Raw genomic sequence first — 115601 nt, forward strand, 5'->3', positions numbered from 1 at the left:
GATTCATGTTCATCAACTTGTTACACAGAATCGCTGAAAGTCTCACTTCTTACACAGCACCGTCCTAAAAAAACGCCTTTTTACTTTGTTAACGGCGACTTCCAGTCGTACAATATGTGAAAACTTGTTTGTTTGCTTCCATCTTCTAACATTTTAGTTCCTGAAAATGAAAATTAATTACTTTTAAAGTTTTGCTAATCACTTCCTGACCCTGATGAAGAAAAATTCCTTGAATTTCAATCTTAATTCTTTTTTTATTTCAAAATGAAAATAAAAAAAAAAAATCTTTTTTTTTTTTAAACTTTTTAATATGATTTTCTGAACAACGACCAAAACCTACACTGACAACGGGCTTATTGTTTATAATTCAAATGACTGACGGTTGAACTACATTAGTGATTCAAATTTACAACAAGGTGAGATGAAAGTATATACATTTACAAGAATTACTTTGGAATCAAATCTAGAAATCATTATTTGTGCATGTTTTTCTAGTGGAGTATTTTTTTTACATTTTGGATTGAATTTATCCCTAAAAATGTGTTATTAAATCAAATTATAACCATAAATAAACTGCAAATAAAGGCATGTTGGCTGCAGAGTATCTGTTTAAAAGGAAAACTCAACTATTGACACTTTCATTAATAAGTGTCAATCCCAGCTCAATGTTTCCCTCTTCACCTTGAGAACTTCCATCTTCAGCCCGCTGTCAGACGAGGGACCGTCAGGCATCTGGAGAGCCTGCACGAACGCTTCTGTGAACTGCTGCACCACGGGGAAGATCAGTGCTTTGGCTGCACCCTGCACACAGTTCATTACAGTGTTAGACACACACCATAGACACAAACACTATAAATATTAACCGCATTCTCTTACTTTCTCCAGCTCTTCGATAGCACAGATGAGGTTGGCACAGGTGGTGAATATTTCTACTGCTCTGGAACGAGTACGAATACTGTAAACCTCGGCCATTGTAAAGATCTTGTACATCTCTGGTAAGATGACAGGAGCCACCAGCGGCATCTGTGTGTCCGTTACTTCTCGAGTGAACTCTGAAGGTGACCGTTTAACAAAGAAAGAAAAACTACTTTAAATTGCCAACATTTTTGAATAAATTTCACGTAAAAAACATGCGTGAAGACATTTACATTTGTGCTGTTCTTTTACGCACCTGTGAGGACCCTCATGGCCCCGTGCACAGCATTAATGTCGCCGCTCACCAGCATCTCCATCAGCAGCGTGAAAAGTTGAGGCCACGCCTCCGGCCAGTCCCAGTGTGCGATGGCTGACACGGCGTAGGCCACGCTGGAGCGAACTTTACTGATCGACTCAACGCAAACCGCTGGGTAAAGCTCCCGGATGGCGGCTTTAGCCTGAAGCAAGTAAGTAAATACATTAGTTAAATGAAGTGGAAGCTTCACAAAATGTTTTTAATCATTAAGTTAGACGTCAAGAAAAGATAAACGGTACTTTTTTAAGCAAAGTTTGCACTCGTCAGGTTTAGCAACAGGAATGGGGTCAATTATACCTGTAATCTTGTAATTGATAAATAATTATGATGTAATTATAATTGCAATTGTCACTGAAAAAAAATGTTGCTGTTGTAATCATAATTGAATTGATAATTGACTTTGTATTTGTAATTGACATGGAAATTCTATAAAAACTGTCAGTTACAATTGAATTAAATGCAAAACTGGGGAAACTTGTTAAAGTTCTATAGCTTACACAAATGTAATAACAATTATTTAAAAAGTTTTCCCACTTCCTGTCATTTCTCTTGAGGATCATTTTATCATTTAAAAACAAACTGAAATCAACACAATCTGACACAAATAAAGGCTCAGACGCCCACACCAAAAATGTTAATACCAATATTGTCATTGATTAGGAAGCCTAACAAGGTAAACCAAGATAAAAAAAAAAAACTAATCAAATAATAGATGCTATTCTTAGTGCATTTTGCAGCTGATATGGGTCAAAACTGACCCGTTATCATAAGAGATGCTAACAGAAAGCTAATATTTGAAATCTGTGTACCCTTCGTTCTTTGGTTATTCTGTTTTGAAACCAAATCAAAATAACAAATAAACAGTGTGGTTATTTTCTTTTACTGACTTAAAACCAAAACAGAAATACAGAAAATCAAATACCAGAGAAGAGAAGCAGCGTTTTTCTGTTTTAAAATTAAATCTTGTTCTGTTTTGTGATATTTGGATATTTACAGGAAACTATGACCAGAGCTTCATGTTTTAATCCCAGCACACAGAGTGGACCCACAGACGGGGGTTGGGAACTTTTACTTTCAAACAAAAAAGGAGCAACACATAAGTCACATTACTGATGAACTGGTGATCTGAAACATTATTAATGCGTAAACAAATCAAAACAAAAATGGATATTACGAAAAGCACACGTATGTGATTAAAGGGACCAGAGGTGGTGTAATGAATCTACTGGTGCTATTCGTTTCTCGTGATCAACTTCCGTGTGTGTTAACGGCTGTCGTTAGTGGCTGGCGGAAATATAATGTGCAAAATACATATTTTTACTGCCCTCAAAAAAGCTGTAATTGTTTTTGCAGAGGTGTTAAATCGTAGAAGTTCTAAAAAATCTATTGTTCCTCACACCAGCCCCTGAGTCATTAGTCAGTCACATGTTTATTTGGATACTAGTTGGACAGTACCACTACAAAACAAACCAAACGTGAGCAGCTTTTTATGAGCTAGAACATCCACAGGCTGCATGAAAACATGAGCAGGACCAGAAAACAGCTGAAATACATCCTAAACAGTCCTATTGCAACAGGAAACCAGGTCCAGCAACTGTGGAGGGAAACCAGGTGCAGTGGGCTTCAGTTCTCGTAATTTCCCCCGTAAATATCCAAATATCTCACAAACAGAAAAATACATTTTTTTTAAAAACAGAAAAACGCTGCTTATCTGGTTGTTGACATTTCTGTGTTTCTGGTTTGGTTTTAAGTCAGTAAAAACAAAATAACCACACCGTTTATTTGTTATTTTCATTTGGTTTTAAAACAAAATAACCAAAGAACGAAAGGGTACGCGGATTATAAGAGGTTAGTAATTGTGATTAGTTGAATTTGAACTTTAGCAATTGAGAAACAATTGTAGTTGACTTTCAGGGGGAAAATGACAATTCGAATTGTAATTGCAAAAATGCTGGTCACCCTAAATATAATTAATTGCAATTGAACATTGATAATTAAAGACATAATTGTAATTGAAAAATGTAATTGACCTTCAAACAAATCTGGACATAATCAGCCTCAAGTGATGCCAACAATCAATAAAAAAAAGAAACAAGTATTACCTGATCGGAGGTTTCAGGAGGCCGAAACTTCTCTGATTGAGAAAACCAGTGAGTCTCCACATACTGCTTCAAGATGACAGACGCCAACTGCAAAAACAGCCAACTGAGGAGTCAACGGCACATAAAATGTACTAAAGACAAGTGTCTGTGCAGCAGCTGCACGTCAACTTCTTATTGCTAGTTTTCCTCACCTGGCGGATAGCGAGCGCTCCCTGAGGGTCTACAGTGAGCTCTGCCAAGTGGACACCAAACTCTACAAATATAGAAACACCAAAAAGGGGAGGAGAGAGAATGTGAGTAGGTTCAGTCAGACAACACACACAGGCCAAAGTGAACAGCCAAAAGTGGTGTGACGATATCTCGATACGGCGATATATCACAATATTTTTCTGCACGATCGATCACCCATATGCTCCCGCGAAGTAACCTTTTCTGCTTTTCCACTAAAATGTGCAGGTTCGTCTTCACAGAAATGTTGTCACTGTTTGTTGAAGGAGTCAATATATTGTTTACTGGAATATTCCACTATAATGGTGCCACTGGTAAGAAAGACCCTATTTTTTGTTTACAGAAAGCACTATTGGAGATACTTATTCGTTTACATTGATATGTTGACACTTATTTACAGAAATGATGCACTAAAATAGTGTCACCGTTCATAAGACACTTTTTCAATTTATTTTATTTCAGAGATGTAAAATAAAAATTGTATTTTTTCACTTAATCTTTTTTTTTTTGTTATGTCAGATTATCGTAGATTGATTTCTGACTAATATATCGATAATCACAGTATCGTCACATCGTGAGATAATCAATACCGTGAGCTTTGTATCGGGTATCATATCGTGAAGTACCCAGAGGTTCAAATAGGGGTGTCCCGATCCGATATTGATATCGGTCCAATATCAACTATAAAACGAATATCTGATTTTATCGGACTGCATATAAAATCTCTAATATATAATATATTAAATTGTAGAATACTGTAGATATTATGTTGACGGTTAAAATGTATGTAACCAATTGATTAATAATAAATGGGTCAGTTTTTCTCATACCTACAGTTGCTGACTATTGTTCTCTGTTTGAGTGACATCACCTAATCAAGCCTTTTCTAACATTCCACACTACAAAATAAGTAATAAAAGTATGTATGATTTGTGCTGATATCGTATTGGTATCGGCTAATACTCAAGGCTGCAATATCGGCATAGTATCAGAAGTGAAAAAGTTGTATTGGGATATCCCTACGAACAAATGGACGCTTTGAATTGTCAACAATCACCACTGCTGCAGCCTTATTAAATATATTTAATAATACACATGTAACTTATACTGAATAAATGTGATGTTGGAAGGATAATAAATAATGTGCCGCTGGTACACCAACACAGGAGAAGCCATAATGTGGTCAACAATTATTCCTTGATGCAACAAAACTGATGAGTGTCAATTAGGGCTGGGCATAAAAATCGATTTAATCAAATTTGTAGACAAAAACAATTATTTTGCAAATTTGAGTTAAAAAAAAAAATGTATTTTTTTTTATTTAATAAAAAATAATTATTTTCCCACCACATTTTTTTGGACTTTTTCACGTTCCGATGTGAGCCAGCCCCCTCTTTGTTTACATGTGTTTACCCTTTGAGTGGGCTATATGTGTGCCACAGGCATGTTCAATTTTTTATTCACACTATGCTGAGATGCTAAGGGAAGAGTTTATTATTTTTTTTAACTGTAATATTATATGTTATAGAATATGTAATTATCTGATTTCTTAATCAGAAAAATTAAGCTACTCTGAAGTTGCTGTTGCACTTTTGCTTAAACCTGGGTTAAAGCTTAAAATAGTTGAATGACAGAGCCTCATTTACTTTTGATTTTGGGATTGTTCTATGCATTTTAACTCCTGAGGACAATCACAGCAATAACGTTGCACTTTTCACAATATATCTGATGTCTGCCGTCATTTTCAAGAGCATTGAAAAAAAAAAATAATAATCGAAAATCGAATCGAAACTCAAATTTTTCTTAAAAAAAATCTCCAATTTTTTTTAAAGGCAAAATCACCCAGCCCTAGTGTCAATTTGAACTTATTTGGGACAGGGTGTGGAAATGTATCCTGTGAGGCCTAAACACTGTGTTTTAGCAGCAGTGACATCAGCACCAGGAGACAATGTTAGTGCTGAGCGGCCGACTTATACAGGGGCCAGTGGAAGGGAGCAGGCCTCACAGTGACGACACGACACACCCAATGCTTTTCTTTCTTTCTTAGTGAAAGTTTATTCAATTCAGATAACAGTCTGTATGCTTTGCCTCACATAAATAAAATGTAATAAAATATGCAGATGTACTGGTTTTTACTACACTATTGTAATATTTTTTTGTATTAACTATAGGGACTATATACACCTCACATTCTGCCTTAAAGAAGCAAAGATAAGTTTGACGTGCCCTAGTTTGCAATTACACATATATTTGATACATAAAGTATGTTGGCACTGAAAACATCCAAGCAATAACTGACAGATATCAGTCACTGCAGGATTTATGCTTCAATTTTCTTGATTCTATGACATTTTTATTTTTAATTTGGGGAAAATTTTGTAGAATAATTTGAGGAAACGTGCTGAATTAGGGGAAAATTGAGTTCTTTAAAAATAAATGGGACTAAATATGACTGCAATCATGTGATAAGCATGGGGAAACCATAATCCCTGGGGCTGAATTAGTTGGTAATTTACACCAGTGGTTCCTAATTAGGGCTATGTGTCGTGTACCCTTAGGGGTACTTGAACACATCTCAGGGGGTACACAAGAACATGTGTAAATGTAATTTCTACCATTATAGCACATCATATCATATGCACATTTTCCATATCCATCAGTAATGAATCGTATCATACTTTAAAATAGCTTATATGAAAAGGTGAAAACACCAAAACTTCAGAAATAGATAAATAAAAGGCTTGAATCCAAGGTTAATGTGGGACTTGACACAAATAACCTGAACTAGACCAGGGGTGTCAAACTCATTTTAGTTCAGGGGCCAAATACGGAGCAGTTTGATCTCAAGTGGGCCACAGATTTTATGCAGGAAAACGAGTAATTTCAACTTTATTGTGTCCCAGCTGTAAAATACAAAATATGTAAGAAACCGACAATAATAAGCAATAAGTGATAGAAATCAGTCCCAACAAGATCTTCACTTTATATTTCCTAGATTTATTACCAATTTCTATTTAATGATATATAATAAGTTGAAGAAAAACTTTTTCCCAAAAAGTTTAACATTAATAATGACTTCAGTCATGCGATATAAACACTGGGAAAACTGTGAGTCCCTGCTTATATTGCTGAGTTTCATTTACACAAAGATTCATGTTTTCTCTTTCATTTTTGCTTTCTCCTGTGGACCGAACTGGATGCTCTAAAGGGCCAGATTTGGACCCTGGGCCATGGGTTTGACACATGTGAACTAAGAGTTACTGGCGATCATAACAAAAAAAGACAAGGAGTTAATGAGGTAAAAAACAAGTTGGGAAACACTGATATTCACAAAGATTGCTGTGTTGTCTTTCATTTTTAACTTTCTTCATGTGGGCCAAATTGAATGGTCTAATGGGCTGGATTTGGCCCCCGGGCCTCGAGTTTGACTCGTGTGGTCTAATAAACGGTCCTGATGATGTTGACATCCTGGAAGGCAGGATCCGCGGGAAAAGCTGGAGACAACTTCGCGGGAAAATGTGTCACTAGTGACATGCTGGGGTTGCCATGGAGACCGTAAAGATAGATGGTAAATATTTTATTACAGAAATAAAAACGGTATGATTTAATGTAGTCAACGATTGCTCGTGAACCGGAGGATGACCCGTTAGAGCAGGCCGAGCTCAGCACTGGGTCCATGTGGTGTCCCACTGCCACTTTAACTACTTTAAAGACATGAACACAACACATCTGTTAACCACATAATTGTGCCACTTCTCGTATTTTAATCACATCTGGCTAACTAGACTAACTTATGGTAATGTGGCCTAACGTTAGCCACTGGGAGCCAGGGACAGCCCCCACCGCTGTTAGCCACACACAGCGTTTAGCACCGGAGGAGGCTGCAGACAGCTGCCCTACGCGGACACCAGGTCATTCAGTCCGTGAGCACCGGCCTGATGAACGCCGGTCCCCTGTTAAGCAGCATCGGGCTCACCCTCTGTCACTTCCAGCACTTTGATTTGCTCCTCCGCGGCGGCGCGCACTTCTTGCACCGGGGACAGGATGGCTGTCAGCGTCTCGATCAGAGCCTCCTTCAGACCCTGCTGGACGGGGCCCACGGCCGAGCCAGGTCGGGTGTTACCGGCCACACTCATGCCTCCACCGTTGGGTTCACTCGCTGGCCGCTACAGTCGGTCCACAGCACCGGGAGGAGCAGAGAGCCGCGGACACACGGCCGGAGCGCGCCAAGGCATGGGAACGTGGAGGCGTGGCTTCCGGTTTGCTTCTTCTTCTGTTCCTGCGTCTTTAAAACTCAGTAGAAAACTACTGCCTCCTACTGGCATGGAGCTGCAAGTTCAGTCTTCATTTATTTATTTATTTATTTATTTATTCTCTCCATTTCCTTTAGAGGTCGCCATAGTTCGTCTCCTTCATCCTCCACCATTTCCCCGTGATGTTTAGCCGACATTATTTTAACCCAAAAGCTTTCTTGGATCGTACACTGGAGTATTTGTATATTATTCTTGCTTGATATTTTTATCCTTTCTTATTCCTGTGTGAAACTCCTTTTAGTTTAATCAGGGGCTAAATACACACCAGTTTCATCTCAAGTGGGCCACGGATTTTAGGCAGGAAAAAAAACAAAAAAAAAAACAATTTTAACATTAATGTGCTCTAGTTTGCACTTCCAGGTATATATTAAATATAAAGTATATACAATACAGACAATATCCAAGCATTAGGTGACCTTAAACTTGAATTTACTTTAATTTCCTTGATATTATGAACAATTGTTATTTATATTACTATAATAAATTGAGGACATTTGCAGGATTTAAAAAAAAAAAATTTTTTTTCATCAATTTGCGATTTAAAATATGACTTCCATCATGTGAAATAAGCATGGGGATTTTGTAAATGTATAAGCATGTGTACTCAGATGGACTAAGATATCTACATCTGAAATATTTTGTAATGTACACAATGATACATTCAGTCATTTTTACTTTCTCCTGAGGGTCAAAGTAGATGCTCTGAAGGGCCGGATTTGGCCCCCGGGCCTTGAGTTTGACACGTGTGTTAATAATCTCTTAAACTCTAATCTCTGTTTACTTTTAATCTTGTGTATCTTTTGTTGGTGTTTCTTTTCACTTAATCATTTCTAATTGTTTGCCATTGTAACAAAAGTATTTTTTCCCTGGGATTATTAAAGTATTCCTGATTTCCATTTTAAACCTGTTGACTCCCTTTAACTCTTTCAAACAATCTTCTGCTTGAAGATTTAACTGCATATTTTATGTATGTTACAAATCAAATGTAGAGACCAAAGTCAAACTGTGATAATTCTATTTACTCTCAATGTAACCCAACATTTTACCTTTCATTTCAAAAATGCAAAGTAAAATAATAATAATCATCCTTATCATCATTAAACACTCTCCTACTATAAATTTTCTTTTAGTTGTGTGACGCTGAAAATTATGTATAATGAAGTATGTCCGAGTAAAGATCGACTGATTCAAGCTTTGGAAAAAAAAAACAAACACTAACAACTGTTTCCACTTATTTAGCAACAAAACGTGAGGAGCGATTCATTGTAACGTAACACAAGGGGAGGAGCTAATTACTGTAACATAACAAAAGGGGAAGACCTAAATGCTGTATTTTAACAAATGGGAGGAGTTAATTACTGTAAGGTAACAAAAGAGGCGGAGCTAATAATTGAAACGTGACAAAGAGGAGGAGCTAATTACTGTAATGTAACAAATGGGAGGAGCTAATTACTGTACCACAACAAAAGGGGAGGAGCTAAAAAAAACAACTAATTTACACAAGGGGCGGAGCTAATACTTGTACCATAACACAAGGGGCGGAGCTAATTACTGTAATGTAACACATGGGAGGAGCTAATTACTGTAACATAACAAAAGGGGAAGACCTAAATGCTGTATTTTAACAAATGGGAGGAGTTAATTACTGTAGGTAACAAAAGAGGCGGAGCTAATAATTGAAACGTGACAAAGAGGAGGGGCTAATTACTGTAATGTAATAAATGGGAGGAGCTAATTACTGTACCACAACAAAAGGGGAGGAGCTAAAGACTAATTTACACAAGGGGCGGAGCTAATACTTGTACCGTAACAGAAGGGGCGGAGCTAATAATTGTAATGTAACACATGGGAGGAGCTAATTACTGTAACATAACAAAAGGGGAAGACCGAAATGCTGTATTTTAACAAATGGGAGGAGTTAATTACTGTAAGGTAACAAAAGAGGCGGAGCTAAAAAAAATTGAAACGTGACAAAGAGGAGGAGCTAATTACTGTAATGTAACAAATGGGAGGAGCTAATTACTGTACCACAACAAAAGGGGAGGAGCTAAAAAAAACCCCCTAATTTACACAAGGGGCGGAGCTAATACTTGTACCATAACACAAGGGGCGGAGCTAATTACTGTAATGTAACACATGGGAGGAGCTAATTACTGTAACATAACAAAAGGGGAAGACCTAAATGCTGTATTTTAACAAATGGGAGGAGTTAATTACTGTAAGGTAACAAAAGAGGGCGGAGCTAATAATTGAAATGTGACAAGAGGAGGGGCTAATTACTGTAATGTAATAAATGGAGGAGCTAATTACTGTACCACAACAAAAGGGGAGGAGGCTAAAACTAATTTACACAAGGGGCGGAGCTAATACTTGTACCGTAACACAAGGGGCGGAGCTAATAATTGTAATGTAACACATGGGAGGAGCTAATTACTGTAACATAACAAAAGGGGAGGAGCTAATAACTGTATGTAACAAAAGGGGCGGAGCTAATAATTGTACCGAAACACAAGGGGTGGAGCTAATAATTTAATACAACAAAAGGGGAGGAGCTATTAACTGTAACATAACACAAGGGGCGGAGCTAATAATTGTAACGTAACACAAGGGGAGGAGCTAATAATTTAATACAACAAAAGGGGAGGAGCTAATTACTGTAACATAACAAAAAGGGAGGAGTTAATATTTGTAACGTAACAAAGGGGAGGAGCTAATAATTGTAATGTAACAAATGGGAGGAGCTAATTACTGTAACATTAAAAAAGGGAGGAGCTAATAATTGTAACGTAACACAAGGGGTGGGAGCTATAAATTGTAAAATAACACAAAGGGGCAGAACTATAAATTGTACAGTAACACAAGGGGCGAAGCTATAAACAGTAACGTAACACAAGGGGCGAGTTATTAATTGCGGGCGTGTTGTAACGCTCGGTGTACAACACGCTAGTAATCTGTTTATTTGCTTTTCAAATTCTGTTAAATAAATCAGAGGTGAATCAAACCAAAATGAAAAGATAAAAATGGGAGAAAGTTGTAAAGAAAGAAAAGTAACAGAGGAAAAGGCCTCTTCCCTGAAACATAACTTACATTTTTTAGCTCATTTGTACAGTCGTGATCAAGGCACAGGAATCTCCTACAAGTTCTTATTTTTTTCATCAATAAGTTGTACAAAATAATACATTTTACAGTCTGTACAAGAATCATTGTCCGCCAATAAAAGAGAGACAGTTACACTTAAAGCCAAAAGGAGGAGGTGGTGGGTGGGCGAGAACAACACAAAGACTACATGAGAAGGCTGAGGCAGGAGGGAATCAAATGTGTGTGTGTGTGTGTGTGTGTTCCTGGGACAAAATGTAGCATCCAGTCTAGACAATTGTTTTCTTTACCTCTCCTAAATTGTTACTTCTTCCTAATCAATCTGCTCCATCTTTTCTCATACCTGAATTTTTTTTAATTAGCAGCAGGAGGGCAAATCCATGAATCTGTGTGTGTGTGTGTTAGTGTAGATATTGCAAGTTGTACACACACATGCACACATATGCATACACACACAAGTTGAAAAAACTTTAAACAAAAAAAGTAAAGGTTGAAGAGTTATTACAGGAATATATATATTTATAGATTTATATATATATATTTATATACACATATATAAATATCTATATATATCAACAGCTGGGATTTTTTTGCACGGCATGATTTGTTTGCATGAGAGTATGCATCGTATGATATTTTTTCTTGCTTTGTTTTATCTTCTTTTTGCGTTTTCTGTGGTCCCTCTATGAAGAAGCGGGGGGTGTGGTTTGAAGTCCGTGCTGTCTCGATCACAGGCTTCCTTTAAAAGTCTATCAGGTCTGTCCGTCCATCAATACGCATGATTAAAAAGACAACAGCACTGCTTTGTGTCCGTTACACTCCTTCATTTGTTGTCAGCTCGCAGTGATGAACTCTTCCCTCCAATAAAGCAGGATGTGTTTCACTCGACCGAGGAAAACTAAAGGGTTTGAAAGCAGTGGTTCTCAACTGGTCTGGCCTCGGGACCAGTGATCATTTTGACAGAAAACTTTGATTTAGCTTCTGTCAGTGTTTTTGACTCAAATTCAACTTAGTTTAAGTCAAAATTTTGTTTTGTTTTAATGTAGTTTTAGTCAACTGAACGACATCAAGATTTTAGTAAATTAAATCAGTTACAGATATAGTTGATTAACATAAGAATTTAAGCATTTTGTAAATATTAATTACCATCAGAGCTGGGGTCAATTATAATTGTAATTTGAAAAATCTGTGGCTGTCGTAATGGTAATGAAATGGTGATTGAGTTCAGATAATTGACTTTGTAATTCTAATAGCCATGAAATTCTATAATAATTGTCAATTATGATTTAACGCCAAACTGGGGAGCCATGTCACAGTTCTATGTACAGTTCTACACATACGTAGTTAATTATTTAAATATGTTTCATATCACGCTTTCCCACATTTTACCATTTCAAAAAAATGAAGCGTATACTGACAAAAAAAAAAAGCTCAAACGCCCACACCAAAATATGAGGATAGAATAATAGATAGATGATAGATATTTGTTTTTAGTGTATTTTACAGCTGATTTAGGACCAGAAAATAAACTTTAATGAAGTTATTTATATCAGGCTCAATAATTGTGATTCATTGCAATTGAACTTTAGTAATTGGAAACGTAATTGTAATTGACTTTGAGGAAAAAAAGAATTATAATTTAATTATAATTGGAAAAAATGCTGGTCACTGTAAGCATAATTGAATATGGGTAATTGAAAACGTAATTGTAACTGAAAAATGTAATTGATCCCAACCCTAATAACCATGCCATCAACCTGATATGGAATGTTCTATTAATGTTTGTAAATACACACAGACAGATTTGATTTGATCAATGCGTAAACCACATGATCACATGAGTTCTGATTGGATTTGGTCCCATCTGGCGAAATTATAGTTTTTATTGGTTAATGAAAATTAAAAAAAAAATAGTTTATAGTCTTGTTAATATCATTTAAAAAATGTAGTGGCAAAAACTAAGACGACATTTTTCAGTCAACATTGACGCTGCTCGGGACCCACAATCACCCCTTGATAACAAGTCGCAACCCATATCAACAAAATGGTCTTACATTCTCAAATTTAATCAATAGAATTTTTTTTCAACTAAGATACCATGATATATGTCATCACAGTACAGTTAAATTAAAAAACAAACAAACACAGTTCAACAATGAAGCAAGAAGAATGTGGAAAGTGTTGCCAAAAATCATTTTTAAATGCAAATCCCAGTTCAAACGGAGAAATTGGATCCAGATAAATTGTTATCACCACCTATCGCTGTCAGATGTGTCACTTTTTACCATTTATGCCAGAAACCCACTTTTAAAGGGTCCACGACGTACCTCTGTGTCCTGACCCACGAGTTGAGAACCCCTGTTCTGAAGGCTTGTAAGTCTGCCATATGAAAGCAATATTTCGTAATGTGGTGCATAAAATTGAAAAAAATGAAAACGTGGCCGACGCTGAGGATTCCCAGTCCTGACGGTCGTCAATGGAAAAGATGTTTGCAATGAGCTGTTGGTTAGTTTACCACTGGGTCCATTGGAGGAGAGAGCAGGTCCAGTTGCTCTTTCGTCTGTCAAAGTGAAATAGGTTGAAACAGAGTGGTGATTGGTAACTGGTGACAAAGTGGCTGCCATGTAGGCAAGTTAACAAATCAGTGGACCAAGGAGCCTCTGCCCATCACAACAGCTCGTACTGTCGGAGGTGCATTCTCTGTATGATATCACGACAGTCATTGAAGACGCGGCGGATGTTTTCCGTGTCAACGGCGCAGGTGAAGTGAGGGTAACAGTAGTGCCGTCCGTCTCCGCTGGCTGTGCTGATCCTCTGAAAGAGACGCAGAGAAAATCCACGAGTCAAAACCTGGAGCAAGGCTTGCTTTCAACTGCGAAGTGTGTGGGTCATTCCACGTCACGTTCAACAAATGGCCCACGCACTGAAACAATTCTGCCATTTATACCAATTATGTCCTCATGCTGTCCGGATTGTTAACTCCACTCTCCTCAGTTAAAAAAAAATGGCTATTTAACTGGACCCTGGTCACTATGAACTTTGCATATTTAACACGTTGACTGGTCACTGTTTACAGTATTTGATTCTGTATTCTATGTTTGTGCATTCATATAACTCCTTTTATTTTTTGCACTGAGTTGTATTTTTCTGCATTTATGTGTATTACTAAATTGGGTGTTTGTTGTTGTTGCATTTGTATGAGCATGTGACAAATAGGAGTGTGACAATATCTCGATACGGCGATATATCCCGATTTTTTTCCTGCACGATCGATTATCGATATGCTCGCGCGAAGTATCAATTTTCTTTAAATTATTATTATTTTTTTTTTTTTTCAAAACCTTTTCTGCTTTTTCACTAAAATGTGCAGGTAGGTCTTTACCGAATGTCACTGTTTGTTGAGGGAACCAATATATTGTTTACTGGAATATTGCACTATAATGGTGTCACTGGTAAGAAAGACCATATTTTTTGTTTACAGAAAGCACTATTGGAGATACTTATTCGTTTACATTGGTATGTTGACACTTATTACAGAAATGTTGCACTAAAATAGTGTCACTGTTCATAGGACAATAAAAATTGTATTTTTTTCACTTAATCTTTTTTTTTTCTTGTTATGTCAGAGATTATCGTAGATTGATTTCTGACCAATATATCGATAATCGCAGTATCGTCTTATGTGAGATAATCGTTATCGTGAGCTTTGTATGGCGTATCGTATCGTGAGGTACCCAGAGGTTCCCACCCCTAGTGACAAATACAAAAAACTTGAATCTTGGATTGTTCCGTAATTATTCAACAGGCACAGTGTAAATTCTTAGTTTGATTGGATGAATACTTCTGAGATATGGCCAATTTATTGAGGTGTTTATGTGTTGACTTTAACAAACTGAAATTGGGTAAAGTAATACAGCTTCACCTACTCTCTCAGAATATACAAAAACACCTAATAAACTAATATTAAGACACAGAGGCAAGCTGCTATAGCCTCATGCACAGGATTTAAATATTTGTAATGGTGAAATAACCTAAAGTTGAGGTCCAAAATAAAAATGAAGAGATTGGATAAAGAAAATGTGTTTTACATCCCAAGAACGGGTCATCTTTATACATAAATTAAAACAGAAATCAGATTTTTTCTTACATTCCCACGTGCAGTTATAAGCCAATGAACATAGTAAAAAAAAGTATTTTTGAGGCTTTCAAGTGACTGTCACCAAAGAACCAATGCATTTATGTGACAAATCATTAGTGATTTAAACAGTCTATGTACAGAGCTCAAAGCTGATGAAATAATAGGGAGCTGAGGCATATGCACAGTTGTTTACTGAATCTCAAACATGTCTGAGACCTAAACCCAGACAAACCTTTTTCCAAATTTGAGGGACTGGCATGTCCACCAGATAGGATGTATAACAGATGTGTTTGTATATTTTCAGAGAGTAGGTGGAGCTGTAATTCTATACTAAATTTCAGTTTCCTATGTGGTGTAGGTCCTGAGATATTGGAAAAATAAGGACAACAAAAATCGAAACATACCCCCCTCAACTGAATTAACAATATCTAAAAAAAAATATCAAACAATAAAAATACAGTGTGTCTATAGAACTTTTGAGACGGAGATGCGTGAACGTCCTGAAAATGTTGTTGAAATTACATAGTAATGACACAAATGTCCAATGGAGGGTTTAATGCTACTCTGCGTTTAAGATTCAGCTAAGGTTTTCACTTTTACAATAAAGCCTTTTTGCTATACTCTTCTTACTTGTTTGAAATCTAATGTACTTTACCCTAAACTAAAGTCATATTGTGCAATACATGTCCAACTCACAAAGCAAGAACAGCATACATGTGTTATAAGCTGAGCGTATACTATAAATTATCCACAAACTTTGTGATCATACATCAAACTACGTAAGTTTCCACCATGTATCCGGTTAAATAATTTTTTTTTATGAATGACATGAGATCCGAGAAAAACATTTTGATTCATGTCACTCTAAATAATTTTTCAATGACTAAATAGGATTAAATTCTTGAATTCCACTGTTTGTACACACCAGAAACTCATCGCGGATGAAGTACTTGGCCCTGGTAACGCGAGGATCTTCACCTGGCTCTGGTATTGCTGCAACAAGACGAAATCAAGTCAATGTTCAACTGAACGATGGAGACCGATAAATCATTAGCACCAGTCTCACCATCATCAGGTGTAGAGTAGCGAGCAAACTCCGGGAAATAATCCTCAATCTTTGATTTCCCAGCTAAAACCTTCTCAGCGAGCAGGTCCTGTTTGTTCAGGAAGAGGATGACAGAAATGGTCCGTAGCCACCTGTGAGAAAACACATTAAGGTCAGTAAAAGGAAACTGGTTTTTTATGTGACACACCGGGCGTGTTTTTGGCAGTATTGTAGCTTCCAATGAGAGATTTTCAAGGATTCGATGATCTTTAATGTCATTATGTGTATAACATGTACATAAGAGAAATAGCACTTAAAAAAAAGTAAAAGAAAATAATAGAATAGAATGAAAATAGAAAACCACCAGTAACATAAAAAAAGAATATATACAAATATACAATAATAATAATACAACAATATACTGTACAACATTTTCATATTCAATGGGCTTTCCTTAAAAGCAATAGATAATATTTTTACCTCATGCCATTGGTTTGTCTTCCAAAAACTACAACAATAAGGTAGAGAGGAAAGCTAATTTATGCTTCGTCTTTTTTTTTTTTTTTTTTTTTTCTTTAAATAGCTGCAGCTATTTAAAAAAAAAAAAAAAACTAAAAACCTTGCCTTAAAATGTGTGACTATGGTGACGTATACTGACATTGTGTTTTAAATTCACCAGGACATTGTTAAAGTCCTGACATCTATTCAAATCAACAACTTTTTTTTTCTTCCAATTTTTATTTAGTTTAGTCAGTACACTTACTGGTATTTTTTCAACAAAAGAAAAAAAGAACATTATAAAATTAAAAAGAAATCTTAACTCAATGACAAATAAATCAAGACAATACTGTTTATAATAATAATAATAATAATAATAATAATAATAACAACAACAATAATACATTTTATTTGTAATGCACTTTACATTTGATACCAAATCTCAAAGTGCTACAGGATTAAAAAATAAAAAAAATAAATAAAACACAACATATATTAAAAGACAGGACTAAAAGAGGCATTTAGTTATTATACAAAATAATATGAACAAAGCCTGTGGTGTATTAATCTTTTACCTCTTTTCTTTTTCCTTAAATCTTTTTCCTTTTTTTATCAAAGCATTCTTCCTTCATTTTCATTTGAACATTTCATTTTTAAACTTTGTTTCAACACTAAAAATAAAAATGAAAAAAAAAAACTGGATGCAGTATTTGTTTAAAACTGACTTTTCAGAACTATCTTAAATAAAGTGAACAAACCACAGACGTACGAGTCCAGGGGTGGCTGACCTGTTGTTCCAGATGTCTTGAAGAGATTGAGGGCTTCCTGTAGTCTGTTGGTTTGATTGTCTTCTCTGATCACCATGTTGTAGCTGCTGCGCTCGCCACCACAAAGATAATTGCAGTCACATCTGTTACACACACAAAGACAGGAAAAACACAGTGTATCAAAAACATGGACTTGTTAAAAAAAAAACTTAGTTTTTTAATGATTTATTAATAACTGTATGGCAATCATTTTAAAATAAACGTGTTACCGTTGAAACACTGAATCCATTTTCGACGTTCGTCTCTCTGACCTCCAACGTCAAACATACTGGGACACACAGAAAGAGGAGGGTTAGAGGAGGAAAAAAAAAGATCCCGCACATCATTTCTGTCTGTGGAAAGTTGCCGTAACTCACTGGAATTTGACTTTGTCTATTTGAAATGTTGTTTCAAAAATCCCAGATGTCAAAACTCGGCACCTCAGGAGATCCTGAAAATAGTGAAAGAACAGGAAAAGTTATTCGGTTAATGACAAAAGAATAAAGAAGCAAAATATAATATTGGACATGGCGATTCTCTTCAGAGCAAAGATGAAAAATATTTTTATAAAGAGTTGATAGGATGATCTTAAAACTCTAAAAAAGTCTAAAACAATATAAGGCCTCTGTGTGTCACATTTGCAAAGTTCAATGAACGTGAAGTAGGGATTTGAAAAAATATCCATGTATGATACATCGCACATTTTTTTGTGACACAATCAAAAAACATATCATTCACCAGAATTGGTTGGCTTATTTAAAAATGTAACTAAAATAAATGCATTTAACTTTTAAACCATGTCTGCGTGTTGTGGGTCATAGGTTAACACTACACGTAGTTTCACTTTCACGAGCAGCGGAGATGTGCATTGTTTTTTTGCAACTATGACTTATACATTTTTTTTTAGAAGTATATGATTCCACCTTTGTTTTTTAATAAGGAAAATGTGAAAATTAAAATGACAATAATTGTTACTATCGAATCGTAATAAATCCAAATCGCAAACACTTTCCGTTCCGTTATTTCATTAAAAACATCCTAAACCAGGGGCCACTGCCTACGTCCAGAGCCTCCATGCAGCATGTTCCGAGTAGCTCATTATCAGGCTTTCTACAAAGCTGCATGATTACATCATTATTAGATTCAGGTGTGTTAGAATAGAAGGACACCTAAAACATGCTGGACATCAGCCTGGAGCACCAAACTGTGGTAACTATTATAGATACTGTACATTAGTTTTCTAACCAACAATGTTTTTCTTTCACTTCAGTTTATTTAGATATCCATCAGCATCACACGTCTCACCTGAATCCGTCGGCGTGTAGTCGTTTTGTCTCACCATATCAATGCGTCTAAAAAACTGTAAAAAACAGAGAAAAAGGAAGAAAAAACCTTTACATTTTAGGATGATGACCAACAATAAAATAAAAGGAACAAGTTGATTAAAAAAAAAAAAACAGCAAAAACGCACACACACAGGAATGGGCAAAAATTATGCCATATGGGTGCTTTTAGTGCATTATATTAGTGTAATTGTGGCTTTTTCTTCTGTCTATTTTGTAGCACTTTTCCTAGCATGATGTATTTTCTCACCAAGTTTTCGTTTGCATGACGCATTTACAAGTTGAGATCTGGTATCCATGATAAATGATGACAAAGATTGAGCATCATTATCAGTTTACCTCTTTCCATTGAAAATGTACCAACTTATCGATACCAGCGTATGGGAGCTTGGTCTCGTAGTAGTCTGTAATCTACCCTCTGTAGAACGCTGTCTGGCACTGGAACATATCTGCATGATTAACATCATTTTGTGTGGTTTGCGTGTTAGTTGGATTTGGTAATACTATTTAGGTGTACATATCATATTTTAATATATCCTACACAAAGCACATTAATATTCATAATAGTGCTTACATATACCCTTACATTTGTGATTTGTGAAAAAATTAAAAAACCCCTTTCAAAATCTTTAAAATTTGGTCTGTGAACTATTCTTACCAGCAACTCATTTCTTTGTTGAATACTTCTTAAAAGATAGTGTTTATTTAATTTAGTTGAATTCAGTAATCTTGTTAATGTTAAGATTTATATGTTTATAAACATGTTTAGAGACAATGATTGTTTTCCTTCAGTTGCAGCCGCCAGATATTTGTTTGGACCAGCAGAGGGCGCTGGTAACCCAGTGTTCAGTTGGGATGCAGCTATTCTGCACAGTGTAGAAGAGACGCTATGCGCTAGCAGACAGAGCTAATAGAAAAACCTGACTTTTACAGATATTTTTTGGTGCTAAAGGGGTAAGGAATCATTTATGGACATGTTTAAGAGTCGAAGGCCAGAAAGAGAGTAGTAGGCGATTTCGCCTGTCGCCTACATTTCTGGACATCCCTGCTTATGTTTTAGGTTGAAATTTATGTAACCCATGGGTCAGTTTTTGTTGCGAACTCTTGTTCTCGGTATGACTAAAAGTATGTATGATTCGTGCTGATATCGCAACAGATCAACAGCTGTATCGGGCGATACTCAAGGCTGAAATATTGGTATTGTATCGGACTGTTGAAGATACACAAACCCTGAGGATAGAAGTCATTTTGGTTTAAAAGTCTTTCTGTTTAAGGGAGAGTAAAAGTCTCTTAGAAGAGCTCTTCTTCTCTGCTTCATTGTCTACTACCAAACCGCTGAGTTTTCGGGTCACAACTGTTTTTATCCTCTTTCGGTAAATCAAAGAGGATTACATCAACATCTTTAACTTTTCCTGATTATTTACAGCAGGGTTCCTCAAATGGGGGTACGTGTGCCCCTAGGGGCATGCGATGGGACAACAGGGGGTACTTGAGAGAGAGAGAGAGAGAGAGGAAAATAAATAAAGTACCAGTCTTGGTCCCACCCCAGGTGTGAGATGAAATAAAGAAATAAATCTATTCAGGAGCCATTAAATCCGTGTTTTTCAACCTTGGGGTCACCTGGAGTTTAAATGGGGTCGCCTGATTTCTGGAAAATTTTAAAATATTTTAGATTTTTTTTCTAATTAAACACAATCTTAAACAACTGTATTTCTTTGCTTTCACTTTGTGAAATATAAAACTTCACTCCAATAAAAAACACAAGGATTTTTACAGGCAAATGGGGCTGTGACATCTTATCACGTGATTTCAAGATGGCGGAATACAGGTTCTAAAAAAAGTAGTCCCATTTTCAGTTAATAAAACAAATATGGTGCAAAATGATGTGTTTTGTTAGGCATAGATCTTCAAATAAGGACATTGTAAAAATTTGTAAAAACATGGAGGATCCCTTTAATGTAAGACGAGAATGGCCACACGCATACATGCAGGATGTTGAGTCCTGAACGTCCACAAGGGGGAGAGTGTTTGAAGTCACCAGCAGCTCTGTCAGACCAGAGCAACCTCCTCTTCAATGGAGCTGCTGTGTGTGTGTGTGTGTGTGTGTGTGTGTGTGTGTGTGTGTGTGTGTGTGTGTGTGTGTGTGTGTGTGTGTGTGTGTGTGTGTGTGTCCGTACAATGTGCTTTCATTAGCAAAGCGCCCACCTAAATGCATGCTGGATTTTGGTGGTTAACTGGCCTAGATTTGCTGCTTCTTTCCTGATTGTGTGATCAGAGTAACCACATTTGAAAAGGTTCCACTGCACCAAAATAGGAACGCTCCACAAAGAGAAGGCCTCACCGTCACACACAGGAATCTACGATGAACCCCGGCTAAACAAATTTGAGTGCAGTGGTGGAGCAGCGATTTTAAAAGTGAGGGTGTTCTAAGGGTAGGGCAACTGTCTAATCTCAATTTAGTTTATTAAATTCATTTACTAATAACATTTTAACCCTCTTTTACCTTTTTCTTTGGTCATTTCAAATTCCTTTGTCCCATTTTTGCCCCTTTTCCAAAAAAGTCACACTGTTTTGTTTTATATCTCTAGATTTTAGCTTCCTTTTGCCAATAAATATACCTTTTTGTAATTTCTGTCCATTATTGCAAGTTCTTTTTGACACTTTTATTATATTTTTGTTGACTAACTTTTCATTCAAATAAGCTACCTTTTGCCTGATAAAAAACACTTATTTACTTTTTCTCCATACATTTTCCTCTTTTTGTTCCACATTTTTGTCCTTTTTCACAATTTTTTGCCATTGTTTTATGTTTTGTCAATTTTTCTGCCACTATTGACTGCTTTTGGCCCATCTTAGTCACTTTTCACTCTTTTCTTGCCACATTTTTGCCACTTTTGGACCATATTTTGCCACTTACACTTTACTCACCGCTGTTAACTCTTTATTAAACAGCGAGAAGGTAAACAAAGTCAAACGGCTGGCTGTGATTGGCTTGATCACTATTCAATCAACCTAACTGCACCAATACATTTTTTAACAATGAATCCCTCTGTAAAAAGTGAGAGGGATTAATTTTTGCTTTCATGAAAGTGCGGGTGTCGCATCCCCCGCATCCCCCACGGGTGAGACACGCCTGTTTAAGTGTACACATTCAACAAGAGACGGAGCAACCCTCCTTCTACACACGTGTGTACAAAACAAACCCCAAGGACTTACATTACAGCCTTTAAGTAAATATTGACAAAAACATGGCAAAAAGGACAGAGGTTTAGACGTCCTGAGAGTACTTTCAAGATCATCTTGTTATTTGCACATTCTAGTCTAACTACTGTTTATATTTATACTTATGTTTATACTTATTATCATCTTTTCTAGTTGATTGTTTATTATTGAATGTTTTCACTATTGGAGAGAGCACAGTTGACCGAGTCAAATTCCTCGTGTGTACAACATACACTTGGCGAATAAAGATGATTCTGATTCTGATTCTGATGCACGGAAGAAATATGATTTATTAAGAACAGGAGTGGCCCAGCAAAGGGAAGGAGGAGTGGGTTGAACTGAGACCAGTTGTGCTACACTGTGAGGAATTTGATGATTATCTATCAGCTTCAGTGACAACAGTGTTAAATGTTCCACTGGCATGCATTAATCTATCCATGTTAGAGAGCCAAGAAAACAACAGCGAAAACTGTTTCTACCACCAAAATAAAAAATAAAAAAACACTTGTTCTGCCCATTCTGTGAATAATACATTTATTTAAATAATATAATAATAAATAACTACCAAGTGTGTTCAAATATCAGTTAAGCGCATACTTGCTGTAATCAGTAGTCATCAGTCAGAAATCACACATAAAACTTGGTCATACGTCGAGTCAAAAGGTCAAAATTCAAAAACCAACAAGCCATTACACCAGGGACGAAAGAAAACAAAAGTGGGATCTAGTGATCTGACCATGCTGTGTTGTTGGCAAACACAAAACTTCAAAGTTTCAGATCTCTGATTAGAGTAGCAAAAGGGCGGAAACCTCCTGGTACATTTCCACAGTAACTTAAGCTCTGGAATTTTGGAAATATTTTCAAAATCTACACTTTTCATGGGAATTATTTAATGGAATTGACCATAAATTGAGAGTAATAACTGATGCTGATATTTTAGGTGATGTTAAAATATATTTTCCCAACTATCCCTGCTAATGGTCAGTTTTCATTTTGTTTACGACACTTCCCTGTTTTTTACCTGTTCATTCCCATGCTGGACAGTTTCCAATTTTAAATATTTCCAGAATTTTGCAACCCGAGTTGAAAGGTTTTATTTAATTGTATTGTTATGCAATGATGCTAATATTTATGATTGGATATAATAGTTATTTGAATTTACTCTCTGTTTCCGGTTAATTTCAAAAAAATAATTTCTATGAAAAGTTTTTATTTTTTAATATTCCCAAAATTCCATCACTTAAGTTCAAATAGAAATTTTCCGACCCTTTGAAAGCGTGTCTCTGATATTCATCTGTTTTTTATCGGTACAACTGAAATCGGGGGTACTTAAATCCTATTATCCTATATAAAACATATTAAGACAAATGTAGAAAAATAATTTTGTATTTTATATTGCAATAAATTTACTATTTTCTATTAGAGACTTCTAAAATAAATGTCTCCCAGGTGTCAATATATCATTTGATGAGCCAAATGCCCCTTAAGTTTCTTCCCAAACTCATTTGGTGACTAAAGTACGTTACATTTAGCAGTTGTTTAAAGCAGACCTGTTTGTACAAGAGGTTAATCTGTTCTGAGTAATTATTACTTTAGATAACTCACAAGGAAATTACATAAATAAATAAATACATACACAAACATGTTTTCACACTGTTAAATAACTAATACAACCATATAAAGTTTATAAAGTGCATTTCTTTTTAGAAAAAGAGGGAAAAAAGCAGTTAAAAAAATGAAAGAAAATATAATCTGTTGATAAAAAATCGATTTAATATATTAAAAGTTATATTTGTTAAAGCGCATTTATTTATTTTTCCCACCACAGTTTTTTTGGACTTTGTCGCGTTCCGTCCTTGTGAGTTACCGTAGTGCAACGTGAGCCAACCCCCTCTTTGTTTACCCTTTGAGTAGGTTATATGTGTGCCACAGGCATGTTTCATTTTTTATTCACACTATGCTGAGATGCTAAGGGAAGAGTTGATTATTTTTTTAATTGTAATGTTATGTTATAATTTATGTAGTTACCTGATTTATTAATCAGAAGATTTAAGCTACTGTAAAGTTGCTGTTGCACTTTTGCTTAAACCTGGGTTAAAACTTGAAATTGTTGAATGACAGAGCCTCGTTTACTGTTTATTTTGGGATTGTTTTATGCTTTTTAACTCTTGAGGACAATCACAGCAATAAAGTTGCACTTTTGACAATATATCTGATGTCTGCAGTCATTTTTGAAAACAATAATAATCGAAAATCGAATCGAAACTCGCCCAGCCCTAGTTCATAATCATGAGTCTGTCACAAACAAAAACTCAACTTCATAAGAATAATTCAGCATGTTTTCCCGTTTGAAAACCGTCGACTGCTGATGAATGACTTCCCAGGCTGTTTGAATCTCTGCCTGGTTGCTTCTGCATGGTGAGCGCTTCACTCTCACAACGCGCTGGTCAAGACGCGTGAGGACAGGTATGCATGCAGCCGCCTGTTAAATAAGGAGGATGTGGCGGGCAGGAGTGAAATGTGACAGCGGGGCTGCAGGTATAACCCATAGACAGAGTATAGCAGCTCTGCAGTGGCCACTACAGTAACACTATCAGACAAAACAAATACACAGCAAACGCATCTGAGAGCCAACAAAAGGCCCTCCTTACACACACAACATGGGTTTCAGTATGAAACACACACACACACACACACGCACACGGGAACATTCAGTAGCTTCAACACCCTGAAGGACAACGGACCCAGAGCTTTAGTGACAGAGGAGTCCACGTGGCTGCTGTCCACCAGACCCAGCCTCTGTTTATCTACGGCTCTGCTCTGATGCACCAACACACACAGGTCAAACCTCCTCTGCCTCGTATAATAGCAGAAGTGCCAATAATAACTGGGCTTAGTAATGTGAACTTAATAATAGGGGGTGCCCCAGTAACAGAAAGCTCTACAGTGTTATGTATAGCCTGTCAGGGTTATTTTGGGGGTGCAGACAGGCTGAGTTTAAACTCACGACACTGCTTTGGTGTTAGGAAAAAACGTGTACACAAGAGATCCATGACTCGTTAGTCAACTTTACTGTGCTTTACTTTGAAAATAAAAATGTTCTTGCATCATGCATAGTAAACAATTATGCAGCAATTGAACTTATTTTCACCCAATTTTGTTTTTACATTAGAAGTCAGAAATCAGAATCAGAAATGTTTTTAATGGCCATGTACAGTTTTAAGGACAGTACAAGGAATTTGTCTTGGTAGTTGGTGCACAAAACAAACAACAAAAAATTAAAAAAAAAAAAAAAAGAACAACCCAGCAACAATAATAATAATAATAATGATAAATATAAAGGATGAGGGATAAATAAAGGATAGATAGAGAATAAAGGATAAATATGATAAATATAAATATATATATACAGTGCAGCAGATAATGTCATCATGGAGGTGGTGATCGGGTGGGGGGGGGGTTTCAGTGGTGACTTGGGGTGTGTTCATGTGGATGGTGGAAGTCGCCAATAGATATTAAAAAACCGATTTTAAAAAAAAAAAAAACTAATTCAGCCCGAGGTCGATATCTAAAGCCGATTTTGGAAGGATACACTTTTTTTAAAGCACATTGATATGAAAGACACATTGAAACACTCATGATATAAATGGGGCCTTCCGTCAGTCAAGCGGGGCTGGAGCTGCCCACACGGGTGCCTGACACAATATCCTTATCCTATTAAGGATATGGATAAATGGATGTTTTTTATGTTCTCTTTTTTCCTTTAATGGCTACTCTAATGTGCTAAATGAAAAATAAAAAATTAAAAAAAAAAAAAAAAAAATACCCTCTCTTACACACCAATTCACAGCAAAAATAAGAATATACACATTTCAGTCAACATCCTGCATGGCTTAAAATCAGTTTAACAATTAACAAAAACCATAATAGTGTGTGATTTTCTTGTCATTTTTTTTTTAAAGTCTGTTTTTCAAAAGAGAAAACAACTTTTATTGTGTCTCTTATTATCAGTTGTCGATAATCAATATTAAAAAAAAATCTACAGGTTTACACCATCAAAACACATGTTATTATCCTATAGAGTTCCTAATGTAGCTTTAGCATTAGGAAGGAGGGCTACGCTGGTCATTAACTTAAAGCATCTTTGAAACTATAGCAAGTTAAAGCTGATGAACATTTTTTAAATCAAATACATCCATAGTGTAGGCCTCATAGATCAATAAATCAAAGGTGATATTCTCGAAAAACAAATGTAAAAGATTAAAACTCAAGTTTGTTTTAGCCTTTATAAACACATTCTTGTAAGAGTTTTGCATTGCATTGTGGGATGTGGAGTTCTATGGACTTTTTTTTTACTTCATGCTTACCAGAAATTAAGTATGTAGCTGAAACTGACTACATCTTTAATTAACTATTACATATATTTAGATAAAATCTATAAAGACAAAACTAATTGAAGCCCCTAGCTACACAAGACATAGCTTTTCATATTTCATACACCCATTTTTGTTTATTCTATTTTAGAGGGAAAAGCATAATGAATCATTATTGATAAATACTCTTTTTATATATTTATTTTTGCTCCAATCTTTTAAAACAATTTTAAAAAAAAAGGGAACTTTATTTTTCACATTATTTAGAATTTTTTTAGTCTTTCCAAAATGGTATATAAACAAAATTAATATGCTCTTTTAAAGTGGTTGACGCTTCATATTTTAAAGCTGCAGCAATAAAAGACTAATAGATTCGGAAAATTTGGTGTTGAATGACTCATCCATGTGTGTTTTCACTTTTTATTTCCATGTCTTTTGTTACATGAAGAAGGCTTCAAATTAGGGGAAATTATAAATATTGAAATTTAATAAACATAATTTGTAACTTTAATATTTTTTTTTATTGATTTATTTTATGGAACCGATTGAAATAGTGACAGAAGACACATGACCATACCATTAAGAATAAATACCAAGCGGATCCTTTTAAGCACGCGGAAACAACCTGAAAACACAAAATTCACCATTTTGTGTTGTGTTGTCAAAATGGTGAGATGGTTCATGCGTGCAACGGGTGGCGCGGCTTCACTGAGAGCTCACTGGTTCTTTGTATGTTAATGTTTCCCACTGAAAGTCAAGCCAAGCAAAAGCGCTTCAGCAGCCGATCCTTCATCAAACACACGGAGAGAGAGGGCGAGAGGAGGAGGAAAGAAAAGAGAGAGGAGGCTGTGTCTGACATTACAGCGCTGCTCCAAAAATAGCTCCCCGGCGCCCTGGCCTCCAGCTTGGTTGTCATGGTGACAGAACCACAGGCGCTATAAATAGACAATCGGCTCCAAATCTTGTGCTGCTGGAGAGAGTCCAGAGAGAGGGAGAGAAGGAGAGAAACAAAGAGACGCCGACGGAGACGTGCCGCGAAGAAGAGGAGATCAGAGCAAACAACAGAAGATGTCAACGTAAAAACAACACACAAAATGGAGGAGACGGAACAACAGCAATCAAAGGAGAATGGTCCTGTAGAGAAACAGATAGAGCACGAAAAAGAAGACAAGCCGATGGAAGGGTAGGAAAATAGGATAAGGGAGGGTCAAAATAAACGTCTGTACAAACACATTCAAAAATAACAAGCTATCAAGTAAACCACAGAATATTATATATGTATTACGAGATTCAAAATATATCAAGTTTTTATTTTAGCAATATAGAAAATTACACTATCACCTATATATATATATATATATATATATATATATATATATATATAGCTTATTTTGTTTTAAAATTCTTGTTTTAGGAGTTGCTGCTTTCACTACTTCTCCAAACATTATGAAAAGAACAGTTAGATTAATTTCTGACTGTGTCCTAACCCAGACCTTCCCCTTAACAAGCCACACTACAGAACTCACTCACACGTGCTGTCCCTCATAGGAGAGAAAGCCAATAGTGGCACATATTGTGCAACTGTTTGTTAATAACTGACTTTCTGGTAAGACTTCATTTGAATTAAAATAATGCAGATTTATATCGTATATCACCATTTTGTGAAAAAATATCAAGATATGAGTCCATATCGCCCAGCTCTATACATTATATCAAAAACTACAGTTCAAGCATTTTCAACACTATACAGCAAAAAGACCAGAAAACCCTTAGACCAGTAGATTTCCTTCTATTTAATGTTTGAACGGTCTATTTGTGTCTTCATAACTTTATCATTTAATTCTTGTGTTTTTTTTTTTGTTTTGTTTTTTTACCAATCATTATCATTATTATTGGCAGGGGTGGTAATAGTAGAAATAAAGCTACTGGTGTAAAAATCTACTCGAGTAAAAGTAAAAAATAGATCACTTAAAATGTACTCAGAGTAAAAGTTACTAGTTACTTTTTTTGGGGGGGGGCATCTCTCCAATGCAATAAAAAAGTACAAAAACTTGTATAAAGATCAAACTAGGTTTTTATTAATATTTATTATTATAATACACCATTTCAAAATAAGACATGGTGTGGCTAACCTGGATAAAGAAACATTTTCCAGTAACAGAACAATTCCTATCTTTAAGAATCTCTGAAAGCAAGAAATGTGTACAGTATGTTATATAAAGTCTATAAAACATTCTAGGTGGAATGTCAAAAACTTTGTATGCATCTATGCATTTCAAACAAACTGTCTAATGAACAGATTACATTAAATTGTGCATAAACATCAAAGAAAACATGAAATAAATGCTTAATGAAATTATGAGAGGTAATAGTGCTTGTGTCAGTGCAGACATTTATAAACGCTGCGTACGTAAAAAGAAAGCGTACGCCACTTATAAGCAACGTTTGAGACTTATTTTAAAAAACCTGGCGAGATAATGTGCACACCTCCACGGCAACTCTGACATTAATAATAATAATTGTAATTAAAATCACATGATCATTGCGCAAAACTGCTGATCACCTGGCTGCAACACCTGTAGCTGTTACAAAAAGGAACATGCACATAATGCGTAAAGACGCACAGTGGCTTATCAGGCACTGCTGGAGGACGAGGTGCATGCGAGACTCCAGAGGGAGAGGATGATCACAGACCAGCGAGATCTATAGGCAGCAATGCCCCGTGAGGATGAGGTGCTGCAGGTGGGAAGGAGGATGAGGTAAACACCCGGGGACTGATAAAAAAATATGGTTTTAATTGAAATGAAATATTGTAATTTATGTAACAGAAACAGGCGTGGGACGAGCGTGCAGGATTTATTTTACTCTGCAATGAAATTTATTTCCAATGAAGCAAAGTTGTGTTAGAAAATTGACTTTAGTAAAAGAAAAATTACAGATTTTAGAAAGTACTCAAAAAAGTAGAAGTACAAAAACGCTACTCAATTACAGTAACAAGAGTAAATGTAATTCGTTACTTTCCACCCTTGATTATTAGTATTAATATTATATAATCATTATTATTATTATTATTATTATTATTATCATGTTGTGTCTTCCACACCCAAGTCTTCCTGTACTTCTTTGGCTCAAACACATTCCTAAACATTCTGGCTGTATCCAAGATGTAAGATTTCTGGATCATATCTATTCAGACATTGATGTCAAGCATCTCCTGGTATGAAAAGAGTCTAATGTATATCATGGATATCCCACGAGTATCTGCACTACTCCAACACTTACCGTAACTCCACACAACTTTGCCATAGCTCTCTACATTATGCCCTGTACCTCTACATCTTTCCATCATCTTTGTTTTAAACTCTGGTATCTCTTGATACTGCAATGTCTACAATCAACCAATCACTTTGTTACTTTGAACAAAATATTGTCAGCTTTGATTATTATCATTTTATTACAAAACAATCAAAAAAAACATCACTCAGAGAGCGCAAACCTCCACCAAGCACCAAATATCGTCTTTGGCAGAAATACAGAGTTATCTGGATCAGTGATCCTGATCATGGTACCATGGTCATTCACACTTTAAAAGTATATCCCATTATTACAATACTGTAGGTCCACATGTATGGACACCCCCCATTTTTTTTGCAAATAATCATGATAAAATGTACAATGCAGATGAAACTCTGTGAGGAGCCAACCCAAACATAATAGTCAATGACGAACCAAGATGGGAATTTTTTGAAAGATGAGAGATCTCTCGTTTTTTTTAAAACTGATCCAGAATCAGTATATTGACCCGGATCCCCTCCAAAATTTAATTGAATCTTCAGTGTGGTAAGGTCTTCCTTTGTTTTAAATTTTGTCAAAATATTTTAATCACTTTGACGTAATCTTGCTAACAAACGTTGGTGAAAAACATTACACACATAGAGGAAGTAAAAAATCTAACCTAAATTCTTTCTAGAGGGTAGACTAACAAAGCCAGTTAGACAGGAATCATTTAAAAGTTTCAATCCTCGAAACAACGAACAGGGACACGCCCAATAGATAGCACAGGCCAATAACCAATAGCAACCAGCAGCTTGTCGGTCACATCTAACCCTCCCTCTTTATGAGTCAGAGACTCGATCCCTGCCATTATCTGTCCCTGCAGAAGCACAGCTGCACATCAGAGGAGAGGAGGAACCCTGAGGAGAGAGTCAGGGGGCACCGGCACCCCAGTATTATCAAACTCTAATGTTCTCCAGACATCTGGGACCAGTGTCGGCCTCGCTGAACAATGAGCAAGACAAATAGAAAAGAACATTAATATTAGAGTTCTACAATATTTGGTGACACATTTAATGTTGTTTTTATGAGCTTTGAAGTCACGTTTTTTTTTACCTTTTTTTCAATAAAGGTTAAATTTTTTCACCGATTTTTTTGAAATTTTGTTGCGATGGAGGGGGCCTAAAAGTTTTTCATTCTTTAAAGAGTGCGCAACAGAAAAAGGTTCGAGAACCACTGATCTGAAACAAAACATTGCTTTTGTCACTATTAGAGGTCACAAAGTACATTTATTCTTACGGATCCAACAATGAGCGTCAATAAGCCTCGTAAAAACAATCTATCAAATTTGACTTGTAGTACATTTGGATTTATAGTCTGTTGAAAGACAATTACTTTGTAGTTTCAAACTCTTTCTTTCTATCTTTTTAAAGGACTTCACAGTTTGTAAGAAAAACAATGAGGTTTTTAACGGACTAACATCCAGAAGGAACCCCATTAACTACGACCAAGTTTTGGATATACCTTTTAAAATCTCAAAAAAAAAAACATCAGAAAAACTTAAAACGTCATCTCATTCTCAGAATTCAAAACGTTAAGAGTAAGACATCGGCTGTGTTCGAAATCGCAATACTCAATGAGTATATACTATTAGTATGATTAAAATGATGACCGTTCCGACTAAAGTATACTTCCAAGTTCCCCTAGATGCATTTTGAACCTACAAGGATAAAAACCTGAAGCACACTGAGGCTAAATATTTCCGTTGATTCACCACCTTTGAAAGTTCTGCAAACAATTTAAGTGAAAAAGCGACCAAGTAGAATGTCAACATGTGGTCATTTGATCTATAAAACTCTCGGAAAACATATTTCATGACAACATTTTGAAGATTTTTGGAGACCCGCCATTGTGCTACTGACAAAACTTCCGGTTAACTTCAAAACAAGATCCCTATTTACAAAAGCATTAAAAACCAATGGAAGACAAGAAGAGATGCTTTTGTTTTGAAAAGGGGATGTTTGCCTTTCAGCTTGAAGCCAGGCAGGATGATTTTATGTTCCGCTTGCAATGCACCATGGGGCAGTTGAGTATGACTAGTATGCCCACCGTGCATACTTGAAAAATGTCATGATATCTTATACATCAGGGCATTTTTCGCGTACTAAATCTTTGCACACCATCTAATGTGACACTATATCTAATCTTGACGGCAGACTGAGTATGAGTAGTAGGTTAACAAAGCGCTCAATCTCTGTTTCAGTTTCTAGACTTTTATGATAACACTTGTTGCACTCTATTAGGTGGAGGTGAGGGTTAGTGTGTGTTAGGTTAAGCTAGGCTGTCCTGTGCTGATCCAGGGTTGAAGCAACTTTCACCTATAATGCTAAAGTTGTCTCTCTCTCTTCACACACTCTCTCAGTCTTTCTACTTCTGCAGACGGCCTGGGAAAAATAGCTCAACCAGCTCTCTTTCTCCACTTCTGTTTACATAAGCACACAGAAGCGGGAGGGGAGCAGTTCCGGTCTGGCCACCCAGCCCAGCATCTGATCCATAGCATTGGGACTGCTGAGTGTGGGAGAGGAGAAAAAGACGCTCCACAATGTGGGGAAGCGCTTTCCTTTTCTCTTTCAGGCCCTTCATATGTGTGCAAAAGGACACACTTTGTAACCAAAGGACACGCTTCATACAGTGCCACGACCTCCCCAAAAACACCTGAGCTGCTTTGACGATCTCATCATGCTGCTGCTTTCAATAACTCATACTAGTTTGACTCGTTTTTAAATGCATCCATTAGCAACGGCCACAGAGCAATACATTTTAAAGGCGTCGTGCTGCTTGTTGCTTTAACTGTAGAAACAAAAGCAACATGATGCAACCCAGGTAAGAGAAGCCTCAACAGGAATAGAGCATGTTAAAACTTTACATGATTGATACAAATTTCATTAAAACTGGAAAATTAAACCAACGTAAGAGAAACTAGAGGTCGACCGATATGTGATTTTCAAGGCCGATGCCGATATAGACTTAAAAAAAAAAAATTCAGGCCGATGTCCAAAGATGATTTTGGAAGCCGATAGACTGTTTTTCAAAGCACATTAATATGACGAGCAATTGAAACACTTATATGAATTAATGCATATATTAGAAATTAGATTAAATACATCAAGAGAACTAATATTTATTGAACTTTAAATATAGCCGTACAAAGCCAAGTAAAACAAAAAGTACAGAACGGGTAATTAGCAGTAAAGCACGACACCAATATAACAACATTTTTATTTTTTGACCAATGGCGGATCTTGAAAAAAGTCCATATATCGGTCGATATCTAGAGAAAACCCAAACAAAAAACCACAGTGTTGTAACTGGTGGCCCAGCGGCCCCATGTGTTTGTGCTGCCTTCAAGGTAACCGCAGAAAATCACTCCAAAAACAGACAAGACAACAACAAAAATACACAAAATGAACAACAGAAATAAAACAAATGACTCCAAAAAACAGCAATGTGACAACAAATGAACAAAACGACTCACAAAAACACCACAAGGCAATTAGAAGATTACATATGACAACAAAAAAACCTACATAAATTTAAAAAAAAAAAAACACAATATAACATTAATAAAAACAACAGTAAATGACTCAGAAACACACACACAAATAAGAAGAGAATCTACAAAAATGACAACAAAAAACACAAAGAACACTCTTTGGTTATTTCCTGTGTTAATGCTCAGATGGTCATTATTTCAAACGCTAGCATGAATGTTGATAATGTGGCCCTCGTTTCAATCAATCACTCTTCTGTGGCCCCTGCTGTGACTAACGTGAATTAAGAACTGGAAATTAAGAATAAAGTTTTGAAAATAAAACAGTAGTTAATTTCTATGAACGTTCTAGGTATTTTATTTTGAAAAATAAATGGGTATACAGTAGAGGGGGAAGTGTGCCGCCAATTATACTGTTGCTATCCCTTTGCACATAAACAAAAAACTATTGGCTATTGTGTGTAAGTTGTGAGAGTGCTGGACTGTAGAATCAGTTTTCATGGGAATTTAAACATACAATTTTAAAATGTGTTCCCTGAGGGACATATTTAAGAAAAACTCAAACATCCCAAATAAAAAATAATTGATCATAAACAGCATTTCCAAGCAATTCATTATGTCCAGCGCAATCAATCCTTCACTAATAGACGCAATAAGGGATGCAATGGATCCACCCACTATGACAGGTAGTTCAGATCTTACATGAAGACACAAATACAAACACAGGTGGGAACAAAAAATAAATCTCTATATAAAAAAAAGCTCTACTACCAGATCCATGAAACTATAGACGGCTAATTTGTGCAAAAAAATCACCTTTAATCACAACATTCACATCTTATTTTCTACCCAAGGCTAAAGAATACTAACTAACTAACTAGGAGCGATTATTGTGATCAAATAGAAACAACTCTGTAAGAATTAATTACTTACTACTGCGCGCAATCGATGAGTTGATATTCGTTAGACCTCTCCCGCATGCCCGCACACCCTCGTCATTCCAGAGGATCTTAGCATGGTCGTAAAATTCCTAAAAAGGATTTAAAAAAAAAAACAAAGTTAGGATGAACAACATGAAACATCAATATGAACAAGTGTCTATAACAGAAAACATCAAAATAAAATCTAAATCTTAGGATTTACTCAGAACATTGAGAAAGCAACTTGTAATAAGACAGAATCATGTTTTTTGATATTTTTTAAATAAATCCCTCCTTTCTGAAACTGTGGATCAGGACACAATAGAAACAATCCTGTAGCAGATAATAAATAAAGGTTAAAAATTAACAGAATCGTGCAGGCATTTGAGGGCTGTGGTTCTCCAGTTGGATTTATTTGTTTAAGAACAGATGAGCAGATTCAGAAAGAAGCAGAATATATATCAGTTCATCGAGTTCATGAAGAAAACTGGGATGCGCTCAAGGCCTGGTTGTCACAATACAGCCATTTATTGCCCAAATACCATCTTCAGCCCGTCACACACAGCACAGTCATGCACATATGAGTTGTGCTATCACACTTTATACTTTTAAAAAATGCTGACATGCAGCTGTTTAACTGTAGAGATGAGAACTGTTATAAATGGTGTTTCTAAAACCTAAAATATCTCCTTGAAAGCCATGTTGCTACTTTTCTGGTGGTTTCTGGCAGATATGTTCAATTTATTAAATCCTCAGGGTTTGGGCGTCTTCAACAGCTATTATTTGCTAACTTCAGCACCAGAGCATCAGCTGTGCACTGTTTAAGGGAGAGTAACAGGTCCCTGAAGAGAGCTCGTCTTCTCTGCTTCATTGTCTACTACAAAACCACAGATTGGGAATCGTCGCCCCCTGCGGTCACAGATTATTTTTCGGGTCACAACTGTTTCTATCCTCTTTTGGTAAACAAAAGAGGGTTACATTGACATCTTTAACTTTTCCTGTTTTTTTAGAGCAACCAAAAACAGCAAAAGTCGGCATTTGACCGAAAAAGCTGCTAAATGATCTAAAAAAGCAGGTTGAAATGCTTCACTCCAATAAAAAAACAATGGGATGTTTACAGGCAGTGGGGCCTTGTGACATCATCAATCATGTGATTTCAAGATGGCAGAACACAGGGCCTTAAACTGTAAAGCAGTCCCATTTTTAAAGGGAAATCAAATAAATATGGTGCATAACAATGCATATATCGTCTAATAAATACATTTCAAAGATTTTAGGCCAGATTTATAAAACAGTGGAAGATCACTTTAAACTCTCTCCTTTTTGAATCTTTGTGTCACAGACAGTAAATGTGCCTTCTTCCTATGAGACTGTGAAAAAACCAACATTTCTGACATATTTTGGTAAGCTGAGCAAATACTTGACTGAAAATTGTCAAAGCGTAAAGGGGCGGGGCTTTGTTATTGGGTCATTTAATTGGTTCAAATTCTCTTATTGGGCCAGTAAAGAAGAAGAAGAAGAAACATGGTCTTATTGGTAAATAAGGTAGTGGACCAACACATATTTATCCACCCAATATACCCAAGTGCCGGTCGAAGGTCATTTCTTCAGTGTTCCAAAAACATTATTAAATATGTCCCTAATTACTTGATTACTTTTATTTTTCTGGTTCTTTTTACCACTTAAAATATCTGAAGATGTAGCAAGAAAACCTTTAAAATAACTTGTATATGTACCAGTAGCTGTAAATCACAAGCATTTGCTTAAATTACTGATAACATGGAGATAGAAAAACCAAACGGTATCTTCTCAATCATTAGAGCTGCAGAGTTCAGCCCACAGTCCAAAGGGGAAACCCTCTGAGCTTTCATTGTTTCTGGATGACATGTCCCCCTGGACCCATTTAGCTTTATTACAGGCATTCAGTGCTAATGTCTGTGGATCCCTCAGGTGAAACACATTCAATTGACAGCCTCCCAGAGCAGGCACACCTGCAAATTAAAGCTGTGCTCACCAAGACTGGCCCCCGTCTCCCACCGTTTGTGTCGGCAACCCGAGAACTCAAAACAAAGCCCTTACACACTCTGCAAAAATTGGCTCAGGAGAATTCAAACTTTAAGTCTAGTTTTAAAAAGGTTTTTACAGATCAGTAATTTTAATAAAACAAAATTTGGGGAAAAAAAAGAGTCTACTTAATCCGTGTACCCTTCTTTCTTTGGTTATTCTGTTTTAAAAATAAATCAAAATAACAAATAACAGTGTGGTTATTTTTGTTTTTCGGATTTAAAACTAAACAGAAATACGGAAAAACCAAATACCAGATAAGCAGAGTTTTTCTGTTTTGGTTTTTTTTTAACTTGTGCTGTTTGTGTGATATTTATGGGGACATTAAAGCGAGAACTGAAGTCCGTTGCACCTCATTTAAGGGTCTTAGACCAGGGCTCCTCACACAATAGGACTGTCTAGGATTTATTTCAGCAGTTTTCTGGTCCTGCTCCTGTTTTCAAGCAGTCTGTGGATGTTTTAGCTCGTAAAAAGCTGCTCACGCTGTAGTTTTGTTTCGCGGCGTTACGATCCAAAGAGTATCCAAATGAACTGGTGACTATTCACTGTGAGGCTGGTGTGAGGAACAATAAGTGTTAGAACTTCTACCATTTGACATTTTTGCAAAAAAAAAAATACAGCTTTCTTTGAGGGCAGTAAAAATGTTTATTTTGCACGTTATAAATACCGCTAACGGCAGCCGTCAACACACACGGAAGTTGATCATAAGAAACGAGGAGCACCAGTAGATTCATTACACCACCTCTGGTTCCACATATGTGCATGTTTTACGTAACATCCGTTTTTTGATTTTGAATTATTTGTATTAATAACGTCTCAATATCTCAGTAATGTGACTTATGCTTTGCTTCTTTTTATGTCCGAACCAGGAGCAAAAGTCCACCCAGTCACCAGTTTATCTGGATACTATTTAGACCGTAACACTGTTTGGTAAAGTTGGTAGATATTCACAGATTCGGACTTCCAGCATTAATACTCTTTACCGAAACGTCATCGACACACAAATTACATCTCTGCCATCAGTGTGAGGTGGACAACATGATACAAGATCATCTTTTACCAAACACAGCAGAATAAAGGTCTGCCTGTGTGTCCCCTCTGTGTGGTGAGATTAAAACATGAAGCTGCCGTCCTAGTTTCCCCGTAAATATCCAAATGTCACACAAACAGAACCAGATTTAATTCTAAAACAGAAAAACATTGCTTGTTTGGTTTTTCTGTTTTTTTTGTTTCTGGTTTTAAATTGATAAAACCAAAAAAAACAACCTTTTTTTTTTCAATTTTCCAATTGGGTTTTGAAACGAAATAACCAGAGAACGAAGGGTAGACGGATTCTACTTAAATTGATCCGCAGCAAACACATTTTTTTAAGTGATACTCAAACCATTGAGGAAGGCACTTTAAAGTCTACAGATGAATAATAAAAGTTTGCTATTAATTTGTGGAAAGTCATTTTTGCCTCAAACACATCGCTATTTTGGAGGTTTTAGCCAATCAACGTTCGCATATTATGTTCTTGTCAAGTCATAATTTCTCCTACATATTTCTGGTCCAAAATATCGCTATAAGTCTGTCAGTGGCACTTTTTGCACTTTAAAATAGAAAAAAGTCTGATGTTGTTTATTTTTATATACAGTATATATATACATATATATATATATATATATATATATATATATATATATATATATATATATATATATATATATATATATTTGAATTTTAAAAAGCTCTTGCAGAGTTTAAAGTCAAATAAATTCTAATTTATTAAATGTGATGATGATAATAATATATAAAAATAGTCAAAATAAAATAACTTTTGATCTCTTGTTCCTTTTCATTATTCAGATTTTTGCAGGGTCAATATTGTGTATCAAATCATAAAGGCAGGTAATGGTAAAACCATTTATAAACCTAATGCTCTTAAAAAGCGTACATTGATATGAAGCTGACATTTATCACTACGGTGACTTTAGCGATAAGGAATATTCCAAACTAAACAGACGTCTTAGGAAGCAAACAAAGTGTCAATGAAATTCACGACACTGAAATATCTGCAGGAAGCGAGATGCGACTCACCGAGGTAAACTCAAAATCCTTCTGGTTTATTTGGTTCAGTACATATTTAATCCGGGATTGGTGAGCCGGACAGGCTAACTGACAGGGAGGCGTGAGTGTCGTCATGGCCGCCACAATGGTCTGAAACACGCAGAGAAACATTGATTTATCAGAGACTCATAGGAGTTACAACAACAGGTTTTAAAAAAAAATACTTTTGAAGGTAAAAAATTTGCTTTTTGTCCTAAAAATGTCCTCTAACATCTTTATTCTAATAAATAATTATTTCCAATTTATTTATTTTTTTTTAAAATAAAAACAAAACTGATAGTGTAGCAAATTGGATTTCTTACCTCTATAGCTTCTTAATGTTGTTTTTAATGTCTTGTATTTTCTGTTTTTTCTCCCTGTGAGAACAGAAAACACATGCAACAGTTATTACAGCACATAGTCACATAATTAAAATATTACTACACAAATAAAATGGGAATTTATACCTGTTAAATCAATGCTTTATTAAAAAGTCTTAGGCCATTTTTTTTGGAAATCTTACATTATAGAACGAAGAATATCAATATGGACGTAAACATGATTATTTGGCTGTGTAAGCACTTCCTGCACCATTGTGGCAGGATGCAATCCTCCTGCAGAAAGAAGCCATTGCCACACAATATACCCTTTCATTTTCTGAATCCACATCACTCTATACTGAAACAAACAAAGGTGCACTGGTGAAGAAAAGTTCCCGTTTTTTATTGAGGCTCCCAGTGGATATAACGTTTTAACTGATTGGTGAACACTCACGAGTAAAAAAAAAAAAAAAAAAACAAAAAACAAAAACAAACAAGTGTCTTCATAATTCAATCAGGTCTTAAATTAAACCTTAAACCTCAGTTTATTTTGCCGTTTTTGTCACTTTTGGATGCCAAAAGGTGAACAGTCTACAGCAGAGATGAAAAACTTGTGTCAGAGCGAGACCCAAAAAAATGTGAATGTCTGATCCGAGGGCCACATTATCAACATTTATGTTAGCATTTAGAATAATGACCAATCTGAGTATTAATACAGGAAAGAACAAAGTGTGTCGGGTTTCCTTGGTCTGTTTTTTATTTAATTTTTAGACATTTTATGTGTTTTTAATTCATTTGTCTATTTTCTTGTCAATAGGGTAATTTTTTAGCCTTTTTGTGTGTTTTTTAAAGTCACTATGTGTCTTTTAGCTGTACCTTTTGTGTTATTGTTGTCTTTTTGTGTATTTTTCTGTCATTTTGTGCAATTTTGTTGGCATTTTGTGTGTCCCGTTTTATATGTTGTTGTTTTTGTCGTCATTTTATGTTGAAGTGGTTTCTCTAGTGTGTTTTTGTTAGCATTTTGTGTACTTTTGTTGACATTTTGTGCATTTTACTATTGTTTTCTGTGTTTCTAGACTTCAAATTCATGAAATACAATTTTGTTTTGGGGGCCGCATGAGGCTCCCGGGCCGCCAGTTGCCTACGTATGGTCAACAGCAGGTATTAGCAAATTCATTGCTACGCTCCGTTTTGCCCAGAGTGTTGTAAAGACAAACACCATTTCAGTATCCGTGCACAGTTTCATTGATAACAGCTGCAAAGGCCTGAACATCACATGACTCTTTCAGGTACAGCAGCTGCTCTTTCAAAACCTTCAGACAAAAAGCAACAAAAAAAAAACCTGTTGAAACTCAGATAGTGATATTCACCAAATATTAGAAGAATGGGAGCGTGAATGGAACAGCAGCAGCTGAATAACTAAAACTAGAGGACTTCAAAATAAAAGCATAGAGGTATATACTGTATTTTAGGAGTATTGTGTGGTATAAATGGGGTTGATTGGATTCTTTCATTTGCCTGTAGTCGTCAATGAGATTAATCACACTTTTTATTATTGCTGATTACAAATTGATTCTTAAATTTATAGATGTATTTTCCTCCTAATTTAGACATAACAATAACACTAAACATAATTGAAGGTTCTAGATCAGGGGTGTCAAACTCGTTTTAGTTCAGGGGCCAAATACGGAGCAGTTTGAATTGAAGTGGGCCACAGATTTTATTCGGAAAAACTAATTTCAACATTATTGTGCCCTAGTTTGCTCTTCTATGAATAAAAATAATACAAAATATGTAAGAAACTGACAATATCCAAGCAATAAGTGATATAAATCACTCCCCACAGGGTCTTTACTTTAAATTTCCTTGATTTAGTTTCCAATTTGTATTCAGTTAAGGAAAATGTCATGTAATAAGAGTAAAAATGAAAAAGGAACAATAAAAATGACTGCCATCAAGCGATATAAGCACCGGAAAAACTCTGAGCCCCTGCAAATATTGTTGAGTTTACTTTACACATGGATTTACAATTTTTCTGTCAATTTTGCTTTCTCTTGCGGGCTGAATTGGACAATCCAAAGGGCCAGAAATGGCCCCCGGGCCTTGAGTTTGACACATATGTTCAAGATATGATTGAAAAATGAAGTTGAATAATTCAGCAGCTGACTGATGTTAAACTTTAGGTCAATAATCATATTTGTGAACCACAAAACTCAGATTCTGTGTGTTAGATACAACCCAAAAATAAACCACGGATGATGCTTCCTCCTGAAAAATCCTTTTCTTGGAAAAAAAAAAAAAAAAATGTTCAGGAAAAACAGAAAAAAAAAAAAAAAACTTGTTTCCATAGCATCAACATGGGATTGAACTCCCTGCAAATTGTTTCCATGAAAAAGCCGACATGGATAAAGACTAGATCCTCTGTCACACAGTGCAGTGTTTATTCAACAACATCCTTAAGCTCTGCCTCACTTCAAACTTCTTTATCAGAGATTATTGAACAGTTTATTTAACCAGTGACAAGCCCCCGTCTAGTTATGCCAGAAAAAAGAGTTAGGGATAAATAAAAGAATATAAATACGTCGGTGAAGCCATCAATAGAAAAAAACAGGACAAAAGCTCATGTGGAAAATCTTGACTTTACTTGTTGATCATAAGAAACTAAATTAGAAGGTAGAGTTAACATCTCTCGTCTTTCTGGCACATTGTTCAAAGCACCTATTTTGACCGAAAAGTTAAAAAAGAAGGAAACGTTTCAGGAAAGGCTTGAATTTATGTGCTAAAATTCACAATTTGAACATATTAACTAACTAACACTGATTATAAGTTAGAGATTTAAAGCTGAAAATGTGTTTTTATTCACTTATTTACTTCATGGGTTCATGGAGCAAACACATGGAAAGGTGTTTTTTTGGAATTTTGAATTGTGGGTTGACCGTTTAAATATATTAAGGCAGTTTTGACAGCATAACAATTTTAAAAACTAAAGTATCATATGAATGTAGCATCACACACCCCTCAAGACTGCAGCACCTTTGTCAACAAATTGGATACATCTACATATTTTAAGATAAGATACTCTTTTACTCAAAATGGTACAAGTTTCGAAAAATTCATTTTTTGTTGGGATTTTTTTTTAAGGAAAACAAAGGTTGTAAATATAAAATGGGTATGAAAGGGAAAGAAAGAGAAAGACTTACTCTGCATTGAAGCCATTTACGTGTAATATTCGCATCTGTTTAACTATCGTACTTTTCCCAGATTCTCCGGCTCCTGAAAAAAAAAAACAGACACAATCACAGACTAACTCAGTGACAGATACACAAAGTTGCTTTTCTGAGTTTAAAATTAGTATGTGTTAGTATGTGTTGACTGACAGAGCAAAACTTGAACTCCTTTTTCTTACTAGAAGCAGCACAAGTCTGTACAGAAATGAACAGAAAGATAAAATGGTCACTTTGGGCTACTCTGCAACACAAACATCCAGACAGAAACTAACACATCAGTTTTTTCTTCATTTATATTTCATAAATTTAAAAACCACTTAGGAGGGGATTATTTCTAAACTTTAAGTTACTAGAAGATGTTCACTTACTGCACACAAAACCTCCAACTGTTCAACAACTCAACAACAAGTTCCTAGAGAATAAACTCACGACGATCACCAGTGTTTTCTCTTTATAGAGGATTTCCACCGACATAACTTTCTGGGCAGTAACCCGGATGTGCGGCCATGTTGGAGGCAAGCGGATGTTGACACTCACAGAGGTGAACTCTGCGATGGATAAATCACAGAAAAGCTCCTCAAAAGGCGTTAGAGATGCAAAGGCATACAGGGAAAGACTTGGTCCGCAGGAAAGGGCATGATATTTGGAAAAAATACGGTTTACTGGTGGTGCAGATCCATACGAGTTGGCTTCCTCGTCTTGGATCAATGACCCAGAGTCTTCCGTCTATTATGTATCCTGATATCGTCAACTCCCTAGATTTCACCAAGCCCATACACAGCAGAAGACCCTAAATCTTATAGAAGATTGGAGGTGGGCTATGGCTGTAGAGGCTGGCGTTAGCAACGGATATACTGTGTATCAGCAGATAACTCAGTCAGTTCTAATAATTTCACAGTGAACCTGCAGCGTACTTACTCTAAAATAATATACAACAACCAGGCAATCTTAGATGTAGCCAAATCTAAATTTGCCTAAATCTAAGCAGTTATCAAACAGTTATAGTCCGTTAGATGCAACTACTCTGGACCTCGATTGGTACGCCGACTACATCCAGTGGCCTGTGAAGCAGCGGAGCCTCGTACCAGCGGTGTCCGCCAGCGGAGGAAGCGGTGTGATCAGAAGCAGGAGCGGGGCTAGCAACCAAGCTAAAAGCTAATCCTCAGAGAACGCCGCTTCCTTCCATCCTGCGTTCTAATGTCCGCTCCCTGCAGAGCAACCTGGACTACCTGAAGCTGGATTTAAATGCAAGACAGGAGATGAGGGCGGCGGTGTTTGCATATTATACACCAATAACAACTGGTGCAACAACGGTGAGCTAGTCTCATGTCACTGCTCTCCTGATGTAGAACTACTGACTATAAAATGCAGACATTGTTCTCCCTGATCTGTTAGAACTTTTGACAGTCTATAAAACTCCACGTGTTTTACAGTCTGACCAATTAGTACAGTCAAAAACACGACAATAGTTCAGCATTTCCTCTTTAAATTTGGGATTTGCTCGGTTGTGTGCTGTTTGTAAACCTGCTGCTTATTTCCAAAATGGCGACTTCCGGGTTGATGACGTGGTTGATGAACCCGCTATACAAGCTTGTTTCATTAACAAAGACATTTGGAATTTTCCCTCAACCTAAAATAGTCACTTTTTTATTTCGGCCTTGTTACGACCACTTTAGATCTAGGAATTAGGGATGCAACATAACCAGATTCAAAATGGTTAAACCAGAATAATGTTTTTAACACATTAACAAATGGTTTCACTATTTTTCCTCTGGTTATGTTGGATCCCTAATGCATAGACCTAAAGGGGTTGTAAAATAAGTGGGAGGCTTGTCCAGGATTTCCAGTTGGTGAAGGGCAGCTCCTGATTGGTGAGTATGTGGAAGGTAAGGTGAAATAGTCACTTTTTTATCCTTCCTTTTTCGTATTACAACTGATAAAGGGTTTGTTTGCCACATGCCTGGTTAGTAAGTTTAAAAGGTCAGTTATGGTGTCACTAATAATGTCCAGTAAGTCCAACAGCTAAAGTCTGAGTGCATGAATCTCATATCTATTTCAAATTAGAATGGCTAGGACAGCCACTAATCCAATGATGGTAATCCTAATTTACAGCCTTTGCCTTCAAGATTATTGAGCCGTATGACAGGATCAAAATTAGCCTTAAAGATATTCAAAGTGGATGATTGTGGAGAAAGTAGGGAGGCAAAGGGCCGGAAAATTGCTTAAAGTCTGGAATGTAGGAGATATTTCATCAAAAATATAAAATTTTCAAAGGAATTATTTCGTGGATTTAGCCAAAAAATGGGAGCAATTTTAAATTACTATCAAATTAAAATATAAATATTAGCATCCATGCGAAATAATACTATTAACTACAGGGTTGCAAAATTCCAGGAAATCTCAAAGTTGGAAACTTTCCATGGAAATAATGGGTAAAAATGGGTAATTTACTAAATGGTAAATGAACTAGATTTATATCGCGCTTTATAACCACCGAGGAATTCCCAAAGCGCTTCACAATATCAGCTCATTCACACATTCACACACCAATGGGACTGAGCTGCCATACAAGGCACTAGTCGACCACTGGGAGCAACTTAGGGTTCAGTGTCTTGCCCAAGGACACTTTGACACCGAAGTGTTGAAGTGTCCTTGGGCAAGTGTAGCCTGGGATCGAACCTCCAACCTCGGAATCAGAAGACAACCTCTGTACCACCTGAGCCACTAAACTTAAGGATGGTAAATAACATTTTTTTTTAAAATCATATTTAGGATTACTCCCAATTTCTGTTTAATTTCAGTAAATAACTCCCATGAAAATGTAATATTTTTGAAAGTTCCTAATATTACAGAGTATTTCACAGTCTCGTACCCCTTCAGACATTTAACCTAAAGCCATGTACCCCCTACTCCTGCACACTTAAAAAACATAATAATGTAACATGTCCCTACAGTGAAATTTGTCTATGAATTTCACCTATCCTGTTGAGGAATAATATATCAATCATAATCTGTAAGCACACAATAAAACATCTTATTCAGAATTTCCAATGTTGTCGAACTGTTTTTCTTTTTTGTTTTTTTTCACATAACCCCTATGGCAATTTCCGTACCCCACTTTGGGAACCTAGGCTCTACAGGGGTCACCAACACGGTGTCCTCATGGACAATGTGAGGGGCCCTCAGGAGCTCTAGTCACTGATGAGTTCCATCTAAAATGTGATTTACTTTCCAGGATTCAAACTCACTAAGATAAATAGATATCAGAGATGTAGTTAAATACTGATGATAAAGTTTTAGAATTAAATGAACCATCTTTCAATGTTTATTTTTATGGAAACATTGTGACAAATGTTTTTAAGTGTCGCAGATCAGAGGGGTATTCCATAAAGGAGGGATAACAAACTCTGAGTCTATCCATTAACTCTGGGTCAACATACCCCGCGATGGGAAACTCTGGGTATCGGATTCCATTACATTTGGTATGAAGTGGGTTAATCAACCCTGAGTATGTAAACCTTGGGTAACTTACGTGCACGCGTGCGATAAAAAGCCATCATCAATGGATCGAAGATGAGTCGAGCTGCCATGGCAACCACCCGGAAAATAGTGATTTATTCACCGTAATGGGTGAAAAGCCGTTGTTTGATGAATATGAGCCTGTTCTAAAGGTGCGTTCAGTCTTCAGTGACTATAGTGGCTTAAATCACCCGTAATAAGTCACACTTTTTGGTCGCTTCATCACTTTATTGCTTCAGTGACGTGACGAGCGGTGAATAATATGAATAAAATGTGTTTGAGGAGATGTGTCAGCAGCATAGGATGGCTACATTGAGAGCCCTCCCGTTACACTGGATATTAAGACAGTAAATGCCGCTTGATATTGCATCATTTATATAGATTTTTAATGTAATATTGTCACCAGAGTCATCTCAACGTCCTAAAAAATGTCATAAAAAAACACTGAAGCGGGACGCGAACCCACCGCATCCACGCGCAGCATGACAACTCACTGCGCCATCATATCTTCAAAGAGCCGTGATCTACAGATTTAACTGTATAACAATATGAAACAATAATCGAGCCTTAAAAGTGGATTCATTTAAATTGTCATCTTCTACTTTATATTATCCACAGGTTTGTATTCAGTGAACTTTACTACAGACGTCAGTAGATGTTTTAATGCAGATCAACCTCTCAGTGTCTTTCACTAAATGATCTACATCCACAATGTTATAAAGAAAACCACCGTTTGCACACACAAAAAAAAAAAAAAAAAAAAAACGTAAATCAACACAACATTAGTAATGATGTGAACACGTCTGTGGTGTGTGATGTTACTAATGTGTTTCAGAGAAGAGTTAAGGTTCATTAAAGTGTTCAGAAACGGTGTTGAGGTGGGCGGAGCCAGGTAGAAACCCAGGGTTTCTTTGATAAAACCTGCCAGCGACCAGGTTTAGTTCACGGACAATGTTGCCAGGGAGCGTTTAGGAATGGGATACTCAGAGTTTCCCTCATTTGAACCCGAACATACTCAGAGTTTGAACATAACCCGCTTTATGGAATACCCCTCTGGTGTATGGTCAGTCAATGATATGTTATAGTATTTTCAAAAAACGCAAGGTGAATTTTCTCTAGAATTTAATGAAAATTAAACAGTTGCATAAATTAGGAGAAATAAAGTGTTTCATGTTGAAACCTCAACATTTCCTACATTTAATATGTTATGATTTTATTTATTCAGACAACTGTTTTTCAGGAAATTTACTTTGATCTCCTGACATGTTTCGACTGTCAACTGCCAGTCTTCTTCAGAGGTGTCTGCTGATCAGTTTGATGTGGGATAAACAGCAGTCTGAATAAATGAAACCTTAACATGACCTTGCTGGAATTATTACGCCAAACTCAAAGGAAACATCAAAGTGATCATCAAACGCCTCTGAAGAAGACTGGCAGGTGACAGTTGAAACATTGCAGGAGATCAAAGTAAATTTCCTGGACAACAGTTATCTGAATAAACGAAACCTTAACATTATCTAAAAATAAGACAAAAAGAGCTTGGTGGAATTATTTTGCAGAAGTCAAAGGAAACATCAAAGCAATCAGCAGATGCCTCTGAAGAAGACTGGCAGTTGACAGTCAAAACATTGCAGGAGATTAAAGTAAATTTCCTGAAAAACAGTTGTCTGAATAAATGAAACCTTAACATTATTCAAAAAGAAGACAAAAGGAACTTGTTGGAATGATTTCCTACATTTTTAAGTTACTGCTAGCCTATCTTAACCTCTAATTGAGGTGAAACCATGAAAATGTTTAATAAAAATATTTAAAAAGTGATTTTCTAACTGGAAGCCCTTCAGACTATACAGTACCTATGAAGTAGCTCAGTTTCAAAAAGGTTGGTGACCCCTGCTCTACAATATTCCAAAAAAAAAACAAAGAGCACAGCTGCTTCTTTGCCCATCCTGGTGTCTCTCCGTGCCGTTGCATCATTGCTTTGGTGGTTGTGAAACACTCATACAAGAAGGGCTTAGAAGAACGACTCTTACACAAATACATAAAATGAGGAAACTCATGATTATAAACACATATAGTAATGACAAATCTCACCCACACCCACACCTACCTAAGAGTAGGAGACGGTGTGTGGCCCTGTAGATCTGTTTGTCTTTTTGGAGCTGTTTTTCTATCTTTTTGTTGGCCTCCCGCTGAGCCTTCTCCTCATTTCTTTGGTCTTCAGTCTTACTGTTGCCCAGACAGCCCATCTTCACAGAAACCCACTGGCAGGGTCTAGGCAGGGGTTGGTGGTTGGAGGAAAGTAGGAGGAAGGTGGGGAAAAGGTGATCAGAAAGAGTGAAAGGGGGGCTGATGGCTATTGATCCTAAATAATTCCCAGTCTAGTCCAGAGGAGCTATATCATATATGTATGACACCTGGCACAAAATGGGTGACATGTACAGGTCCAGATGAGGCAGATGTTGGGGTTCCAGGAGCAGGCACGGTGTGAAAAGGCTGCTTTGGTGCCACCTCACACGTTTTGGATTCCCCTGTCTGTTTTTTTTTCTTCTTCCCAACTATAAATCCGCAGTGAAGTCATCCAACATTTGACAACCGATGCTCCATGTCTCCAGGACTCACCCTGACTTCTCTCATAATGCAGCTACTACACTAGAGATCTCACAGATGTTTCCAGATGCCCATCTCCAACACTGCTGCTCAAACCAAAGCCATGTGTGGCCCTGTGTGTTTCAGTTGAGTGATGCAACTTTAAATCCTCCTAAAAATGACTCCTTCAGACCCTGTGCTATGGACAGGCAGCCTCAGAGGAGGGTGACATCCTGGTAGATGCTGGAGGTTTGGTTTATATATCACAGATCCCAAAAGGCCTCGCTTCACCGTCCTTTTTCCTTCTTCCACTGGTGGTAATTTGTATTTCTGTGAACCTGGTTAGTTTCCTGGCAGCTTGATGTCAATGGATGAATTCATAAAAATAATAAGAATAATAATAAATCGCAGTCCGGACGATAACTGCAGGAATCCTTGGTTATTTCCCGGTTTTGGCGCAGGTACAGCCCGCTATCAAATCCCTGGGCTTTTTGTATTCCCTTTGAATCCGATGTGGTGCTACATGTGCACCGTGCGTGGACGCGCCGCGGTCAGACGCTGCTTTCTGCCGCAGCCGCTCCGATGAACCGACGAACCGGAGCTCAGACTCGTCTCTTCACGGGGTGACTGTGGATTATTTTGCCCCCCCACCCCAATTTTCTCTGAGAATTGCACATTGAGATAGATAGCGTTGAAGAGGTGGGGTGGGGCAAACGGCTCTCACGGAACCCTGGGAACGGAGTGTCGGGGTCAAGGCGCCCGTGCTAAGGCGCTCATATCCGGTTGCCGCTTTCACAATAAAAAAAGATTTAAAAAAAAAAAAAAAAAAAAAACTAAATCAGTGCTTCCCAACAGCAGTGACAAAAGGGTCAGACTAAATGTGGACATTTGTAAATGATTTATTTTTTTCATCAAATTTGATGATTTTTTTACATTTGCCAAGAAAATAAGAACACAAAACGTAAAGTGACTGCCTCACCTTGGAGAGTAGTTTCTGGCTCTCTGTAAGTTGCCAAAATAAGGTTTCAAACACTTTTGTTATCCGCACTGCCTTTCCATAAAGATCTACAGTGTTTTTCAGTTATTTTATTTTAATCTTCCTAAATATGTTTTTTTTTTTTTTTTTTTTTTAAATTTACAACGTAAATAAGATCCCTGCTGCAGAAAGACGTTTTTTATACTTTCATATGACCGAAAAAATGCAATGAATGACATTTCTTTTTATGTTTTCACTTTATCTTTTAAAGTGAGAACATAAAGTTTCAGTCAGTCACTGTGCTGAGACATTGGAACAGACAAAAACATTTAATTCCTCTTTGGACAATCCTAATTAACAATTTGAGTACCCAGTTAAGCTCATATACCCTTTTTTACAAATTGCAGGAGAAAGCAGGGCTATCTATGTATATAAAAATTTTTTTTAAAAAAACCAAAAACAAACAAACAAGCACAGGGAGAACATGCAAACCTCATTTTGGGAAATGAACCGAGCATTCAGGACCTTCTTGAGCAAACCACATCATCACTTGCTGCTTTTTTATATCAGGAAATGTGTGAAAAGATCTTTTTATGTGTTTTGAAAAATGTGTCTCTATTAGAGGGACACAAACTATTGCATTTTCTCTAATTTAGTGTTAACAGAAAATACATAACTATCACAAAAAAAAAAAAAAACCCAAAAAACAACAACTTAATATTCAAAAGTTATAATTTAACAGAAATTGCAGTGGAAACTATAAAAAATCATTCTCACACCAATACATTTAAAACGTGTTGTTTATATAAATTAATTGTATAGTATTTGTATTTCACTCATTGTTTTCAATTCATTGTAATTCCGAGAAGTATGATGTCTTTTGTTTTAATGGGGTGACACTACTTCCGGTGTCAGCCTTTTTCTAGCTTGATAGCTGTAGACTGAAGCAGGTCGGATCACATGATTGCCCGGAGGTTCAAGCAGCAGAGCTACAGAAGGGGAGAGGCGCCCTCTTTGAAGCACAAAGATCACCAAGCTTCCTTTAAATATTATCTATGTGTGACACAGAGTGCCAGAATGTGAACTACATTATCATTCAATCATAAAAAAAAGGGGAACATCTCCATTTTTATTACACAATCAAATATTTTAATAGGACTCATAGTACTTCCCATAAACTAAAAAAAAAAAAAAAAAAACATACCTGTAAAACCAGAAGCTGGAAATATGTGAAGTATTTTGCAGATTAGTGCCAAAAGAAGAAACCAATTTAAATTAGTGGCTTGAAACTGTATTTTAGAACACCTTCGTACATTTCCTACACGTTAATAAAGTGAAGTTACATTTTAAAATCTACACTTAAAAGCACATAGAGAGTTTATTCTGCTTCCAGTTATACTGTATATGAGCCTGAGAGTTAAAAAAAAAGTGTCATATTCTGATGTATTTTGACTTCTTGTAGATTATTTCACATTACATTCCCTGATATACATGTTGTATTTTGTCTAGAAAACAAATGAAATAGGATTAAATGATCTAAAATTAGCTGTTTGTTCCAAATTAAATATTCACAGGCTGTCAACATTTCAATGATTTTCTTCAACGTTCTTCGAGCATAAACAATCTTCTTTTCTTGATAAAGATTTCTCACTTACTTTGACTTGTTTTAAGTACATTACAGGCCCAAAGAAAAACCATCAAGACACTTGACTGAGATGAGACTGTGGCAATCCTGTTTTTTTTGTTTTGTTTTTCCTAATATGAGAAATGTGTTTTCTCGTAATCGACGCTGTGAGCTTGTTGTTAAAGCAAGATTTGAGTTGATATTAAGTGTGAACATTATTGTGGATGAGAACCAGATATCTCATCACTCTAACTCATGTGACGGTGCTTTGATTGGTCCATTGCCCTTTAGCTCTGACGTCTAAAATCGCACACACACACGCAGAGGTAAGAGGAAAGTGCTCAGGGCAAAACACATAAAGTTCATCCATGACATCTAAATGCTGCTGTGGCTTTCTAATGAACCTGAACACCCAACTGAAGAGAGAACTAATGACTTCCATTTTTGCTCCAAACTTGAGGCTAAAATAAAACACTTGATCCATCTACCATCAACCAACAACACAACCCTTACAAATGTGTGGGAGGTTTGTTTTTTTCTTCTTTGAGAATTCATTTTTTCTTGCCCAAAGGCTATGCTGGTAATTTTCCAGTTTCACTGGTGTGCATGGACCTTTGTTGACGATAGAGGAAAAGATTCGAGTAAACAAGGACACCGATGACAGTCATGAGCGTCAGTGTGTCGTATTGTATTACATGGAATATAATGGCAGAGCAATGGTTTCCAGTAGGAGTTTTCCACCTATGGAGTTTGGGTTTGAAATGTGTTATGGTTGTATTCTCTTTTCTCCCATTGATTTTAAATCTGAAACCCATTATATTCAGATTTCAATGTAAGTAAATATCACAACAATAGCTCACAAGTTCTCTCGCTGATTTGATTGACCCTTAAAAACTAGTTGGATATTTCTCCAGGTGTTATTACTTCAAAGATGTGCTTTACTAACTAATAATGTGAAACATTTATGCTAGATTTGCCAATTTTTGTCAATGGGGTAAGTGTGGTGGAGGAGGGCCCAAAATGCAGAATAAGAAGGAGGCAGTCAGGTGAAACTTTAAAAAAAAAAAAAAAAATCCCTTTAATGAAAGTCCTTTAAACTCGGAGAGAGAATAATAAGAACACAAAGAAACAAACCTTAAACAGTAAGTCAACCCTGAGATTTTGGCTGTTGTGCGTCTAGGCTGGAAGATTCCAAAAAATGTCTTGATTATGGGCGGGGCTCCTGTCCACACCCAGTCTATTCTACAAAATTTGCAAAGAACAATCTACAGCTGCCCTGGGGTGTACTGACAGAAACATTGCCCCATTTCACATGGGTAAAATATCTTGTCCTGTGCAAGAACACAACAACATTGACTTGAATAGAGCAGGATTTGAACCCCCAACCCTTTGGTTATTGAAAGACCCACTCTACCACTGAGCCATGGTCAAATGAAAATTACTGATTTCAAAGCCAGAACCCGCTACAGCCTGACACTTTTCAAATCTCTGCACACACACACACACACACACATCATCTCTTTTGCCTTTTGTCAAGAACCGCTCATTTACCATGCAGTGCCCAAGGGCATGTGTAAAATGATAGTAATAAAGATCATCCCCGACCCGAACCCTACCTGGTTTGTCATGTCTCATTGGGTTTGGACAAAGATCTTCATCTCTAATACGATCTACTCAACACTCACTATAACAACACTCTTTACTCACAATTCACTAATCCAACCTACTCGCCACAGATTGCTGAGTTGACAGGTGCTGGTTTTTAATGGAGGGGCGGGGCCAACATTGGTGGTTCGTGATGTAAGAAGCCACTCTTACATTTTTTGCAACAAATTGAAATCCGTCATATTTCTGACCCGCTTGTTTCAGGGTATGCTGTTGCCTATCTCCAGCTCTCAATGGGCTTTGGGCAGGGGTACACCCTGGACAGTAGAAGTGTGACAATATCTCAATATGGCAATATATCACAATATTTTTTCGCACTATCGATAATCGATATGCTCACGCTAAATATATATATATATATATATTTATTTATTTTTTTTCATTTTTATTATTTATTTTTTTTTTTTCAAAACCTTTTTCTGCTTTTCCACTAAAATGTGCAGGTAGGTCTTCACAGGAATTTTGTGACTGTTTGTTGAAGGAACCAATATATTTTTTTACTGGAATATTATACTATAATGGTGTCACTGGTAAGAAAGACCCTATTTTTTGTTTACAGAAAGCACTATTGGAGATACTTGTTCATTTATATTGGTATGTTGACACTTATTTACGGAAATGTTGCACTAAAATAGTGTCAGTGTTCATAGGACACTTTTTCAATTTATTGTCTTTCAGAGATATAAAATAAAAATCGTATTTTTTCACTGAATCTTTTTTTTTTCTTGTTATGTCGTAGATTATCGTAGATTGATTTCTGACCAAGCCAAGTTACTGAACTGGAACAGATTACATTTCTGATGTAGCTGGTTATGATTTACAGTCCGCATAATCAGGACTGAATCATAACATAACCTAACCACTAGAGCGGACATAGAGGCTCGTCTGTGAACAGTCGCATTTACAGACCTTGGAGTCGCTGTTAGCTAACCAATAAATGGAAAGAGATTTGTCACTTTTATAAGTGCTGACTAGGCCACTGAGTGAGGCCCAAGGCCAAGGCAGGTTGACTTGATAATAATGTATCATGTTTTTCTGCATTCAGTGCCTTCTCCTCTCCCTTCTCTCTCTGCTCTGTTTCAGGTGTCGTGAAGCTGATGATGGCAGTTCCTGATCTGTGGTTCACAGCTCAACTAGTCTGGAACACTCTGATGTTCTATCTCTATCCTGTTCTGTTGGTCCTTCTGTCCACTAACCCCAACCAGTCCACGCAGATGGCTGCCACCTCTGAACCTGTTTCTGCTGCAGATTTATTCCTGTTAAAAGGGAGTTGTTTCTTCCCACTGTCGCTAAATACTTGTTCATGTTGATCTTGTAGGTTTTTTCTTTCTTATTATGAATTTTATATTTTGATAAGCGCATTGAGATGACTTTGTTGTAAATTGCGCTATACAAATAAAGCTGAATTGAACCCCAGGGAGGCCTACCGAGCATAAACAGTAAACCATCAAGCCTTCACCAGCAACAAAACTGGATGATAGCACAAGGCCAATTAGTCCTTGAGCCAAGGCTAAAGTCTACCTAAATAAACTAGTACTACCACCAAAGTGAGCCAGGATCCCACCAAGATGATCCTAAAGAAAGGTGGAGGGTTTCCAACAGCAAGCTCGCTCCCCCGTACGGTCCAAATCATTATTCAATATCACTGAATATTACTTTATTAATTTGAACAGGGAGATTGAGAGAAATGCTCTGACCAAGTATAGATGGTTTTATTCTATCATGTCATGGTTATATTATGCCTGTAGAGGGTAGCATCCCTTACAAAACCTTAGTCTAATGTACTGTGTTTTTACATGGACAGGGTACATATATAAACACACATTAATGTAACAACTTAGATCTGAACCTGAGCATCACACTTTACAAATCTTTTTTTTTTAATTTTGTTTGTTAGTTTATTTAACAGGGATAGTGTACATTTATATCAATACAGACAATGTACCAGATTTAGCCAGAAGGCTATTTTTTCATCTGTAGACCCTGGACATAATGTTCTAATGTCACCCAAAAAGAATACAAATTACATAAATTACAGGGAAATATACAATAAAACATACAGTGAAAAATGCAACTATACATAATAACATATCACACTTCCATTTGCAGATACAAAAACAACACTATTTGAAAATAGAAAATAATTTCTAAATGTGCAGTTGTTTGTGTATTACTGTATGAGTAGCTTTTTGTTTGAACTTTATTCCTATGCAACTTATGATCAGTGACAAAAATGTTTGTTTTGGCAAAAAAAAAAAAACATTTAAAACACACCCACATACAATATCATAGAGTTGATTTATTGCTTTTGAATGGCTTTGTAATATATACTGTATATGTATATACATTAGGAAAAAAATGGGGAAAAAAAACGTATGATAAAAGGCAAGAAATAGGAAGGAAAATGGTTCTATATGAAAAAAATAAATACGAGAAACCTTAATTTCCCATGTGTATACTTGTCGTCTATACTTGCTTCCTGTGTGGAGTTGTGGTGGTCTGCTAGTGGTCGTGTATTTTGGGACTCAAGTGACTTCCTGATGTCAACAGTGACATCATTTCTGGTCATGTATAAAAGACAGGGGAGGCATCTTGAGGAATCCTACTGACCTCTGACTGCTCCTCTTACTGTAACCTGATCATCATGCGGGAAATTGTTCATCTGCAAATCGGACAATGTGGGAACCAGATTGGCTCAAAGGTAAAAACTAAAAAAAAAGAAAAACAACAAAAAACTCTTATTAATCCTTGCTTCTTTTTTTTTTTTATCAACATGACCAATAGAATAAAACTAAAAAGAAATGCATAGTTTTTATTTATTTTTTTTAAAATAGAGAATTAAACTAATAGACATGTTTGAAATGTTTACTTTTAAATAGTATATTTTTTTAAATGACTTTAGACAAACACTTTCTTTTGCATTATGCCACTAACTGTTGGAAGCGTCACAGGGTGTTTCCTGGCAAGTCTTTAAGGGAAAGATAAGAGCCTAAAGGGTGGGACATATTTATCACGGTTAACACAAAACGAGAGGGTAACCACATAGTGATAACTTTAATGTAGTTTTTAGTTTTTAGCGGATGATATTTAGTAAGTCATAGCAAATGGCTGCAGATTAATCAGTTCAAATAAACTACATGGGTTGTTAAAAGCTGTTTTAATTAATTTGATTGAAATCCCTACAGACAAAACCACAATAAACAACAATATACTCATTTATTACAATGTTCTTCTTAAAAGGAAATGATCTGACAGTGGTGAATCCATTCTTTTATAGTTCTGGGAAGTGATCAGCGAAGAGCATGGCATCAATGCTGTGGGCCTCTATGACGGAGACAGCCCAGTCCAACTGGAGCGAGCCAACGTCTACTTCAATGAAGCCTTCGGTAATGGAAACGCAAAGATGATTTTGTTGTTTGTTTGTAAAAAAGTGGAGAAATTGTTAGATGTGAGATGATTGCCCAGTGAGACACTTAGAACATGTATGTGTGGGTCTTACTGGTTTTCTTCATACCGTCTAAAAACATACATATAAGGTTAATCAGAGCTATTGGAATTTACCATAAGCGTGAATAGCCGTTTGGATGGTTTTCTTCATACTGTACTATTACTATTACTTTCACTATTACTGTTTAGGGTGCATTCTTCTATATAATGTGAGTTGTAATAATATCCCACAACCAGTGTTGGGTAAGTTACTCTAAACTTGTAATATATTTATTTTACCAGTTACTGGAATAAAATTGTAATATATTTGTATTACAATATTGCTGTTCTTTAAAATGTAACTGAGTTACACTACTTTGAGTTACTTTTGACCCAGAACACTAATTATATCACACTGATAGTGTTCAAATAACATCGGTCTAAGTTTTGTTTCAAATACTTCTGCTGTTTCAGGAGCAGAAAGCTCTTTTTTGTTCCCCATAAGTTATATTTAACTATAATGATCATCTTTTTTTTCCTCAAATAATTGCAAACAGTGAGAAAACAAAGCAAATATGCACTTAAATGAAATATGCATGTAACTTGAGTTGCTTGATTTGCAACTAGTAATATATTACTACTTTTCACTTTTGTAATGTGTTACACTACTGAGGTATATATTATATTACAAAAATAACTCGTTACTACCAACACTGCCCACAACCCTGTACAGAATTAAACAGATACAGATGATTAACTAATAGATGAGTTGTCATTATTATGAGAAAATGGATTACTCACAAAAACACTGATACAAACTGAGGTTTTTTGTTTTCGTCTGGCACCTTCCTGTGTTTGAGAAATCACCTCTTTTCACAAGGGAGAGACTTTCCCGCTACAAGTCGACTGACCACATGTTCTGGGAATGCCTTATTTTGTTTTTTGGAAATGCCTTTTTGAGACCTTCTCAACCATATTTGGGGAAAACACTGATGCCTCACACAGGGCTGATTATGTATCCAATTTTATTGCATTTTTTTTTTTTTTTTTTTTTTTTTTTTTGCAGTGGTTACACACAAACTCATACTCAAACGCATACAAACTCAACTGAATCCTACCCAGAGCCTATATGTTTGCAGGTTGGGTTAAGCAGGCAATGTCTTTATTACCCCTGGAAATCCTTGAATACAATAGGATCTGTTTTTGATTTTTTTCGTCCTGGTTGCCTTTTCTGGAATTTGTCTTGCATTCTCAGATACCAGCTTATATATGCATTGAATAATAAAGAAGGTGGTTGTACAGGTAATTGATTTCAATTGACTCCTTGAATGTTGGTGCTATCTTGTGTTAGTTTTTCTTCTTTTTTTCAAAGTATGTAAAATCTCCCAGTTCTATTTAATTTATGCATTCATTCATTTTCTCTTTAATTTAGCTTTATTATTACTATTACTTCATTCATTACATTTTATTAACCGTATTTGATTTTATCTCATTTATTTTTTCTCTCTGTCTTTTTCTATTCCTAAGGGGCCAAGTGGATGGAGCTAAGTGGTTGTTACTGATAGTCCTGATTTGGTCATGTCAGACTGTTCTTTTAATGTCAGACCTGTTGTCACGGGATTCGTCCTTTGTAATATCAGACCACTGTTTCAGAGTCCGACCTGTTCTCATGAGACAAAGCCGGTGGGGGGGGGGAATGGGGTTGCCACTGAAATCCTCACTTTTGTAATATAATGCAATTTTCTATTGGAAAAATGTAAACAAGTTTTAAAAAAACAAGCTAATATGAGCAATAATCATAATAAAGTCTCCATCTCTTTGGCAGGAGCAAAGTATGTGCCCAGAGCTCTTCTTGTGGACCTGGAGCCTGGAACCATGGACAGTGTCAAAGGGAGTCACATCGGAGCTCTTTTTAGGCCAGACAACTTCATTCATGGTAAGATTGTGGGATTTTAAATAGACATTATTCATGAATCCCAGAGTACTTTATTACACTCTTATTTATATTGACTATCTGTTACAGAGCTAACTGTTGGTGTTGAAGCCTTTACTTAACAACCAGCTGAGAGGGTTCAGGTTTCATGTGTTGTTCAGGACACTTGGACACATGTACAGGACAAGCACTAAATCAATCTGACTTTTGTAAACAGCTTTCTTTCCATTCCATACAGACGTAACAGTGTTTAAGTGTCCAGAGTGTATGAGACTCTTTCCCCACCACCTTCAACTAAAACAGATCAATGAACAAAGGGTGAAAAATGAAGAGTCCCCTCAACACTCGTTACATAAGTATCCCAAAGTCAAAGAAATAAATATACCATGTGCCATTCACACTTTAAAAGCATGTAAGAAATGTCCATCCCCATTAATAATGATACAGTAGGTCCAAATGTATGGGCAACCCAATTTTTTTTTTTTGTTTTGTTGAAAAGTCACAACAAACTTGGGAAACTTGGGGTAATTTGAGGAACCAACCTGACATGACAGAGTCAAACTTCATAAAGATCAGTGAAATACGAACTGGGATATATATTCTTGAAATTGCGCCTACAATTAGCAATAGGGATTTTTAGATTTTTGAAACTGACCCAGAATCAGTATTTTAATCCACACTGGATCTCCTCCATAATTTAATGGGATTTTTCATGGCGTAGTGTCTGTCTTTGGTTAAAAATTTGTCAGAATCCGCTAAATATTTTTGGTCACACTTTATTTAGTTTTATACATAAGGCTGACATTACGCTGTCATTATTATGACATGACACCTGTCATTAGCATGAATAAGGTGTCATGAAGGCTGTCATTAAGTATTGTTCAGTAAATTATGACACCTTTTGCTAGATTATGACACCTTTTGAGCTATGTTGGCATTTTTTTAATGTAATCCTGCTAACAGTCAAACAAATAAAAACCAGTGATAATATGACTTCCTTGGCAGAGGTAATAAACGTATCTCATTAAATGGCAAAAAAAATAAATCACAATTCCCAAGCCCAACCCACGACAACCTTGAGATTATGGGTTCAGTCCTACGTGGCAATTTACTACCTCTGCATTTATTTTCCTAATTAAAAAAATCCTTTTTGTGGTGTCACAGGGAACTCAGGTGCTGGGAATAACTGGGCGAAAGGCCACTACACGGAGGGGGCCGAACTGGTGGAGCAGGTGATAGACAGGGTGAGGACCGAGAGTGAGAGCTGCGATTGCCTTCAGGGCTTCCAGATGGTTCACTCGCTGGGCGGCGGCACTGGCTCTGGGATGGGAACCCTCATCATCAACAAGATCAAAGAGGAGTACCCTGACCGCATCATGAACAGCTTCAGCATCATGCCATCGCCCAAAGTTTCTGACACCGTGGTGGAGCCCTACAACGCCATCCTCTCAATCCACCAGCTTCTGGAGAACACAGATGAGACCTTTTGCATTGACAACGAGGCCCTCTACGACATCTGTTTCAGAACACTAAAACTGACCACACCAACCTACGGAGACCTCAACCATTTGGTGTCAATGACCATGAGCGGGGTCACAACCTCCCTGAGATTCCCTGGGCAGCTCAATGCAGACTTAAGGAAGCTGGCGGTCAACATGGTGCCTTTTCCTCGCCTCCACTTCTTCATGCCAGGGTTTGCACCTCTGACAGCACGTGGCAGCCAACAGTACAGAGCCCTCACTGTACCAGAACTCACCCAACAGATGTTTGACGCCCGCAACATGATGACAGCGTGCGACCCAAGACGAGGCCGGTATCTCACTGTGGCCGGTGTCTTCCGGGGCAGAATGTCCACCAAGGAGGTGGATGAACAGATGCTCTTAATTCAGCAGAAGAACAGCGATTACTTCGTGGACTGGATCCCTCACAACGTCAAGGTGGCCGTGTGTGACATCCCACCGAGAGGTCTCCGGATGGCCTCCACGTTCATAGGCAACAACACCGCAATTCAGGAAATTTTCCGGAGAATGGGCGAGCAGTTCTCCCTGATGTTCAGACGTAAGGCGTTCCTCCACTGGTACACCGGGGAGGGGATGGATGAGATGGAGTTCACCGAGGCAGAGAGCAACGTAGCCGACCTGGTGTCAGAGTACCAGCAGTACCAAGACGCCACTGTTGAGTCTGACTGGGGAGCAGAAGAGGAAGAGGAGGAGGAAGGCTCAGTTTCACAAACAACAACAACCACAGTCCAGTCTCTGAGGGAGGTTCAGTTAGAAACTGTGACAGAAACGAGCAAAGAAACTTTAGATGATTAGAAGACAGTGGCTGGAGCTGCGGTTCGAGGGTTTCTGAACAGGATGCGGAAAGATGTGTGACTCTTGATGTTTCATTTAATGTACAACGTTTGAACTGGAAAACATAATAAGTTGACATTACTTATGAAATTTAAAGACTCTTACTACTTACAGTATTTATGTTAAATTTGTTTAACTTAATCATAACTTAGTTAAGTTAATCAAATCCAAAGATAAAGATAACCTTTACTAGTCCCAGAAAGGGGATTTTTTAAGTATTCCACCAGCAAAGGATCACAGTATAAAAAATAGCAAAAAAGAGGAAATATAAGCATGAAAAAATACATTCACAATTGATAAAATTGTAATAATTCTTTTTTTTTTTTTTTTTTTAACCAGTTTGCACTTAAAAAACTAAAAGTAAAGTCAACTTATTATTCTTTACAGTGCAGCTGCTTGATATTACCAAACTTAATACTTTCCAATATCATTATTTGATGTCACCATAATGGTTAATGGACATGTTTGTGGTGGCTCTTTGACTAAAATTATAATTATAAGACAATTATTTAAAGTATATATTTTTCATTTTAAGGATTTAAAACAACAGTACCAGTAAATGTCTTGAATAATTCTGAATTAAGTTATCATTTATTAGCAATAGAAATAATTACTTTTGAGTGTTGAATGTTATGCTTATTTACATTTTGAATTCTGAACTTCGTGCTTTTACGACAAATGAGCAAATTAATTAATTAAGCACTTCATTTGTATAGTCAAGAATATTATCTATATTCTTTAATTAATGAACAATGGTATGTTTGTCTCGGAGGACCAATAATATGTAGTTAGTCAAATAAAGCTATTATAATATGTTGGTGTGTAACAATATTGTTTAAATATGCTTTTGTTTTGTCAGCTTTGACTTTTTTGTTTTGATCTATAACTGAATATGTTAAATGTATTGGTGCTTTTACATATTTATTTTCTATTATACATAAATTCAATTGAATGTGTGTGTGTGTGTTCCATTGATTGTAAACTAAATATGATACGATCTAATATAAAATGTGACTGCAAAACTATTAAAGTAGAACTTTGTCTGACAACAGAGCGAACATTGGCAAGGCAAAATATAAATGAATAACAATAGCAGTGGTGTTCATATAGCACTTAATAGCACTTCTTATAGTGCTAACCTTCAGCGACATTTGCAGACATGGTGAACAAGTTCGGATGAACAACGGCTGGTCCCGCGTAACGTCTCCGCGCCGAATAGCACGTAACACGTTCCCGAGAATTCAGCCAAAGGACTCGGTTCCACCGAGTAAAAAAAGGTCTCAGAGAGGCTCTTGACATCCGCTCATAGAATATCCATGTCAAATTACAGCCCGATTCAACAAGCATTAACGAAGGAGTAGTCATTTGAACAATGGGGCCCCTGTGGCACATAAGGAGTAATGGGCTCCATTCATATATTGGTATGTGTCAATGATTTGGTACCACCAATTGTTGTAATATTTGACTCGCAAATCATTTTTTTTTCTTTTGAGGGCCCAAATCAAAAATGGGGCTCCGACAGTCGATGCGTATACATCCATAGATTATACCTACCACATTTCAGCCCGATCCATTCATGAATAACAGAGGAGTAGCGATTAAAACTAGTGTACATAACAACCACAAAAAAAGAACAACAACAAAGTGTAAAAATGTGTGAATAATTACAATAATTATTCATTTCAAAGACATCAAAAAAAAAAAAAAAAAATATATATATATATATATATATATATATATATATATTTGAATAAACCAAACTGTCATGACAGAACACACATATAACACTGTTCATGGCTGTTTCCTCCCTGTCAGATGACTCTGGGGTAAAGAGATTACACACGGCTGGGCCAAAGTGTCTGTGCTCTGAGATAAGGAGATGACGGGGCAATGTCACAAGACTCCTGGGCCAAATTGACCTTAGTAATACTGTTCAGACAAAGAAGCACCGTCTATGGATATAGGTTAGGTCTACGAGTGCTAAGGGCTACTAGGTAACCAAGGTCAACATTTTTACGCCATAATAACCACCAGCTTTTGCAAAGAAGGTTAATTTGATGTTCTTCCAACCAATTACCTCACAAGTCTCTCCGACATTACTTTAGGCCAGACATAGGCAACTGGTGGCCCGGGGGGCACATGCGGCCCTCCGTCTAATTTTATGCGGCCCAAAAGTCGCACAAAATGATAGAAAAATACACAAAACAAAAGCAAGAATGCATTGAAAAATACAAAGAATTACATCATTGCAAGAAAAATACAGTAAAAGACAAGAAACACACAGAAAATACTCCAAAAATGAACAAAACGACAAGAGTAATACACAAAATGACACCAAATTATACAAAACAACAACTAAAATACATAAAATGACTCAAAAGAATATACAAAAGTACAGATAATGGCAATAAAAGTACACAAAAAGACAAGAAAAACACAACACACAGTATTAACAAACAAGCAAAACAACAACAGAAATACACATAAAATACTCCAAAAAAACAGACAAAATTACTATAAAACCTCTTTGTTCTTTCCTGGGTTAATGGTGAGATTGCTCAATATTCTAAACCCCAACATGAATGTTGATAATGTGACCCTTTGATCAAACAAACACATTTGGCCCTCGCTGTAATAGAAGTTGCCCGTTTCTGCTTTAGGCCTTTGATCAAATGGCCACAGCAAATATTCATCTTCTTAACACACTGTGTTGAGGTTTAACACAAATGTATGTGTGTTAATCCCTGACAGGTCACCTAGTTGTCAGCGAGCCAACTCCAGAAGTCAGACAAGCCGTCCTATTTCATTTTGTGGCTCGCTGAAAGAAAAGTTGGAATGAACTGTATTCCCCAAAACATCCAACACATGTCACCTCTAAACCACAGGTGGGCAACTTCTATCACAGCGGGGGCCACAAAAATGTGTTTGTTTGAACGAAGGGCCACATTATCAACATTCATGTCAGCATTTAGAATAATGACTATTCTGAGCATTGACACATGAAAGAACAGAGTTTTTATTGTAATTTGGTGTTTTTTTGTCATTCTGTGTATGTTTGTTGTTGTCTTGGTTGTTATGATTGCATTTTGTGCATTGATGTTTTCCTTTTGTGTATTTTTCCTCTAAAATGTATGTTTTTTGGAGTCATATTGCGTATTTATGTTGTCATTTTGCGTTTTTTGTAGTAAGTTTTGTGTACATCTGTTGTTTGCTAGTACTGTGGGTTTGCAGAGTCATTTTTTGTTTGTATTGTCTTTTTTTTAATATGTTTTTTTGTTGCTGTCATTTTGTGTATATTTGTCATTGTTTAGTGTTATTTGGAGTAATTTTGTGTATTACTGTTGTCATTTTGTTTTGTGTGTTTGGAGCATTTTCGCTGTATTTTCCTGCAATGTTATAATTCTTTGTATCTTTTCAATGTTTACTTTGTTGGCCGCATAAAATTGGACCGAGGGCCACATGTGGCCCCGGTGCAGCCAGTTACCCATGTCTGCTCTACACAGAAGTGGAAAATGTAAAATCCAATAATGCTTTTTCTGGGTGGCAGAGTTAATCAGCCTTAGTTTAACAATGTAAGGCTTGCCAACAAAAATTAAAAGCCAATTGCACATTTCATAAGATTTTGTTGATAAAATCAACATTCAATGACAGTCAGTAGAAAATCTGTTATAACCTATAGCCTTTTAATTAAATTCCAGCTTTAGTTGGTTTCAGAATGATTCATTTTATGAAAGGTGATAAAGTCTAGTTGGCAAAGCCCCAGGGCTGTTGACTTTTTAATATTTAAATTGAATGTTTCAGAAATAGAACATCTTTATGACTTTACCTACAGAAAACTTCCTAATTTGTTAATTAAAAATTCAAAAGAATATCAACTTTTGAAGTTTTTTTTAAAACATGTTCATAATTTATAATATAGAGGTGCCTTTCAGGGTAGCCAAGGTCACAGCAAGGTTAGAGCAACAATAACAAAATAAATGTTTAACGCCAAAATCGCCTTAAAATGTGCTTTTATATTATACAATACATACTTACTGACGGCTGATGGTGGACAAATACATTTAAATCACGTGCGTACAAAAACTCACAAGATCTCAATCATTTACGGTACGCTTCACTGTGCAAAGCTCTTTTCATACAAATTAATGTAGCACTATTGGTTCTGGGTATAAACAGAAACACAAAAGTGAACACAAACATATTAGGTGTAAGCAAAGTTTGAATTTAGATTAGTCAGAGACAGTTAGGATATTTTTTTTTTCTAAGAAATCATCCAATAGGAATAACAAATCAATATGACACTCATCTAACACAGCTCCTCCTGTCCCGTACATGCAATGACCAAAGTCCATCCAACAGGACCAGAGCCAGACACCTTCAGCCTTTAGTTCACCTCAGCTTTCCTTATCTCGTCCCTCCTTTCCTTGGCATGGGACATAGCTTCATTCTACCAAAGGAACAGACTATATTGTATATTACACTGTTGTCATCTTGCACACCTTCACAAAATAAGATTTTAAAAACTGAGCATAGACCTCAGATAAACAAACTTAAAAAAAAAAACAATTCAAGAATTAAACGTGATGCTTAATGATGAATAACAAATAAACAGGTTTACAGAAATACTAGTATACTTGTGAAAAAAATGCTAAAGTTCCCTGAAAGTATTTACACATCTTAACTACAAATGCTAAATATTTGTTCAACTTAAATTCTGACCAGCAGAGGGCGCTAGTGAGCATTGTGTGTCACAGAGTTTACTGTGGTACTGTTGCGTGGCATACAAAAAAGGTTGTTGCGTCATTCAAACGTGTGTTTAGGTTTTATTTTTTGCAATAGTTGATGGTAGTTTGTCTTATAACAGTCAAAATCTATTTCTCTAATATTTATTTAACTGAAAGCAGTGTCTATGAACATATATACAGTGTATAGTGAGATGAAATTGTTGACTGTTGACACATATGTAATAAAGGCATTTTAAACAAAGCTAAAAGTAGCCCAGGCGTACATTTCTGTGTGTCCAAATAAAATATGTGTATTTTTAGAATTTAGCTAAATGACCTGTCTGAACACTGTTAAGTCACTTGACATCATTCCTTGAGCTCCATGTGTGGATGATGTAACCAGTTTTGAATGTGAGGCAAATTTTAAAAATGTCTCTTTGATTTTACCTGCATTAATTTCAACAATTAAATTGGATTTTATGTCAAAAACATGTCACATTAATACAGTTTTTAATCAAAGTCTTAACATGAAGAAGAACGTGGTTACCATCGGTGATTGGATTTAAAATGTCAGCATTTCTCAAAGGCGGGACAGTAAAGCCAAATTATTAATGTTCTATAATGTATAATCACATATATTTATTGATTATAAACGGTCATGTTTAGAGTATTTGAGGAATATATGACTTTAGTCGCTGGGTCACTGGTTGAAAAAGCAAACAGGCACAGCACAGGCAGCTATGTGCAGAAGTGGGGGAGGGGTTGGGGGGAGGAGCCTAGTTTGAGGTCGCTCCTGAACGTGGTTTTTAACCGTGTGTCTGTCTGTAGATTTACCGGCTTATCCTTCATCCACCGACACATCACCGACAGCTTTCAACCCGTTGCACCATGAAGATCTGGACCTCTGAGCACATATTTAAGTAAGTAAAGACTGTTGGAGTTTTAACGCGGTCCGCTTTTTAGCGATGGCGGCTAGTCTCGGCCGCCGGCTTCCTCGTTTTAATCATATGAACGACTATAAAAGGTTACTTTACGCAATTAATTAAAAATAATTGAGTTCCCAGTCGCAAACAAACAGGCATGGATAGCGTATATAACTCTCTCGTTTTGTCTCGATGCGTTTTTTTCAATCTATTTAATTTTTCATTGCATAACTATCCGCTTAGGTCCCGCCCTCCACGCGCCGAACCTTTCCCCTACTTTGTGCCGTAACTGTCTGCGTCACTTAGCAACGCTGCGGTGTTCCCTAGCAACCATTGAATTGAACGGTCGGTTGTGACGCCAATGTCAAATTCTTCATTCAGAAATTCTCACATAATCAATTACATTAAAAAAAAAAAAAAAAAAAAAGGCAAATCCGGTTTAAACATTTCGAGAAACAAAACACACACAGTGACATAAAATGGTAGACAAGGGCCTCAGTAGCCCTCAGCCTCATTAATGACGCCATAAATACACAAAATGGGAGTACTGCACAATATAATAAATGACAAGAAAAAACACAAAACGGCAAATATGTCGAACAACGAAAAACTTTCTAAATACAGATGACAAGAAAAACACACTAAACTGCTTTTTCTTTTAAAGTATTTCTTGTTTTTTCCTGTATAAATGCTTAGAGCAGGGGTGTCCAATTCCGGTCCTCGAGGGCCACTATCCAGCATGTTTTAGATGTTTCCCTCTTCCAACACACCTGATTCAAATGATCAACTCCTCATCCAGCTCTGCAGAAGCCTGATAACGATCCTAATCATTTGAATCAGGTGTGTTGGAAGAGGGAAACATCTAAAAAATGCTGGATAGTGGCCCTCGAGGACCGGAATTGGACACCCCTGGCTTAGAGTGTTCATTATTCTAAATGCTGACCAGAATGTTGATAAAGGAAAATACAATCGGATTGCAGATTTTCGTGGCCCCGTTGTGATAAAAGTTGCCCAATTCTACCCTAGATGTGTATCTAAATTATATATTATATAACAGGTCTACGATAGTATTTTTGTAAAATTGCAAAGGACGAATGTCCTTTAAAGTTTTTTTTTTTTTTTTTTTTTTTTCTAAAATAAGATTAAAACAACTGCCTCGACCCTGAAAAGGGATCAAGCATGCCCGAAAATGGATGGATGGAAAATTAAAAGAAAGTGACTTGATCCCTAAGCCTAATCGGGCAGGTAATCATTGCTATTACATCTGCAGGAACTTGTTTTTCTACTAACTGAAGTAAAGCAAGTTTTTACAAAGGTTTCAGGAAACTATAGATTAACTAAGAAAAAGTTATGCTACAAACAGAATAGCTATAAAAAACAATCACTTCAAGAAACAAGCTCCGTTGCACTTTAGTTCAGCTTTTTTGATGATATTTACAATTTTACTGTTATGTAATACCACCAATTCATGACTAATGGGATCATTTTAGATATCTAAGATAACATTTTGAAGTGTATACGGTAATTGGTGTTTTACTGTTTTTTTACGTAACCTAGAGCTGGGCAAATAATTGATTTATCGAATTTGTAGATAAAAACAATTTTTAGTTTGCAAATTCAAGTTTAAAGGAGAAAAAAATGTAATTTTTTTTCCCACCACAGTTTTTTTTAGACTTTTTCACATTCCATCTTTGTGGGTTACCTTAGGGCGATGTGAGCCAGCCTCTGCTTTGTTTACATTTGTTTACCCTTTGAGTAGGCTATATGTGTGCCACAGGCATGGTTAATTTTTTATTCGCACTATGCTGAGATGCTAAGAGAAGACGTTTATTGTTTTTTTTTTTTGAATTCTAATATAATGTTATAAAATATGTAGTTATCTGATTTCTTAATCAGAAAATTTAAGCTACTGTGAAGTTTCTGTTGCACTTTTGCTTAAACCTGGGTTAAAACTTAAAATTGTTGACTGACAGAGCCTCGTTTACTGTTTATTTTGGGATTGTTCTATGGATTTCAACTCTTGAGGACACTGCAGTCATTTTTAAGTGCATTGAAGGAAAAAAAATCGAATCGAAACTGTAATTTTTTTTTTTTTTTTTTAAACAGATTTTCTTTTTAGGCGTAATCACCAATCCCTAACTTAACCAAAATGGTTTTGCCTGTTTGATTTGTTTTGCAGTCATCCCTGGGAGACGGTGACCAAAGCTGCCATGCAGAAGTACCCAAACCCCATGAATCCTAATGTGATTGGAGTGGATGTTCTCGACAGGAACATCGACAGGCAAGGACGCCTCCACAGTAAACGACTTCTCAGCACAGAGTGGGGTCTACCATCTATAGTAAAGTCTGTAAGTGTCCCGACCTACAACCTGAACAGTCACAACTATGAACTATTCAGTTCCAGTGAGGGGTTAATGCTTTCCATGAGGGGAGCACAGTTGTAACTTGAAGAGCTAATTCTGTCCAGGGGTCAATGGCCTTTTGGTAAAGCTCGTGTACTGCTGTACAGGACACAGTAGTACCATTCCTATCATAGGTCAGATTTAACTCCATGACTGCGCGTGATGTACGTTTCCACGTCTTTGCCTGTGCCGTTCTAGGGGTCACCTAAATCTAGAGGGCAGAGATGACATGTTGCTTACTTTTCTGATCCTCTCATATTAAATGTTGAAAATAAAAGCCCAACAGTAAGATAATATCCTTCCATGTCTGTATTACTGTTGGTCTGTTGCTCTGCGTTAGGGAAGGGCTTGTAATTGAGTAGACGAGGTCAGTCTGATGACACAGACTGTCCCAGTCATGGATGGCTTATTCCCACAGTTCCTTATTGGCTTGACCTTAAAGCACATTATGTTTATCCATGTGCTGGATCTTATTATTCTACATATCATGTCTGCCCGTGACACCACACCATGGCAATACACACCATGAAAAATAAACTGAGATAAATGGATAATTTTTGGATTTTCCGCCTATTTTTTTCCCTGCTGTTGTAATTTCTGCATTTTTTTTTTTTGTGGGAAAAAAAATGTACATTTAAAATGTACCTACATGTGATTTTTGGAGTAAGCAGGTCTTTGTGTCCCAGTGGAACACTCATTCTGTGACATTTAACTGCTACTTTATCATTTGTACTGAAAGCATAAATCATGTAATACTGTTGAAAATGCACCATGTTTCAGTTTATTTTAGTTTGACACAGATCCTCAAAAATAAATTACATTTTAAAAATATGTAATAAAACTGAAACAGGTAGAAGCAAAAATGCTTATGTTCAACTTAAATCATCCCATTTAAGTTACCTTTCTTAAATAATACACACAAAAGAAATGCAAGCATTCAACAAAGTACATTTGAGTTGCCTTTTTCAAATGTATACATCTAACACAGTACACTTTATACCCTTGCAAATATATTCCTACTGCTTTACATAACTTTCTGTAACATTTTCTTTTTGAAAATAGTGTGTCACTTGTTTTTATTTCTTCATCAACATTATTCCACAATTCAACAGCTAGAACAGATGGACGTTTTTGCTTTACTTCTAATCTTGCCTTTGATACAATAAATATAAATTGATCCCCTAGGGTGTATTTGCTGGTTTGTAGAGATATGTATATTTAAATGTCTTCTGAAAGAGCATTTAATTTATCTTTGAATATCAGAGTTTTACACAGTAGGTCATATATGGGAGTATCAAAGTAAGTCACTCCGACTGCTGACGACATTGAGTTTACATTGAAGATTTATCTGAACATCAAATATATGTGGTATTAAATCAAATGTAGTAAAATGCTGTATACATATAAAGATAAGTCTGTATCAGTTTGTAAATGCTAACTTTGCTGATGTACTTCTATTTTCATTTTTCCAGATTATCGGCAGCTCGCGAACATACACATATGTTCAGGAAGAATCGGTGGTGGATCCCAAAGAGAAGACTTTCCAGCTTCAGTCCTCAAACGTGGGTATAAAACAGATGATGTTCATGATGCTACTGTGTGTGAGTGAGTCTCTAAACTGCATGGAGAAAAAAATGCTCTGGGTTTGTTTTCCTTTTGAACAAACTCAAGAACAGGAATGCAGTTTTTCCTGTTTTTTCCAGAACAACATTTTACATTGATTAAAAAAAAAAATAAAAAAAAAACAATAATTGTGAACGCTATGTTCTTTTGAGAGTTATTTGTACTTTTTCATGAGATGTGGTTAGGGGTATTTAAGATTACTGGAGTGTTAAGATTTCCTTCAAGACACTTTTATTTTTAGATTAATTGAATTGACATAAACTAATATTCTTCCTCATTTGTTTTGTCTCCTTATGTAATTTTAACTGTTGAGTAGTTCAGTGTTATAGTGTGTAGTGGAATACAGATTATATATATTATGTTTATGTATTTATTATTATTGAGTAATATGCACATTAGAATGTTTAAAGTGGAGAACTATCTCATACTTAATAATTAGTGTTGAATGAGCTCTCCTTTTGATCAATAATGCTTTTGTTATACTTATTATTCAGTACATTGGTGTCTATAAAGTAAATGAGTATAATACACAGCTTTATGTCCTTGTGAGGATGCTAATCCTATAGCAGCAATGCTAGGCTAAGCTATTAACTATTAAATTATGAATAGATTAATAATATAACGACTGTTAACATTTTGAATGTATGCTCATACTGTATATGAAAGCAAAGGTTGTAAAATGGTTCAAAAACGTGACGCTAATGCTAAGCGATATAATGTTCCTTCCACAGATCACGCTTACAAATCTGGTTTCGGTGGATGAAAAGTTAACATATAAACCACATCCTGAAAATCCAGAAAAGTAAGTTTCTAACACCAACTTAAAATATTTTTTTAAAAGAAATGAGTCAACTCCACATGTTTACGAAATTCCTGCCAATTTTTCTAGGACGGTGCTGACTCAGGAGGCAATCATCTCAGTCAAAGGCGTCAGTCTCAGCAGTTACCTGGAGGGAGTGATGGCCAGCTCCATATCATCCAATGCTGGAAAGGTATGTTAGCTTTCAAACATCACTTACACTCATTTTTACTGCTCGCATGTGTGAATAGGACGAATATTACTTTGTAACATGTCTTATTGATTCATATTTTACCTTATTCACCAAAATTTGTATTATTGAATTTTGTAGTTTTCAAAATTTATAAACTCTAAGTCATACTTCAAGATGAATTGAAAATTAACTTGAAAAATAAAAAAAACCCAAACGGTTTTTTATTATTATAATTATTATTAACAAACAATCGTCAGTTATACATCAATGCACAACATCTACAAACATGAACTAAAATACACCACCAATTACAGTTCAACAAGTGAAACAGTACAAAAGGAAAATATAGGAGATATAATAAAATGACAAAAACATTTTACAAGGGGTGTTTTTTGTAATAAATTTAACCTAAGTATCAAATTATACTACAGTATTTTCTTGTCTGGACATTTTCAATTTTATCTAGGAAAAACCTAAAACATTTAGCTGTCTTTTTTCCCCCCCATTCTCTATTAATGTGATATTTGATTTTTTTAAAACCTGATTTGACTTGTTTACTTTATCTTTAGCACCTCCTTGTGTTTTTGTCTTTTTTTTTTTTTAATTATTACATTTTTTCTGTTAGTTTCAAGATTTCTGGTGCAGTCTGTAGTGTTGTGCCTCTGCACAGACAATAGAAAAGCCTTTTATGTATATGGGCTCAAATATGACCAACATGTACAATACATAAAACAATGGGGGGTTTTTTTTTCCTGGCAGCATGTAAATAAATTCATAATTTGACAAAACTTTAAAAAAAAAAACTCTTCAAACTGGTTTCGACTTGAATGTTAAATTTGCAACTGGATAGAAATGATTTGACTAATTGGATGAAATTATTACATTTATTCCGTTGTTTTTACTTTTTAAAATGACCTCATATTTGGAATTGATCTTTTTTCATTTATGTTTTATTCTGCACAATTTAAAATAGAATGAAACATAATAATATCAACCGTGGACAGACATTAATAGAAATCAATACACAGAGGGAAAACCCAAAAAACTCTCAAGGGGCTTGAAGAAGAGGGCTAGCGATATTTAAACTTTAACTAAAGAGAAAAAGGAAAAAAAGAATGAAATCAAGACAAAATAAAGACTCGTCAAGATAAGAAAACTTTGAAACGGAGAAGGAAACAGGAAAAAGAAAAACATTAACATAAGAAACGGAACAAAAAGCGATCATTGTTTAGTCATTTATTAAGGAGTAGGTCAATTTTGGCAAAAAGATGCCTTGGTAAACATCTTTTGTGAATAGACGGATGAAAAATTCCTTGTCATTATGTACAACAACAAAAGAAGAAACTGTATGATTAGAAAATGATGATTTTTTTTCATTTAATTTTTTTGGCTGCAACATATATTTAGAATGACTGTTTTCTTTCCTGCTCACTGAGCTCTGAAGAGGTTTCGTTTGGACTCATTGTTTTGTTGCTCCATCAGGGTCGTGAGGCCATGGAGTGGGTAATCAGGCGCCTGAATGCAGAAATTGAAGAGCTAGCAGCTACGGCGCGTGGGACCATGCGCACGCCGATGGCGGCTGCGGTCACGGACAAATGACACACGCTTCTGCTGATCTGATAAAACCTCACACCACCACTACACGCCTGACTGTATGATGCTCTGTGTCGTGGCGCTCTGGTTTACTTAATTGAATTTTTAGAGGCAAAAAAGTTTAAAATGTCGTTTTTGTTTTACTATCTACATTAGATATATTTTGAAGCAACAGGCAGTGACATAAAGCGGCTCTGTTGGGTCTTGAGGGCACAAAGAAAAAGACGACAAGTGGGAAATCTTTTGTCGAATTTGTGTTTCTAAAGCATGTAGCGATGCTAAAAATAAAGGTATTTTGGGGTTAATGATGTTGCTGAAACCACAAGAAAAGTGCCAAAGCTAACGCAACCTCATGCCGAACCTCTTTGTAAGAAAGAGCAACTCTTATTAGCTGTATATTCAGCCGAAAACCAGCAGGAGAAATTTAACTAAAATACAAAAACTTAGAGTAAGGCGTACTGATGTGACTGTGGCGATTATCAGCCTGAAAAACAAAATATGAAGGCCGCATCATGTCCAGGGCTGTGAACGGTGCACATAAAGAGGCCTAAAAAACAACAACTCATGGTCAGGTTTGTTTGTGCAGGAGAAGCATCTCCCCAATGTGTTTTTCTGTGGGACCTGAGTGCAACTGATGCAAGCACAACTGTAAAATCTAATCTACTTGTGTCATACTAACATTCTTTGAGAAACGAAGGGATCAATGCATTTGGCTTATTTATTCTTTTGAAAGCAATGTCTTTTTGAACATTATGTTGCTGTCACAAAAGCTGTAAAGGTGTTGAACACACACACAGCACAAACTTTCCATCTCTCTACGAACTCATGTCATGTTACCAGTTCACACATGCATTATTCTGTCTGCATGTGTTTGAATGGAGAGGGTGAAGCCAACACTTGGACAAAATGATCAGAGAATAAGCTGTGAATTGTAAAGAAAGTGTTGAATTAGGAATGGTTACTTTTCTTTTTTTGAGAAAGAGAGAGACGGTGTGTTTTTCTTTGTGTGGACAAGCAAGATGTTGGTGATAAATGCACTAAAGTCTTTGTTTCCTGCCTGTAACAGGTGTATTTATTTCATTTAGGCTTATTACTGGTTGACTATGAACTGGACTTGAGATACGCAGCATGAAATAAGTTATTTTGAATGGAGGACTGTGAAAAATAAACTATCAAAGTGAACAACAAGAATGTGTAGTAAAAGATTTTGTGTTATAAATTGTGTTGATCTGGATTTATTTGTGTGTTTAATGGGGGGTGGGAATATATATATATATACATACATACATACACACAAGTTAGTTTTAATTCAAACTGCTGGAAGTCGAGAACAATTTAAAAACCAAGTGTTTTCCACTGTCATCTCTGAAACGGCAACCAATCAGAATGTGAGTATTAGAATTGCATCATTAGGCAATAAAAATATAAGTTATTGTTAGTAATTCCCTTTGCATCATTTCCTGAGCAAATGCTACAAAATACTGTTAACGCAAAAAAAAAAAAAAATCCAGTCTGATATACATATGTGTATATATATATATATATGTTCCATCCATTCCTTTCTATAATCACTTATGTCTACACTGAAGTGTTGAAGGGCTTTACTGGTTCCTATCTCCGAATCATATTGGGAATTATTCCCCCTGATACAATACCGTTCCCTCCCAGCAATCCATGCAATCATTCACTAGTTCAGCAACTCCAATTTAACCCGACATGTAGGCCTAGGCCTGAGCAACATATTGAGACTCAAGATATATCCAGATTTCTTTTTTGGCAATACAGAAAAGTACAATATCGCCAATATTTACATATTTTTTATTTTGTATTGGAATACAAATTTTAGGAGTTGTTGCTTTTGCTACTTCTCAGAACAGCATGGAAAACACAGTTGGATGGAGTTTTGAGTTTGTCCTAACAAAGACCACTCACTCACACGTGCTGTCAAAACAAAAAAAAGCCAAAAATGTCCTATTGTGCAGCTGTTTGTTAAACATGTCTATGTGGCATTTTGAATCAACAAATTGAACCATGAATTGTCTTCCTGGTCAGGCTTTATTGAGTTGAAAATATCAAGATTTATATTGTATATCGCCGTTTTGAGAAAACACTTTTTGGAGATGTGAGTTTTGGTCCATATCGCCCAGCTCAAGCCTATGTCTTTTGGATTGTAGGTGGAAGAATACCTGGAGAAAACTCATGCAAGGGAGATTATGTACATAATTAAGTTATTCATTTCTATAATGAACAAGTAGATTTTTCCAAGCAGAACGTCATATTCCCGTGTTAATAACCTAAAGGTATCAAAAACACCCCAAGGATAACCTTTCACTGCGAAAGGTTCATGATTCATATTTTGCTGAACTTAGTACTTTATATACTACTTGCATGAATAATAATGTGTACTTTTACTGTGTACTTTTTCAGTAATCCTCTGTCAAAATCCTGTACTGATCACAAATTTAAGAATATTTCACCCAACTTTTATGTGGAATATAAAGATAACTTTCCATAAGTAGTCCATGATTCATAGTTTGCTCAACTTAGTACTTCCGAGACCAGTGATTCTCAACTGGTGGGTCGGGACCTAAAAGTGGGTCGCAGACCTGTACTGGGTGGGTCGCGGACAGCTGGTCAAAAAAAATAAATGCATACTTAACATCTCTCATGTTGGACTTGTCTTTTATTTTGAAAGAAACTTTTCTTTTGACAGGCGTGCTGTGAAATGCATGCTACACAGGAAAATATATATATTTATATTTTTGAAAAAGATGTGTGTGTGTGTTTTCAACAGCTATTTAAAAATAAAAATTGGTTGGTTGAATTCTAAAAAAAAAACTGGGTCACTATTTAATGACCGTGGTAAAATGTGGGTCCTAGGGTGAGACCAGTTGAGAACCCCTGTCCTAGACTACTTGCATGAATAATATTGAGTACTTTTTGAGTAATCCTTTGTCAAAATCCTGTACATATCACAAATTTAAGGATATTTCATCCAACTTAAACTTAAAATAAAAACTTTATTCCGTAAGTAGTCAAGGATTCATATTTTCTATCTTTTAGGGGTCTTTCTTTGCGTTTCCGAATCTCTGAACACTAAAGCACGTGCTGCCCTCTACTGTTTCGCACCCCATATTTTCCCGTCGACGTAAACCTCTGCGGCAGTTTAACCAATAGGATTCGAGCACTCAGCATCCAGTCAGCCAATCGGAGCCTCCGGTGCTTTTAAAGGTTTTGAACGGAGGGACGTTTGAACTCAAACAGCGACGTCGACGTACAGCGTTAGCTTTTAGTGTTTAGTAACTCCCCGTTTAACCGTAGACATTTGTTTTTATTATCACCTTACGGATACATTTACGAGACTGTTACCTTAGTAGGTAGTCTCTCTGGATCGGTTTAGTGAATATTTCTTGTGTATGTGGCGGTAAACCTTCCGAGGTTTTGCTTTACTTGGTGACGCTGCGTGCTAGCTTCCGGAGAGCTGCTCCATTTTGGGGTAAAATACTGAGCTGTGCTTCCTCTCGGTCATTGTGCAATAATATAAATAGGTGAGTGTTTGCATCTGTTGAACTGAATTTAATGGAAAAATATTGGTTGATATGTTTACATTGTCCGGAAACGAAGATGGCTAAACGGGGGCTAACGTATGTAGCGGATGGAGGCTAGCTTTAGTGTTATGTTAATTTATTTCACTACATGAAACAAGTCCTGTTGACATGTGTTGCGTGTTTATTAACTCTTGTTAGAGCTGATTTGTTGTTGTTGGTTTGTAAATCCCCAATACATAATTACATATTATTTGTCGGATTGTTGAATAATTCTACTTATTCATCAGATTATGGACTCTGCCCAGGCCAAGGTGAAAGGTCTGAAGCCTCAAAGGCCCGAAATGAAGGTAAATAAATACAAATGTATTATTATTAATAATAGCCATTTTGTTGCTTCCTTCTTTGGTGATGTATATTTGTAGAGGTCGACCGATAGCTGATTATATCGATGGCCGATATTTGAGGCCAATGTACTTTTTTTTTTTTTTTTTTTTTTTTTAAAGCACATTGAGTATAAAAGACAATTGAAACACTCATATGGTATAAATTTATATATTAGAAATTAAATTAAATACACCATTAGAACTCTTAACATGTATGAACTTTAAATATACCCGTACACAAAAATCCATATCCTATTAAGGATATTTGATCAAGCACTATTATATTATATCCTTATGCTATTATATTGGCTTTTTTTTTGTAAGCCTATTGGCTTCTACCTCTCCCATGCACATATTATTATTATCCTATTTTTGTTGTCTATAGTGGTGGGTAACTCACGATACGATACGCGATACAAAGCTCATGATAACGATTATCTCACTATATGACGATACTGGGATTATCGATATATTGGTCAGAAATCAATCTACGATAATCTGACATTACAAGAACAAAAAAGATTAAGTGAAAAAATACAATTTTTATTTTACATCTCTGAAAGACAATATTTTGAAAAAGTGTCCTATGAACAGTGACACTATTTTTGTGCAACATTTTTGAAAATAAGTGTCACACATACCAATGTAAACGAATAAGTACAGTATCTCCAATAGTGCTTTCTGTAAACAAAAAATAGGGTCTTTCTTACCAGTGACACCAGTATAGTGCAATATTCCAGTAAACAATATATTGGTTCCTTCAACAAACAGTGACATAATTTCTGTGAAGACCTACCTGCACATTTTAGTGAAAAAGCAGAAAAGGTTTTGAACAAAATTTATTTATTTATTTTTTTAAAAAATCGATACTTGGCAGAAGCATATCGATAATCGATCGTGTGGAAAAATATCGCGATATATCACCGTATCGAGATATTGTCACACTCCTACATCTGAATGGATGTGTTCTTTCTTTTTTCCTTTTTAAAGGTTACTCTAAAGTGCTATAAAAAAAAATCGGCCGGCCGATATATCGGTCAATCTCTAGATATTTGCCACAATGGGCATCCTATATAAACCTATATTGGTTTATATAAGATATAGCAGTAGAAATCCTGACCCATATTTTTTCTGCTTTTTAAAAATGTATCTTAAAATTCTAATCTAAAATAAGTATAAATATATCGTCTGTATGACATTGTTTTTGTTGATTAAAAAAAAAAAAACACACACAAATGCTTTAATTAGATATCAATTTTAATAAAAGTTTTTGTCTACATCCGATAAAGAACACAAAGTTTTTTACTAGTGTGTCAGAATCATATGTAAGTTATTGTTAGTTAAATGCTGAATGTTGCACAATGAAACAGCGAGTGAATTGTTTTGCATTGTGAGGGGGGGGAAGGCCAGAAATGAATGATCTTGCTATTTTTCATCAAGAAAAAATTGTAAATACATTTGAAGAATTAAAGGAAACAACATGCTGGATTGTTTTAAAAGCATGAACATTTTCAAGTGAATTGAAAGTGTGATGAAAGCTTTGGTTTTTAGTAGATTTTCTATTCTTTCATGGCAGGCAAAGGGTGATGGACCCAAACGAGTTCCCGTGTCACACCAGGCGCTGAAGGGTCCCAAGGCTGTAGCCACACCCAGTCAGCGTGTGCTCTGTGAGTCAAATGGGCCTCAGCGTATCCAGCGTCCCATGAGCCTGCAGAAACCTGCCTTTCATGCACCTGCTGTCATCAAACCCACGGACAATGCCAATCAAAATGTAAACCCCGCCACTCAGAATGTAACTCCTGCCATACAGCAGCCCAAACCTGGCGTACAGCAAAGCATGCCAAAGGCCAACGTGTCTGGCTCAAACCCAGAGGGAAACAAACCACTATCAGAACCGGCAAAGCCTGAGAAGCCACAGAGTAAGTTTGAATTTAAGATGAAAGGAAAAGTAAATTAATTGTGGCAAAATTCAACATGTTTTTTGTTTTTCATTTTTTCTTTAGTTAAAGCTGTCAAAATCGATCAAGCCTCTGGTTCAAAGTATGATGGATTTCTTCTTGTAATCTACTCTAAAGTGCACGCGTCATGTTGTCACCTTGGTAACTCTTGTTTTGCTGTGCTCGCACAGAAAGCGATGGAGTCTGGAAAACTTTGACATCGGTCGTCCCCTGGGGAAGGGCAAGTTTGGCAACGTGTACCTTGCCAGAGAGCGCCAGACCAAGTTCATCCTCGCTCTGAAGGTTCTGTTTAAGAAGCAACTGGAAAAGGCTGGAGTGGAACACCAGCTGAGGAGAGAAGTGGAGATCCAGTCCCACCTCAGGTAATGGGTTCAGTCTTAAGTGTCCATGACTGTCTTAAACCGATCCTCTACGTCTTTTGCACCAGATCTGTGTCTTCTAAGACTTCAGCAGCAGCCATTTGAAACGCTGTCGCTATTTTCCCATATGAGACAGGATTTTTGTGGCTTTATTTAACCGTTCTTCGATAGGGTTAGGCATTGAGTATCGATTGGTCCAGGGACCAACTTTGTAATTCTCCCGTAATCCTTCAAATTTTTGAAATGTGAATTTTCAATAACCAGTCCAGTTGATAATCTGCACAAGGTGAGCACATCAGTGGGAGCACAGTAACATTTTTAAGTACCTGCAGCATCACACACTCAAGATGTGTATTGTGTTTAGGGGTGTCCCGATCCGATATTGGTTCGATATTAGCTGCCGTATATTTCCCTGCCCCATCATGTGCCTTTATCACTCCCTGACCAGTCCTCATCTGTATCCCACAGACACCCTAATATCCTGCGTCTCTATGGCTACTTCCATGATTCATCACGTGTGTACCTCATTCTTGAGTACGCACCCAGGGGGGAGCTGTACAGTGAGCTGCAGCGCTGCAGGAGCTTTCCCGAAGACAAAAGTGCCACTGTAAGTGTGCTTATGGTATTAATGATCATGTACAAACCTCTTCACTACATATGGGTAAAACTTTGTTTAAATTGCCTTATTATTTGAATAAATCCATTAAAGGCCACATGACCTTCCACAGTTGTCGCGTAGTGCTAAGACAGAGCATCAAATTCAAAGAATAAGAACTTGAGCAGTTAATGGAAAAAAAAAATAAAGGTCTTGCTTGCAGTTCCAAAAGAGGTAAAATAAGTTTGTGTTTAGAATCTTCAGCACTCACCAAAGAATCCAAACAGCTTGAAAATGCTGTAAATGTACTTTTTTGGTGACGCTGTTTCAAAAGTAAAAGTGAGACATAATTATTAGTGTGAAAACTGCCGTAGGACATATGGATCGACTGATATGGATTTTTTTCCATCAGCCTTAGCTGTATATTTGGAGCCAATACTACTTTTGCTCCCTCAATTTACATCATCAAAATTACACAAATATAACAAATGGTACAAGTCTCAATTTAAAAAAAAAAAGAGCATTTATTGAAATTAACAAAGGTGAGGTAGAACAATTCCAAGTAAAAGATATTTAACAAATAATAAAAACAGGTGATGTAGAACAAGTAAAAAATAGAGTGAGACATCTGAAATATTATGAAAGATAACTGTTTGTCTTTGTCCTGAAAATAGCTTTGACAAAAGTTGGCCTGACTGAAGATGTATTTTATTAACAGGATTATTTAGTATATATATTATTATAGTATTAAACCAAAAAAGAAACCAATAATAATAGTCCATTACAACACAACCCCAGAACATAAATTAGCAGAGGAAAATAACGTGATGTCAGATGCGCATTAAGCAACAAACTGTTCAAGTTTCTGGTCTAAATTGTACCAACATTAACAGGAATACATATTCAAACAAGTAGTAAAATGCTTCTCAAAGTTTTAAAACATCCAGCCAGCTGCTCGTTAAATACAACTGCGACAACAACACGGAACCATGGAACAGCGTCAGCTAAGTTAAACAGTTAAAAATTGCTTTGAAAGTTTAAAACTTGCCGTTGGGATTGAAGAGCTTTCTTCATGCTCTGATAGTGGGGGGAGGGGCTTCGCACTCTGCAGCCTGTCTCCAGCAACACGGAGCAGCCTGTGACAGCCGCTCTGTATATAAAGCGGATCGACGAACGCAGCAGCGCACATTTGCCGATGCACATAAAACACGCAAAAATCGGCCAGCCGATGAATCGTTCGATCACTAATAGGACATATAGGTGCAGTGGATGAGTCTTGGCCTTAAAAGGAGTGCACATGGTCTTTAAAATGCTGACTCTATATATATGGTGCTTGGTTGAATTAGCATGTGAGAGACGTATAGAGCCTGGCAATGGTGCTACATTTATGATCACTGTACGCCAAAACAACCCGCCATAAAAACAGTTTCTTCCCCCAGGCTGTCACTCTGATCAACACTAAACAGTCAAAGAGTGTCAGACCTGGTTCTGTGAAAAAACCCTGGAACCAAACATAACAACCCTGGATCAATCTGACACTGAGAATGTTCATGTACATACCTTTAATTTAAATGTTCTCCTGCACTACTTATCAATGCTCTACTGCACTATTTTTCTTTTATTATTATTATATTTTATTATTATCTTTCTTTTCTATTAATTTCCTTTTTATCTTATTTTTTTATTTTTATTTTTTATTTATTTATTTTTATTTTTTTATACTATTATTATTATTATTATTATTATTATTATCTTGTTATTTTATCGAGTTTGCACATTCTAGTCTAACTACTGTTTATATTTATACTTATGTTTATACTTATTATCATCTTTTCCAGTTGATTGTTTATTATTGAATGTGGAGAGAGCACAGTTGACCGAGTCAAATTCCTCGTGTGTACAACAAACACTTGGCGAATAAAGATGATTCTGATTCTGATTCTACTCATGTAATCTTTTGGAAAATGTATGAATTTGTCCAGGTAAATGTACATTTGCCACACAATTAGTTTTACACTAAAATAACCAACAGTATGAGTATATTTGTACTCTATACTTGCCTGTAAATCTTTTAATGTCTTTAAAGTAACAAACTACAATCACTAAATGAGGACGAAGTATCTGTCGATGACGTCAGATGAATTTGGAGCTGCTGAAAGGTTGTTTTGCGTGCAGTGATTCCTTCCTTCCGTAATTATGATATGCAATGTCTTCTAGTACATCATGGAGCTGGCAGACGCTCTCAACTATTGTCACACTAAGAAGGTGATCCACAGGGACATCAAACCAGAGAACCTGCTGCTGGGAGCCAATGGGGAGCTGAAGATAGCAGACTTTGGCTGGTCCGTTCACACCCCTTCCTCCAGGTAAAAGCCTTTAGATTGAACAGTGTTACAAAGTGAATGAATCTCTCATGAATCTTAAAGGGTGCCTTTAGTGGAAATGTGTTTAACAAAAATATGTTTAATGTATTACCAATAAACAAAATATGTGCACCTCGTAAAAAAAAAACTTTTTAGAATGATTTTAAAGCTTGGGACATAAACTATTGGAGAGCCATCATTTCAGTTCATCATTTAGCCACATGGAAATAAAAAGGAACCATCTGGTGGGGATGTGATTAGTGCCATGACAGCCGCCCATATTATCCACTGTAAGCAGAAAGTAGTTGTGCTCTGAACAAGTACGTTTACAAGCTGCATTAAAACTTTCTGTGAAGGAATTCTTTCGGAACCACGTGTGGTTTCATACGTAACTTTGGCTTTGTGCCCATTAGCTTAGCCCATTAGCTTCGCCCACAGATCCCTCTCATAGCAGCTCAGCTAGAAGCGATCCTCCCATACCACCGAATTTCATCCCAACGGAAACGTTTAAAGTGTGTATCCTGATTTTATGGAGCAAACGTCTTGCTAACTCTGACTTAGTGTCCTTGTATGGCTTGGCTTAGAGATGCAACATTTTTCCTTTTGTTATAGCAACCAGTAGCTTTCCTTCACTCTCCGTAATTTATCCCTGAAGGTATAAGATAGTTCTAAAAAGTATTTTTAATTACCTTTTAAATATTACATTTTTTGTCTGCTTTTAAATACCAAATTACAAAATCCTAGTGATTAAAATGATTTTTATTATTTGTTCACTGTCTGTGATCAGGAGATCCACTCTCTGTGGGACGCTGGATTATTTACCCCCAGAGATGATTGAGGGGAAAACTCATGATGAAAAGGTGGACCTGTGGAGCCTGGGGGTCCTCTGCTATGAGTTCCTAGTTGGGAAACCCCCGTTTGAAGCAAAAACACACGAGGAGACCTACCGCAAGATTTCAAGGGTAAGAAATTAACCCAGGAATCATTAGAGGGTGTCAGCTTCTGTTACTTCACATGAAGTGAAGTTTCATCTTAGCTGATGGTTTTAAGGGTTTTTTTTCTATCCAGGTGGAATACACCTACCCTCCACAGACCAACTTCAGCGCTGGAGTTAAAGACTTGATCGCCAGGCTGTTGAAACACAACCCCATGCACAGGCTGCCCATCGAGGGCGTCCTGTCTCACCCATGGGTGAGTGAATACTCCACCAAAAAGCCTATGACGCTGAACACAGATGAGCCCTAGCAGTGATCAGAGTATGTGTGTCATCATCCTGGTGTACAGATGAGTTCTATCATGCTGCTGCCATCACTTGCTGAAATAAAGAACCTTATTGTTATTTTTGTGTTTTATCTTTTTTTTTTTTTTCATTTGCTGTCCCACATGTTGCTTTTTTGCTTTCCTGTAAATATTTTACTGTATTTGTGTAATTATGACCATTCTCTGACTTTACTTGAAAATATTAATAAACTGTCTTAAAGGAAATGTTGGTTGAATTTACAAGTGTTTTAAACAAGCTGTTGCATTTCACTTAGTTTTCATAATGTGGGCTGAATTTTGCACAACTTGTCAGCAGGGGGCGTCACAGCAGCTGTACACAGACTGGGGATTGCTTTTGAATTTGTTAACAATAAAATGTGTTCTTTAACTTTATTTGTCTTTTTACTCTAAACTGTGTTGAATATTGTTTGAATTCACGATTTTTCATGGAGGTGTTGCTCTTGGATGCTCAATGACACTGTTGTAATGTTCCAATTTTTTTTTCTTTTTTTTTTCTTTGTGAAGAAGTCAGCCTCTCAAGCTCTAGTGTTTGAAGCAGTGAGACGTGGAATGCTTAATACATGAAAAGAGGCTGTTCAGGGTTAGAACTTAATAAATATTTAACTTTATTATTCAACAAACATCAACTTTTATCTCAGCTGGCTGTAACTGAGATGCAAGACAATAATCAATCAAATGTAAATGACTTTCATTAGCTGTCCAGCTTCTGTCAGATTGTCTCACTGCAGCTGCGACTGCGTTCAAGATAAATATTTGTGAAACGCTTATTACATATGTTTCCCTCTCTCTTTAAAACATATTTATGCTCTAGCCCAGCTTTTGATGTTACTAGAAATGTCTGCTTGCTTTTGTCAATTTTTGAGAAAGTGGGATTTCCTGGATATTTCTTTTCACGTGCGGTACGGAAACGTAGAGCTGCCACAGGGAAACTGTTTTTATTGTATGGACCAGTGGTTCCCAAACAGGGGTATCTGTACCCCTAGATACAGGAGCAAATTGCAGGGGGTACTCAGAACGATTTAACAATTAATAAAAAATTATCAGGAAATGCTCCTAGTTAATTTATTTAAGCTATTTTTTGGAAAAAAATCACATTTTAGCCATAGTATATAGTCGTCTTAAATATGTAAATCCTTGTTTTAATCAGAAGTAAAATTGGTTAAGTGACCGAAAAATGGTGGAAAAAGTAGTGAAGTGGGATTTTAAAAACCACAGAAATTGATTAAAAGTTGCAAATTAGGGTGACCAAATATGACAGAAAAAGTGGTTAAAAATGTCAATATTGGAACATTTAGTCAGAACAATTAGTTTAAGCTGACATATACTGGGCTTGATAAATTGTGAATGTGGTTAAATTGGTCAAAATAAGAATGAAACCTGGTGAAAAGAGGTTAAAAGTGACAACAATGGGTCATTAGGTAGGAGAGTGGTGGAAAGGGTTTATAAGTGCCAAAAATGTCTTGAAATTGCGGGAAAAGCATTGAAATTTGAAGAAGTGGCAGAAATGCATTAAAAGGTGCAAAAACATGGCACGAAAAAGCGATGAAAATAGGTTAGAATATGGTATGTTTGGTGTAGTTGCAGAAAAGGGGTTAAAAAAAAAGGCAAAAATTGGCTCAAATTGTTTAGAAAATATTCTTAGTTTCTTGAAGACATCTGCAGTGCCGACCCCCTTCCAGTGTCTCGCGACAGCAAATGGGGTACTGAACCAAGATTAAGAAACCCTGGTTTGTCCGATATTATATTTTTACCACAACATAGTGATCCAAAATATATCTTTCTGTGTGGAAACTCTACGCTTTCACTTTTAAACAAGGGATTAAGTCGATCTTCCCTTGCATTTCCTTTACTGTCCGCTGGGGGGCGACATTGTTCTATAAACCTCAGGGTCACTGTGAGGACGAAGAGGAGGAAAAAAGACGCATTTCAGTCTTTCTCGTTTATGTCTTTGTTTTTTTTTTCATTAATTTGTTTGTTTGTGGCCATTTTGACTCCAGGCTGGGGCTGATGTTGTAGTTCTATATTTGAGGAGTTATTTATATAGAACATATAAAACCAGGCTGCGGTCTCAACACAAAGAAAGTGAGGACAGTGGGATGGTGAAAACGCACATTGTGATCCCGTTAATGATAATCAATCAAGTGCATTAAAATATGCATCTTTAAATTGAATTTTAATACTATTTAAAGTGATCACTTCTACCAGGTGAATCCATACCTGAGCTGGAGATAAAGCAGCATAACACAAATACTTTATTTGGTCCACCATCACCTAACTTTAAAAAAAATAAATGTCAGTGCCAATGTTTCAACCTTTTCTGCTTTTTATTATAGAGAAAAAATACACGATCTGATAGTTTTCCGTTTTACATAAAACCACACACATTTTTACAATATATTTTCACTTAATTCTTTATTCTTTAATATTAATTTCACGATATATGATGACGACTTTGAGATATACATTCCATCTTTTTGAAACCACAATTACACACTACACATACGGGTTTTTTTTTCTTTTTTTTTCTTCTCAATAACATTTCCACAGGACCCATTGGATTGCACAGAATGAAAAATGTCTGAAAGCGCATTTTCCCTTATCCCCCCCACCCCCACCCCCACACTCAACCCCAGATGTTCAGACGTGGCTTTTTCAGACAGAAAAGTTTCCAATAATTTCCCTAAAACTGCTTTGTGTGTAGTTTGTTTTTATTTTGGTGTTAAAATCTTTTTTTTTTTTTTTTTTTTTTTTTTGTTTGGGATGAATCGAAAGGAAAGGAAACAGGCCCCTCTCTCAAAGGAGTAAATGAACCAAAGCTGTTAAATATGTTCAATTTTCCCCTTCAACCATTGTATGTGAAATATCATACATTCAATGCATAGTTTGTAGCGGCTTGTGTGACCTCATATTTTGCATTTCAGACTTTAAAACTTAAAAGGAGTAATCTAATTTTCTCACGCATGTTTTTTTTTTTTTTAAATCTATATTTTATCTTTTAAATATGTTTCTATTTTCTATTATCATTGTGTGTGGGGTTGCTTTTCTTAATTCTTACCCACATTCACATTATAGGCTCTAATAATGCAAATTATCTCAAATAAAGTGTCCTTTAACGTGCTTAAAAAAAATCTCTTTGTTACGTCACTGACTCGAGCTTTGATCGTGGAGATATTATAGTAATGTGCGGAGAAGCACCACAAGAGCGACTTTTGCAATTTTGCTGAAGGTCAAACACTGTAAACGTTCACTCCACTGCACTTTTAATCGATTTTATTATACACTATGTAACCCAGTGGTTCCCAACCTTCTTTGGGTCGTGACCCCATTTTGATATCAAGAATTTCCAGCGACCGCAGGGGCTTTTTTTTCTTTTCTCGAATTAGTTTTTAATCATGTTTATTAAAGTTTGTTACAATTACATAACCTGGATTAGAGCATATATTTTTATACTGCATTTTAGTTGAACTAGATTTATATTTGAGGTTTTAAGTATAGAATACAGTTGTTTGATATGTATTGTGTGATGTACTAAGTTGAAAAAAGAATATTAAAATTAAAAATATATATAATTTTAATCAGTGATGTTTTTCTCTGTTGTTGTTGCTTTTTTTTTTTTTTTTTTTTTTTTTTTTTTTAACAATTACTAGACATTTCAGGGGGACCCCGTTTAAATTCCAGGCAACCCCATATGGGGTCACGACCCAAAGGTTAGAAAACTCTGATGTAACCTATAGTCCTTGTCTGTGTGTGTCCGCGCGCGCGCGTGTGTGTGTGTGTTATATTATAAATGCATTTCCTTCGTCTTGAATTGGAAATTTACGCAAATATACTTCAGCTCGAGTGAGTTCAGCGAAAAAATGACTGCGGTGGGATGTGTGTGTGTGTGTGTGTGTGTGTGTGTGTGTGTGTGTGTGTGTGTGTGTGTGTGTGTGTGTGTGTGTGTGTGTGTGTGTGCAGTTAAAATAAACGGGGAGAGAGAAAAAAAGAAGGAAAAAGGGACAAAAAAGAAACGGGAAAAATAAAAAGGGGGAACAAGGGGAAAAGAGAGTAAAAAGGGGTAGTAAAAAAAAAAAAAAAAAAAAAAGCTAAAATAAAATAGAATAAATAAATAAACGGGGGACTTGCAGTTAACATCTGATACCAGCACCTTTCCCCCTCCATCTACTCTTCTATGTTATATTTGAAAGCCTCTATGAGCCCCTCCGTGGAGTGGATGAAGCCGGATATGCTGCATATACCTCCTATTACAAAGATGGACACGTCAAAGAACACCTGGTGCCACAGCAGCTTCCTCCATAGAAGCTTGAGGTGAAAGAGGCTGGGAAGCAGAAAGCAGAGGCCCGCGCCCGTCAGGCTGCCCGTGAGGCCCATGAGCAGCGCGAAGTGCGGCACGTAGATGGCCATGAGCAAAGTGAACACCACAAGGCTACAGCGGAGAGTCAGTCCCCACGACTTCAGGCGTCCGTCGCCCCCGTAGCAATCTGGGAAGTACGCGCGTCCTCCGTCCTGGAAAAAGGATTTCTCCAACACCTCCACGGCAGCGAAAAACGGCAGCGGGTACGACAGCAAGGCTTTGGCTACGAGGAAGATGTTGACGACGGCTCGGATGCCCGGGGGCAGGTTGTCTGTGATCACCTCCTTGGTGGCGTCGGCCCAGGTCAGGTAGGCCACCAGGGCGAACAGGCCCTTTAGGATGCAGGCAGCGATGTGAGTCCAGTTCATCATGCAGTGGAACTCGCTTGGTTTCTGCATGTTTCCCTCCAGGGACGGAAGAAAGATCTGCGACGTGTAGCTGAACACGATAATCCCAATGGAGATGGGGAACTTCTTGACATCGATGTAGAACTTGACCTTATCCCAGGCCCAGTCCCTGGCCCTGGAGAGGCAGTAGGCGATCACCAGGACGTTGATGACGAAGTGGGCCAAGGTGCACAGCAGGCTGAACTTGGACACGGCTTTCAGGTTCTTGAGGAAGGCGCAGGGCAGCAGGGCAGCGGTGGCGATGATGGCCCACGACTTCTGGGAGATGGGCATGTTGGGGAAGCTGTTGTACATGAGGTTACCGCTCACCACCACGTACAGGATGCAGGTCATGACCAGCTCTATGATTTGGGCTACATTCACGATATGGCCTCCTAAAGCCGGGAAGCGGGGCGCGCAGCATGCGTTCGCAATGTCCACATAGGAGTCCCTCACACGGACCAGCTGTCCGTCTTCGTCCTCCTCGTACAGGCAGGCAATGAGGATTTTCCCCGTGTAGCAGCACACCACGGCGGCAAAAATAATGAGAAAGAGTCCGAGGTATCCTCCGTGCAGGATGGCGTAGGGCAGCCCGAGGACAAACATGCCCTGCAGAGAGAGAAGAATAAGCGCACGTTGGACATTAATACGTCACCAAACATGAAGAAGAAACACTCCCTTTTTCTCATGTTGTGGTTTTTCCACTTGGCTTAAAGCGCGTTCCGCCTCTGACGTCATCAGGAGCTAAGGAGACACACTGTGACGTCAAAGGTGGACCCCCCCCACCACCAGCCCCACCCACACGCCGCATGCCACCCCACGACTCACGTCCTACCCCACCCCTTCTTTGATAGAGCTATAAAGCAGAGCGTGTCCAGGGGAATTTGTCGCAGAGCCAGACGGGAGTCTACCCATTACGCACTTTACGCACGATGTTCCCACCACATCACACCCTTAAAATTGTATGGATTTCGCGCATCTCCCACTGTCTCACGCTATGTTTCATCTTTCTAATTAATTGTGGATTTATTTTTTCTATTTTTTTTTTCTTCCACTTTTCACAACCTATGCGTAAAAATTCAGTCGTGCGTAAAAATAATTTCCCCAACAAAAACAGGCCTTTTTCTCCATGTTGCGCGAAATCCCAGTGATTAAACAATATTTTTTACATCACTTGTATAATTTTAATCATAGAATAATAGAATGTGATCGTGATTTCGTTTTCTAACAACCATGCACGTTGAATGCATATCAATACTTATCATAAACGCATCAGTGACACATCACTTCAGACAAAGAATGTGTGTGTGTGCGTGTGTGTGTGTGTGTGTGTGTGTGTGTGTGTGTGTGTGTGTGTGTGTGTGTGTGTGTGCGTGCGTGCCACCTTGCTCCAACGAATTATAAGGTCCAATCTTAAATAAGAATTCATAATGTTATAAAGGGTGAACATATATTTTATAATTTCTTTAAAATGAAACTTGTGAGATGTGTTTTTGCTGAAAGCTGCACCACATTCTGATGTTTTCCGCTGCGCCTTTTGCTGAAATTTCACAGTTTTTTTTTCTTTTAAACCAATTAAGCATCCGTGAAGCTTTTACCTGGATGGCATTAGTTACGTTCCAACCCGCCTCCCATGCGGTGATTTTTGGTCTGACTTCAGTCAACTCGTTGGTCGAACCCCCGTCCTTGGAGGCAGAGTTCGGTGGCCCGGTGCCGTCCCTCTGGTAGTGGCTGTCCCCGTCCAGCCCTCCTCCTCCTCCATCCCCGCTCCCTTCTCCTCCACCCTGCAGATCATCCGATGGCATGATGTCCATCTGCATCCCCTGTCGGTGATCGTAGTCCAGGTCGTCGCAGGAGGCAAAGCCCAGAGCCTCCTCGTCGGTGGCGGCCTGGAAGCCCATCCTGGCGAACATTCCGCTCACCTTCGCCTGGGATTTGTTGGACACAGCGTTGGCTGCGTTTGTCAGTTTATTAGAAAGCTTGCCTCTGATTAACGTCGCCATTTTTCCCCTCGAATGGATCTCTGTGTCCTACAGTCTAATTACTTTTGAAGAATCTCCCAGTTTTGTACAAAAAAGCGGCTAATTAGGATTGCAGCAGCTGTGGATTTTCCGCATCAGAAAAAGCCTCCTTGCGGTTCGAAGACACGGTCGATTTTCAGTTGCTATCTCCACTTTTTGTTCACTGTACGCCGGCTGCTGTCGATTATCTCCAGGTTCATGTCACCTTCAGACGTCGCTGCTCCGTTTCTGCATCTTGGTCAAATGCGCTCTGAGGCTCGATGGATGAGTGGTGCGCAAAAGCTTTACGCGCGACGCAAAAAAAGGGAGAAAAGCCACAGGTTCCTGCTCGGTTCGCTTTGTTTTATATATATAATGTGGCACGCAGCATTTCCAGGAGTTGCTTGTCGGTTTCACTGATGCCAATGCGGTACCGTGAAGCCCGGAGGAGGCAGGGTGGAGACACGTGTCCACATCAGCCTGCCAATGCAAAGCACGCCTCCCAATGCCCCACCAGGAGGAAACAGAGAGATTTGCTGCATTTCTAGGGGAGGTGCTTTCAGTACCCCCACCGTCCATTCCCCAACCCATAATCTATCATACCCCAGTCTAACATCCAATGACATTCCTGGGCCTCGAGCCTCGCATAACTTTACGGGTATAAAACGAGGCCGGAATTTGAGGAAGATTTAGAATTCCCTCAGAAAAATGATGCTCAGAACCTGATCCATACATGTTCTGAATCTTTTGCAAAGAAGAGGACGCAGAACGTCGCACAAAAGACGAAAATTATCTTTGGAATTACGAGGATCGGGGTTTTAAAACATTGTTTACCAGGGATTTTGACCTTTTTTTTTGTTTTTTGTTTTTAACCAAACGGTGGTGAGCTTAAAGACAGAAAAACAAATCCACTTAAATATCCCAGGATTTTCTTCTGACAACCAAAAAAAAAAAAAAAAAAAAAAAAAAAAAGCAGCATTGATGTGGTTTTATTTCAGCGGCTGTCAAACTGAAATCCTCATTCAAGGCAATCACTCATTCATGACTTTGACAGCATCCATGGGTGGAGAAGGGAATGTTTTTGAAAGGGGAAAACGAAGATATGATCTGTTTTAGTATGCGTAAAATGTATTCAGATTTGGCGAAACGCGCCTGGCCTAATGGTCTTTTGTTTTTCATTATTGAGTGTTGCTTAATATTTAGAATTGTCTGTTAAACCCCACAGTTAATTGCGCTATGTGCGTATTTCCCTCCACACACACGCAAACTACTCACATCAAAGGTTCTAAACGCTTTAAACGGACCGAGTCTCTTTTGTGTATCACAGTGTGCGCATTTTGCTGTGAACACATCGCTGCCGCTTTGTGTCCACCGTGCTCAGCGTTTCCTTTCCTCGGGCTACACTATCGAAGTTCATCACTACCACCACCACTAGCGTCGGCATTACTCGCACCAGTCTGGATCCGTGCACGTCTGCATTCTGCATCCATTCACACTGAGTGAGTGCTTTGAACCGCTGAGGAGAAAGACAATGCGCTCCATTAATGCTTGGCTTCAGTAGGGCGACTGTGTCACTGTGTGCGCTTTTTTTTTTTTATTGAATAAGATAAAGGAGAAAAAAAACAGTGATTAAAAACAACAAACGTTATAAAAATCAGCCACGACAGGTTTTTAAAATGCGTTAAAAACACCTGCAAATATAGGCTATCTATCTATATATATATATATTTATATGTGTTTTTTTTTTATTTTATTTTTTTTAAATAAAATGTATTCGTATTTTCTAAATGAAAGCACTGACATGAATTCACCTGAATTTGTAACTGAACGGTGCAGGCCCATCAGGCCTTTGGAGCCGCAGCTTCCACCGTGAATCGTGACATGACGCATGGTTCAGTGTCGTGAGTTCTGGTTCTAAATGTCCCTAAAAAAAAAAAAAAAAATCAGAAACACATACACTCACGAGTCACACACACACACGCACACACACACACGCACACACACACACACACACGCACGCACGCACGCACGCACACGCGCACACACACACACACACACACACACACACACACAAAGGCATGCCACCCCCCATCCACCCCTTCAATGAACGAGTTAATAGCAGAGGCTGTTATCAGCGGACTGCAGACCTGGTCTGATCCGCGCTGTTGGAGCAAACCGTGACTAATAATAATAATAATAATAATAATAATAATAATAATAATAATAATAATAATGTATTTGTTGTGTGCGTGCTTTGCATGTTCTCCCTGTGAGTGCATGGGTATATGTCACCAGTGTAATACATAATCTTGCAGCTATAAAGACAAATGTTGTAATTAAAATGATTATTATCATTGTCTGTGTTTGTGCTCTGCAAAATACTGGCACTGATGAAATTACACAAACATTGTTTGCAATAGGATTGAATTTTCTTTCTTTCTTTCTTTCTTTCTTTCTTTCTTTTGGGTAAATGTGTCTAACCTTATAACACACAGCAGTGATTGAGGACAAAAGAGGGTAAAGTGATTTTTCCTAGTTTATTATCGTCCATCCCATGGGTCAGTGTGTGCTGCGTCCCCAGAGGATCCCACCACAGCATCTCTGTGGTTACAGATAAACGCAATCAAAGCTCTTTATCTGCAGTTGTCCGACTCTGTGCTGCTTTTGTGTGTGACCTGCATGTCCTGACTGATATCTGCTGGGAGAGGGTAATGATGATAGAAAATAAAATAAAAAAAAAAAAAAAACCATTGTGAGATCAGTCCGTCCCCAAAGGTCAGTCCCTCGTGCAACCACGCACACGCGTCATCCTCCTCCCTCCTCCTCTTCAGTATTTCAGCACCCGGCACTTATTTTTCACATTACACACATGGGTGAGCTGGCACAGGGTCCCTCCCCCTGCACCACCCCAACCCCCAATAGTTTCCTTGATTCACCAAATCATTTCTCTTCCCAGGGAACATTTCCCCCCAGAAACGAGCATCCAGAAAACAAAGAAAGGGGAGAATCAGCATGGCACCAAAAACATTGGCTATGCAGGCCTTAAAGGTGCTTTGGCGTTTACATTTCTTTTTCAATCATGCAATGAAAACACACAAAGCAAATGTCTCACTTTAACGCACAAACGATTGGACGCTGAAATGACCCATTCATGATGGTGCATTCAAGGCACAGAAACGTTTAGATCCTTTGAAAACCTATGAACTCGCATCCAGAGCAGCATCTCCTGCCATTGAACCCGTGATTGTCCGCGTCTCTTTAAGCCCAGCGAGGCAGAAAAACACCAGCCGACAGTGCTCAGATGAAGAGGAGCAGTGAAAAGGCTCTCTGCGCTCTCTGGGGACTGAAGAGGAGGGAAATTAGCCCACACTGGGCTAATCATGAGACCTCAGAGTCCATTAACATTTGCATCACAATCACAGGTAATAACACCCACAGTATCGACTGTTGGGACTTTTTCCAGCAGTTGACCTGCAGCTCATTGCAAAAGCGTTCAGAGGGAAGGAAAGATTTCAGCACCGTGGACAGAGGCACTTCATCATTCATCAGGTTCAAATAGAGGCAGGTGGTGGTGTGTGGACAGCCAATCATCAGACAAGAGGTTTTCAGGAAAAGAGTTACAGTAGGGGTGTGCATTGCCATGAATCTATACAATACGATTCATAATTTGCATGTCATGATACTATATATATCGCGATACTAAACAATACAATATACATTGGGATATATCGCAATATCAACAATGACACATTTCGCCTTTACAAGGTTTTTTTTTTTTTACATATGCAAGAACAAGTAAATGCCAATATAATCCAAGTATCAAAAACAAGTGGTATGTTTATCAATGTGCCAAATTACATTTTTCAAAACTTTTGCTTCTACAACATGATATTCTGATTCTGTTAAGTTCTTACATTCTTTAAAGTAAAAGTAACCACATGTACATCTATACAAGTGCCCAGTATGTTTTATAAAAATAAAGTGCAATCAACTTCCATACTGCCATATCAACCTTTAATAAATAGGTGTTGTTCCCATTCTTATTTTAGTGTTTTTTAAGTTAATTAGAAAGCACAATACACTCACTCAAATGCTTTCATACTGTAGAATACAATCACTGAATTCATTTTTTGATCATTTTTATGTTGTACCAAGTCTTCTTATTGGCTTAAAACAACCCTACATCAATCATTATTATTTAAAAGGTACCTTGAGTGGTCCAGTTCAATATATGTTATAACAACAGGCTGAAATGGGTGATGATTGAAGACCTGTTGAGTAATACAGTATGTTACAGATTATACAAACAAATGATTCTTATGAAAACAGGAAGGTCTACAGCAGAACACATCTTTTATTAAGTCCTGCATATATGCATTATAGTATATTGAATAGAGTTTAAACAATAACATAATTCGTTCAACGTTTTTAAAGAAAAAGATTTCAACAAAAAACGTGTTCCTATGGCATACAGTCATGCAGTGTAGTCGTATAGCCTTTGGACTCAAATGGTGATTTCTTACAATTATTTCTTTAATATTACCTATTTCCCATGTAGAACTCTTATAACACTGTTTGCAGACATTTACACTAATGTCCAGGGTTAAATCTCCAAAATAGAAAAGAGCAGTCCAAGCTTTCTTTTATTGTTTATGTTTCAAACAGCTGTATTCAAATATAGGCATGACTGTGAAATCATTAGTTTCAACATCAATGGTGGAACTCGTCCATTTTTTTTTTTTTTTTAAAAAAAATAAATGTTCTGTTTCATATCTGAGAATATCAACATTTTTTGTTTTATTTTTTTCTTTCTTTTTTTTTTTTGCTTTGAATGCTATTTTTTTTGGTTCATTTCTGGAACAAAGACCCAGTTTTTCAGATTATCTGTAGCTGTGATTGTGATCCTTTTGAGTCTATGCCATTGGGCGATTGCAGCCTCTGTCTATACTTTCATGCAGAAAGACAAATCCAGGAGGTCCACAGTAGTAAACCACTAAGAGCCTTTTCATTACCCCTAATTCACTGGTTTAATGGCTCATTATGGCATCCCAGGAGACGACAGGAGGGGGCTTTAGATTGCACAAGAAATAGAGAAAACAGTCAGACGTTTTTTTTTTTTTACAATTTCTCTTAAAGTAATGCTGAAGGTTGAATTTTTAGATGTGTAATGCTTCATCACCGAGTAAAAAGCAACAATACAGCACATCATTATATAGCAGTCAGTTATTCAATCAGTCTAACTGACTGTCAGTTCTACAGTTTTGCACGTAACACAATCATTTTGGTTTGGTTCAATATGTAGACCAGTCATGGGTATCTGGGAGCCACATGCGCCCTCTGCCTAGAATTTTGCGTGGCCCCTCAATGTAAACACACAAATTAAGTCCAAAAACACAAGATCACAGAAAAATACACAAATCGCTCCCTGAAACACGCAAAACAACAACCAAAACATACAAAATGAGAGGAAAAATAGAAAAAATTACAACAATAATACAGAGAATAATAGTAAAATATACAAATGACAATAGAAATACACATAAATGACATCAGAAACACACCAAAATAGATCCAAAAACACAAAATGACAACGAAATACACAAAACGAGAGTTTTATAAGAACAAAAAAAATGACTCCCAAAACACAAAATGACAATAAAACATAGAAAACTACATGAAAAACATACAAAATTAAGAGAAAAGCACACAAAATTACACATGATTTATCCATCTTCTCCCGCTTTAAACTACAAATGAGAGTAAAATATACAAAATGACAGCAACAAAAGCACAAAAAATGACTCCAAAAATACACAAACCCTATGTTGTTTATGTGTTAGTGCTCAGATTGGTCATTATTCTCAATGCTGACATGAATGTTAATTATGTGACATTTGAACCAGACAATCACATATTTCTGACCCTGCTATGATAAACGTGGCCCATTAATGATATACTGTACCATCCCTCCATCAGCTCTTGGTCCTAACTGTATGTGAGGTTGAGCGTGTTCATCTCCACCTCCTTGTTGTTTGATATGAACTGCTCCCCAGACGCCGTTTTGCTGTTAACCCACAGTCACTTCAGTTCCTCCATCAACCTTGTCACCCCCTCCCCCTCATCCCCCTCCCCTCCCTCTTCCTCACTGGTGCAGGTCAGGTTCACTCTCCTGCTGCGACACATTAACATTGTAATTGCCTTTTTTTGAGCACAATAAACGGAGCGGGTCCTCGGGGACCTGGATCGGGCCCTCGGGCTCGCACAGAGCTATGCTACTGATTTTTCACACACTGCCGGCAATCAGTGGGAAAGAAAAATCACAGCCATCAACAAACAACACAAGTGCCTGTAGTGTACGTGCATGTTTTTTTTTTTTTTTTCATGTGCACACGAGGAATGATCTGATGTGTTCGTCTGACATTTTCCTCAGGCTGAAAGGAATGAATTGTCTTTAGGGGAGGAAATGTGTTTTCTCTTTAATGTTTGTTTACTTCTTTTAAATACGAATTTGCATGTAAAAAAAAAAGTGTGATGGAAGGTGAAAATGGCACAAACGTCATGTGTGCTGTATTGATCATGACTTCAGGTGATTGGAAATCATCAATACACATCACTCCTGAGCTACTTCACACCAAAGCAAAAGCTCCTCTGAGACAGAGAAAGTGTGTTTGACACAGTGTGTGTGGAGTCAATAACCCAGCAGAGGCTTCAGCGGTGCTTGCTGATGTCTAACAGTTTTGTTCTCATTAAACTTTGATGTGTTGAGAGTATCAGCTCTGCTCGCCGTGATCCATTCTCACCTTTGATTGAAAGCTCACAGCATTGATCACACACTGAGGGCCACGAGTGGCAGCACAGCTTAGGCCCTGTTTACGCAACAACGTTTTGTTTCTGTTTCCGTTTCTTTTTTGCAAAAAGTTTCACATTCACACGGCAACGTTTTCAAATGATCTCTGTGTACACGAGAACGTGGGAAACAATGTAGTATACTGTACATGCCAGGCCAATGGATGGTGTGCAATGAACAAAAATAAGCGCAGAGTAGAGCTTAAATCGGACCAACAAAGTTAGACCCGACCCGGCCCAACTCTAAATAAGCCTAATAAAGAACTCTCTTTAAGCCTGAACCCATTGTTGCCCGACACTATTCAAATTAATGCGCTGTGCGGACAAGTTACACACAGCTGAGTGAGCTCCTCTCTACATATGTAACAGCACACAGCTCCACAACGAGTCAAAAACAAGTCGTTTATGCATTTTTTAAAATCATTTATTTATGTACCAGTTGACAGCCATTCATTCACCTTCTCAGCATCCATTTGTCCGTCTTTCTCTCACTAATCAAAACACATAACCTGAACATTAATTTACCGATGCTGCGTTCGTGCCGAGTCCAATCGGAGTCAATGTTAAAAAGATCATAATTAAGCCCGACCTTGGGTTTAACCCTAAACCCTTAGTAGGAGTGCAAAACTGGTATTGTCATCAGAATCTGGTGCAAGCATGAAGTACGTCTCCGCCGATGGTGAAGAGAATCAACACTTTGTTGGTTCGGTTAAATTCCAAAGAGTGAGGCACAGGAACCGTGTGTCGCAAAGGTACTGCAGCCTCAGTGCGCATGTCCGTGACAATGAATGCGTTGTTTCCCTGTTTACACAAAGACAGAAAGGGAAGCATTTTTAAAAGACAGTGGCTATCTGTACAGTTGCGTACGCAGCGTCCCCCATTGGCCAGTTTAGGGCATGTGAAAGGTCAGTCATTGGCCAGTTTAGGTCACGTAACTAAGACTAAACCTAACCGTAAACCTAACCCTAACCCTAACCGTAAACCTAACCCTAACCCTAAACCTAACCCTAACCGTAAACCTAACCCTAACCATAAACCTAACCCTAACCCTAACCGTAAACCTAACCCTAAACCTAAGACGCTACGTATATGTACTTCGGTAAACGTACCGATAGCACCGGGGGTTGTCCGTACGGCAACCGTACGAATAGACACTTTCTTTTCAAAAACTTCCACTCTAGAGCCAGTTTTTAGAAAGCTCCATTTTCAATCACCAAAACGCCGTTGTTGTTTAAACGGACCGATAAAACGCAACAAAACCTTTGCGTTCTCTCTTGAAACGTTGTCATGGAAACAGGGCCACATTCTAATTCATTTCTGACTGAACAGTTTACACTACGACCAAGCTGTATGCACAACACTCTTTGACAACAGACGATCAAAGGACCAACAAACAATTTGGATTCTGTCAAACTTCAGGAGCTCTTAAGATTTATCAGCCTGAAGATTAAGATCTCAAGCTTTGCTTAGTATTATTCATCATCATTTCATGTGGTATCAACAAAACCTCTACTAAAATGTCTTTGTTTCATCAACTATCATTAAAGGTAAAGGTAATCCATGGGTTTAAGATGAACCTGTTTAGGTGCAAAATTAATACTTGTTTTGTTGATTACATTGCAAAACTAGAAAAGTTCAAGTTCAGCTCAAGCTCAGCGGTCACGGTAACATGGTCAACTCAGGATTACCATGACTACCTGTCAATATTGAGCTGTGTTACTATGGCTACCTGTCAAAATTGGAAAATTGAGCCGTGTTACCATGAATACCTGTCAACATTGAGCTGTTGACTGAGAGAAGTTCCACAGTGTGGATGGGAAAATTAATTGGAGATATAAGTTTATTTATTTTGTTTTGGAAGCCACAACATCACCAAAATGTAATCACTTGTTTTTTGTCCCATTTATCAATTTTGCTGAAAATTTCATCCAAATCCTTGCTAACACACTGACAGACAGACAGACAGACAAACAGAGGGTAAAACATAACCTTACCGCTCTGCGCTTCGCGCTTGGCGGAGGTAATAAAAGCTTAAAGTGGATCTATGATTTCTACCTGCAGCAAACACCTCCACAGTATAAATCCATTCCAACTGCTGCACTTTAAAGAGTTTTTCTGACACTGTGACATTTCCTCTCACATCAAATCAAAAGAGATGAAACGCATTTAGCCGAGCAATAGAGGGATTCCCTTTTTCAAAGAAGCACGTTGCGTAGTTTATTTTAACTCAGTGTTTTTATTAGTGCATCTCCTTCATTTCCTTTCCTAGCCCCGTCTGAATGACTCATTGAAATGCACATCTTGTTTGAAATTGTCTACATTCACAACCTGCTGAAAGCGTTTTGTTCTGTCCCTGTGATGTCTGCAGCCCTTCAATGGTTTGGATTTAATTGAAAGTCGAGCCGCTCTCGGAGAGTGCTTGGAGCTTAATAAAAGCAACCACTGGCCTGGCTACAGGCAGGTTCATGCATAAAAATCATCCAATGCTTTTAAAAAAAGAAGGGCGATTCCTGTTTGGCCTCCCATCACCCCCCCCCCCCCCAAAAAAAATAAAATAAAACACTCAGCCAAGCATCCACTCTGGGCTGTCATTAACTGCTATTGTCAGCCACACAATCAAGAGATGGAGAAACACACACACACACACACACACACCAAAGCCTCTCCAGTTCTACTTCAGGGTGTCCAGGTTCTTCTATTGGTTCTCCTCTGGTGTCAGAATCAACAGATGTTTCCATCTGCACAGAATAACACATCAGACGTGTCTAAATTATTCGACAAAAAGTAGCAGCAGCTATTGATTCTGGGGCTGATGTGTGAGACGTTGCACAAATACTGAGCCCAGGCAACAAAATGTGTTTTTCTCATTGTGGAGGGTTTTAATCTTTTGTGCAACACCCGGCTGATGAATCACTCTATCTTTAGACTTCGGGTCAATACATCTAGTAACCAGTGAAAATTAGAGTTGAAAGTAAAAGTACTCACATTACTGTAATCAGAATCAGAAAATACTTTATAAAACCCTGAGGGGTAATTAGAATGGCAAAGACAGGCATATTAAAAAACAAAACAACACAAAGAAAATGTGCAATTGAAAGATAATGTAAAAAAAATAATAATAATAAAAAAAAAAAAAAATAATACTGGTGAATACAAATATACATAAACAGATTTTTTTTAGGTCCATGGCTGTGGTAAAAAAAGTCAGATTATTTTTATATTTATATTTATTTTATTTTACAGTTTTGGAGACAAAGGTCTTTTTTGAGTATATTTCCAAACCAGTAATTTTACTTGTACTTAAGTACGTTTTAAAAGAAGTATAATATGTTGTTACATTTTTACACCCAACCGTTACTGAGTAAATTATAATTTTAGTTTTGAAAGTTTTAAAATGATCAACGGACGTTGTGAAACTATAAAAAATTAAATGACCAGACAACAATCAAATGCATCACATCATAGTCAAAATAGTTTATATATGTAGCTATACTTAGAGCCTGAGAAATGTTTTACTTTGAATTTAATTCATTTGTTATTTATTTATTTATTTTTTAAATGTGCATTTTGACAAACCCTTTTATTTTATACAAACACCTTTATGGAAAATAAATGAAGTGAGTATTGTGCTAGAGTAGGTTTCTTCCTTTTTAAGTTTATAAGCTGTATGCAAGGGAACTGTGGCAAGATGTATTACCAAAAATAAACGTGGGGTTGAAAGTAACTAGTATAGCTTTTACTGAGTACTATTTAACTGAGCTATTTTTTACTTGTACTTGAGTATTTTGTTTATGACTTACTTGTGTATGCATTTACTTTTAGATCCAAGTATTTGAAACCTGTATTTAGAAATAGAGGCATTGATAAATTGCCACTGGAATAAAACCCTTGCATGAGTTAGGTGGTTGACTTCATGTGACTTTCCTAAAATCCATCTTTCTTTGATACCTTCACTGACTGTCGGTGAATCTGTCCCACTGCTCCACAGCAGAGAGCCTCAGACGACTGGCGGCTGTAACACTTTCATAAAAAACGTGTCACTGAGCAGGATTTTTCCCAAGTGGACTCCTGCCCTCAGGCCTCCTCCTCCCTGTGTGACTACAGAACAGCAGCAATTGTTTTATAATAACTTCCTTGTTGTGTTGAGGTGTGACATTGGGGAACACTTAGTACGGATGCACAGCTGCACACAAACACATGTACAGTGTGTTGTATCCAAGCCAAGAACGTAAAAAGGTTAGATTTTGGACATATAGATTAAATATGGATTTTTTTTATTTTTTAATGAAGATTTTTTATTATCATGTTTGGATGTTAATTGAATCCACATCTTCCAGTGAAAAAAGCATTTTCAGTAGACTTAGATTGCCTTTATTCACTTATTATTGGTGCGATTGGTAAAATCTCAGTTTTCATCATGTGCCTGTTTTTGCTTGAATTTGAATGAATGAATGAATGAATGAATGAATGAATAGAACAAAATTAAGAAAAATACAAGAAAATCAAAACAAATATCGACAAATTTTACACAACTTTGAAAAAGGAGTAGGGGAGTATGTATACTTTAAATCCCTATCCCTTTTTAAATATCTGTTTATCTAATTTTATATTTCAAATTTATTTATTGGAGGATATGCCCCTTGAGATGGAACATCTCGTTTTCGAGGGGGTCCTCAACTTACATAAAATGACAGATACAGCAGAGCAGACAATACAAAAATTCAATATTTCAAAAATAATAAATACAACAAACTATAGATAAACACACACACATACACACCCACACACACACAGTATACATTTAACAGTTGCTCAAAACAGTAAATATTTTATACAAAAATAAATAAGTAATAATAGTGATATCATTAATAGTAGCTATCTAATGATAGTAAAAACTTTCATTAGATTAAATGAATAAAAAAGGTTTCGGTTACATAGCCTATAATCAAAAACACTGACAGATATTCTAGAGATGGAGGATAAGAGCATTTTTAAACAGAGACAGAGAGGTTAGAGAGCGGATCGATAATGGGAGAATGTTCCAGTCAAATGGAGCTTTATATTTGAATGAAAATTTACCGACTACTTTTTTGACTCTAGGGACTACAAGATATGGTTGATCAGCATGACACAAACTGTATGACGATCTGAAAGGAATTATATATTGTTTTAAATAATCAGGAAAACTTAAATTAATACATTTAAATATAAATAATAGCCAGTGAAGCTGTCGTCTAGATGCCAGAGAGAGCCATGACAAATGTTCATACATTTGGCAGTGGTGAGTTCTGAAGGGACAGCGGAGGATAAATCTACACAGACTATTGTAAGTGACATTAAGTGGTTGGAGAATCGTGGCAGTGGTGTTTTATATCATTGCTAATTTCAAATGGATTTAATAAAAAAATCAGATTTTTTTTGTTAGGACTTAATTAAAGTCACTCAATGGTTGCGTCATGTGTTGCATACAAGTACGACGGTTTTTTTTCCCCAAGTATAAAAATACAATGGATGCTAGGAACATTGGCTTTACACTATCATTTTACATTCATTTTTCAAAATGTTCAATATATTGTACACCATGTAAAATACTATTCAGCATTACATGATATACCTTAGTGGCATTTCAACCCTTTACTCCAAAACAATTTATCTTTAAAAAGTTTAGTTAAAAATAGTTTAGAATAAAAAGTGAGCATATTTTTTGACCCAATATCAGAGATTTACAGTCTTTTATATCGCAGAAGTTTCTACAAACAAGTGGCTACTTTCTGCAGCAGCAAAAGGCAAGCGATCAGATCCCATCTCGGCTAATTCAATCTCTAACGCAGTGTATCTGAAATGTTTCTCAGCCACAGGAGAGCCAGATAGCATCTTCATTGTGAGCCTCTGTTTACTGGCGATAAAAAAAAAGCAAACCATATTAAACACCTTCATATCAGCTTCTTGGTCTTCCCCAGCTCTATCACAGCCTGCCTTCGTTATAGCAGGAAACCCTGTGTTTTCTTCTACTTTCTACGTGTTAATAATGGTTACCAGAGCAGTTCCTGTTTCAGTCCTTTATAGCTGTGCACCTTCATTCCTCTCCTGTTCTATAGATTCTCCTCAACCTGCTCCCACAACCAGACCTTTGACAGAAAAGTGCATCACAAAGTGCTTTGACACCTAAAGACAAGAACAGAGAGCGCAAACCAAGCACCACATATCCTCTTTTCCAGATACTGGCAGTTATCTGGATCAGTGATCCTTGAAAGCGTTGTACCATGATCATTCACACTATTTGGAAGACATTTCTATCTCCATAAATAACAATATAGAAGGTCCAAATGTTTGAGCACCCCCATTTTTCAGAAAAATTGCAATCTGGATCTGATACGCGTAAAATTCGGTGTGGTCATTGAAGAACCAACCTGACATAACTGAGTCAAATTGGAAAAAGATCAGGAATCATGAACCAATATATTCATTTTTTGAAATTTCGCCAACAATGAGAGCTAGGGATTTTTAAACTTTTGAAAATGATCCAGGATCAGTTTATTGATCCAGAACGCCAGTGAAAATATTTCCTCCTTGGCGGCGGTAATAACACACCAGGTATTTTAAACAAGAAGGCTGAAAGAGACAGAACACTCAATCGTATTTTCTGTCATCTTGTACAATAAATCTAGTAATTATAATAAAAAGATCATATCTCAAGCAGAATCAATGATTATATCACCTTACAGGCTAAGACTGCTGAAAAAACTAAAACCACATTAGCTAAAAGGAAAGATAAAAATCAACTTATAGTATTATTTGTTCTTTTTTTTTATTTTATTTTTCATTTTTTAAAGTATTAATTTCCTCTTTTTCCATCTTCCTCTTCCACCCTGCCCTCCGTCAGCTTTATTGTGATCACACCGACACCTTGACTGCAGAAAATCAGCCAAGAAGATAAAAAAAGAAAGCTGAGGTTTTATCTGCAGCCACAGATGCAGTTCATTGTTAAGTGCTGAATGATGGAGATAATTCACAGCCTTCCTTGCTCTCTGTCCTGCTTGTCTTGTTCATATTTCTTCCACTTTCTGCAAATGCTTTCTCCTCCAGCTGCTGCTTTCTGAGGAAAGAAAAAAAAAACTGCATTTGAAAGCACTACTTTGAATTTGTAAAAACTGTAAATTACAGGCACTTGTGGGTGAAAGAGACGAGGGATGGTGTTACATTGGGCTCTACAGGCTGAAAAGGTTGATCCCACTTGGATTATTTTGTGTCCAAATGGACTTGGAGGTGTTGCAACGGCTCACTGAAACATGGGTAGAAAACGTGTCAGTAAAATGAAATAACTTGACTAAATCACAGCTGTGTTTCATGGCAGACTGTTAAAAGAGACAAAAAGGACAGTTCTGGCCTCAGGCGGCACATGGGCAGGTTGAACACAATCACAAAGCTTTGGTTTGGATGGGAAACGGGAATCATCAAGGATTTATTCAACGCTCCATCCTCATCCTGTCTGAAAGAGTTAGACGTGTCATGACTCTACAGTGACTTTGAGACCAGTTTTCAGTCATCCACAAGTATTTGCCTGACCATTACTTATCTTATTTGATCTTTTCTTGTCTTACCACACATTATCATGTCAGATCCTTACTTATCCTGTCCCAGGTGGGACGATATATCATGTGACATGTAAGGTTTTCCTCTATAGCTTCTTCCCAGATCTTTTAATTGAACAGCTTCGAGGAAAGACGCGCAGTCGAGTGTCAGAAGCAAAAGTGTCCAGAGAATATGGAGTAGACATTTTATCTTCTTGGGCTGGGCGTACCCCGTACATTAGGTTGGTTGGTGCAAGACGTTTGGGCCAGGTATCAGTCACACCATTATCTCTTCTACACACTAGATTATTATGGTTTATTTTTATCTTTTCATTCCTACTGACGCTCAGTGGTTGCGTTATTGAGCGTACCATTGAGCGTACGCTCAATGACGTATGCTCAATCGTACGTGAATATACCTTACTCAGGTATATTTGCATACCCTGAGTAAGTATGTAAATACATCCAGAGCTAAAGTCATATACATTTTTCCAACTTCTTTTTCCAAGTTCTTAAAGAGTTGCAACGCAGAGGAGGAATTCTGAGCACCATCTAACTGCGTCTCCACTGCAACTCAAGGGAGTTTTCAGTTTATTACAGACTTTTGCAAAATAAAAAACGATATTTCTAAATGTCGGTAAAGTATATTTGCGCTTTGAACGTGTTTCCATTGAACGCTGTTTTGGGCAGGAGCCTCATAACTCCTGCGTAATCTCATCTCGCAAGACTTCACTTCAATCATTTCAAAGTAAAATGTTAAAAAATGTCTGGGTCTCCTCTTCTATTCACACGGACCGCGCCATGTTTTCTCGGAAAGAAGTGGTCACGTGACCGGGTATCTCACGTCATGTGACCTGACACGTTACATTCTGTGACATGTATTTGTGGAAAAAGTGTTACCATAGCGCTTTTGCGACACATTTCAGTATCGAAACGTGAAAGCGTAAAAACCTTTTACCGATATTTGAGTGTTTTTTCAAAACTCAGCTATTCCCATAACCAGTTTTTACTGCGCTATTTAGATTTTGCGCATTTCCGAGGATAACGGAAACCGCTTCTGTGGTTAAAATCAGGTCAGAGAAGGGTGAGAAAGCAAAAGGTATACAAGTGATTTTTTTTTTTGCTGTATCACATTTATCTGCAATTGTCTTTATTTTGGTGTTTGCTGTTGGTTCTTTGGATGTATTTGTTGCTTTTATTTGACAAAACCAAAACCAAACATCTGCTGCAGGAGAAATAGCGGAGGAAGAGCCAACATAGATCATGGAAGAGTCATCGGGCAAATCAGGATCAGGTGTGCTCTCTCCTCCTGACACACCTGCAGCACAATGATGATGTGACAGGGTCGTCACAGGACACACACACACACACACACACAAATTCAACCTGACACCTCCACACTGGCCTTATACATCTATATATATAAGTGTGTGTGTGATCTAGACATCTCCCGCAGTGTTGGATTCAGGTCTTGACATCCCGTGCTGTAGCTGCACCTTATGCAGCAGCATGGGGGCTTCTAGTGTGTTGAGATTCCACTGTGTGTGTTTGTGTCTGTAGTCAGAGGCAGAGGAGAGAACACATCAGCCAATGATTGCACTGCTGTTGTGATTTGCTTCTTCACTGCTGCTGCCTGCATGAGTTATCAAAGTAGTATTAGTCACATTGACAGTACAATAGAGAGGCACCAACAGCAATACGACGAGTAAAGGTTGTTCCAACTCACATGTGTCAGTCAACATGAATCATCCATCAACGTTGTCCTGTTCTGTTTGGAAATCAAAGCATTTTGTCTTTGTTCAAAAAAATTTGATGAAACAAAATGTCACTTGAAGCATCTCATCACACTTTACCATTTATCTTCGCTGCAGCATTCAGCGTGATCTTTGGTTTGTCATTATTTCTACCCCGTGTGTGTGTGTGTGTGTGCGCATAAAGATGCTCATTAAACAACAATACACTGTAGTGGCAGAAGTTTTTAAAGAAATCTTCAAGAATCAAATAATGATGAAATACAAAGTCAAATCATAAGTTGACAATATGTTCACTATGACATGTCACACTCATTCTCATTTTATAGTAGCTGAATGTGAAAGTCTCTAATTTAAATTAAAAAATAAAGACTAATAGTTTTATATTATTTAAATTATTTTCAAGTTCTTCCTTGCTTTATAAAAGTGAGTATAGTCGTAAATAATATCATAGATGCCTGAATTAATCTATTTTTAACCAAAGTGGACACTTATTTAATACAAAACTCCACTGCAGCTGTAGGGCCCCTCTTGGATACGTAGCTGTAAGTCTGGGGGGCTCGACCCCACTTGGCTGGAATTTTAAAAATGAATTAAAAAAACATTTTGCCATTATAGTATTTATTATAGGCTTTAAAACATTTTTTTTGTATATTAAGAAAATATACAAAAAAATATTTTCTATTTGGGGCAACAGGGGCCCAGAATCTCTGGGCCCCTGTTGACAGGATTGAGTGATGGTCCCCACTTGCTCCATTAAGTGTGTGTGTGTGTGTGTGTGTGTGTGTGTGTGTGTGTGTGTGTGTGTGTGTGTGTGTGTGTGTGTGTGTGTGTGTGTGTGTGTGTGCGTGTGTGTGTGTGTGAAGGAGCGTCTAGGGACGCGTGCTCGAGTTAAAGAAGCCCAAAATCAGGGCATAGAGCTCCAGCCGAGTGGGAATTCATGTTGATTTTCATGCTTGGCTAAGCATATGTTGTCAGCTGCCATTTATGCTCGGACATTCATTCTGTGTGAGTGACTGTCTGTGTGTGTGTGTGTGTGTGAGTGTCTGTGTCCTATTTTGACCCACTAATGCGGCAATGAGGCCTAAAATCGGAAATAGAACAATACAATCAGAGCATCTTCAAGACAACAACTAAAAAAAAACCAACTCACTTTCTCAACACACACACATGAGCACCATGACTTCAAAAGAGCAGCTGAGAGCTTTTTCGCTCCTGTCTGACCTCATTCCCATTATTACTAAAATTGCCCCAAATTTGTTGCCATGGTTATTTTTCTCTCCTCTCTCTTTTAGGCTTTGTGTCTCCTCAGTGGGTGATGATTAGAGCTGACAGCAGCTACCTGGAGTGTGTGTGTGTGTGTGTGTGTGTGTGTGTGTGTGTGTGTGTGTGTGTGTGTGTGTGTGTGTGTGTGTGTGTGTGTAAATAGGAGGACAGAAAGGCTCTGCGGAAGTGACCTGGTAATAGTGAACGAATCTATAGACCATATTCCAAGATAGTTGCCATGGTCACAATAATTGGAAGGCAAATCAAAGAAAGGTGTGCGTGCGCGCGCGTGTGTGTGTGTGTGTCACTCCAGACTAGCAAAACAAAGAATGAAAAAAAATATATAATGAATTTGTAGAATGGGAGCGACACTGCACACTAGTGAGCAGAGGTGGTACTGCACACTCCGTTTAATTCTCACTGACCTACTGCACACTGCTAATGCAGAGAGCTGTGGAGAGGAGGGAGTTTAATGGTAAAACACAGAGCTGGGGGGGTGTAGTGCCATGTGTCCATCCCTCACTATTTGGGGCATATTGTGTCATTAGTCATTACGTCACTATTTAGGCCAAGACAAATTTGTGCTAAGACTTTAGCGGCAGCGCACCACTGTGTCACTAATTGACAATGTTTTGTGTTTGATTTTCAAATTCTTTACACATTTTTCTCATGTATATTTATGTATACTGTATACAGTATGTGCTTTTACAATGGTGTTAATCTGTGATTTTGTTTTGGATTTAAAGATGCAACATTGCCCCCTACATGGAGGCACAGGTAATTCTGAATCTTTTTCCTGCCGATCTTAAAGGGTACATATTATGCTATTTTTCACCTATCTCTTTTTTCTTTCACCTATTTGTTCTGAGAACCCCAAAAACATAGTATTTGAGATTTATTTGCCCAAACTCGCCTGTTTTCCAGAGATTTAGCCCTCTGAAAAGTGACTTTCTGAGCAGTTCTAAAATCGGGCTGTTTAAGGGCCTACTTATTCATGAGTGGGCGTGTCTATAGACACTGATTTCATGCCTTGTTCTTACGAGGGCGATCAGTGATCACCAAAGCGATTCTATTTTTGCTATCCACACACTGTTGTTATTGTTTTCAGCCAAAAAACTGCACATTACAGTAAAACACATGGCTTTTTCAGCGGCTATTGTTATTGTGAGTCAGTCTCAGCACTTCGGGGTCCGTGTTTATCTCAGCAGCAGCAGTCATTCAAGCTTTCACCAGAGTGTTCAGCTGCTAAGTCACTTTCTTCTCCTCCTCTGCTCTTCTAACTACAGGAATAGAGCATTTAAAATTGAAGGTGATAATCACTTATGTCCAACCGCTGCGTCGCATTGTGTCACAAACATGTCAGATCAGATATACGAGGCAATACAACAGGTACTAAATATGTGTCTACTCCCTGGTGCTACAGCGTTGCTGCCCACTGCTCCTCAGGGAGGGGTTAAATGCAGAGAACACATTTTGCATATGTAGCTTTACATATATGACAATAAAGTATAATATATAGTATTTTTTACTAGAACGGCAGGTTACACAGAAGTGTTTAAACACATATCACTACGCCAATCCACAAGATGCGCTGGAAACCACAAGATCCGAGTACACACTCGCATGAACAAATAGTGCTTATACTACAGTGTACGTTCACTGTGGAGGCGCGGCACCGGCAGCAGGCAAGTACTGTATTTAGTTTTACTGGTAGCCATCGCTCCTTCGCTAGCGAGAAAAACATTGGCAGACAATTGGCGCAAAAGTTTTCATCAGGTTTTGGGTGGAGTCCATAGGTGGAGGGGAGGGGATTTCCTTTCCCGATGGCACTTGTGACGTCACAAACTTAGAAAATTTGAAACGGAGCACTTTTGTCTTTGTTGTAAGACTTAAACAGACCACAAACAAAGGACTGGATTGATTTATTTCACATTGTGTGATTGTGTGTGCTGGTGGACACTCAAGTTATCTCATGTGTTCAAAACACTGCAAACGTGAATTTTCCATAATATGTCCCCTTAAAGATGCATTTTTTTTTTTTTACGTTAGATCAGATCAGTGATTGAACCTCCTCCTGTGTCTCTAAATAACATTAAGTATACAAAAGTGAATCATTTTGATTATCAGAATGTTTAAAATAAATAAAACCACAGTTTAATACACTTGTAACAGATTGATGTGGATGACATTTAAAAACGCAGAGCTGGGGGTTTAGATCATGCACGTGTCCATCTGTCACTCTTTGGTGCGTATTGTGTCATGAATCATTGCACCACTATTTAGGCCATAGAAAAATGGTGCTATGACTTTAGCGGCCCTGTACCACTTTGTTACTATTTTGATAGAGGTACATGAATGAATAGTTGTGTTCGAGTTAAAAATTGTTTAAACATATTGTTTTTGTCATGTATATTTATTCATATACCGTATGCGCTTTTAAAATAGTGTTAAACTGTAAGTTTACATCAAAACAAACCTATACCTACAGTATATAAGTAACGCTGCCCCATGCAGGGCGGCACAGGAAATTCTAATTATTTTTCCCCTCAATCTTAAAATGCAGTTTTTACATCAGATTAGGGATCGATCGATATGGATTTTTTAGGGTTGATGCCGATACCGATTTTTTTTTCCCCCATCAGCCGATGACCGATCTGGACTGCCAATTTTCTTGAGCCGATATTTGGAGCCGATACTACTTTTGCTCCCTCAGTTTACATCATAAAAATTACACAATGATGATAACAAATGGCACAAAACTCTTTTTTTTTTTAAAAAAAGGAACATTTATTGAAATTAACAAAGGTGAGGTAGAACGACACCAAGTAAAAAATATTTAAGAAATAGTAAAAACAGGTGATGTAGAACAAGAACAAGTAAAAAATAGAGTGAGATCTCATGAAATATTATGAAAGAGAACTGTTCATCCTTGTCCTGAAAATAGCTTTGACAAAAGTTGGCCTGACTGAAGATATATTTATTAACAGGATTTTTGAGTATAAAGATATAATTATAGTATTAAACACAAAAAGAAACCATGAATAATAGTCCATTCCAACACAACCCCAGAACATAAATTAGCAGAGGAAAATAACATGATGTCAGATGCACATTAAGCAACAAACTGTTCAAGTTTCTGTTCTAAATTGCATCAATGTTAACAGGAATAAATATTCAAACAAGTTGTAAACTGCTTCTGAAAGTTTTAAAAACGCTCCTTCTCAGCGCAGCGCTCTCATATTGCTGTAATGTTGAGAAGCAGAGAGGGAGGGAGAGAGAAACACACACACCTGCCAAACCTCCAGCCAGCTGCTCATTAAATACAACCGCAACAACAACACGGAATCACAGAACAATGTTAGCTAAGTTAAGCAGTTAAAAGATGCTTTGAATGTTTAAAACTTACCGTTGGGGTTCAAGAGCTTCCTTCACGCTCTGCTAGTGGGGGGAGGGGCTTCGCACTCTGCAGCCTCTGTCTCCAGCAACATGGAGCAGCCTGTGGCAGCCGCTCTGTATATCAAGAGGATCGGCGAACGTAGCAGCGCGCATCGGGCGATTTTTGCGTGTTTTATGTGTATGAATCAGTCGATCACTACATCAGATCCGCTAGATTGAAAATACTATGAACATACTCTATGGAAAGTGGAAGCTGTGAGTTGATTTGACAGAGTAGACCAAAAACAACTGGATGATTTTGATTCAAAATCAAAATGTTTGAAATGAATAAAACCACATTTTAATACACTTGTAACATTGATGTGAATGAGTCATGACATATAATAAAACCCATAATAAATATGTTGCTTCTTGTTTACTCTTTGTTTTTGTCTCTGAATACGCCACTGCCGTAAAAGGTTTCTAAGATGATGATGATTTTCTTGACAAGGTCAAAGGGGGAGTAGTAACTAAGTCTTTTTCTATGCTAAACCAATGACAAACAGAGGATGTATGTTAGGAAGTTTGCTCCTTTGGTCTTATTATTTTCTTACATACGGTACGGTTGTTGATTTCATCTCACACATTGTGAAAGTAGGCTAGTGTGTACTACTTCCATGATGTGTTCTGGCTGTATCTCCTTCTTTTGTGTGCGTGTAACTACACTATCAGGGCTCTGTGTGTGTGTGTGTGTGTGTGTGTGTGTGTGAGAGGCTGACGGATGCACCCCGTCCTGTCTCTGTGTCACAATACAGCAGCATCTTCCTCTGACATACTGAGATCACATGGGTGTCCCCCACCCTGACTCACCCTCACACACACAGATTTGAGACCGCGGCTTACTAACCTCCGGCATAGGACTGTCATCCCAATTACAGTCAGCCCACAGAAACCTGCTCCCTCCCTTCCTTCCCCACGTTCCTAGAGCTGCAAGTCAGGAAAGTCCTCCTGGAGGGAAGGAGGTGAAGAATCCCTTGAACACACATTGACAGTAAAATAAAGTGACAGTGAGGATAATGAGGGCATGATGGGGTGATCAGTGGCTTTTTATTGGCTTTACCCTCCTCCTCATCCTCCTTTTCTTTCCTTACCAAATGAATGTGTGTGTGTTTTGTGCAAAGGTCGTTGTGAGTCATGTCGAGGAGGGAATGAGGCGTCCAAGGCGTTGTATGTTTATAGATTTGTACTGTGTGCAGATGTGTAAAGAGTACTGATATATCCTACTCAAGTAGAAGTACTGTTACTTGATTTAAAGTTGTACCCAAGTACAAGTAAGTCATACACGAAGTACTCAAGTACAAGTAAAAAGTAGCTCAGTTAAATAGTACTCAAAGTAAAAGTTACTAGTTACTTTCATCCCCCACATTTATTTTTGGTAATAAATGTTGCCATGGTTTCCTTGCATACAGTAAACATCTCGTGTATAAACTTAAAAAGGAAGAGAGGAAACTTCATTTATTTTCCACAAAGGCATCTGTATAAAATACAAGGTATGTCAAAATGTCCAAAATGGTCTTTTTTAATTAAAATAATTGCATTGAAATAAATTCAAAATAAAACTAAATTCTCAGGCTCTGATAATAGATTTATGAATTCTATAACAGTGCCATATGGGTAACAATATCATAGGTAGAAAGTCCAACCTGAACCAAAGAAAGTGGTTTGGCGTTGATCAGAGATGGCACGAAGAGGAACATATGGATTAGTTGACTGTTGTCTGATCATTTCATGTTTTGTAGTTTCACAATATCCGTTGCTAATAACATAAATAATAATTTACCCAGTAACGGGTGGGTGTAGAAATGTAACAAATCACTTTACTTCTGTTTAAAACATACTTAAGTACAATTAAAATGATGGATTTACTGATTCCAATTCATCTCTGTAACCTCACAGCTTTGATTGTTGTATATATCTGTATTATATTTGTGTTATTAATATTATTTATCTTATTTTATTACATTTTATTTTTTACTACTGTAACGTGTGTTATTGCATTTAATCCTTGTTTAATTAACAGTCTTTTACTCAATCATGTAGGTTTTTCTTTCTGTTTCTTTCTTTGTTTAGAGTGTTTATTGTTTTCATTTGCAATATTTTTCTCAGCGGCTTTAACGCAAATAATTTCCCCCTGAGATAAATAAAGTACATCTGATTCTGATTCTGATATACTCAAAAAAGTACCAATAAAAGCAGTTCCATTACAGCAACGTGAGTACTTGTAATCCATTACTTTCACCTCTGACTGTGTGTGTGTGTGTGTGTGTGTGTGTGTGGGTGTGTGTGTGTGTGTGTTGTGTGCTGCTACTGTGGACAAAACACAAAGAGTAACACCGCTCGTCTGCCATGAAGTGTGAAAGCATCACTTGTTTCAATTCAGTCACATTTCTTTACTGTGAGTGATGCTGTCAGTCGCTGTCACTCTGTCACTGTGTGTGTGTGTGTGTGTGTGTGTGTGTGCGTGTGCAGAATAATTTGCAGCTCTTGTAAAAAATGGTCATTGTTGTTGAACAAATGACGGTTAGTAAAATGCGACGTCTTCTGCAAATAAATCAATCAGTTCCTTTGAAAAATAACATCATTGTAAATCTTAGTCTGATTATGCCATATTAAATCCTAAACCAGTGGTTCCCAACCTTTGTTGGCTCATGACCCAATTTTAATTACCAAAATTTCTGGCAACCCCAGAGACATTTCTCTTAGAATTAGTTTTTGATCATGTCTGTTTTTACTGTGTTACGAGTAGCCAGGATCACGTGAATTGGAACTGGGATTATATTTGCAAAGGTGAACGTATAAATACAGTTGCTGAGATTTGAATATGAATAATAATTTTAATATAATTTTAATCAGTAATTTATTTCTTTTATCAATTATGAGACATTTCAGGCGACCCCATTTCCATTCCTGGGGACCCTACATGGGGTCATGACCCCAAGGTTGAAAAACAATGCCCTAAATGGTCCCGTTTTCCTGAAAAGTATAAAAAGGAACATAATTAGTTTTATACTCTCTTTAAAGTTCATGCAAGGAACCTTTTGTTTTTTTTTTAAAAAAAAAATTACTATTTTTGTCACCTGAACTTCGAGATTTAAGGATTCAACAATTCTTTAAGTGTCGCTGTGGTACATGGACAGAACAAAAACTCTATAACAGAGTCCTTGTTAAGCCTTTGAAGAAATATAATAGATGTTTTATATATGAAATGGAAAACGATGTCCTGGAGATTAGAAATGCCACTAAATCAACTGGTTCATTGTAATGCTGCAAGGAAGAAAAAACCCTGTTCTGTGTGGAGTTTGCATGTTCTCCTCATGGTTTCTCGCTACCTTCATCCCTGCATTACACACGATAAGCAGGAACTGGAACCGTCATAGCTCTTTATGAAAACATTGAGCATAGTTACAGAATATAAAGGAATGAACGAGATCGTCTTTATTGAACACGATGTGTTTGAGTTTTGTGTTGTGGGCAGAACTGTTGATTCTCCATTATGACATTATGATGGCGTGCACAGCTGCAGCTCCTGCAGCCAGGAGCAAGGATTGATGGCACCATCTGGTGAACGCAGTAACTGGAGCAATGTGGGGGAATGGGAGATGAAGTGCAAGAAGTGTCTGGCAAGGGATGTGGTCACATGACGGAGGCAGACGTGTTTATATGAAATAACATGCACATGTCATGCAAACGCATTTTGAAATAAGAAGAGGTCTGTAACTTTCTGTTATTACGAGTCTTACGATAAGTTTGCACATTTGTGTCAGCTCACTGAACAAAGAAAGACAAGGATTGAGCTCAGATCATTGTAATCTAATAAGTAACGTATATCATGGCAGTGAAATATTACCTTGATGCTGCAGTGTTTAACAAAGATTCTGATTTATCAAACACAACTATTATAGAATGTGAAAACACCTATTCAAGCTTTCAATGAAAGTTGTTTTCGTTCTCAGGGGACGGGACGTGAATAAGCAAACTGCTTCTCTCGTCTCCTTTTTCGGCATGGACAAAACAACAACAACAAAAAAAAAAGAGAATAACAAAACTTCTGTGAATGCAACCATGTTGGAAATAAACTGAATAAATAAATAAATAAATAAAATTGAGTTTCAAACTAAATCTGCCCTTACACGCCTGACTCTGTCCAGTTAACATAACAACCCTGATTAAAAACCTGATAACTTAAAGCTGCTGACGATCATCTTTTTTTTTTTTAAATTACAGATAAAGATAAAGTTGAGGCCTCACAGATCAAGAAATCAAAGGTATTTATTCTGCAAAACAGGAGAAATTATTCCCAAATAAGTGCAAACCTCTGCCAAGAACCAAATCTAATTCAATACTGATCCTGATCAAACTGGTAATTGAGGAATTAACCTGAAATAACTGCTTCAAATTTCATAAAGATCAGTGTTATATTCTAGTTTCCACTGTTGTCACGCTGTTTTAGATTTTTATTCACGTACCGCCATGACAGTTATTGCATTATGACAATATTACGAACTGAAATGTGAATTATTAAAATTACGCCAATCATGACAGATAGGGAGTTTCTGATTTTTTAAAACTGAACCAGAATCAGTTTATTGATCTTGTAGTTGAGATGTTCTCTCAGAAACTCCGCATAGCAGCTTTAAATTTCAGCAACAATTTCGGTGTTTCCGAACGTAACAAAATCAATGTCCGCCATTGTTTTGGCACAACTGTCAATCCTTGGAAACACCATAAATGTCACTTTGGTAGTGTGTCTGGGCTCACAGTGGAAGCAGTAGTGGATGAAAACATCTTTTGAATAAAATACAGGTACAGTTTAGGGATTGCTTTAAGTCAATGTTCATGGAGGAACAGATGGTCCTGTTTCTGCTCATCATTCTGAAAGGCAATGTCCCAACTCACCAAATGGTACAAGAGACGAGCCAACAGTGCATATTTAGTTCATCTGATGTCCATAAAAGCATTCTCATGTTTTATTTCTTTAAAGCCTCGAATAAAAACAGTTTCCCATCTAATGCCTGCGTTCATCTCCAAGATTATCAGCACCGGAAGCTGCTCCTTCACACTGATGGGCATTGAAAGATAAAAATGGGCTTTTCCATGCAATCATTTTATCTTTAATTATGTGTTTTAATAACAGCACTTTTTATATGGAAATGTGATTATATACATACGTGTGGGCTTATTGAAAGCCTCTCATGCCTTAATTTGGCACTTTTCCTTTAAAAAATGAGAGTCAAAGTGGGTATTTGAATATCTTTGATGTTCCTTTTCAGTATTTCCTCCTGATACTGATTCACAATCATCTCTCTCTGCCTGTCTGTCCGCCTTTCT

At 37.1% G+C, this 115601-nt stretch overlaps 5 protein-coding genes and 1 pseudogene across 5 annotated transcripts in view; 3 read left to right on the forward strand and 3 right to left on the reverse strand.

Annotated features, from left to right (window-relative positions):
• The window catches only part of LOC114462945 (importin-9-like), an 8842-nt gene extending 1007 nt beyond the window's left edge, over positions 1-7835 (reverse strand). Inside the window, exons 1-6 of the mRNA XM_028446068.1 lie at positions 7538-7835; positions 3525-3586; positions 3334-3420; positions 1172-1373; positions 877-1052; positions 682-801 (exon numbers count right to left, since the gene is read on the reverse strand). Coding sequence (XP_028301869.1) covers positions 682-801; positions 877-1052; positions 1172-1373; positions 3334-3420; positions 3525-3586; positions 7538-7697 — 807 coding nt within the window. The 5' untranslated portion in view covers positions 7698-7835. The remainder of the gene's footprint in view (positions 1-681; positions 802-876; positions 1053-1171; positions 1374-3333; positions 3421-3524; positions 3587-7537) is intronic.
• A 5691-nt stretch (positions 7836-13526) lies between these two features.
• LOC114463044 (guanine nucleotide-binding protein G(s) subunit alpha-like) lies at positions 13527-48683 on the reverse strand (annotated as a pseudogene).
• Positions 48684-54816: 6133 nt separating this feature from the next.
• LOC114463859 (tubulin beta chain-like) lies at positions 54817-60177 on the forward strand. The gene is made up of 4 exons (XM_028447689.1): positions 54817-54908; positions 55485-55593; positions 57459-57569; positions 58731-60177. The coding sequence occupies exons 1-4, from the start codon at positions 54852-54854 to the stop codon at positions 59879-59881; spliced, it is 1428 nt and encodes a 475-aa protein (XP_028303490.1). The 5' UTR covers positions 54817-54851; the 3' UTR covers positions 59882-60177.
• Positions 60178-65404: 5227 nt separating this feature from the next.
• Positions 65405-73368, forward strand: LOC114463869 (PRELI domain containing protein 3B-like). The gene is made up of 6 exons (XM_028447708.1): positions 65405-65564; positions 67747-67915; positions 69442-69531; positions 70324-70394; positions 70482-70584; positions 72067-73368. The coding sequence occupies exons 1-6, from the start codon at positions 65533-65535 to the stop codon at positions 72181-72183; spliced, it is 582 nt and encodes a 193-aa protein (XP_028303509.1). The 5' UTR covers positions 65405-65532; the 3' UTR covers positions 72184-73368.
• A 2030-nt stretch (positions 73369-75398) lies between these two features.
• On the forward strand, positions 75399-82758 carry LOC114463271 (aurora kinase C-like). The gene is made up of 9 exons (XM_028446728.1): positions 75399-75725; positions 76013-76072; positions 77685-78027; positions 78112-78148; positions 78237-78428; positions 78894-79032; positions 81238-81386; positions 82171-82345; positions 82452-82758. Exons 2-9 carry the CDS (start codon positions 76016-76018, stop codon positions 82626-82628), a joined length of 1269 nt encoding a protein of 422 aa, XP_028302529.1. The 5' UTR covers positions 75399-75725; positions 76013-76015; the 3' UTR covers positions 82629-82758.
• Positions 82759-86695: 3937 nt separating this feature from the next.
• On the reverse strand, positions 86696-89956 carry LOC114463408 (vesicular inhibitory amino acid transporter). Its single transcript, XM_028446952.1, has 2 exons — positions 89003-89956; positions 86696-88013 (listed from the first exon to the last, which is right to left on the reverse strand). The coding sequence occupies exons 1-2, from the start codon at positions 89405-89407 to the stop codon at positions 86826-86828; spliced, it is 1593 nt and encodes a 530-aa protein (XP_028302753.1). The 5' UTR covers positions 89408-89956; the 3' UTR covers positions 86696-86825.
• Between the last annotated feature and the right edge of the window lie 25645 nt (positions 89957-115601).

The sequence above is a fragment of the Gouania willdenowi genome, chromosome 5 (assembly GCF_900634775.1).
Source record: "Gouania willdenowi chromosome 5, fGouWil2.1, whole genome shotgun sequence".
NCBI lineage: Eukaryota > Metazoa > Chordata > Actinopteri > Blenniiformes > Gobiesocidae > Gouania > Gouania willdenowi.

Excerpts from the sequence above, each read along its gene's own strand:
- LOC114463859 (XM_028447689.1), top strand. The coding sequence starts at position 54,852 with ATGCGGGAAATTGTTCATCTGCAAATCGGACAATGTGGGAACCAGATT. Across the intron at positions 54,909-55,484 it reads GGAACCAGATTGGCTCAAAG|TTCTGGGAAGTGATCAGCGA; the intron begins GTAAAAACTAAA and ends ATTCTTTTATAG. Across the intron at positions 57,570-58,730 it reads GCCAGACAACTTCATTCATG|GGAACTCAGGTGCTGGGAAT; the intron begins GTAAGATTGTGG and ends GTGGTGTCACAG.
- LOC114463869 (XM_028447708.1), top strand. The coding sequence starts at position 65,533 with ATGAAGATCTGGACCTCTGAGCACATATTTAA. Across the intron at positions 67,916-69,441 it reads TACCATCTATAGTAAAGTCT|ATTATCGGCAGCTCGCGAAC; the intron begins GTAAGTGTCCCG and ends TCATTTTTCCAG. Across the intron at positions 70,395-70,481 it reads CATCCTGAAAATCCAGAAAA|GACGGTGCTGACTCAGGAGG; the intron begins GTAAGTTTCTAA and ends CAATTTTTCTAG.
- LOC114463271 (XM_028446728.1), top strand. The coding sequence starts at position 76,016 with ATGGACTCTGCCCAGGCCAAGGTGAAAGGTCTGAAGCCTCAAAGGCCC. Across the intron at positions 78,149-78,236 it reads GATCAAGCCTCTGGTTCAAA|AAAGCGATGGAGTCTGGAAA; the intron begins GTATGATGGATT and ends GTGCTCGCACAG. Across the intron at positions 81,387-82,170 it reads GTTCACACCCCTTCCTCCAG|GAGATCCACTCTCTGTGGGA; the intron begins GTAAAAGCCTTT and ends GTCTGTGATCAG.
- LOC114463408 (XM_028446952.1), bottom strand. The coding sequence starts at position 89,407 with ATGGCGACGTTAATCAGAGGCAAGCTTTCTAATAAACTGACAAACGCA. Across the intron at positions 88,014-89,002 it reads ACGTAACTAATGCCATCCAG|GGCATGTTTGTCCTCGGGCT; the intron begins GTAAAAGCTTCA and ends CTCTCTCTGCAG.